The sequence below is a fragment of the Andrographis paniculata genome, unplaced genomic scaffold (genome assembly GCF_009805555.1).
Source record: "Andrographis paniculata isolate CXL003 unplaced genomic scaffold, ASM980555v1 Contig75END, whole genome shotgun sequence".
Lineage (NCBI taxonomy): Eukaryota > Viridiplantae > Streptophyta > Magnoliopsida > Lamiales > Acanthaceae > Andrographis > Andrographis paniculata.
In genome coordinates, this window is record NW_026137612.1 from 597012 (window position 1) to 741190 (window position 144179).

Genomic DNA, 144179 nt, shown 5'->3' on the forward strand with positions numbered 1-144179 from the left:
TCAATGCGGAAAGCGTCGCGGATAGCCTCGGCAGACGCACGGTGGCCGCCGCCGGTATCGCTCATCAATATCAAGACTGTCTTCGTCCTCTGTGCACCAATCTGCACCATCTCCATGTTCCCATCTTCTTCCTCATCTTCAATGGCGTATTTGCACCTCTTGTGGCTGCTCCCACCCCCGAATCCGTACGCCCCAACTTTCTCAATCACATTATTCAAAGAAGGCTTCGGAGACTCCACCTTCTTCGCCGTCTCCATCTCGACGAACCAACTCTGATCCCGCCCTGCTGCAACTGCGGAATTTCGTCGAACACTTAGAAGGCACAAAACATGTTCCCAAGTAAAAGCAACAACAGATAGATCCTTAAAGCTAAGATAAAACAGGAGACTTTTTCAACAGACAATTACAAATACAATCTCAATCAAGACAACACCAGAAATTAGGGATTCACAAATCTTCAAGAAATTAAACAATTGCCCCAAAAGATGAACGAAAACGTGAAGCGAACGATTGAAAATACATGAAGGAAGGCAATCAAATCCATAGATACGAAAAAAATAACAAACACATTATTGTTGCACGAACCTTATTGAAAGCGACGAACAAGAATCCTCTGGGAAAGGAAGTTTCCCAGGGGATTCGATCGCTCCGGCGGATGGATCCGATCCCGACGAGGAGGAAAAGCAATGCAAGTATGGGTGTAGCTGGCGAATCGGTCGTATTTATTTATTACCGTTGTTATAAAGGTGAGGATGCCAGTTGGGATTTGGGAATCCATTGGGAATATTTGGTTGGGGAAGACGGCGAGCCGTTGGATGGAATTTGGAGGTTGGACTAAAATGGGAGGGGTGGGGAAGGTGTCTGTATGCTATTACAACCGGCCATTGATTTGCGGCCAGGGCCCTATTGTCGGGATAGTTTTTTTTTTTTTTTTTTTTTTTTTTTTTTTGAGATAAAAAATAATTAATTAATTGTCATTTTCGTAAATGTTTGGATGGGGTGTTTGTTTAAGATATTGAATTTTGATTAAATATATTTAAATTTGAATAATTACTTTAAAAAATATGTCTCACATAATATAAGACAATATGTAATAATATTGAAAAATATAAAAACAACGTATAACTAAGAGTATATGTCATAATTTCAAATAGTGCATTCAAAAATTGATTTAACACAATTTAGAATACTGTGTATAATCTTTAATACAATTGCATTCAAAAATGAGGAAATAAAAAAACAAAGATCTTAAACATAAACATGGCTTGGTGAGGAAGCCAACGAAGAATACTTTTATAGGTGTGTTATAGTCACATTTTGATTTTTGGTTTTGGTTTTCAACAGTAAAATTTTGAATTAAAATAGTAATTTGATATGATATAAATATATATTGATGTGATGTTTTGAACCTAAAATTTAATTTTAGTGTACATAAAAATGAATGTTTGATTTGATATTTTTGAAAAAAAAAAATAAAATAAAACAGTAAAACAGAAAAACAAATCTGACAAATAAACACACTCACTCCTCTCTTTTACATTTTTTTTATATTTATTTTTGTTTTCTCTCTTCTTCTTCTCTTCTATATGTTCTCTTTCTTTTCTCTTTCTTATTTTATTTTTCTCTCTTTTTCTTTTTTTTTCTCTTTCATTTTCTCTCACATTTTGTTTTACTTTTTTATTTTTTTTATTTTTTATTTCCACAAAGCCATTGGATAGAAATTTATTATTTTAATGGATGTCAATTTTCAGCACTTTGACGCATCAAATTTAAAGAGGATTTAGAAGCTCTTTGAAGAGTAACAACTGTGATTGCTCTAATAATGCTTGGACAAGTTCCTATGCTATGTTTTTTTTTTTTCTTTTATAAGATTAAGGGTGTATTTGACAATTAGTTGATAGCTGTCAACTGTTAGTTGATTCGAGTTGTTTGTTAGCTGATTCAATTAGTGGATTTGACTTATTGATTCGATTAGCTGTTTTTATTAAAGTGTTTGGTAAAATAATGATTTGATATTAATTGTTTATACGTATAATGACAATTAAGGACATTTTATATTTTATTTTCAAAATATTTAGTTGAATTTTTTCAAACTAAGAATAAGAAAAATTAAAATGAAAAACTAATCTGAAAGGTTGGTATATAGAGTTTTTTCAAAATTAGCTTGTTGAACCCAATAAGCTAATTGAAAACGCTAATTTACCAAACACTCTCAAGCTGTTTACCAAACACCTCTAAGACTGTTTTTCTTGGTTGGAAAATCAGTTAATTATTTAATCAATAAATTTAAGTTTAAATTAAAATTATAATTTCGAAATAAATTATTCGGTAAGTTGAAATACAGTAGTTTACGCGTATTAATATTGATAAGCTAGAAGCGCGCTGCCATCTGTCGTGGACCAAATAATGACACAAATATACGAGCAATGAGTTTTGTCTCTGGTTCAAAGTTTTTGGTCGTGGTAATGGGTTTAGACTTGATTTTGGTGAATACTAGACTTGACGAAGTCTTTTATTCTCCGGAACCAAATGTAAACAACAAAATATTTTATTAAAATCCAAGAAAATATATTTTTGTATATAAAAAATATACCCCAAAAATTATAATTATATGCATATATAATAAACGATTACTTCAAATTTAAGATTTTAAATAAAATATTTATGATCGAAATTAAATTTTATGCTTATGGCCGGATGTTACTGGAATTTTATCATGTCGATTATGACTGTTTTAACTCTGAAATTTATTGTCAGGAGGTTTCTATTCGAAAAAATTTTACTCCCAAAGATGATGGAGGTGTCTGTAATGTCCTTTCCACCCCATTCTTTCAACACACCAAAACCAAGGAGAGTTCCCCTATTTTTTGTCTTCCTTTCCACCCTAGTGCTCCTGTCCATATAACCTAGTTTTTGATCTTCAATCTTTCTATGTTGGGTTTTCTTTTATAAAATTTTTTCCTTAGCAGGCTTGAGCTCCAGTTTGTAAACTGCATCACGGTTTAACTATTTAGTTGGCGGATCCGCTAGATTATTTTTTGACGCAACATGGTCTATCGTAATAACCTTAGTTGTGTTCAGTTATCTTATGGAATTGTATCGACGGCGAATGTGTCGACTCTTTCAATTGTATATTGTACTTTCTGCTCTGTTGGTAACAGATTTACTATCGTAATAAAGGGTAATGGCAGATACAAGTTTGTCTCATTCTCGAATGTACTCAAAAGAGTGACGAATTTATTTCGCCTCTTCTCCAACATCTCCCACAACTGCTTAGCCATTGATGCATACTGGCAGACACTGGTATAGGGAGTCGCTTAAGCCATTCAATATATAATTTTTTGCACATCAAATTTGAGTGTTTTATGACTTTCAGAATTTGTGTTTTGTTTTTTTTTTTGTTCTTCCGAGGTTGTTCCGGCACAACAGGTACAACCTCCATTAGCCAATATGTTAATTCAGCGTGGTTAGATAAAACAACATATTCCGCTGCCATATTTTAATATCCTGTCCATTGAATTTTTCTGGCTTTTCGGTTGCCGCAGCAACAGGTTGCTTGAAAGTTGCAGCGACAGACTGCGTTACATGATCCACAACAACAATTAATTGTATACCAAGTCATCTTGTTGTTGTCTGGCAGATACAACAAGATACTGCGCAGGTCTTGCAGCCATATGTTGCGGACGAAGCGGAACAACAATACGTTCTTTCACTGATATTAACAAGATCTTTTTTTTTTCTTTTTTTTTTTTTCAGCCAATAGGCTAGCTGGAGGAGGCAACAACAGGTTGCGCTCCCTCCATCGCGGCCTTGAAGACCTTGTTCATACGCTGTTGGCGCAGCTTTTTCGGCAGCAGCCCTCTAGGCTTTCTCATTGTTTGGACGGGTGGTTGAGGTCATGGAATATAGAGAACATGAGTGTGAAACGCTGAAGTTAACCTCTTTGTCCTCTTCCCCAACTGTGTCAATTTGAATATTATTTATTCAGGTTTATGTCGCTTCCACCACGACCGTCCGGATTTAGGGAATTTCGAGCCATCTCAGATTCTACTCGAATTCGCTTCAAGATTGTTGGAAAATATATTTGTTGAAATCTGAGATGCGACGAAATTCAAAAAAAAAGAAATCACATAAATACGAAATCAAATTCGAGTCTCGTGTAGCAAGCGATTTCCTTGATTATTTATTTATATTTACCAACAAATTGTTATATAAAAACTTAGTATAAAGAAAAAATATTTATATACTTTTCCGTAATTATAATATTATTACAATGATATTTCTATACAAAATAATAATTTTTTGTTTTTTTTTGATGATTTGATCGAAAGGCACGAGCATAGGTCATCGGCATCATCCATCCATCCATTCATCCTATCTATGGAAAATAAAAACTGTCCGATAATTAACTCACTCCTTCACTACTCTTCCTTCCATGGTTTAAAACCCGCTTTCAAATTCAAATCCGCCATAGATTTACCTTTCAATTGAATCCTCTCTTTCCATCACCGCTGCTTCCTTCTTGCTCTACTCTTCTGTTAATCTGCAAATCGCATATTCTTTCTCTCTCTTTGCTAGATTTTCTTGGTTGCAAAATCCCCCTCTCTTCTCGCCCGCTCTATCCTCATTCCTCGCTTCACCCTTCGTATCTCCTTAATTACCAATCGTCTTAAACCTCCTCAATTTCTTTGCGATTTCTCTAATCCACCAATACAATTATATATATACATATATTCTAAAATGGGGAAAAGAAAGAGAAGGGGAAATGGCAAGAGAGCACCCCCACCGCGTTCAGGTAATTCGTTTAATTTCGCTCACATTTCTACGAATTTGTAATTTATCTCCTTGTTGTTCGAATTCGGATGATCAATTTAGGTTTCGTTTTAGCTTTGTTTTGTTTGATTGGACGATCCTTCTTGATTTGGTTTCGAATTCTGCTCCATTCCCGCAATGTACAATCTGTATAATTTATAATGTTAGGTTTTGATGAATGCTATGGATGATGATCTTCTTTACAAGGTAAAGTATGTTTGAACTAACATTTTGCAGGTTTCGATCTTAATCTTTTTAAGAATAATGAAAAGTTCATAAAATATATAAGTATTTGATTTGATATAAATTAAAGTTAGAAAACTATTTTTCTAATTTAGTAGTATTTTTGATGTGTTTTTTTTTCCGAAAGATACTATTGATGAATAGTGTTCAAAATGATTTGAAAACATAAGCAAATAATGTTTGGGATGTTACGGTATTCAGATCGATGTTTCGAGTCACATTAGACCTTCTATCGACGACTTGTAATGTGTACAAATGGCGAGAGGAGTTATTTAGAACCTCCGATCGTTTGTTGATCGTTCAAGGTTTATCAATGAGCTTGTTTTTGAAGCAATTGCTAGTAGAGGAAGTCGATTGCGACAAGAAAGTCGAGTTCTTTGATCATTTTTATCTCCATATATATACATTTTGGATGCCGAAGGAGTTGTATCGAATATAATGTAGGATGAAGTGGTGATTTGATTAACTTTAGTTAAGGTTTCGTCGGTGGTTATTGTAAACGGGAGATTAAATCTTTATAATGATAATGTGCAAGCGATCGTTTAGCGAAGTTTCTTTAGAATTATGATCGATCTTTTATGCTTCCTAGCGAAATAAATGTATGTATATATACATATTTGAAGTTTTGCTTTTTTTTTCGAAATGTTCTTGTTGTTTGATTTCTTCGAATGTGCCTTTCTTGATGTTTTCGCATATATTATTCGATTGATTCATGGATTTTTATTTCATGATCCTTTCAGATTTCGTACCACAAGCTCCTCAGAAGGAACTGCACTCAGAACTGGTTCGTTATACATTTACGCGTGCGCGAATTTGATATCTTTCGATATATGTCTGTCTATGTTTCGATATTCATATTTACTGTCGATACATTATTCCGCAGAGGATTTCTGATCAAGCCGAAGGCAGCGCAGAACAGCCCCGGGCTGCGACTATGGATGTTTTAAGCACTTCTCATAAAAGACCATCTGGTCACCAGTCGCATCTAATTCAGAATCACGGCGCCAACAGCCGCGCGCCATTGTTGAAGCATTCGAAGCATCCCTTTGGCCACCATTACTCTAGACGTAACCATTTCGAAGCATCGCCGTCCCATTCGAAGAATTCGCCCATTTACGATCCTAACCTATCCTTCAAACTCACAACTAAAGACTTTTCGAACGTCCCCTATCATCATCGAGGTACCTACCGTTCTCCATTTTCCATTTTTATTCGTACAAACACGGTTGGATCTGCAAAGAAACACGTGTCGATTGCAGATAACCGAAGTCGCATATTCCAAAAACCCGAGAGAGTACGAGCTAGTCCGCTTGTAGATGATGCGTTATACGAAGAGGCGAGGAAGATGGAATGCTCGATATGTCAAAAGCGGTTGAGGAATACCCCCTGCGTCGTCGAGAACACCATTTCGTCGGCACAACTCTCGGTGGTCGCGGTTTTATTCTGTGGTCATATGTACCACGCGGACTGCCTGGAACAGAAAACGAAGCACGAAGATCAACAGGATCCGCCGTGTCCTTTGTGCGCGGCCTGTGAACCGTAAGTGAATTCCCATGTCGGGTCGAGGTTTTTTTTAGCTCCCGGCGTGAAATGTAGAAAGTAGCGTCTCTTTCAAACGAACTCTAAGAACGCGGAATGAATCGAAATCGAAATCGTAGCTTTCAGTTGTAATCTGAATTGTCGACGATCATCGCGTCGCATCACCGTATTTTCGGAATTACTTTCGCGCATCGACGGAGGATGTCAAATATAATTAATATTATTTTGAACGAGACTAAAAAACGATCCTCGAAAAACTTCAAAGTCCTAATAATTAACACGCTACGCTACGTTCCGAAGAATGAAAAAGAAAGATTCGGAGAAGTCGATGATCGTACCGAGGTTTAGAAAATCTTGAAGAGCAGCCCGCCATGGGTGGCGAAGAATGGCGCGAACACGAGCGACTCAACGGCCATTAGCTTGATGAGAATGTTCAATGATGGCCCCGACGTGTCCTTAAGGGGATCGCCAATCGTGTCCCCGATCACGGCAGCTTTGTGTGGGTCTGATCCTTTCGGGCCAAGACTTCGCGCATGGTCCGAAGCACCGGCCTGTAGAATCGAATCGTGAGTTTGTGGAAAGATCGAGGCGTCATTTATGCAATCTTCGTTAGAACGCTTACCTCAATGTATTTCTTGGCGTTGTCCCAAGCGCCGCCGGTGTTTGATGCAGATATTGCGATCTGTAGAAAGCGCGCGCTGTCATTGTTGTATACGACGATTAAAATTTTCGGAGGAATGGTGCGAGAAACGAGGGATACCTGAACGCCGGAGACGAGGGATCCAGCAAGAACGCCGGAGAGAGTTTCGACGCCGAAGAAAGTGCCGACGATGAGGGGAGTGAGCATGACGAGCGCGCCTGGAGGGATCATTTCCTTGATCGATGCATCCGTGGAGATCTTGACGCAGGTTGCATAGTCGGGCTTCACAGTGCCTTCCATGAGGCCGGGGATGGTGTTGAATTGTCGCCGCACTTCTTCGACCATCTTGAGAGCAGCGCTGCCAACGCTCTTCATCGTCATGGCCGAGAACCAGTAGGGAAGCATGGCGCCGACGATCAAACCGATGAAAACTTTTGGAGTGAGAACATCTACGGTTTGAATATCCGCGCGGCTCACAAATGCGCCGAACAGAGCGAGGGACACGAGTGCCGCAGAGCCTATTGCGAATCCCTGAAGTCGAAAGGAAGCAAAATGTTTTCGCTTAAAGAAAATTAGAGCTGTAAAACAATCGAACAGTTCGCGAGCTCGGCTCGTTTGAGCTCGCTAAGAGCTCGTTCATTAAGCTAAACGAGCCGAACACGAACATAAATTTTGACTCGTTATGTTCACGAACGAGTTCGAGTTTGTTCGCGAACGTTCGTAGTACTTATTAGAAAAATTAAATTAATAATTTTATATTTAATAATAAAATAAAATAAATAAAATAAAATTTCTCTTAACGAGCCAAGCCTAATACGAACAACAAATTGCTAAAGGAGCCGAGCTCAAACATAACAAGTTCGGCTCTGATCGGCTCGTTTATAGCTCTAGCGAAAATACAGAGCTAATTTTATGGCGAAAACAACGGTTACCTTTCCAATTGCTGCTGTAGTGTTCCCTGCGGCGTCGAGGGCATCAGTTCTCTCGCGGATGGTGTGGCTCATGCCGGCCATCTCGGCAATACCTCCAGCGTTGTCGCTGATGGGACCGTAGGCATCAATGGCCAATCCGGTTGCGATGGTACTAAGCATCCCGAGGGCAGCCACAGCAATCCCATACATCGCCGCGAAACTGAAGCTAACAAAAATGCTGATCGCTATGGCGAAAATTGGAATAATGACAGATTTATACCCCAAGGCGAGGCCGAAGATGACATTGGTGGCTGCACCGGTACGGCATGAATCAGCAACGTCTTGCACCGGGCTGAAAAACGAACAAGAACAGAATGTGAGGTAAAATAAAATCATTCGGATTCATCGATCGTTTTTATGCTGTAGATGGAAATGTACCTATAAGCATTGCTTGTGTAGTATTCGGTAACAAATCCGATCGCTAGGCCAGCCCACAAACCAACAGCTACGCATATAAAGAGTTGCCTGAGATCACCGAATCCGGAAAATTCATTACAGACGAAGAAATGAATGAAACGCTTCGAAGAGATCGTGAAAATGAAGAACTCACCAGTTCTTGGCTTCTTTCTGTTCTCCGAAGTTAAAGATTGTGAAGGAGGATGGAAGGGAGACGAAGCTAACAACAGCGATGCCGATAGTCATCAGAAATGTCGAGATTATGAGCTGCTTTTTCAGGGCTGGCTCGATTTCTTTCACATTCTTGACCTCAAAGAAGTCAGTTGCAAACAACGTCGTAAGCAAGCAAGCAAGAATTCCGACAGAGCTAACGAGAAGAGGAAACAGCATAGCAGTCAACTGATGGTTAACTCCGAAAGAAGAGATGGAAGCTACAACAAGGGCTGCACATGAAGATTCTGCGTATGAACCGAAAAGATCTGATCCCATACCAGCGATATCTCCGACATTGTCCCCAACGTTATCTGCAATGACCTGAGAGGATTTCGAAATAAAGAAGTTCATGTTAATGGAGTAAGTTACTTGGGATGGAAATTTTTGAGCTTTCAAAAGTAAACAGACAGACATACTGCAGGGTTCCGGGGATCATCCTCGGGGATGTTCCTTTCCACCTTGCCGACAAGATCAGCTCCTACATCAGCTGCTTTAGTGTAGATACCTCCACCAACTCGGCCAAAAAGTGCCATTGAAGATCCACCGAGGCCATAGCCAGTGATGGACTCGAATAGGCCTTCCCAATCTTCGCCATAATATAGCTTGAAGAGGTTTATGGCAATGTATAAAACCAGAAGACCGTTCGCTGCTAGGAGGAAACCCATAACTGCACCAGACCGAAATGCAACAATGAAAGCCTTCCCAACGCCTTTCCTAGCCTCTAAAGTAGTTCGGGCATTAGCATATGTCGCAATTTTCATTCCAAGAAAGCCAGAGATCACAGATGTGACAGCGCCGAGAAGGAAGGATATGGTGCTAAAAACAGCTGTGGCAAGAGCAGGCTTGCACAATCTACTCTTGTCGTACACACATGGTTGGCTCTTGGTGCTGAACCCCTCCACGGAGCCGAGGAAGAGGAAGATTAATATGGCAAAAGAAACCATGAACACACCAACATACTGGTACTCGGTATAAAGAAATGATGTTGCACCTGCAGCATCAGAAATAGCTTATTCGAAGGAACCTAAGAGCCATAGACAAGAATCTACAACACCAAACCATTGAAGGGAATACGATTTTCTATTTGCGCCGAATAAACTGATTATAGATGGCTTTCAAGTTATTAATTCCTCATTCAAGAACTGAATTGCAAAGAAATGAACAAACACAAGCTTTCGGCTCCTAATGCTAACAATCACTTCAAACAACTGAAGTCCCTTTTTAACTTCACTGAGCCACAAAATTAACATTGACCTAAAATTTTCAAGAACAATTCTATGCCTTGACAGGGTATATAAAGGAACAATTTTACTCAATCAATAAACACTAGGTTAGAAGTTATGGTCATTGTTTGCTCGGGATAATTAAACGTTTTTAGCTCTCAACTAAATTACATTACAGATACCTTTGAGCATCAGTTCTAGCAAGCTTCATTGTTTACACTCTGGTAAAATTTAATTCCAACATTTCTCATTCAATCTATACAATTAACAAACAAACTTGTGTTGTCATCAAACTGTAACTAAAAAGGAATAATGCAATAAGAACACCTAACTAATTACCATGGAGTGGATAAATTACCAAAGATTAATATTACATGAACAACACATGTCAACAAGAATTTGATACAGAAACGACAACAAACAGATAACAATAAATACAAGAAAGGTAGATAAAGCAATCAAACTTTCTCGAAGGAGAAGGTGATTTCTGTGTTGAATATTCCAGAACCTCTGAAAAGTAGTAAGAAATTATAATACAAAATCGAATCAATCATGACTGTCACTATTGGATTAATCAAACGCACGCGATGATTCGACATTCGTCTAAAGGAAAATCCCCAATTAATTCCTTTCCACATATCAAAACCTCCAGGATACATTGCCCGCTCTATTCTCCACACACATGCAAAGCATCACGCTCAAATTTTAAAACTAAAATAAATAAATAAAAACAGAAGATGAACAATCACCTTCAGAGATGGCGGATTGGATGTCGGCGCACTTGCCAACAACGGAATGATCGGCGAGGGCTTCCCCTTCCTCGATCAATGCTTCGGTGACTCCTACGCCTTTGGCGTCAGGCTGGTGCGCCGAAATCTTCACCTTGGATACGAGCAGCCACTGCACGAGCGCAAAAGCTATCCCGACAATGGCGCAGGCTGGGATGATAATCTGAGTGGCGAGATCCGGTAGCAGCGTCATCTCGGATCTTTGTGGAGGCGGCGATGAAGATGAAGATGAAGATGAAGCGAGTGTAGGAAGAGAGTGTGGTGTGCTACGTTTGGATTCGGGTATCGTATCGTATCGAATCGTGTATGGTGTGTGGTTACAATGCAGCAGCGGATGAGGCGTGGAGGCCTTAACTTAGGGCCGTGTTTGGATTCAATTTCGTTAATCATTACGAAATTAGGTTTTACCTGATTTTTCATTAATTGACTAATCAATTTTATTTTCTTTAATGTAATCATATTTGCGAGTGACTCAAATCATCGAGTGTGTGCTTAGACAAATTTTAGTTACTCCTCTCTCCCATAACTAGATATTCATTTATTTTTTACACGTAATTTTAGAAGTATTATTATATTATGATGTAATAAAAATAAAGTAGAAATAATTAAAATAACCTTATTAGTATGGTATGATATAAAAGTAATGATATTTGTGTAATATATTGTAAATTGTAACGATATTTTTAATGTTAGGTAGACAATACAGTTACTAAAAAAATAGATACTTATTCGGACTAAAATGAAAAAATAGATACTTATTCGGACTAAAATAAAAAAAATAGATATTTTATTATGAGATGGGGAAGTAAAAGTATTTTTTGTTTTTTATTTTAAATTAAAAAATTGGGCATACCGAAATGAAATATCTAGAATATTTTATACTCCATCTGGGACGTCTAATTATAACATTTCATTAAATATCTTATTTTTTTATATTTTTATTTTACATCACATCATTACTTTTACACAAAAAAAAGTAAAACAAAAATATCATTATACTATTTTTAACTATCCACTATAATTAAAATACTATTGTTTTTTAAAGATCGCACCAAAAGTAAATGTGTATATTGTAAGGGTGTGTTTGATTGGAGGATTGGATTTAAATTCAACTATTCATCCAATTTTTTTCCCCCAAAAATATAAAATCAAACACCTATTTTTCATTTTTTATATTATACTAAAAATCAATTTTACATTCAAAACATAACATCAACACCTATTTATATCACATTATACAACTATTCAAATTTAAAATTTTTACTATTCAAATCCTAACCCAAAATCCAAATCCCAAAACAAACACACCCTAAGATATCTTCAGTTTCTGTTTTATAATTTTCGTTTGTCTTACTTCTAAAATAATTATATACTAATACTAAAATATTTTTTAACTTTTACCTAAATTTAAAATATAAGATTACTTATACAAATATACAATTACTTTAGTCAAATAACAAAAAAACTCTTTCCACGATTGACTAATAAAATAATATTAATAAAAATGCATCTAATTTTAAAATGGAGAATGAATTTATTTAATTTGAAATTTTAATTTTTCTACTTTTGAAAAATTCTATACAATGTTAAAATATCAATTCTCGTATGTCAAATATATTAATTGATTATATAAACCATTCGTACGGCTAAATTCAAATAACTTTTATTAAATTGATATTTTTTTTGATTGACTACGTAAATATTCCCACCATCCAATTGAAATTGAACACTTTAATTAACAACATAGTATTTAAGGTGAAAATATTTAATTAGTGAATAATAATTAATTGTTATATTATTATATTATTTTTTGTATAATTAATAATATTTATAGTTTTAAAGTAAATTTAATATATATGATAAAAAAATAAAATATATGTTAAAATATTTAAAAATTATATAGCAATTAAAAAGATATATGCAATATCATTTTGTAGAGAATAAAATCTTTTACAATACAAGTAGATAAAAAAATATTTTTTTATTTATAATTAACATAAATCAATTTTATAAAAAAATGTGTACTTCTAAACATAAATAAAAAATATTTATTTATTTTTATGAGAGATGTAGAAATAGAGGGATTTTGTGTCGGTCCTATGTCATTTATGATGCTGTATGTTATGTAGTTAATTAAGTTGATTTATATTTGTTAAATATATTTTTGTTTAATAATTTTTCTAAAAATAAAAATGTGTCTATTATTACAGATAAAAATGAAAATAGTTTCAATTGTAATGGAACGGAGGGATTCCGTTAAAAATTATAAAAATATTTAATTTGATCCCTTCAGCTCCGCCACAAGAACTCTCAAAATGAAAATGTCATCAAGCGGTGACAGATCTCTCGCTTGAGGGTTGGGGTCCCAAGTTCGATCTTGGGTGAGTGCGTATGTGCATGTGTTTGGTGAAATTCCCGTTGGGAGTGTGTGTAAAAAAAAACTCTCAAAAATGAAGACAGGTTCACCGAAATAATAGTAAACCTTTTTCAAAGTCCACATAATTAGAAATGAAAACAAACGCGCGCACGTTCGATGCACCCGAGGCACACGTGTCGTTCAGAGGTCGGATCAGTTAGGCACGGTTCGATTCTAAAACTATTAATTATGAATTTGGGTCGGATCACAATTGGGCCCAAATTAATTTAGCCCGTTTGGACATATGGGCCAAGCTTAAGTTACCTGGGCTTTATGGGCCAACCCACATTGTATCATGAACATGGATCTACTTTATTATTATTATTATTATTTCAAATGTATCATTTATGGGTGTGTTTGTTTGGGGGATCGGCATTCATCTCATTTTTTCCCTTAAAAAACATCAAATCAAATATTTATTTTTTATTTTTTATATTATATTAAAAATCAATTTTATATTCAAAATATCACATCAACACCTATTTATATCACATCATACAACTATTCAAATTCAAAATTTTTACTATTCAAATCTCAACTTAAAATTCAAACCCCAAACAAATACGCCCTTAGTATTATTACTAAATAAGGTAAGATGTGATGGGACTGGAAATTGGAATATTGATGGGACTGGAATATTATTATAGGATAATATCTGGTATAACTTTTTAAATACTTTTGTATTATGGGAATGTGTTCTTAATCACACGTAACCTTAATTTTATTTTATACGAGTGTTTTACTTTATGTGTATTTATTTTGTATTTTGTATAAATATTTGGCAAAATAGCGTAAAATCTCTTATAATTTGCTGAACTTATTAAAAAATTTCACAGTTTTAAAATTTTAAAAAACTTATTTGTGATCGTAAAACGTTGCATAAAATCCCTCTCCGTTAAGAGAGTGTATGTGACGCGCCTTAAATGCGATTTTTTTGTCCAAAAATGATAAATATCTTTGGAAGTGACTAAAATGACCATATGAGCACTATTTTCTTCTTCCCCTTCTCTCTTCTCTCATTCCCTTCTTTTATTTGTCTATTCGAGCTCAGAAATGATAAATATCTTGTCGTTCTTGAATCTGGTGCGCCTGATGAAGATGAATTGGAGAAGAAAAAGGAAGAATATATTTTATTTTTTTTTTAAAATGTGGTGAGCTGAAGAAGAATTGGATAAGTACGTAAAGGAAAAAAAAACCTATGCGCAATTGGAGAAGAAGAAGAAAAAGAAAGAAAACATATTAAAAAAATAAGAAAAGAAAGAGCCTGAAGAAGAATTGAGCAAGAAGAAGAATGAAGAAAATTATTAGGGAAAAAAAGAAAAAATAGCGTGTTCGTCTAAAAAAGAATTGGGGACGAAGAAGGAAGAAAAAAATTGGAGAAAAAAAATAAAAATAACCTGTTTGCCTGAAGAATAATTAGAGAAGGAGAAGGAGGAAGAAAAAAATTGGGAAAAAAAAATAAAAAAAATAACCAGTTCACTTGAAAAAAGAAGAAAACAATTGGGAAAAAAAGAAGAAGAAAGAACTGTTCGTCTTGAAGAAAAAGTTTGAAAAATAATTGAAGTAAAACAGAACTGTTAGCCCCGAAGAAGAATTGAGGAAGAAAAAGTAAGAAAAAAGAATCTGAGAAAAACAGACATTCAAGGGCTCTTCCTCCGGCAGAGCGCGGCTTCGACTCCGAACAACAACGGTGTCTAGTACTACGATTTTTTCACCGAACTTCTGAAAGAAAATTGGAGAAAAAAAAAAACGAGAAATGAAGAAGAAGATGATGGGAGTGAATGCAGTAGAAGGAAGGATAAATAAGAGTGGATGTGTTGGAGAAGTGGGAATAAAAAACAAAAAAATATAAATAAAGGCATAACGGTCGAATATTTAACGATGTAGAGGGAAGGAGCGAGTGTGCAACATTTTGGAAACTACAAGTACGTTTTTTGGAATTTTAAAATCATGAAGGGTTTTCAGTGAATTCGGAAAACCACATGGGTTTTTTTTTTGCTATTTTGCCTAAATATTTTGTTATATTTTCTCCGTCATGCAAATGTGTGTTCATTTGACCGAACACAAATATTAATAAAAATGAGTAATAATTGTTACTTTTTTCTTTTATAGTAAAAAAAGTTCAAAAGTGTAATGATTTTTTATTTAAAAAAATGAAAATATTTTTTTATGGCAACCCAAAAAGAAAAGTAAGCATAGATTTGATTTAAATGACAGAGGGAGTATTAGGTATGAGAATTATATTGACAATATAAAAAATAATATTTTATATTGAAATATTAATTGTTTAGGTAAATAAAATATATATTATATATTGTTAAAAACTTATAGTATATTGTATTTTTTATAATATTTATGGAGAGTCGCCAACTAAAAATAGATTGAATAAACAAACTCTTTGGATGTGTTTAGATATGTGTTTTTTTTTTTTTTATATATTAAATACAAAAAAATCGTGTTTATTGTATAAAAAAAATTGTATTGAAATATCGATTTTTTGTGAATAGATGAAATATATACTCTCTCAGTCTCACTTCTCATGTCTATATTTTCATTTCTGTCAATCTCACTTATTTTGTCATTTTTTAAAAAAAAATTATGCATTTTAATCTTATTTTAAGAAATTTAATTTATAATTTTTTAAATTTTAATTATACTAATAAATTATATTTTAATCTTCATTTATAATTTTTTTATTATATTATAATTATTTTCACTAATACATTTTAATTATTTACTAATTATACATTTCCTAAATTCTCGTCTCTACATTAAAACGGACAAAATATCCAAAATGGATGAAGTATTATATTAAACAAACAAGCACAAACAATTTAATCTTTTTATATTGTCTAGATAAATATATTAAAAATATTATCACTCTTTCTTTCGACATTATTTTTCAATTGTGATTCTATTAATAAACAACAATTTTTTATTTTTTTACTAAAGTCAACAAGGCAAAATACTAGTTACAAAAAATAAAAAGTTAAATATTTAATTTAAAATAATATATTTTATACTTTTAATACTATCTCTGGTACCATATGTAAAAAATTAATTCGTTAAAATTTTTTATGATATATTTACTTCCGTCTAGTGTAATCATACCTATAATTTAAATTTTTTTATTATTTATAAAAACATGTTGAATATATATATTTATTAAAAATAGTTTTAAAATCTATTTAATACATATATATATTTATTTTAATTAAATATATATACTACTTCACATCTTTGTCAAAACTCCTTCTCATTTTAAAGTTTTTTCAATATAAAGATAATTTTCAAAACTTATTTAAGTGGTTAGTCAATTTTTTATACTAAGAAATAGTCAAATTTGGGTGCCTAAATTGGAAAAAGGTAAAAGCCCCATAAAGTGGCCAACAACCAACTTTGTTTTTATTAATATTAAACAAATTATAATTTTAATTGAAAATTAGTGGAAATTGTGATAGTGAATTTGGTGTGTTGGGTTTATATTTAAAATAAAAATTATTCCTATTCGGTTAGTTGAATTATCAATAATATATATATATATATAATAAAGTGAATTTTTCAATAGTGAATTCTATCCAATATTTTTTAAAGTTTAAAATTTATTATGTAATTTTAAAATAAAATGGAGATTTATACCGAATTTTGAAACTACAAAGTAATTTCATGTAATATTTTTTAAAGTACAACAAGACGTCATATCATTTTTAAAATAAAAAGAGATTTACGCTGAATTTCGTAACAATAAGGAAGTTATGAGCAATTTTGCAAAAGTTATATTCCCTCCGTCCCATTGAAAGATTGTCATTTTTCATTTTTGTCCGTCCCAAAACAAGGTTACTATTTCCCAATTTCGTAATTGTACTACCTACCTAACATAATAAATACCCTTTCAACTTACACTATATTACACAAATGCTATATTACACAGTAATAATAGGGATATTTTCGTCCTTTTCACTACAACTTATTATAATACTAATATTAACAAATCTACGTGCAAAAAGTAAACAGCAACCTTGCACCGGGACGGAGAGAGTATATAAAAACTAAAAATTTTGCTCTTCTTCCCACATAAAATATTCATATTTTTTATTTCGTTTTTTTTTAATTTTAAAAAATATAATTATACATTTTAATTATATTTTAAAATTTATAATTTCTAAATTTAAATAATTTATTAATTATTTATTTATAAATTTCTAAATTTATATATTTTATATTTTTTAATTATTTATTAAATATATTTTATTTAAATTCTAATATTTATCATGTGTACAATTTAGCATGAGGGAAAAGGTAGGAAGAAATGTGTATTAATTGTCATAAGATCTAACAAGGATATTTGTACACCCAATTTTTATAATATATATAGGTTAGGTGAAGCAATTAATTTGAATAAAATACAGATTCGTCAAGTTAGAAATTTCATCATTGTATCAAATATATAATACTACTATTAAATAATTAAATTGAATACTTGACATTATGTTTTAATGGGAGAACATAACTGTTTTATGGAGATATATTTTTTTTAAAGAATTATTCGATTTGTTTACTCAGTATTTTTTGGTGGCATAACTGTCCATAAATATTATAAGAAATATATTGTTAACACACTTATATAATACTTACTCCGTCCAATAAAAGACGTCTTGTGGAGAGTTGATACGAGAATTAAAGAATAATAGTATTTAATTGAGAGTAGATATAAAGTATAACGTAGACTGTGTTTCTTTAGGAGGGTTCAGGGAAATCTGGGTTTGAATTTAATTTTTATTTGAATTTTGAGGTGAGTTTGAATTTATGTATTTCTTTTGTGTTAAGTTTAGAGAGTTTTAATGTGTATTGATTTGATGATAGTGAATATAATAATATAAATGACATAACACTGTCAGGCGCTCTCCTCCCTAACCCAGCCAGTCCAATTTTGGGCCAGAGAAATACACCATAAATTACCCTTACTTTTTAAACCTTTACTTTTTGAAATTTTTTAAAAGTAGGTTAAAATAATAATTAGGGGTAGTTATAAAAAAATAGGAATAATATTGTTGTAAAGTGTTGACCACAGTTACTGACAACACGATTTTGGATATATATTCAAATACAGAGAATTTTAGTCGAAAATTTAGATGTAATGGATTATTGTGAGCAATCAGATATAGCAAAAGTTTGTGGTTGTAGACCCTAAATCGTTTATCATAATTATTTATACTCTTTAACTTGTGAGTTTCTAGGTCGAACACAGGGATTTTAAGTCGCGAAATCAAATCAAGTTTTAATCTAGTGAAAGCGGCGAAAAAGCAGTCAGAAGACCCGCTCGGAAGCGAGCCTGAATCTAAAACTACAGAAAACTAGAAAACTAAGGAAAACGGCAAAGGTGAACGATGGTGCACGGAGCGGTGGTGAGTAGGACTGGTGCCAGCGATGGGTGAGCGAGAGGAAGATGAGCGGATGGACTCAATATATTTATATAGATTGAGCGGTAGAGGGTGATGGAGAGATGTTGTGTCTGAACTGTGCGTTACTCAATGACTAGAATTTCCTGGATGAAATGAACGAGTGGTGTTGGTGTTTAATCGAAATATATATGTATAATACGAAGCGGTAAAAAGAGAGTAATGTAATTATATAAACCAAATTAAAAGGAACTTTGATCGCTGGTACTTGACCTTAAGGGAGTTACAACAAGACTTCAATGACGCCTAGAATCAGAATATTATAAGAAAGAAACCCTACTGTCACTAGGAATTTCTGTGACCCAATAGACCACCGCCTATGCCCCATTAATTATCTAAATTTTTGTCTCATTAGTGGCTTTACTCTTCTGTTACCTATTTTTAATCAAAATTGAATTTAGACCAGTAATTAAGGAGGTCGACAAGACTCCCACGTACTTAACTACCTCGAACTACCCTGAATTTGTTTGTGACAAAGAGACAAGACTTGGATAGTCAATTTTTCTGCGTTATTTCTCAGCAACTTAAAGTTCTTTTCAACCAAAGTTTATATAAATGCGAAAATATGAGAGATGTGATGACGAAGAATAGATGATATTTCATTACTTACTACCAAAACGTTCTTTCTCAGCGACTTAGAGTTCTTTACCACCAAAGTTTATATAAATGCAAAAATATGAGAGATGTGATGACGAAGAATAGATGATATTTCATTACTTACTACTGGTAAAGTGCTAATTCTACAAAAGTTGTAACTAAAGCGATAAACTAAAACTAAGTAAGTAGTAAAGTATGGCCAAGGGATAAGAGAGATCTCAACTTCCCTAGCAATTTCTGCTGAAAACTTCTTTACAGGGTTGGAGCTCTCTAGAGGAGGAAGACAACTAAGAATGCGTGTACAAAGAGTGCTTGTATACTCCTTTCGAAGTGTATTTAAAAATGGATATCTGGCCCTATTTATAAGTTAATGGGAGTAGCAGTTGCACGCAGTTAAGAAGTGGTTCCAACTGCTGGGCAGTTAGGTAGTTGGTGGCAGTTATACTGTTTGGGCAGTTGTTGGCCGTAACTCTCAGGGTGCTCGCTTCACTTGCTTCGACTCGTAAGGTCACAAATCTTCCTCGCTCACCCAAATGGTTGGAGGACATCAGTGCAGCTGAGCGGAGTCGTCAATGCTGGCTAGTAGTGGAATGACTGTACTGCTGCGGGTTGAACACTTAGGCGTTATTTGCAACCAGTTGTTGTCGCTTTGCTGCGGTGGGTGTCTGGATCGCTGACATGAGCGATGATGTCTTCGCTGGTGTAGCGGATGCGATTGTCGCTTGCTCTTTATGCCTTAGTTTTTCTGGACCCGAATCACCGCTTGAAAGGGCAAAAATTGTTAATAATCTCAACAAACCAATTTTGGATCATGCCAAGCGAGATAGATTAATAAAGTACGCCATAAATCATATATTGTCATAATTTTTATATAGAAATTCAAGTAATACACAATTTTGTTAAACGGAGAATATGCTCATATTTGCAGTTACCAAATAAGAAAATAAGACAATTGTTTTGAAACGATAAGAAATAAAAAAATAAAACAACTCTTTTGGGACGTAAAGAGTATATAATATATAAAGTATATATGTTATATTATTTCTTCCTTACCACTTAACATGTCCACATTTTATTTTCGTATTTCCCACTTATTTTGTCACATTCATTTTGCACAGCACATAGCTAGCTGGAAGTCAGAGGACCTATATTTTTAAAAGTATTATACAATTTAATCTTATTTTAATTTTTTAATTTATAATTTTAATTAAACTAAATAGTTATTTTAATTTTAATTTATAATTATTTTTATTATATAATAATTATTTTCACTAATACATTTAAAATTATTTACTAACTATATCCTTCTTAAATTATTGTGTCTACAACAAAGAGAACACCGTAACTAGGACCTAGGAGTATATATTATGTTAATATAAATCTATTATATACCGGTCACATTGTTGTTTGTGTTATCACATCTTTTATCATTTTTTTTTAAAAGAATTACACATCTTAATATCATTTAAATTTTTTAATTTAATTTTTTTAAATTTTAATTAAATACCTTAATTATAATTTATAATTTTTTTATTATATTATAATTATTTTTATTAATATATTATTTAATTATTTAAGAATGATAATTTTCTTATAATATCGGTAGTAAACAGAACCATTTAAGCGAGACGAAGTGAGTAATACTTCCTCCGTCTCTTTTTCTCATTTACTGTGTCTATTTTTTTATTTTGGTATATCCTACTTATTGTCATTTTTTTTTTATAAAAAAATATTATACATTTTAATCTTATTTTAAACTTTTTAGTTTATAATTTTTAAATTTTAATTATACTAATTAGTTATTTTAATATTAATAAATTTTTTTATTAAATATAATTATTTTTACTAATATATTTTTAATTATTTTTTAATTATACAATTTTTAAATTCTCGTATTAAATGTGTCGCCTTATTCCGAACGGAGTTTAAAACAAAAATCATACACCTAAAATTCAAGGTGTGGATGAATGATTTTAAATTTAACTTCTTAAAATTTAGAAAAGGAGACCATCTTGGAGGCTGAATTCTATTATGAACCAAACCTCCACACGTTCATCTACCCTCACACACACCCGCGCGGGTGTGTGCGTGTGCGTGTGCGTATGTATGTATATATGTAAATGAGAATTTTTGTTCCCAAATGATCTGTGTACTCTGTGACTTGGCATTAGCTGAAAATCAATGGCGGTGATCTCCTTAACATCCATTCAACCCGCCGCCGCGGCGCAGCCGCCGACTACTTCCGCCGCCGCCTCCCGCGGCTCGCTCCTACCCTTCTACAATTGCCGGAGGAACTTGTATTTCACTTTTTCCCCGCCGCACGACCGCCGCCATCGCCGCCGCCTCCGGATCCACGCAATCGACGCCGCGCAACCTTACGATTACGAGGCATTCCTCGTCAGCCGCTTCAATCAGTCGTCGAAGCTCAAAATCGCCATCGTCGGGTTCGGAAACTTCGGTCAGTTCCTGGCGAAGGCGTTCGTTCGGCAAGGACACACCGTCTACGCGCATTCGCGATCTAATTACGTCTCTATTGCGCAATCCATTGGCGTCGCGTTCTTCTCCGATCTCCACGACCTGTGCGAGCACCATCCCGATGTCATCGTCATGTGCACTTCCATCATTTCTACCGAATCCGTGCTCAGATCCTTGCCTCTCCAGCGCCTCAGGCGGAACACTCTGTTCGTCGATGTATTGTCGGTAAAGGAATTCCCCAAAAACATATTCCTCCAGAACCTTCCCAGCCATTTCGATATCCTCTGCACTCATCCAATGTTCGGTCCGGAGAGCGGTAAACACAGCTGGCAGAATTTGCCATTCGTGTTCGATAAAGTGCGAATTGGGAACGAGGAATCGAGGTTAGTTAGGGTTGACAATTTCCTCGATATTTTCAAAAAGGAAGGCTGCGAAATGGTGGAGATGACATGCGCAGAGCACGATAGGTACGCTGCAGGATCTCAATTCATAACGCACACCATGGGACGGATTCTGGAGAAATTGCAGCTGGAGAGCACTCCGATCAACACAAAGGGTTACGAAACTTTACTGAATTTGGTGGAGAACACAGGTAGTGATAGTTTTGATTTATACTATGGTCTGTTCATGTACAATGAGAACGCCATGGAAGAGCTGGAGAGGTTGGATTTAGCATTCGAGGCATTGAAGAAAGAGCTATTTGGACACTTACATGAGGTTTTGAGGAAGCAGTTGTTTGGAAAGGCAGAGGAAGGAGGTTTTCGAAGGCCGAAGCTGGCTAAGCTACCCAAGAACGGGACACCATTGTTGCCATCACAAGCTGAGGCTTACAACACCCAGAACAACAACTAGGATGGTTGGTTTCCATCGATTAGGTATGGCTGCCACGAATTATCCACTTGAGTGGATTAGATTCTTTTAGTGAAATTATCTGCTTGAGTTGGTGACATCGATATTGCTTGTATCTGTGTGGGATAACAAAGAATCTGTAGATTTATCAAAATCTCATTGCCTGCTGTCCATAGATCAAAATGGTTGGATTCATAGTATGTGGGGAAGAACTATATGTTATGCTCTTCTATGTTTACATCAATGAATATTAGTTTGATTCAGATGCATTAGATGGCACCTCCATTGATGCCAAATTTGTTCTTTTTGATGATGCTTTCAGTGGAGCAGTACTAATTTCATATGAGCCGTTAAAAGGGCATTCATGAGAAAATAGGAATCAGTATTGGTAATAAAATTTTGTTAGATTGCATTATGTTTAGCTGCTGGTGACCAAAATCGCATTTACAATCATCAGTTTCGAATACATGGCAAGAGAAAAAGGGCATTCATGAGAAAATCAGAATTAGTATTGCTGGGAAGTTTTTTATTTTTTTATTGCATTATGTTTAGGTGCCGGTGACCAAAATCAGCATTAAAATATTGATTTCGAATACATGACAAGAGAAAGAACATAATGCTTTATTAGCAATGATGCCTTTGTTTTTCTTTGATTCGTTATGCTTTTAGTCTAGAAGTATATGATCGATCATTACAATGCGTAGCCATGTTGTCGATCATTTGTGATGGATTACGAATCTTGTATTAATTGGTAGTTAGGCCTTGCGCTTAGAAGATCAATAGCTATGATGATCTATGCTTTTAGGACGGCGATATTGTGATGTGGGATCTTCATAGCATTTAGTGAATTACTTGCACTGGTCGAAACTATATCTTTGAGATTCTAAGTTGTAAGCTATAAGATTGAAGGTATTTAGTATTGGGGTCTGAAACTTCCTTATATTAAACGTTTCTTTTGATTTAGTTTGGTATTAAAATAATGTATAATGAGATGTTTTGTGAGATGAAAAAAATGTAATTTTCTTCGAAAAAACGCATAGTCCAAATAGTAAAAATTTAGGATTTGGTGGCTAAAGAAACATAGTTCGGCAACCTTTTTTGTGCCGTTGCTTTGTTCATTTACCCGACTTTTTACTTGTATCTTGTCAGGAAATTTCGGAAACTTTGTGTTTATGCTCAAATAGGAGTGGACATTCGAGATGTACAATTGGTAGGATGTGTTGTTTGGGGGGTTTGCATTATGGGATTTGAGATTTGAATCCTAAAAATTTTGAATTTAAATAAATGTATGATGTTTGATTTAATGTTTTTGGGAGCTAAATTTTGGTGAATTGTAAGAATTTGATAAAATCCTCCAATATTCCGCAGTCTGTCCATTTTGTATTTATCAGTTGTTTTCTTTACTCTAACTCATTTACTTTTTGCGTCATTGTACTTAACATTAAAAATATCTTTATATTTGTATAATATTTTGCCCAAATGTCATTATAATAGTATTATACCACACAAATATTAATATTTTTGTCATTTTTTCTTGATTTATCTTATATATTCGTATAATAATTAATATTCAAATATCAACACGCAAAAAGAAAACGAGACCTTAGAGCCGGATGGAGGTAGTATATTATATATTATATTTATTATGAAGAGTCCAAAGTGATAAAATAAATATATTAAGGGAAGAAAGGTAGTAGTATTTATATTCTTGGTTTCAGATTTCAATTTGTTAGTTTGATATTCTTGCATTCAGATTGTTCAGAAAGACTTTACCTAACGTATGGCCTAATAAATCAAAAAATAAAACTAGTTCGTCCATGTGTTAGGCCTTTATTTTATTTTAAGTCTATAAGTTTAGACTTTACTTTAACTAAAGGCTAACATGCTTTTTATTGTATATGTCCGCCCCCTATCCGGGGCGGTGTTCGCCGATAAAACCGGCTGTAAACGACACCCAAAATGACCTAAATCCTAAGCGCATCGATGGCCCTTTTCCCTTGCTGAAAGCTCGGGAAAAAAGTGGTCCCATAGTTCCTTACTTTCTTGAATAGCCGAGGTCGGGTGCTACTGACAAGTTTCTCCACAGGTTCGACATCATGATCGACATCCGGGCTGCAAAACATGGCCAATGTCATCCTCGGTTTCTCCGAGTTGGTAAGAACTCGGTGCATAGGGCTACAAAACACTCCATTGCTCAGGATCTGCATGACGCTCAAAACACTTAATTTGTTTTTTACCTTATACAAAAATCGACTATATATATTTATAAGCAAGCTTACCTCCATTTGATCGCCGAGGTTGACTAGAAATGCCCGAGGCAATGCGGGCACCGAGCGCCACTGACCATCTTTTAGAACTTGAAGGCCTTCCACGTCGTCGTCTTGAAGAAGAAAGGTTATTCCGGAGCCATCCGTATGTGGTTTGATCCCGAGAACTTGGTCTGGATGAGCGGACGGAGGATACAAACCGAGGCGCGCAAGCATGGTGGGACGGTTGCCGTATCCTTTGAGAAAGCAATCCTCCGGTAAGCTTATCGATCTTGCCATTGCTTTTAGAAGTTGTTCTTCGATCTTTTTCACTCCATCGGCATACTCCATCAATGTATCCCTACCAAAAGAATGGCCATTCTAAGGAAGTATTGTTATTTTGTATATATATATATATATATCTTTCTCATATATAATGTATATATATCACTTTGAGTGAGTGTGAAGACGAGAGAAGGTTGAATGAATGAAAATTCATGTCATATTTCTCTGTTTTAATAGTAATTTTGTTTTTGTTTTTGTTTTTTTATTATATAATCCTCACATTTCTTTAGAAGTATATTATTTTTGTTTTTAATAAAATATTTTCAAATTCTTCTTCTGACACAAAACCCAATTGCAAAAAATCAAACATACCTATAGTATTTCTCTACCTTTTCATTTTGAAATTTGTAAAGCTACAACAAATAAAGAGTTCGTTTGTATAGTGTTTTATTTTTAAGATTTTTTTTTTAAAATTTTTTATTATTATTTTTATGTGAAGTATATAAAATTTCGATAATATTAAAAATAATATTAAATAATATATATATATTTCTTGAATTTTTTTTTAGACAAACAACTCAAAGAAATAAAGAGTAAAAAAAATAAAATTATAGGATTATTACATATTTTTAGGATAATCAAAAGCCAAAAATGAAACCAACATGCTAGGGGAGGACAATGGATCGGGTTCAGCGAGATCCGACACGAATATTCTTTGTTGGACCCGATATTCGAATCAAATTTGATTATACCCGGACTTGATTTGAGCGATACCCGATGGATCCGACAAATTTGAAAGTTTTTTTATCCTACTTAAAATTTAATTCAAAATTGAACTCGAATCCGAACCTGATATATATTAAAATTTATGTATTTTATTCAAAAATATTATTAAAAAATAATAAAAAATGAAACTGAAAACATATTTTTAATATAATATACATAATTAATTTTTTTTTTATATATAATTGATATATTATTAATATATTAATCACGGTTCGGTTCCGGGTAAGGTCCACTTTTAGATCCGAAACCCGACCCGGACCTAATAAGGGTGCACTATATCAAAACCCAAACTTGATACTAATATAATTGAATTGATCCCAAATAAATGGGTCAAATCCAGGTCGGATCTCGGTAAAAGATTTACCAGAATGCATAGTAATCCTGGAACATGCCCTTACATGGTGGATTTTTTTTTGTTTTCATAATTCTTTCTTCCCATCAAAAAGTTATTTTCTTAAATAAAATATTATATATAATATTTAATTAAAATACACTTTTATATATATTTTTTGAAATATTATATTAAATTAATTTTCATTTCAAATATCATATTGATAACTATTTTTTATTTTAATAAAATACAATAATTTGGAAAATAGTAAACAATAGTGATAATCTAGGTTTTTGTCGGAGGATAGTAAATATGTAAAATGATTTTGATAAGTATAGGATTTTTATTTTTTTTTAAATGTTAAGGGTATTTTATAACACTTTTGACACAAACTGAAAAAATGATAAAAAATATATTGTACGGTCATCAAATTATTTATGACTATAAAAATAAATTACTTTTTTTCAAGTAATATGAAATTATTTTTTAAATAATAAAAAATATATATATACAAATACGTAAGATACATTTGGCCATTGGCGGTATGATACGAACCTGAAAGATTGGTGATATTGGGGCCAATATCGGAGGTTGTGATCCGATTTGGGGAGCGCTAAAATATACATCCTTTCGTTCCAGTCGTCGGATCGATTCTCCTCCGCCGGAGCTTTGCTGTAGCCTTCGAAATGATTTGCAGGTTGTGCGTATTTCTCCTTCTCCTCCATCCTCAGCGCGAAGAATTGCCTGCTAAGGTCGCGCAGCTTCTCCATCAACGAAGCTTCTACGCCATGGTTTACTAACTGCATCCGCACATCAACAGCAACAACTCCATCGATCCAATGATAGAAAGGTAATTTCATTTTTTTATACTAATTAATTAATTAATTAATTAGCAGTTCTGTTAATTCGTTCGATTTTTAATTAGGAAAATCAATTGAATTGGGGATCGGAGAAATTGAATTAATTAATTAAACCTGGAAGAATCCCCAGGCGGTGAGAGCGCGGCGGAGGTCCGCGAGTGCGGCGGCGTCGGTGGTGGAAACCAGGCGGGTGAAATCGAGGACGGGGGTGTCGTCTGAGAGAAGCTGATCCTGTGGATGTGCGGTGGACGACGCCATTGGAGACTCGAGCTTGAGCTTCACAGGGAACGTAAACTGTTCAGAGGGTAAGGGTTTTGTGAATATATATTACAGATTTAAAGTCTCCCTCTCTCAGAAATATTTATAATTTTTTTTAGATTATACTACAATTTTATCTAGTAGTATAAATTTAATATTTACATAATTTTATTTAGGCTATATATATTTTGATTACTGTGTTTGTGTGGCAGATTTGTAAAGATTTACACTATTTACTGATTTTTTTTTTTTTTTCAAAAACATCAAATTAAATACATATTTTTTTTTTATATATAGCACTAGGCACTTTAATTCATACACTCTCGTAATTTTAGAATTTTTTCTTTTATTTTTTAAATAATAAGTTTGGATAATTTGTTAGGATAATAACTAATTTAACAAAATTCAGATTTATCGAGGTTTTGTATATCTATATATAATTAAGCCAAAATCGCCATAACAAAAATTATTATGAAATTTTCGTCCAACGCTGCCCAGGTTCAGAAAAACGGCGATCCTGTCTCGTTGAAATGTTGGGATTATTGGTTGGATACATGTAGTTCAACCAGAATGAGAAACTTTTTAAGTTTGTTTTTTTATCTTTATTTTTCTTAAATATGTGGGTTTTTTTTGTTGATTTAACGATGATTGAACATGTTTATATGTATTATTAAAAACTCTTATATTTTATTTTATTATTGTGAATTTTTTATTTTTATTTGGACAACGTGATTTTTTATTTTATTATTATTTTTTATGATGAAAAAAAAAATCTCAAAAAAAAAGGAAAAAAAATAGAAGAGAAAGAAAGAAGTAGAAAGAGGGAAAAAAATCAGGTTTATTATTATTTTTTTATTTTTATTTAATTATTTTATTATGTATAATAATATTATTAAAGTAATTTTAATTTTCTACTAATAATTATTTCTATTCTTATTATATATTTATTTATTAATTTCTTTAATTTCAAATATAATGTTTTAATATTTCATTATATTATATATGTATTTTTTAAAATTATCTATTATGTTATTTTTATTTTCTATTAATAAAGTATTTTTCATTCTTATTATGTATGTATTTACTAATTTATTTAGTTTTGAGTATAATGTTCTAATATTCCATTATTATTGTATATGTATTTTTTAAAATATTTATTGTGTTATTCTTATTTTCTACTAATAAATATTTTTCATTCTTACTGAGTATTTGATTTTTCTAATTGATTTGATTTTGATTATTATATTATAGTATATTTTTCAATATTCCTTATTATCTATATATTCTTTTAATTATATATTGTCTTATTTTTATTTTCTACTAATATTTTTTATTCATTTTTATTTAATATGTATTTTTTTAATTGATTTGGTTTTGAATATTATATTAAAATATTTTTTTCCTAATTTTGTCGATATTATTTAAATTTGGAATATTTTATTTAAAAGAATATCAGAAAAATTCACACAGAAAATTAAGATAAATTTTAGTAATTTATAAAAATTATTATATTTTAATTTTCTATGTATTATTTTATTTGTTTATTTGTTATTTTTATTTTTACTAATTAATTATGATTTATTCTTATTATATATATATTTTCTAATTAATTTGGTTTAGAATTACTATTCTAAAACAATTTTTTTTTAAAAAAAATTGAAATCATATTCAAATTTTGAGTATTTTATTTTTATCTAATATGATTTTTTAATAAATATTTTAATCTAATTTATATTTGTTTTCACTTGAAATATAAATTTTATAATTTATAATTTTTATTACTTAATATTCTGCAATATTTGTTTTACTTTTGTTAGTGTATTTATTTAATTTTTTTGTTAATATATTGTTTAAAGTTTCTTTTCAAGCTGGCGATAAAAAAATCAAAGAGATTTTTTTTCTTATTCGATAGATATAAATTTATTTCAAAATTTATTATAATGTTTCATTTAATAAGATTGTAAATAAATATTTTAAATCTAACTTAGGTTTGAATTTAAAATGGTATATAAATTTTATTTAATTTATAATTTAGTTATTTAATATTGTTTGTTTATTTTTCTCTTTGTTATTATATATATTATTTAGTATGTTGTTTGAATAGCTTTCCCTGATATATATTTATGAAATTTGATTCGCTTACTTATTTAGTTACCGTATTTTTTTTATAGTTTATTTTTTATATAAATTAATTTTAGCTATCTTCATACAAAGTTTTATTATCAAAATAAAATTTATTATTTAAAATATAAAAATTAAATTAATATCACAATTTTTATAATTATCCGTGCATAGCACGGGTAATAGGCTAGTTTTTTTTATATTATATTAAAAATTACCAATTTATATCACATCATACCATGTTTCAATTCAAAATTTTTATTATTCAAATTCATTTAGGATGTGTTTGTTTGAAGGATTCCTAAATATTTCCACTATTTACTAATTTTTTTTCAAAAAAATATCAAATCAAACATTTATTTTTTTTTTATATTATACTAAAAATTTATTTTACATTCAAAATATGGACTAATTTATATCACATGATACAACTATTCACATTCAAAATTTTTTCTATTCAAATCTCGATCTAAAATGAAACCTCCAAACAAACACACTAATTACAAAATCAGTATTTTGTTTCCTTTTAATTATTATTATTATTATTTGATTTTTATTTTAGTTTTCAATAATAATTTGATTGTGATAATTCCTAAAAATATATATGGTTAGTTGAATAAAATTTTGTATTAATTAAAAGATATTTATGAATCGATCCTCACAAATCATTAGTATTCCTAAAATATATATATATTTATAATATATATTTTTTTAAATAATATGTATGGAAAATAGTATCATTGTATCACCCAAAAATATTTAGTGAATCAGAACAAATTTATTGCACTTTGTATTTTATTTAGGAGTATATGATGTTTTTAATATAATTTTTCTTAACTATTTATTATTTTATCTTTATATGATTTTTTTTTTTTTTTTTGTTTTAATGAATTGAATAAGAATAATAAAAAGTTTGAAATATGGTATAGATTTTCACGTCACTTGGTAATTATATATGATTTTTTTTTCATCAATTAATTTTCATAATTTTTATTTCTTTGAGTAAATGGTGTTAGTAAAAAATAAATTAAATAAAGTATTATTTAATATTAAAATATCTATGTATAGCATGTGTGATAAACTAGTAATACAATATATTACAATATTATATATCAGATTCTGAAAATAAAATACAAAAAAAAAAAAAAATAATTACGTGAAAACCCTTCCAAGGTAAAAAAAATAAAAAATCACGCTTCATAGAAAATTCACAATAATGAAATAAAATACTCCCTTCGTCCCGCAACAAGGGTCACATTTGTTTTTTGCACGTAGATTTTTGAATATTAGTATTATATTGGATTGTAGTAAAAAAAGACAAAAATACCCCTAGTAGTATGGTGTAATATAAAAATAATGACATTTGTATAATATATTATAAGTTGAAAGGGTATTTATTAAGTAAAATAGGTAGTACAATTTAGGAAATGGTAACCTTATTTTCGGACGGACGAAAATGAAAAATGGTAACCTTTCAATAGGACGGAGGAAGTATAAGAATTTTTAAGAATACATGTAAATATGCTCAATTATCATTAAATCAACCAACAAAAATTACATATTTAAGAAAATAAAGATAAAAAACAAACCTGAATGTATCCAACCAATAATCCCAATATTTGAAAAAACAACGAATTATGAACACTTCTTGAAAATTTCAGATTGATCCGACGGTCAATGAAGCGGGATCACCGTTTTTACTAACCTGCCGCAGTGTTAAATTAATTAATTAATTATTTTAATTTTAATATAAAATAATTTTTATTATACAATAATTATTTTTACTAGTATTTTATTAATTATTTACTAATTATATCACTTTTAAATTCTCACGTCAGTGTCTTGTTGGAAGGGCGGAAGTAGCAGGGAGATCCGAGGGGCCGAGGATTCCATGCCTACGTAATGGGTTTGTTCTGCTTGTGTTTTTGAATTATTGAATTTTTTATGTTAAGGATAAAGAGTTATAATAATAATAATAATAATAATAATAATAATAATAATAATAATAATATATATTATGGATAATATATTTTTTAAATAATATTTAAAAAATTGTGCCATCCGAAATTATTAAGTGAATCATAACAAACACATTGTACTTTTATTAACTATTATTATTATTATTATTATTATATGATTTTATTTTTGAATAAGAATAATAAAAAGTTGAAATATGGTATAGATCTTCATCTCACTTGGTAATTAATTATATATGATTTTTTCATCAATTAATTTTCATAAAATTTTTATGCGTAAATGATGTCAATAAAAATAAATTCAATAACATAATTTATAATATTGAAATACCGTGTATCTAGTGATGGACAAATAATAATACAATATATTATAATATTATATTTGAGATATTGAATTGATCCGAATTTTTAGTATATAGTTACAAAAATTTAAAATTTATAAAATCCTAACTAAATTTTAAATTTTGATTTAGTTTGGATAGATTTTTAAATTTCAAAAATTTTCTTTACCGTTAATACTTACCCTAATTTTCTCTATATATAGAGACAAGTAGGTTTTTAATAATCACTACTTTGATATTAATTTTGAAATTATTCTCAAACACATAAGGTTATTTAATGGCATCTTCTTTTTCAACTACCATGGACGAGGAAGAATGTAGAATTCTAAGAAGCTCTGACGGTAAAGAATTCAAGATCTCCAAATCTATTGCCTTGCAATCATCCATCATCGCAAATTTATTGGATTTGGAAGAAGAGGGAGATTTAATGGGAAAAGAGAGAAGAACGAATGTAATTCCACTCCCCGAAGTCGATGGAGTAACTCTCGAGAGGATAATTGGTTTCCTGAAGATATATACGGAAGAATCTTTTCAGCAATTCACTGTTCAAGAAAAGAAAAAACGTTGTGATGAGTTTTTCGCCAATTGTAAGTTCAATGATTTCCTCACCCTTGCTTCGGCCTCGAATTATATGGGAGCTCAGGTGGTTTTAGACGAAGCTTGTCAGAGGACAGCTGATATGATGAAAAATAAAAGTGTGGCGTGGGTGAGAAAAAATTTTGGAATTAAAAATAATTTTACGCCCGAAGAGGAAGAGGCGATGAGAGAGAAACATGAATGGGCTTACGAGGGAGTCGATCCTGATGATGATGAAGAAGATATCATTTGATTAATATGAAAAGAAATATCGCGTTTGTTAGAGGTTTTAGCTTGTTTGATTTTAATTGAGTTTTAAGTTTTTATTTTTGACACTTAGATCTAAAATTTTTTAATTGAAAAATAATTTATTGGCGTCAATGTAAATTGTCAAATTTTACTTTTCCATAATAATCACTACTCAAGGAAGGACTTACAAAGAAAGGCTATCAAGAACTCTCAAAGGCAAGGATCACAAAGACAACGCTAGTGCAGTAATATATATATATATATATATTTTTTTTTTTAAATATATAAACTTTAAATTGAAATAATTAAAATAAATAATAAAATTTAACGTTATACACTCTATACAATGTTTTTAATTTTTAAAATATATTACAATAATTAAAAATTTAAAAAATTAATTATATGAATTTAATTTTTTAATTTTAAAATAATAAAAGTTTTTGTTTTATGAAGTAAGTATTTTGAAAGGATTTTTTTTTTTTTATTTAGTATGTGAAGTATATTAAATTGTGTAGAGAATATAAAAATAATTCATGTGTGTTATATAAAAATAATGAGTGTGTATAGTATATTAATATTTTTAGAAAAATATGTAGAAATATTTTTACAAAAGAAACAAACCCGTATGTTTTTTTTAAAAAATAAATATATTATACATATTAATTATTTTTATATTAAGTACATAATTTTTTATACTTCATGTGAAAAGAAATTGTTCTTTTTTTTTTTCAAATATTATAGTTGCTCTAAAGAACAAACATATATATATGTATTTCATACTTTAATGTTAAATACATTTAAGAATTTAAACGATACATCAGATAAAACAAAAAAAAAAAATAAAATATTAACTATATAACAAAATAATAAAAGACCGTGATTAGGATGTTGATTACGTCAACACATCATCACTATATTATAAGAATTCTGTTTGATTATAATTGAAAATTAATTTGAAATTAAGTGTTTATTTGAATATTTGGTTAAATGATATTTTGATGTGACATTTTATAAGAAAAATAATATTCCTTATTTTTATTAAAAATTATACTTCCTTCGTTCCTTAAAAATCTATTCATTTTTCTATTTTGATCTGTCTCATAGAAAAAAAGTATCCATTTCCTTTTTAGTAATTGTACTGTCTACCTAACATTATAAATACTTTTCCAATTTACAATATATTACACAAATATCATTATCTTTATATATATATATCGTACAATACTAATAGAGATAATTTAGTTTTTTTCTATTTTATCTCAATATAATACTAATATTTTTAAAATTTTGTGCAAAAAGTAAATGAATATATAAATACGGGGCGGATGGACTATATGATAAATAAGGATGATTTAAGTTTAGAATAGTAAGAAAATAAACCCATTATATGGAAGCAACTATTTAAAATAAAGTAAATAAAAAAAACGTAATTTTATTTAGATTATATTTTGCTTTTTCTTTTTTGATTTGTTTTTACTAATCAAATTTCTAACTTTTCTTTAAAAAATTATACTTCATCCGTCCCATTGAAAGGTTACTATTTTTCATTTTCATTCGTCCCAAAACAAGGTTATCATTTCCTAATTTAGTAATTGTACTATCTACTTAACATAGTAAATACTCTTTCAAACTTACAAAATATTACACAAATGCAATTACTTTTATATTACACTATACAAATAGGGGTATTTTTGTTTTTTTTACTATAATCAAATATAATAATAATATTAAAAAATCTACGTACAAAAAGCAAACGCAATCCTCCCAACGGGACGGAGGATGTATATAATATTTAATATATATAAATATCATATTAAATTATTCTTACTTCTACAATATACTAGTATAAAATATAAAAAGCATGCTGAGATTTATTTTTAGAAGAAATTTGTTTGGTTGTGACTTAGACTTTTAAATCTTTCGCTATTTATTTCGCACATAAATATATATTATTTTTTAATAAAATATTACATCAAAATTTTATTTAAATAAAAATTTAAATAAATATTTTATTTTAAAGTATTTTAAAATTACGATCAATCAAACGTATACGAATACAAAAAATATATTTTCTCATAGTTGTGGCCTTGTGGGGGTTTGGGCAGATTTGTTCATGAAAGTTTTTTCGGATATTATCTCCGGGCGAAGGCTTTATGATTGTCGATGATAAAATTTAATTCTCATATAAAGCTGATTTTATTCTCTACGATTTAATTTTATTTTAAAAATTTTGTTTTCTTCTATGGAGGAGGGGCGGCTCCTCCGGGAAGAGGGGTTGGTGGAGAGCCACCGGCGGCAGCGGTGGTGAGGTGAGGAAGACAAATTAATTGTATATATATATGTTACGGTATGTATGTATGTTAGAGAATAAAAGTCGTAGTCTACAAAGCAAAAGGATCATGGCATAATGACCTACTTAAATAAAAATTTAATGCCATTAATTCAATTTTTTATTTTTGATGACGTGAGAATCCGCATACGCTATTTGAAAATAAGCACTGGGCCAATATTTTCAAAACCGCAAGTAGATCAATTGACATTTTAGGATCAGAATTAGTTTATAGCAGTTTTTGCTAATTACATAGAGATTTTTTTTTTCCTATTTTGCAAAAAATAAAAAAATAAAAAATATAGTTACAAAAAGATTGCTTGACAAGAGACTAAAAAAAATTCAAAAGAAAATCTATTTTGTATAGCAATTTACTCTTATTACTTACTATACATTAAAAAATATCTCTATTTTTGTTGGTAGGTAATAAATAAGAATGTCTATAAGAATGTATTGTCTAAAAGCCCTTGAAAAATTCAATAGAATGATCATAAATTAAGATATTGATATATTTATATTTTTAGCTGAAATATTGATAATTTATAACTTATTAAAAAATAATAATAATAAAAATAAAATAGATATATTAATTACGGAAAAAAATAAATTCTTATTATAGGTCAAAATTATATTCATTTAGTTTTTTAATTATTCGCTAAACTTATGTATAATTAAAATATATATTCCGATCAAATATATATATATCCATTTGTAAATTTATATCTTTACTTTAATAAATCATAAATAATTATATTTTTTTTTCCAATTTATCTCATTACCTTTTATCAATCATTTAATATATTTTCCATCATACTCTCACTTTACATATTATCTAACTCATTTTATAATATTAAAATATCATTAATTTTTTAATCTTCTTATCCAAACAAATTAAGATGTATAATTATCTTAGACTGACAGAGTATTATATATTTTCCTAAAATTTTTGTAACGATAAATTTACTTTACTGTGCAATCATACATGATATCCTTTATTTACAGCATCATTACATTATGTTCATTAAACATCGAAACTTTTACGCGCAATAATCCGAAAAAAAAAAAAAAAACTAAATCCTGACGGCATCGATGGCTCTTTTTCCTTGCTGATAGTAAGGGAAGAATGTCGGGTAGTAGTCCCTGATATTCTTGAATAACCTCGGCTGTTCGTCGCAGATAAGTTCCTCCGCCGGTTCAATCTCTTGTGCTGGATCCGGAATACAAAACATAACCAATGTTCTCCTCTCTTTATTTGTGTTTGTAACGACTTTATGCACGGGGCTCTTGAATACTTCGTTGCTCATTATCTTTACAAAATACGATATGTCATTCAGATAATATCACCATACATGTTCGAAAATACTATTCAAATTGATTTTGTACCGCTTCTTATATATATATATCGCGCCCATATAGATGTAATGTTTTCATTCAAAATATTATATCACATTATATATGAAAAAAATATTTTAAATTTAAATGACTAAATTATTTCACAAATACTAAACTCTGTTTTTTTTTTTTTTTTTTTTTTTGAGAATTTAATTTAATTTTAAGTTTCTTTTACTATGCAACAATTCTATTTAAAAATACATTATTGTCTTATTTAAAATATTACATCAAATTACTGTTATACACAAAACACAAATATAAAAAATTAAGGTCTTGAGGTCATGATAATTTGAAACCTTACTAGCTGAAAATTCCTAAATAAATATTTCAATATAATTAATTACTAAAATTTAAAATATAAAGATTAATTAACTTCATAAAATCAATTTTAAAAATAATATATATAGTAGTTTTTCAATATATCAGGGCCAATTTTTATTTTTTTTCAACATGTAAAACTACATTTTGCCTTAATTAAAAATTTTTTTTTGTCGAACCTAATTTGCAAGCTATTAGATTCGGCTGTAGTTATCCATAGCGCAGTGAAATAGTAACAGCGGCTAGTTCACATGTTATCAAAAAAGAAAAAAAGATTTTTCTTGATAAATTTTACGAACCTCGATTTGATCTCCAACATTAACTAGCAGTGCATGAGGCAAAGTAGGAACTTGGAACCATCGATTATCCTTGAACACTTGAAGTCCTTCTATATCATTGTCTTGAAGGAGAATGGTTAGCCCCGATGAATCCGAATGTGGCTTGAACCCAAGAACTTGCTCGGGCCAAGAACAAGGGCGATAAACATTGAGCCTCGCGTGCATTTCGGGGTGTTCACCAAATTGTTCAACAAAGCGATCTTCGTGTAAGCTCAAAGACCTCGCCATAGCTTTAAGAAGTTGTTCTTGGATTTGCCAAACTCGATCGCTATACTCACTCAATGCATCCCTAGCAAAAGGAATAATTTTGTTGTTGTTATAAACTACAAATTTGAATTTAAAAAATTAGGTTAAATAATAGTAAGATTCTTGCCTAAAAGATTTAGGGTTTATGGGCCAATATTCGAGCTTTCGTTGGTCTTTTGGAAGTACTATGAGATACAACCGATCATTCCAATCTAGGGTTTGGTTCTCAAAGAGAACATGGTCACTTCCATAGCCTTCGAAGCCTTCGGATGATATCGAATATTTTTGCTTCTCTTCCTTCGGTAGATCGAAAAATTCTTGGCTAAGATGGCGTAGCTTTTTGATCATGGAAACTTCAATGCCATGGTTTACTATCTGAATAATTGTAATATTTTGAATAAAAAAAATAAAGCTCTATTTACACACATTTTTAAGTATGTTAAAATACTATTCATCGAATTTCTTCTCTCTAAAAAGTTATTATATATAATACATATATATTTTTATATTTAAAATTATATAAAATTTAAAAACTATCATTCTCTCGTTTTTAGTTTGGATTATGTTTTGATTGTTTTTTTTTTTTTAAATATTTATCGGATCCACTTATAATCTTCTATTTAAACCTCCTCTTAATAAACAAATAAATTTATTACATTTAAAACTTTTTATTTTTTTATAAAATTAATTTATGTTATTATTTATTTATATTATATAAAATTTTATTCATGAGATCAATATTAAATATATTTTAGTGAGATATGAGTGTGTTTTCAGTTTGGATTGAGTAATTTGGGGGCTTAAGTTTTTGTTTTATATACATCTTCAATCTCCAAAATTTGTGTTCAAATTTCTTTTTTTGGTACTGGTTTTAATATGTGAAATTTTGATTGATATTTTTTTATTATTTTTTTAATAGTAAAAAGATATAAGAATAATATCGTTTTTAACTAAATAAATAAATCATGATGAATTCCATGCTGGCTGAATTAAATCAAAATCATTAATTTTAATCCCAAACTATAATTTTAAATTTTTTAATACAAGATGAATGATAAGATACAATTCAGCAAATAATGAACTCAATTGTGAGTCGGCACATGATCCGTTGACTAAGAAAATAAGAATATTTTGAAGAGAAAAAAGAAAAGAAAAGAAAAGTGAACATAATTTTAGAAGATGAAGGAAATAATATTTAATATAATATTTTATTGAAGAAAATTTATATTTTTCAGAGAACATAAAAATCAAATAGTAAAAACGACTGAAAATATATTAAAAGGAATTCTTTTTAAAAAACTTAAATACATTTTTTCATTTTATATATATATATATATCTATTATATGATAAATAAATATCACTCATTCAAATTTCCAATTACAAATCCAAAAGGAAACACACTATACATAAAATATTACATTGGACATATATTCATATTATATCAAACAATATATCTTTTTCAATCAATCGTTTGTACTAATTTTTCAATTATTTAAAAATTCAAAACACCTTCAAACACACCCTATAAAAGTTCTTGATGTTTTTAATAATTTGTTTATGTATTTATTTTGTAAAAGAGGTGATGTATGTTTCAGTTGCAGAGCAGCAATTTTTTTTTTTTTTTTTTTTTTTTGCGTGGCCGAATATACATTTATTTTTTTCCTTCGATCTCTTTAGATATGAAAAAAAAATAAAAATAAAAATTCATAAGCTTAAAGAAAAATGATATCTAGACAATAAAATTAAATATTTGTAATAATAATTTTATTTATCAAATTAATAAGAGTGGCGAATTATTTAAATTCTAAAATTATCCATATATATTACATAAAATTAAAAAAAAATTGGAATAACTAAGGGAACACCCATGGCCCCCCTTGGTTCCATCGTTTGTATTTTTTTATTTGAAAGGAAAAACAGAATAAATGACCTGAAAGTAACCCCATGAGGTGAGAGCTTCGCGAAGGCGGGCGAGATCTGCATCCTTTGCCGAAACTAATTGTGTGTAGTCAAAGACAGGAATATCCGAGGCCGAAGGAACATCGAGGTGTATAGGCCCATAGCCATAGCCGGTGTTATCTGACCATACATACCTCTCGGGAAGCCGAAGCTTATCTTCGTCTTCTTGTCGAGGATTAGTCATCAAGTTGGGTTTGGAGTTAAGAATAGTTTAACGTAATATGGAAAATAAATAAGTATAAATAAATAGCAACGACGGATGGATATATATATATATATTTATATATAGATGAGTCGATTCACATATTTTAAAATGATCGTCTAAAATATAAAAGGCCATATATAGTGTGCATATTTGGCTATATATTTACGTGTAGCTTTAATTTTATTTTTGTATTATTTTGTTTTTAAAATATTCTATTGAATATCTATAATTTTATTTGAATTATTATTGTATTGACTATTTTTTAAAAAATTTAAAATACTATTTATTTTTAGAAAAACATCGCGTCAAATCAAACTTTCAAAATTCCAAAAATTTCTATCTAAACTGAGCCATAATATTCAAAAATTATTTTGAAAATAGTAAAACTTTATGAAAAAAAGATTGAAGTAAAAAAAAAAATATGGTATATGGCATATAGTATTTTAAATATTAATAACTTAGAAAATAATAATATAATTATGTTGAATTATGTTGTAATTGAAAGATAAAATTTTATTACTTAATTTTTATACACTACAAAAACAATACTATATTTCTAACGGAATTTCGTCTCTAAAGTTCACGTATCTAATGTAATTTTATTATTAATTCGGTCTCTAATGTCATTAGTAACGAAAAACGTGAATTTAGGGACCAAAAAATTTCGTTGCAAAAATGATATTTCTTGTAGTGATATAAGTTTATCAAACATACCAGGTGATTATTGAATCATTACATGACAATACGCGATAATAGTTTATATAATATATATCACAATTGTTTTCATCACAATATGTATGGTAATACAATATACTTGCATAGCATGAAGTGAAAGCACGATGATATATCAATCAATACAATACATACTGATTTAATTCAAATTATACACTAAAAAATAGTTGTTCCTACGCTCGAATCACCGCTGTAACCGTCTCATAATTTTTCACAAATATTATAGAAAAATATATAATATATACATATTAACATAATATACATAACATATATACTCTATTCATTAACAAAAAGTTAATAAATCAATAAAAAAGTAATATTTTTATATTATCGATACAATTTTTTGTACCTAACATAAAAAAATATATTCATTCAAAAATACAAAATAAATACACAAAAAAAGATAAACATATCCAACAAGATTGATTTGAGCTTTAGCTTGTTTTAATGATACACGACATGAATATGTGCTTAAAATAGAACGTAATGTTGATAAGAATATTCCTCAACAAAGAAATGTAGAGATAATCATTAACACGAATATTTCTATATATGTAATGTCGGCTACATAAAATATTGCGTCTGATTCATTTCTTTAGATATGCTTTCAAAGTGTTTTGAGACTTTGAATTGATTGAAAATACTAAAACATTGAATATAAAAAAAAAATAAAAAATGTTTGATCAATATAATATAAGAGAAACTGTTTTTTTAGTCCTGTAACAGGATCCTCTTATCATTTTAGTCTTGTAAGTGGAGCATGTCGCAAACTAGTCTTATAAGTGAAAAAATTTCGTTGTTTTAGTCCTCGGGCGCCGGAGACGCCTGCGTGGCTCGCCGGAAGCCACGTGTCCGCCAGGTGTCCCGCGAGGTCAGCGACATCTGGCGGACACGTGGATTTTATTTTTTTAAGTTTTTTAATTTTTTTTAAAATTTTTTTAATTGGACTAAATAAAAAAATTAAAAAAAAGCAAATAAAATTAAAAATAATTTTTTTAAAAAAAAATAAAAAATAAAAGCCACGCGGGCGTCTCCGGCGCCAGAGGACTAAAATAATGAAAATTTTCACTTACGAGACTAGTATGCGACATGCTCCACTTACGGGACTAAAATGATAAGGAAGTCCACTTACGGGACTAAAAAAAACAATTTACCCTGTAATATAATATCTTTGAATATAAAATAAATTTCTTATTTAATATTATTAACGAAAGGTAAATTTTGAATATGATATTTTTAAGAGAAAAGTTTGTCCTCGATAAAGCAAAAAAGTTGGAAATAATTTTACATAGAACAAATCGACCTATTACGAGTCTATACATTTAATAAATTTTTATTAAAATCAAATTAGCATGATTTGGCATTGCGATAATTCTATGGACTTTGTTGTGGTTTTAGCGGGTAGTTTTTAATATTCAAAAATAATTTATTTTTAACGATAAGTCATTGCAGATTTCTTGGAGATCATCTTTCTCAAGACATTCTAATTAAGTTGTAGCATTGAATTCTTAAATTGATCTCAAAACTTCTCATTAGGCTATTCAATATTGAAATATCGGGAAAACGGTGTTTAGAGTGCCGATGAAATCAAATCAGTAACATGTTAATTTAAGACTAAGTTAGAAAATTTACATAAAACAATTAGTAATTTGTCGTAAAACAAATATAATAATAGATTCATTTAAAATAATTAATATTTCGTCACAAGAAATATAACATACGTTGTATTGTTATATATTATATTAATATTTATTACTTTTTTTTTTATTGAATATTATGCAAACTAAATAATAAATAGTATTTTCTTTGTCCCAAGGAATGACCTAATGTGTGAGGATAAATTCATGGGTTTAAATTCCGACGTCTTCAGATTTTGCCTAATTTGCAGGCTATACAAAACTTCTTATTTACTTTCACTAATCAATAAAATAATATTTAGAAATAATATTTGACAAATTATAGTATTATTATTGTATAGATTATTTTTAAAACTTAAAAATAAAAATAAAAAATCTTGTACTTCTATCTAATCCTCAAAAAAATATATATTAAAAAATATCGACTTTTTATGAATGAATATAAATATATATTATATATATTGTATTAATATATGTATATTACTTCATCATTTGCATTCAAATATATTCATTTTTTTTAATTATTTAAATTTATTTTCATTTTCTTAGTAAAAAATATCATCACTTTTTCAACTTATTCTTTACTTTAAAAAAGTAAAAGTTTCTCTTTTTATCTATTTTTTTAAAATTTTGTGTCTGATTAAATGAGCACATAATTGAATGACTAAAAAAGTATAATTTTTAAATAATATTTATGAAAAATTGTACCATTCAAAATACTAACTATGCTCAGAATTGTGAACCATTTTATGCAACAGTAAAATTCTTTCCAAAAAAAACAAAATTAAATTCTAACTGCGTCGAGGGGTCTTTTCCCTTGCTGATAGTGTTGGAAAAAAATTCGATCGTATCCTCGTACTTTCTTGAACAACCTCGGCTGCGACTCGCTGACAAGTTCCTCGACAGGTTCGATCTCTTGCGTCGGATCCGGACTACAAAACATAACCAACGTGTTCCTCTCCTTATCCGAGTTTGTAATAGCTCTATGCACCGGGCTCTTGAATATTCCGTTGCTCATTATCTGCAAAAAATCATGTAGATGAAACCATGAGCGCGACCATGTTCAGACTTGAAATTAAGTCGTCATATAAAACTATGTAAGTTTATTGTAAGAACTAAGGGGCGCGCTCCTTTCGTAACATGAGACTGAATAGAAAAAAGTCGAACACAAACATAAAAATATACCAAAAGAACAAGTTTGAGAAGTTTGTTCGATTGGAATTTGATTTCAATTTTTTGTTTTACTATATCATCATCGTCATTCCATATAAATATATTTTTTTCGTGTCCAAATTTATATTCATTTTCTTTTTAGAGATTGTTATAAAAAAAATTCCTGTTTATTTATCAATAATAGAGAATGTTATTTTCTCTAACAAAAATACTTCCTCTACCCTGGGTCAAGACACGGTATTTTAGTAGCATAAATTAGTAATTTATTAATAATAAGTTAAAATATTATTTATTACTATCCCGTTCAGCTCTAAGGTGTCATTCACTTTTTGCGTATTAATCTTTTAATATTAATTATTATATAAAAAACGTAGTACAAATTAAGAAAAAATTGCAAAAATAGTTCAAATTAAGAAAAAAAAAAAATACAAATATAAATATAAAGATATTTTTAACGTCAAATACAATGACGCAAAAGATCCTTAGAGAGGATGGAGGAAGTATTTTTTATACTAGTAGTGTTGTTGGTATTATATTTGAATCATTACTCAAAAAAAAAAAATTAAAAATTGTATCATCTGTAGCAGGACGAGAGAAGTACTATATTTGAAGAAATTCAAAATTAACTCTAAAAGAACAAAATTTTTGTATTAACATAAAATTTTCAAATTGTAAAAAACCCGTGGCGCAAAAACTAATACGGAAAACTGAGAGTTTTGTATGCGAGTATTTGGCAAAAGCAAGGACATATACGTACCTCGATCTGGTCTCCAACGTTAACTAGCAACGCGTGAGGCAATGTCTGAACTTGGAGCCATCGATCATCTTTCAAGACTTGAAGTCCTTCCAAATCCTCGTCTTGAAGAAGAACCGTTATCCCGGAACCATCCGCGTGTGGTTTCAACCCCAAAACTTTGTCCGGCCAAGCGCAAGGCCGGTAATAATTAAATCTCGCGTAAATTGTGGGGCGTTCGCCAAATTGTTTCACAAAACAATCGTCTTGTAACCCCAAAGACTTCGCCATTGCTTTAAGAAGCTCATCTTGGACCCGTCTAACTCGATTCGTATACTCAATCAATGTATCCCTACCAAAAATAAATAAATAAATTTGATTTTAGTAACAAAAATATAATATTAATTTTGACCGAAATAATTAACTAGGTCGAAATCCTTGTATTATTGCCTGAAAGATTTGGGATTTTCGGGCCAATATTTGAGCTTCCGGTCGTCTTGTGGGAGTACTAAGAGATAAAGCCTATTGTTCCAGTCGACGGATTGGTTCTCGAAGAGGACAGGATCGCTGCCGTAGCCTTCGTAGCCGTCGGATGATCTCGCGCATTTCTGCTTTTCGTTCGTCGGAAGATGGAAAAATTCTCGGCTAAGGTTGCGGAGTTTTTCGAGCAAAGAAACTTCAATTCCATGGTTTACTACCTGGATAATTTCCAATGATTCAGGGTTCGTCATTTTTCTTAAAAAAATATCACATTAAATATATACTCAGTCTCTTAACAATCTATTCATTTTTTCATTTTAATCCGTCTACCTAACATTACAAATATCATTTCAATTTACAATATATTACATAAATATCATTATCGTTGTATCATACAATACTAATAAAAGATAGTTTAGTCTTTTTACCTTTATTTCTATTACATTTCAATATAATACTAATATTTTTAAAATTTCGTGTAAAAAATAAATGAATAAATTGATATGGGACGGAGGAAGTATTTTTTTTCATAAAATATCAAATCAAGTATTAATTTTTACTTTTTATTTTTACAAACTTTCAAAACTCTGAAAATCTTTGAAAGATAGATACTGTCTTTAAAGGCTTTGTTTGTGTTTTCAATGATTTTTCTTTTTTTTTTTTTTTTTTTTTTTTTTTTTGTAATATTGCATTCAAGGATTATTTTTTCTTCCAAAAATTTCAAAATTCAAAATATCTTGCTTATAATTTGTCTGCATCTAGTCTCGCATTATTTGTAAATTTTTTATTTAATTTATTACAAAAAGAAAACTAAACAATATATACTTTTGAAATATTTGACAATATTTATTATTATTAAAGTTGCGTTCTTTTGTAAATTTTATTACATGTTTAATTTTTTTTTTTTAAAAAATATCATGAAACAATTACTTTTATTTTTTCTATTATGCTATAGTTTTATTTTATATTTAAAATATCACATCAAACGTCTATATATATTACATCAAATAATTATTTAAATTCAACATTTTATCATTAAAAAATTAAAACCCAAAAACTAAAACCCACGGCCAAACACACCCTAAAGCACCCACGACCAAACACACCCTAAAGCATTATGTCAAATGATCTTCTTCCTATAATTATCAAATAGGAGTGAGTTTCAAAACTTTAACCCGCAATATTTTACTATTTTAACTTTATTTTTTCTTCAAAAATATCGAATAAACATTTAATTTTTATTTATTTTATTGCTCAAATATCTCGTCAATACATATTTATATCATACCTCCGTTTCAAAATGTAACTGATCAAAATGAAAATCCAAAACAAGAAAAAAAAAACTCAAAAGTAAACACACAAACTTCTGTGTCTAACCCAAACTTCTATCTTCCGACACAATTGAGGTTCTAATCAAATCAGTCTTCAAAGTAGTTGTAAATAAAAAACACACAGAACAGAAGATGTTCAAATACTATATGCAGAATATGTTTAATTAATTGGTTAGGACAAGTGAAGTGAGAAATCGATTAATTAATTGATTAATTAATTAATACCTGAAAGCAGCCCCAGGAGGTTAGAGCTCGGCGGAGGGTGTGGAGGTTCTGATCGAATTGGAGTTGGGCGAAATCAAAGACAGGGATATCTGTAGCCGACGGAACTCCAGCGAGGTCCAGAGGGCCATAGCCGTAGCCGCCGGAGTCCGTCCAGACATACCTGCGGGGAGGAATTAGAGGATCCCCTTTGTCTTGTTGTTGAGGTTGTCCGGCGGAGAAGATCGGTGGGGAAGAGGGCGAGGGCGACTCAGCCATTTAGATCTAGAACAGTTCGATTGATTTGAGCTGAGTTTCTTTTCACACATTTTAAGAAGATCAACCTTGATATAAGCTTATCCGTTTCTTTAGTTCTGCGTCTCATCTCATTTTCTTTTTTCTTTTTTTTTTTTAAAAAATAATTATTCATTTTAATTTTATTTTAAATTTTTAAATTTTATTTTTTTAATTTTAATTAAATTAATTAATTATTTTAATTTTAATTCATAATAATTTATATTATAAATTAATTATTTTTATTAATATATTTTTAATTATATTTATCCTAAATCCTGTGTCTACAGTGATTAAACACCTGATGTGGGAATGAGGTAGTAATAATTAAATTAATACTATGATATATTATAGGGTTTGTTTGTTCACCGTTTTGATTTGAAATTTTTATTTTGATGTAAGATATAAGAAATTATATTGATAATATAAAAAATATTACATTCTTCTTGCTTTAAGAATTTTATTTACTGTATATTAGATCTTTGTTATTATATCAAAACGTAGTACAAATTAAAAAAAATTGCAAAAATACTAATAGAGAAACATTTGTAAAAAAAATTATACAAATATAAAAATATTTTTAATGTTAAATAATGTAGCCCATAGATGCGGACAAATAAAGTAATATTTTATGTTGAATATTGACTTTTGTGAGATAAAAAAATATATAATAGAAATCTCGTCGGAAAAAAAAAAAAGTGTGAACAAACTAATAATATTCCTAGATTTTTATTGATATAAACTATTACATAAATTGAAAATAGAAAATACAAATAAGAAAGAATACAGTCTCAAATAAATCTTTGGGAAAAATAAAAAATAATTCTATTGAGATAAATATATATATATATATATATATCAATTTTGGCATGTTTAAAAAAAAATTATTAATTTTAATTTCATTGTAAACAATTATTTTCCAAACGCTCGGAAAGGGCAGCACCGTCGAGACACTATGCGGGCAGGCCTTTTGGCGCCGGACAGCTAGCTGGACATGGTCGACGTGTATTTACAGTGATTGTGGATCATCCTTTTTGCAACAACCGTACTCTACGTCTTTCCGTGGCTATTCCTACTGCCTATTGGTCAGACTACAGCAATCTCACCGAGAAGTTCGCATTGTGGATGATCTTTTAGTTGTTTGCGTACGCTCAGAATTTTCTGACGGAGAGATACACAGTTCGTGTATTTTTGTTTTTATTTTTTTTTATGACGTGGGAATCCGCACTCGTTATCAGAAAATGCGTACTGGATAAACCTCCGGTCGAACCTAATACACTGCAAATTAAGCCCGACAGACAAGCCATACTAGACGAATATTGTGTTGGCCAGTTGTTGTTGACTACTCATATGCAGTCGTATTTTTCAAAGGGGTGGAAAAACTGGCAAAACAGGTGTCGAAGTTGGAGGAGAGACGTTAAAACGAAGGCTATTGTATGTGCTCTTAATGATTTGATTTGAATAATTTTTTTTTTATATAAAATATAAAAATAAATAATTTTTATAAGCTAATAAAATACATATATAAGAATCTAAAGAAATTTTTGGCAAACAAACTTATAATACTTTGCATGTGCTCTTAGTGATTTGATTTGAATAATTTCTTTTTATATAAAATATAAAAAATAAATAAATTTTATAAGAGAATAAAATACATATATAAGAATCTACAAAAATTCTTGGCAAACAAACTTATAGTACTACTATATTTTTAGGGTGTGTTCACTTTGCAGGATTAAAGTGGATAATATTATTTTATTCAACTTAATAATAAATTCAGATATAGTAATACTATAATAAAATATTATTAACCATTCTCTTACATGTTATATTAAATAATCATAAGATATAATTAATATAAAAAAATTATTTTATCAAAATTAATAATTGAATTGTAGATAAAATGTTGAATTTTATTATATGATTATATAATTAATTAAAATAATACATATATTATAATTTTATCCTATAAAGTAAAAATGTATTTTAAAACAAATTCTTTGTTTGAATTTTTATAATTTAAATTTTAAATTATTTCTTTTTTATAATAATATAAAAATATGTTTTATTAAATTAATAAAAATCATTAATTTAATATTAGTTCTTATATTATTAATACAATTTCCTCCGTAATTAACATAAAAATACATTTAAAAGAAGACAAAAAAAAAAAAACACGAGCAAACCCAAATTTTTTCAAAAGTATGAATAATAATAAATAAACAAAAATACATAAATGAGTAAGAAAACCCTTAAATTCGGTGTAGTCGTTGATGGAGATTCGACGGAAATAACGAAAGATTTAGATTTACCAATAGTCTGTTTGATTGCGAATTCAGCGAATCCGTCAGATTGACGCGGCCCATCATCCCTTTCTTCTAAAATGGCGTCGGAGATCGAGGTGGTGGAGGAGGAGGCCAGGAATCACGCCGGGGAGCCATCGGCGCAGGCCGTACTGGAAGAAGACGAAAGCTTGAAGAACGATGTGTACACGGCGGCCGCCTACGGGGACCTCAACAAGTTGCGCCGCCTGGTCGAGACCGACGGTTGCTCCGTTTCCGACCCCGACGCCCATGGCTACTACGCCCTCCAATGGGCAGCGCTCAATAACTGGCCGGCCGCCGCGCACTACATCATTCAGGTATTGCAAAATTGTTGTTGACTTGCTCCTCCTTTTCTAATCTGGCCAAAGCTTTTCTTGATGGAAAATTTAGAGGAAATGGACGATATAGAATTTGTTATGCTGTCAAAGAGAATGCTTTGTAAGAAAAGCACTGCTGAATTAGGGCTTGCAGATAATTCACAAGACTAATTTTATGGATTGTGATAAGTTACTGGTCAATTGAAACATTTTGAAGTAATTTTGTGAATCTATAATGTCGATGCTGCTAAGCCTTGAATTTCTGAAATAGTTGATTCTAATTGTGTCTAAAACCTGTTCTGATTATGCTGCGTTGGATTATTGACAGCATGGAGCTGATATTAATGCACAAGACCATCAAGGGCAAACTGCGCTGCACTGGAGTGCCGTGAGGGGCGGAATTCAGGTTGCTGAAGCTCTATTGCAGGAGGGTGCTCAGATCAGCATAGCTGATAATAATGGGTACCAGGTTTGTTTCTGTTGTTTTGATCTTTCAATAAAAGTGTATAGTACTAATAGAATGTTGTAGTTCAATAAAGTTCTAGAGTTATTTCTAGCATTTGGGATGCTGTTCTCGGAATGTTTGACTCCTCTATGTTATTGTGGCTTCTTATATTTTGAAACCTTTTTGTTTTATTGTTTCTGACCTATGTTATGTGGTAGAATTATTCTTACTTTTTGTGAAGGGGTTCTGCAGTGTAAATGAGAATAATATGAATATTGATCACTTTGTTGGATACATATGAAATGTAGCATAAATTGCTGATTTATTCCTTTCAGATATTTTTGCAACTCTATTTCTTCATAGCTCTCCTTTGTTAGTATATTACCTTTTAAATTGAGATTCAGATGTTTGATCTAGCATTCAATTAATGAATGATCTGTTTTTATCTGTAATTTGGGTATGAGAGTTACTAATAGAATGGAGTTTGTGTGAAAACATAATCTGCACATTTCTTGAGCATGAATTACTACAAAGATTAAACAACTGATAAGTGGTTGGGTACTTTGTATAGTGGAGTTTGTGTGAAACATACTTTGCACATTTCTTGAGCATGAATTGCTACAAAGATCAAACAACTGGTAAGTGGTTTAGATAATGGATTTTGTGCGAAAACATAATTCAGACATTTCTTGAGCATGAATTAATTCGTTATCCTATGATAACTCTGCCTTGTGTAATGTTTCATTGAGGTGATTTGTGTACCTAGTTGGCTGCATTCCTGGAAACGAATGGACATGAAATCTCTTGGTTGATGCGAAGATGAATTTGTTACCCTGTACTATTATAGATTTTTCTGACTTGTCTAGATGTTTAAATACTTGTTTGGGCATTGGGTACATGCGGGATAATAGAATGGTATTAAACACTTTATGCAAAGAACAAAATTACAATTTAAGATATTGTGTTGGTTTATCTTCTAGTTCATTGACGATTCCCATTCAAAATCCTTTTATTTTCATAATAAATGCATGACATGTCATTTCTTACTTTTTTATCTCATAACACAATGTTTTTGCCCTCTTATCAACGACACTTTGATGTTTTCATCTTTGTTCTTATTCTGGCAGACAACACATGTTGCTGCTCAATTTGGGCAGACAGCATTTCTTCATTACATTGTTGCAAAGTGGAATGCTGATCCTGATGTTTGTGATAATAACGGCAGAAGTCCTTTACACTGGTACTTGATAAATGTAATTGTTATTCTCTGTTTGTCTAGGGCATTTTTGTTTCTTTTTTTTTTTTTTTTTAAATTTACTATGGCTTTGTTTGGTTTGCCAGTGGATTATTTTGTTAGTGAAATGTATCACTCTTTTTAGATGAATGGTGATGACTGATTTTTTATCTCAATATATGTACGTTTATTGTATATTGAATATCAATAATGATTGCTATTATCCGATTATGTGTTATCATTTTAGGCTGTTGGGTGCATTGGTGTAGGTGAATGTGTTTTAATGAATTTGAAGTTGAGTTTGAACAAGGGAATCCTGATTGAATGATTATTGATCTTTATTTATTTGTTTTTGTACAAGAGGATTTTCTTGTGAGAACTTGTGCTTTTGGTAGTTAGGTATTTGTGTGTAAAATTGTGGTTTGTGGGTGGCAAACCAAATATAGCCTGTATATCTCAAGAGTTTCATCATTATTAAGTGAAATTGTTAATGATAAATCCCCGTGTGAACCCCAAATTTCTAAATCCTTCGTGATATCTTAAGGTTCAGCGTTGTATATTTTAACTTTTTTGGTTGAATAATTTGGTAGGTATATTGTTTAAATTAGGGTTCTAATGGCTATTTATATCAGAAAGTATGACTTATTAAATGGCTTTTATAAAACAACACATTGGTGAGGTATGCTTGCTACAAGATTAAATTTTTAGGATTACCATTTGACTATGTCATTTAATTAATCATTTTTGGTCCATGTTTAGAAGATTTAGCGAATTTATCATATCATATGTATTGAGTTAATTGGTATATCTGTTCCTTTTTGGTATATCTCTTTCCTTTCTTACAGCTAGAATTTTCTATAAGCAAACCTTGAATAAAATTCTGAGTTTCTGACTATTCAGTTGTTTCTATGCATGCCTGTGTTTTTTGGGCAATGCAGTTAGTTTCTTATTCAATGAAGATATAATGGTTTACTGATACATTTATTAGTTGCAGTTTTATCATGCGCTATTCATATGAGCTGTTCAGAAACTGAAATATTAGTCGAATTTTATAATTTTGATATGTTTTTTTTGGGATAATGATAGGGCTGCTTACAAGGGATTTGCTGACTGCATACGACTTTTGTTATACCTTGATACATACAGGGGGCGACGAGATAATGAAGGTCAATTTAAATGCTTAATTATTGTGCATTTTCAGTTTTTATATTTTCTATTGGATTTCAATGGAAAAAATCCATACATAGATGGGATACACTTCTCATGCTATATTCATTATATAGGTTGTACTCCTCTGCATTGGGCCGCCGTTAAAGGTAATTTAGAAGCTTGCACTGTTTTGGTGCAGGCTGGAAAAAAGGAAGATTTGATTCTAGCAGACAATACTGGTCTAACACCTGCACAGCTTGCTGCCGATAAAAATCACAGACAAGTTGCATTTTTCCTTGTAGGTATTCTGTACAGTAGAAACTTAAGTTCTGTGAAAATATTGTGTGTGCATTGGGTACATCCTAGCTAGAAAGTTGATCATTAACTAATGGCTTAAGTATAACAACATTATCACTTCAGTAATACAAGCAATATTCTATGTAGCACACATACAAGCAAAACATGTTTGGATACTTAAGCATATTGTGCTTGGGTAATTCCACTTAATTGTTTTTCCTATAATTTGTTAGTTTTTTGTAGCTCTAGTGACTGTTCTTTTCCTACCAGGAGGATTGTACAGGATAGCTGGGATATGATCTATGCATCAAGTATTCATGTTGTTGTTTAATCGCATTTCCTGATATTCTTTTTCTACATCTTATTTTGTGCATTTACTCATCACTGGTTTCAGATATGCATTATACACAGGTTGATTTTGGTAGCTTTTCTATCAATATATAGTAGTATATTTAGAATTCTTCACTGATCTTTGGTTTTTTAAGTGACTGTGGTGTGAATGCTATTTGCAGGGAAATGCTAGAAGGCTGTATGATAGGCAGTGGGATAACAAGAGCTTGATTGGCAAACTTTCGAAATTAGGATTTGCTCCGTTGCTCTTGGGTGTAATCTTACTCCTACTTGTGACATATATAAATTCTGTTATCACAGGTACTTCTGATATTTATTTTTGTCTTTGACTGTTTCTCTAGCTGAAACATAAAATGCTCACACAATTTAGTCTTTGATGCAGCTTCAAATTTGCCACGATTAACAGCCAGTTTTGGTCTTTTTGCGTGGTTGGGAGTATTTTTGGCATCAGGTGGACTAATTCTCTTTCATAGATGTAGCAGGTACCTCACACACACACACACACACACACACATATATATATATAGAGAGAGAGGGAGACATACTTTTTATTTTATATCTCTTTGGGTGAAGGGGGTTGTTTCTTGGCTGATAGATATTCTGTGCTGGATCAACCTGAAACGAGCAAAATAATTGCACAATGATTAAAAGTGTGAAATATGCAATAAAATTAATTCTCATTTGTTGCTTTCAGTTGCCTTATTCGTATCATCAAGTCAAACCATGTTAACTTAGACATTTTCTTGTTATCGGCAACACAATTATCCATGCCTTTATTATGCTTTGGCTTTGATAATGTTTGTAAATATTGTTGCTTTTATATAATCATGGAAGTAAAACTTGTTTGGACAATCCTTTTTCTTTCATGATAGTTTATTTACCCATGTTTGGTTCTCCCATGCTGACCACCAAGATTTGATTAATTTTGTGTGTACTTGGATTGGTCCTCAAGCTAATTACGTAGCAATTATTTTGTTACTTGTAGCAAGGATCCTGGATATATCATGAGAAACATACATGATTCAGACAACATGAAAGATCATGTAAGTTTGTACCTGTTATTGGTTAAATAGGTCAACGAGACCTTGTTGTTGCTTGTTCCTGCACACATGTTCATGTGCTTGTGCATTAATTAAGTTGTGCTTTCTGTGTAAATTCTTTCATGGGTATTGTCTAGGAACCATTGCTGAAGGCTGATATTAACCATCCAGCTTTGCTTTCCGGGAATTGGGCTCAGCTGTGCTCAACTTGCAAGGTACTATTACTATGCCTTATATCTTTGCTATGAGTATAAATTAAAGTTCCCTCTAGTATTTCTTTGTAAATAAGAAGTTTGCAATATCAGATTGTTCGGCCACTCCGTGCGAAGCACTGTTCCACCTGCGACCGTTGTGTTGAGCAATTTGATCATCATTGCCCATGGGTATCCAATTGCATTGGAAAGGTGCTTTTACACTATACATTTTTTTTTAGTGTACTTGTATGAACTATTCGTGCTTATAATTAACACAAATTTTCATAGTCATCTTTGCTTGCTGTCTTATATCTGTTGTGTTTTTAGATTCTTATATCTCATCATAAAATAAAAAATTAGACAAACCAAGTCTGTTCTACTTCACACAGAAACACTAACAAAGAATTACATATCAGTATGCCAGCTTGTCCAGTAAAATATTTATATGCCACGCATAGCCGTAACTACCAATTTGCCTAGTAATCAAAAGGATGACCATGTTATATAATCTGACTGCTTTTTGTTTTCTGGAGCAGAAAAACAAGTGGGACTTCTTCTTGTTTCTTGTCGTGGAAGTTATTGCAATGATTCTTACGGGAGTAGTGACTCTGAGAAGTGAGATTTGCTGTATATTTTCATATTTATCTTTGTTTTAAAAAATTGCGGGAAGATTGTTTACTTTGTTGTGTTATATTATGCAATTCTTATTGTCATTGTAGGACTGTTGACGGACCCTTTGGCTCCGTCTACCTTTGGTGCATGGTTGAGGCATGCCGGTAGCCAACATTTTGGCGCTTTATCATTTTTGATTGCTGACTTTGCTATTCTCTCAAGTGTTGCCACCTTGACCCATGTACAAGCCTCTCAGGTATACTTTCTGACTCTCCCGTTTTCTATTTGGGGTGTGTTTGCTTGAGGGATTTTGTGGGATTTCTACTATTCCCACAAAATTTTCCCTCAAAAAACATCCAATCAAATATTTATTTTTCATTTTTTATATTATACTAAAACTCAATTTTATATTCAAAACATCGCATCAATTCTTATTTATATCACATCATAAAACAATTCAAATTCAAACTTTTTACTATTCAAATCTCAACTCAAAATCCAAACCCTCAAACAAACACACCCTTGTGATATTTCATGTCTCTACTTTTCTAGAACACACACCATTGATTCTCTTTTAACACTAGATTATATTAGCTTTTCCACGATATATATGATGGGGTCATGCTGTATGAAGATAAATTAATTTGAGTTCTTTGTAACAACTTGAGTGGGTTTGGATTATTTTTGTTTGTTATAGTATATGCTGTGCCCATTACGAATACTGGAAGTCACTTATTATTAATTGGTGTATAATATACAGGCTTAAGGATTCTACTAATAATAAAAGAAAGAACTGACTTTTCAATTTCAATTATAGTCTACGAAGTTAGAATGTGTGTTTTAGTCATGCAATAAATCGATTCTAATACAGAAATTATGCATAAAATCTTTTAATTACATCAATGATTATATATATATATAGCCGCCAATTATCTATGACAGAACAGATATCCTTGTTTTGCTGAGCTGATATGCTGCATTTATGAAGGAATGAAGAAATTCCTTAAAATGCACATATGCACCATCAATATATGCTATTTGCAGTTTGCTTTTGAAACCTTGAGTTGCTCGACTCCCAGTTGCTTTTTAGCTGTGCTCTTTCCACTTTCCATTACTTGTAATGAAGTTTTGTTTGATAAAGATGTTTTAGTTCTTCATGATTATGTATCGTCGGTTTATGCATTTAGGGCAAATGCTTTCTTCAAATTCTATGTTGATCTGTTGGCATACCTTCTATTTTTATCGGCACTGTATCTGAGATCGGCTGAGGGTCCTTGTTTGGTAGTGCTTGTTAGGAATAAAGCATAGGATTGATACCGTGTACGGAAGGCACATAATATATCTAATGCTATAGAAACCTCAACTGATCTCAGAAATAGTCATGTAACATAATCCCCTCCAAACTGTCCCATTTGTCCCTCCTAAACTGTCCTATTTCTTTCTAATCAAATCTCACTGAGAAGATTCACTCAACAAACTTTTCATCTAATAGTTTTTACCTTTGTTTGTTGCAGATAGCTCGAAATATCACTACAAATGAAATGTTTAACAGAACCCGTTATTCTTACCTAAGAGGACCGGGTGGCCATTTCCGCAACCCCTATGATCATGGATGCAAGAAGAACTGCTCAGACTTCCTGATCAACGGTTATAATGAAGACATTGAATATAAAGAAGCTTCAAATGAGCCTGAAGGAACCGGTATGACGCCCATGGCTGGCCTACCCAATGGTAACAGCCATTCTCACCATTCCAGTAGCAATGGTCATGTGGTACTGGATGTGAATTCCGACACCACCACCCACGACAGGGATAGCCATTCTTCTTGCCATTGCCAGCACAGCAACGACAACAACAGCCGTAGGAAAACAGAGTCAGTGCCTTTAGGTTTGGGTATTGGTCTGGGCAGAAAGAAGTTTGGGAGTTAGCATATAATATGATATAATGGCTGTATTAATTAGTTAGTTCCCCAAAATTATATACATGGATAATCCTCTGATGTATCTCTACTGTAATATACCAGCAGCTGAGGCTGAGGCACGTCCAATCTTTGTATTGTAATCTTAATTCTTACTTTCTCAATTTTGCCCTGTTTTCTTGACTTTTTTATTTAGTTAGATTGTATAAAAACCTTTGAGTTCCATTTAGATAGAAATTTCCAGATATTCAGATTAGTCGAATACGATGCTTAGTTCTCAGGGGTGAACATTGGTCGGTTTAAATCGAAAAAAATTGAATTTTCTTTAGGTTTGGACAGATCGGTTTGACTTATTCGGTTAATTGGTTCGATTTAGTTTAAAATCAAATTTATAAATTTAAATGTTGATTTGTTATGGTTTTCAATTTTCAAACCGAAAAAATTAAATTTTAAATAAAATAAACTTTTTATATTTTATATATATTATAATGAGCTCGAGCATCACTATATGAGTTTCAAAAAAATTGGTTTGTTCAATTTCAAACCGAACCGAATTAATTTGGTTCGGTTTCGATTTTGATGTTTACAAACCAAAAACCGATCAAAATTCAAAGTTATCGAATGCTCATCCCTATTAGTTCTTGTATATTTTAGTATGTTTATTGCAATCGATCTTTGGAATTGTAATCAAAACATAATAAGTAAGAATGCGCCTCGTTAAGACCGTATTAGTGCAAGGAGTTGCATTGCAAAACTAATATTCGGAACAGAGTAACAAGTGAGTAATAAGTATCGGAGTCGACAAGGTTTTAACAGATGATTTTGTGCAGCTAAGCAGCTCTGCTGGTATTTGTCTCTTTACCATAATCAACGAGCTCGGTTCGAAAACAAAATTCAGAACACTTGGTTTCAATCCCCTCCGACTTGTCTTTTCCATGAGTCTTCAACAATCAGCTCGTTCACGCCCCAATCCTCATAGCTGCAAGCCACAGTGGCCATTATACCGGTCGCAATTATATATGGGCACAAGAAACGGTTAAGAATCATACCTTCCATCAGGGAGGTAGCGGCGGATGGTAAAAGGAATCTTTCGTTCGCGCAGCTCCTTCATTGCAATCTGAAAAAGAAAAAGAGTACATCAATCACATGTGTTAAATGAGCTTCAATTTGAAAGCATGATGCAGCATTTGGGGGCAACTTAAAAGAACTGCTTTCACTACCGTAATCTAACATCTGCACACCTACTAAATTATAAGCAAACTATAGATATTGAACATGTTCATTACACTGTCATAACTTGAACATGTTCATTTAATCCAATTTGATGTTCAAACAGAATGGCAGTCATAACTTGAATATCATGCACTTGTCAAATAGCTGGACACTTGGCTCCATGTTAAAACCCCAGGGCTTCAATTCAATTATAGATTAAAATTTTGGACACACAAAAGCCACAGGTTTGTTTCATAAATGGCCAATTCACATTCATCATAACATTTAAACTTCATATTCTCCACAACCCCACCTTAATATTTTCAAAATTATGAGTTAAGATGAAACAGCAATTTAGTGGATCACTAGGGCGACCTGGTTGATAAGTTCATCAGTTAAAAATTTGGTCGATTCCTAATAGTAACCAGAACTATAATATATTAAAAAATGGCCATATAAAATCTTCTTAAACAAAGTCCAGATGTACATTATGTTTGTCACAACAAAAATACATTCAAGAAAGAAAACATGATTTATCAGGCAAATTCATGTGCGGAAACAACAAACTTCCTGCACACAACCTTTTCAGAGAACCAACAACCCGGAACTTAAATAAGCCCAACCCCTTCTTGTTATCTGAATGATCTCACAATGACTATTTTCACAAATATTTTATCAATATACACTCAAGAACATTCAAATTACTCACAGATCGACTTGCATGTTTTCCATCTACCCTACACTTACAAATAGCATTTAACCCTAATACCAATGATTCTTCTACTTCTAACCACAAATACAAAAAACAAAAGTTCCGGCTATGAATGAATGAAAACTAAACCTAATTAGCAGGCTTCCGAAAACTGCACATTAGAGCCCAAAATTCTAACAAATCACTTTGGAAGTTTATAACAGTGAAAAATAAAACTATTATTCAAATCTGATGATGCTGCTTATTTAATTCGAAATTAATGTTACCTCCAAGGGATCAGTTTCACCTTCCAACTCCACCATCACCGGAGCATTCATGCTGCAAAACCACGCCATCAAAATTACTCAGATATCCCCAAAATACGGAGAAAAAATTACAAACCTAAACCTCAATTATAGTTAATCAAAAAAAAAAAAAAAAACCTAATCTGCAAAGCCCTCGTTCCCAAAATCCTCGCCCGCTCGTACTTGGTCATATATTTAGACGTCTTCCGAGGACGCTCCACCTGTTCCTGCTCCTGCTTCTCGTCGACATCGCCTTCGATTGGGTCCGGCGCCTCCTCATTGTTGGCATCTTCTTCCACCTCTGCTCCTTCCTGCAAATCAATTAAACTATATAACGACCAGCATAAGCATAACTATGAAGTTTCTTTAGAAGCAAAGATGGAGAATAACTCACGTCGGGCTCTGGCTCTATCGGCTCATCCTCATACCTACAAATTAAAACCTTTTCATTACTCAGATGATAAACCCAAAGTAAAACCCTAATTGCGGAACGATTGCAGTTGATTCCATTGTTCACTGCAAAAGGGACGGAACGAGCAAAAAAGGCAACCAAATTGAAGAATAATTATACGAACCCGCCGTCCATATCGTAGTCCTCGTCCGCCATTGTTCTCGCTGCTATGCGTAGAGCTCTTCCTCTTCTCTCTGTCGCCGCAAGCTTGTTTCTTTCAACGTCAAAGCTTTGAGGAAGATTACTTATAGGAAGAATGTAATATTGGGCTGGTCCGGGCCATGGCCCAATTAAACTAGGCCCACTATGGTTTATATATAATTCAAGGCCCATTGGAATCATGATGGCCCGTATGTTTGGTTATTGATTCAAATTTAAGTTAGAAGTCGATTGGAATGAATTTATTTAATTAATATTTAATTTATGAAGATAAAATTTTAGGTGATAGATATGATGTAATATTTAAAAAAAAATTGAATTATATTGTAAAGGTTTGTCTACTTTGCAGGAGAATAATATTATACTGTAAGGATTATTAATCATTTTTTTTATAGGTAATATTAAATAATACAAAGATATTATTAATGTTAAAGACTATTTTATTTATTTTTATTAATATTTAATTTACTATTAATTTTTATCATATGATTAAAAATATTTTAGACAAAATTAATAATTTTATACAATAATTAATTAAAGTAACCATTGAATTATACAATTTATTAAAATAATACATATATTGTAATCATATCGTACAAAGTAAATGCATCGTAAGGATATTAGACAATTTTGATTATTCGAGGTAAATATACATTTTATATCTTCATCAGAATAAAGTTTTAACAAATTTTTCCTTTTTCATATCAAAAGAACGACGAACTTTCTCATTTGCATCATCTTTCCGACGTAATCATCTGTTACAAAATACGTGAGAGGATGCATAGATAATATTGCAAACTTGAAAAAAAAAATTCAGCTATAATTATTTCAATTCTTCTTATAATCATATAAACAACAACACACAAGATAAAGGTAAACCGATTAATCAGATAGATATATGAGAACCATGCTGATTTGACTATAAATTATATTATAATTCAGATATCTTATAACACCAACATATGTTGTATTATATAAAACTTAATACTGTTTATCTTTATAATACATGCTAATTCCGTCGAATCACCGTACTGATTTGACCGCATCAGATCCACCCAATTGATATTATAGTAACATGAATTTTCATTTAATTAATTTAATCAAGATTGAAAAGAAAAAAAAAAAAAAAAAAAGAAAATCTTTACATTATTACTAAAAATATTAATACAGCAGTTTTATATTTCCTCCGTTACAGGAATAGATGATCCATATGATACACTTAATAAATTTTCAGAATGCAGCACACACAAAATTACATCATAGCGAGTATTTATAATAACTCAAATCAAACCCAATCGAGTGGACCTAAAAAATAGACCCAACAATCAAAATAGACTATGGAGTTGGCCTATACCGTTTGGAGTGACACTCCGTGTGACTCAGCGAAGTAAAAACAAACATAAAACTGAATTCAAGGCAACCCAACACACTTTTTTCGTCGATCAAATGATCATAATGCTCGTTTCATATTAGTATAAGTAATTCAAATTGTTATAACATCAAAAAAAAAAAAAAAAAAAACGCTAAATTAACATCAGCTAAAATCCGAGGGTTAGGATCATCAGCCTCCAATTCTTTCCGGCCTCAAACTATACATACAAAATATGTGTATCTATAATTATTGAATGTCCCTTCCCGAAAAGCCATAAAATAATAGATAAAATACCATCAATTCCTTCAAATTCATTAGAACATATACTCCAAAAAATGTGTGTGGCTACATCTCATTATTCATCCTCGAAATATCGTACTCAATGATAAGTAGATTGTGGCCCCAAAGATTGAGAATAAGCGAAAATAATATATGTTCTTTATACCTAATACGTATACGAGATAAATGTAATTATCGAACTAGACAATTTAAAGGACATCATGGTATGTTTTTTCGTTGTCCTTAAACTCGTATCAAGTGGTCATCGGATTGGCCTACACAATGCCATGATATTCAACATGGATTTAGACATGAGGATGTGATTCCCCATTGTACTATGTTGTGTAGTCATTTTTTATGAACAACTTATGCTATCGAAGTCTATACAAAATTATATTCATAAATAAAATAATTCTGTCATCGATAGATCTCGCAATCGACTTCAAACAAATGTGAATTGTTGGCAACAATAATGGTGTAAGAAAGTTGAGATGATTGCAACAACATTAATATTAAAAAGGTTTGGAATTCATCACAAGGGATCCAATAATCGGTGTATTGTCAAGGCCAATCTAGGCCATACATTATTTTATTTTATTTAATTCTTTGTTTACTTTGGATGTGTTTTTTTTTTTTTATATATATATATATATATTTCCAAAAGAATTATATTACATATATTCATTATTTTTATATTATTTACACAATTTTATATATCTCACATAAAAATTATATATATATCTTAAAATCATTTTACAAAATAAACACATCCTTTAATTTCAAATGATATAATCCATAATAATTTTGAATGTGCTGTTAGTATACCAAATTATGTGATCATTATATCTTATAAAAGATGCATGATAATAAATATTTTAAATTATAATAAGATTTTAATTTGTTTATTCGTATAATTCAATTTATTTTTTACAATTCTATTTATTAATTATTATATCAAAATATAGTACAAATTAAGAAAAAAATTGCAAAAATACTTATATCAGTGTCTTATAATACTAATAGAAGGACATTTGTACAAAATTTTATACAAATATAATGATATTTTTAATGTTACTTACAATAACGAAAAAAGTAAATGAGATCTTCAGAGTCGGACGGACGGAAAGAGTATTTATTATTTATGAAGTAACTATATAGTAACTTAAACATATTAGGGTTAAAATTATTCTCCTTCTGTCATGAACATAGTCAACGCTCCCGTTGGTGAACTATATAATTCTATTTCGTCACAATAATGTAAGAATAAGTCAAAAGATATTAGAACTTGTATTTTAAATGACATCCACTTCAAGAACCTTAGTAAAGAGTTAAAAGTAATATTTGGGCTCATGGATGTCTTTAAGTTAAAGGAGTTAAAAACAATATATATGTTGTCTATTTTTCCAAAAATTATATAAACCAAATTTATATTCATTTCTCCTTAATATATATATTTTTAAAAGAATTTTTTAAAGAATTGACTATTCTTCATCCTTTGTATTTAATTATTGTTGGGTTGGAGTAAACTCTTTTTTTAGTCCCGTAACTGCACTCAATTATCATTTTAGTCCCGTAAGTGGAGCATGTCGCAAACTAGTCCCATAAGTGAAAAATTTTCGCTGTTTTAGTCCTCCGGCGCTGGAGACGCCCGCGTGGCTTGCCGGAGGTGACGTGTCCGCCATGTGTCACTGACCTGGCGGACACGTGGATTTTTTATTTTTTATTTTATTTATAATTTTTTTTAATTTATTTTTAATTTTATTTGTATTTTTTTATTTGGTCCAATTAAAAAAAATAAAAAAATAAAAAATAAATAAATCCACGTGTTTGCCAGGTGTCGCTGACCTGGCGGGACACCTGGCGGACACGTCACCTCCAGTAAGCCACGCGGGCGTCTCCGGCGCCGGAGGACTAAAACAACAAAAATTTTTCACTTATGGGACTAGTTTACAATAGGCTTCACTTACGGGAGTAAAATGATAAGGGAGTCTAGTTACGTGACTTAAAAAAAAACAGTTTAGCCTTATTGTTGTCTAAAGTCCAAAATGCAAATGCATAACTAAATAAATTGAAAAGGTTAACATCTAGCCTATAGTCAAATGTTTATTGGAATTACAACAATTAATTGTACCTTATGCATCTTAGAAAATGCTTGCAAGAAGTCAAATTGTTCTTAGCATTTCTATGTATAAAATTAAGGATATAAGTGAGCATTAATACTCTATTATATTATAAGAATATTGAATGAAATATTTACTCACTATTAATCTTTAAGATATTTTATATGAATAAAAAGAAAATTTCTCATATACAAAAATTAATACTTCATGGAAAATATTTATATCAAAACAACTTATTGTGAGTAATATTTTTTGTTAGTTGACTATATGTAATAATTGATGATGGTATTACTTTAAATTTAAATTTGTAGGTAAAATAATTATTTTAATATAATACTTTATCCGTCCCACTTCAAAATACTTATTTTATTATTTTTTTTGGTCCCATTAAAAAATATCAATTTTTTATTAATAAAAGTAATCATTTAATAATACAAATATATCATTAATTTTTTACTTAAATTATAAAAATATATTACACATATAATTACTTTATACATAAAGCAAATAACAAAAATATCAAATCTTTTTACATTACTTGCATTAATTAATAAAATATTATTATTTTTTAATTTATTACCGGACTCTAATCGAATAATGAGACATAGAGGAGTACTAAATATGTATGTGAAGTAAATCCATAATTTATTTATTTATATACTATTATAGAGTCAACCAATCTATTTAAGTGGTTGTATAGTTACTTCATAAATAATATATTTCTTTGTTCGATTGATAATTACTCCCTCCGTCCCAAATACCATGTTCACATTGCCATTTTTCCGTCTCACATACCATGTCATTTTCTTTTTTTGGAAAATGATTACACACTTTAATCTCATTTAAATTTTTAAATTTTATTTTATTTTAAATTTTAATTAAACTAATTAGTTATCTTAATCTTAATTTATAATTATTTATATTATAGGATAATTATTTTCACTAATACATTCTTAATTATCTACTAATTACATCCCTCCTAAAATATCGTGTCTACAGTGTAGCAGATACGGTATCTGGGACGGAGGGAGTATATCCTTGAATAGAATAACTTTTTTATTATTATTATTTTTTCATATTAACCACGTCAAATATTGACAATCTTTTCCAAGACCCGTAATTTGTTTAGTTGTGTTGAATATGATGCATTCCAAATCGATTAATTAAAGTCGACTTATGTGTGATAAGCATTCGATCATTTTCTCACAAAAAATGAGGTTATCAAATGAAAACGATAAAAGTGAAACAATCAACAAATATTGCCATCCTACTTGAAATAAATTAAAACATTCATTTCAAGCACAAATTCATTACAACTTAATTTCACCCGAAAACAATACAATACAATCACATATTGCTCTCTGTTCTTGATCAAACCCCAATTATAACACAATATCGAAATTTGAAAAACTAATGTTTTGGTAACATAATCAACACACACAAGCTATACGCGCGCTCGAGTATATCTTCTGTTGGATTTAACCAATTCTTGTTGATACTGAAATTACAACACATGACTAAAGGAAAATATTATTACAATGTTCTCAACATACATTAAATATAAATTCCTTCATCCTACACGGAATCGATGTTGATGAAGACAAAGTTTCGCGGAAGCAAAGATTATGGTCCTTTCTTCAAAAAGGCAGTCCTTCTCATCGGGAATTTTTCCGAACCCTGACCTTGTAAAATATTGAACAAATTTTCAAGTCGGAAATAAAAACACACAACATGCAAATTTTTAAATACAAACTATATATTCATAAATACAATTCAATCATTATGACTGTTATTTTTAAAATTTTTATTTTAATTATGAATTTTATTTTATTTTTTCAATAAATAATGTTGGTAACTCTTGATATTATATATAAAAATATCTTTTAGCTTTAAATCAAATCTTTTAAAAATACTATTTAAACAAAATTCAAATTAACAATTCATTTCAAATTCAACCAAACCCCAAAATTGTGTAAAAAAAAACTGGTTCTTCATTTGTGTTTTAAGATATATTCTGTTACTATAAAATAATTTTTTTTCCCCCCAAAAATATCATAGTATAATACTTATTTTCTATACAAACCATCACAACAACCAATTATTTTTATCTGAAAATCATCAAAACACAAAACATATTAAACAAAATGCAAAAGACACTCTTCATTTCACTACTTCGTGATTGTTTTATTAATTTTACTATCCGACATTTAAGTAGCAGCGACGCTTAATTATTATGATTCATTAGACTAATTAATTATTTTAATTTTAATTTATAATTATATATATTATATTATATATAATTATTTTTACTAATATATATTTTTTAATTATGTTATTCCTAAAATCTTGTATCTATAGTGTACAAGACACCATATGTTGGACAGATGGAGTATTACAAAAGAGATGTTTGATTTTTTAGACGTTCGAATTTTCTAGCAAGAGTAACATGATCTAACTTCACAGGTTAATCCATCGATGTTTGATTTTTTAAGGCTCGATACTTTTGAATCCTCAAAAAACATATACAGAAGAAATAAAGACACAAAAAACTAAGGTAAAATTTAATCGAGAAGTTAGAATTTGCTTACATCATTGAGCTTAGCATGAGTATTGCTCTCCAACATAAGCCCAAAATGGATGTGAGGGAAGTGTGCCCACTGCACCAAATTTATTACAAACTCATTATGCGTATCTTCATATTTATTTTTGTTTTCCTTGTAATAAAATCAATCGTAACAATTTTCATATATATACACACACATATATATGTACGTACATTCTTAGCAGCTGTGCTGAAGGCTTCTCGGTGACTTATCTCCGGGTTGTTCGCCTTGATCCGTTGGATCTCCTCTCTATATGTAAATACACGAAATTCGATTAAATAGGGCAATAGAAAAATTAATCTCTTGTAAAACATGTAGCAAGAAAAATTAACATAATGATGGTATTTATTTGGTGAAATTGTAGAATTAATATACTTTATGAATTGGTTGTATGCTGATGGGACTCGTTGCCTCTTCTCCGGAGCTGCATATATAAACATTGAAAGAAATAAAAAATTGGTGCCGCGATTCAAGAAAATATAGTGTATACATAGAGAATTTTTAGCCGTGAAAATTATTATATTGGTGAAAGAAATTAAAATGCAAACGTCGATTCACGACTCTCTGGTCAGATTTTTTGGTGATGGAAGGTGGTATCATAGGCATCTTGTTGTTCCATTTTGAAGAAGAGCCAAAGTGATCAATTTTGTATTCAGATGAATTGTAGCCTGGAGCCTGAAAAAAAAAAAAAAATAAATAAATAAATATAGACAACAACACAACCAAAATAAAATAAAATACATCACTACAAAAAAAATATAATATATTTGTAACAAAATTTCGTCCTTAAGTTCACGTAGCTAACGTAATTTTATTCATAATTCCGTCTCTAATGTCATTAGTAACGGAAAAAATAGATTTAGAGACAAAAAAAAAAAGTTTTGTTACAAAAATAATTTTTTTTTGTAGTGATATTACGGGTGTATTTGTTTTATGTTTCGATTTAAATTATTTTTTTTTAATGCAAACTATAGAAAATTGTGTAGGTAATATAAAAGTAATTAATGTATAATATATTAAATTTTTGGGGAAATATATAGGTTTATTTTGAGTAAAAGAACACACCCAACAAAATTACCTGAGATTAAAGAGAATTCAAAGTGATGAAAATAGAAAGGACAAGAAATAAAATACATTTGAACTCAAAGAAACTCTATAATAAAATAAAATTGTGTACTATATATCTACAAGAAAATATCATTTTTGTAACAAAATTTTTTAATCTTTAAATTCATTGTTTTCGTTACTAATGATATTAGAGACATAATTAACAATGAAATTACGTTAGCTACGTAATTTTTACGGACGAAATTCCGTTACAAATGTATATTATATATATATATATATGATATGAAAGGATAAAAAAGGAAAATGGTCTAGTAAAAAGGTTGTATTGAAAAGATTGATGATGTTCATTCAAAAGGATGAAGGAATATTTTAATAAAATACCGACATCGAAGTGACTGAATCTGTTAGGAATGACAAAGAAAATGGCAGCTGGAATCGACACTTCTCTGAATTACTTAATTAATTAATTAAGAAATTAAATTATAGGAGATTGCAAAAACCCTACTCTGTATTATGTGTCTGTGTTCCTCTATACAATCAGACAAATCCTGATGTATCTAAAAGCCTTTCAAATGTTTTTCTTCTTCTTCTGCTTCCATTTATCATAATTAATCACATCAAGAAAAAAAAAAAAAAAAACCCTAATTTACCAAATGTGCTTTCATACCCCACTTAAATAAATAATAAAAAAAATCAAATCAGAACCCAACACATCAATCAAATCACCAGATCTAAAAACCCAAAACCCCAAATCTTGAAATTTAAAAGTAAAATATATAGATACACTTACATATATATATATATACATATAGATATAGATATAGATGCTATCTGTAGGTATTTATGCAGTGGCGGCTGTTAAGCATTTGCAGGTTAGGTTTTTGCAGATCTTGGGAAGAAAACAATTCAACTTTCCTGTATGACTTTGACAAATTAAAAACCCTCAAAATTGTATTCTTGTTTTTTTTTTTTTTTTTTTTTTTAATAAATTAAATTTTGAAAAAAGGGTATGGTTTGATTCCCTTGAAAGAAGCAAGATAGATCTGAATAGATAGATTCAAGATCGCCCATAAATTGGGCTGAAATGTTGGTTGAGAGAAAAACCTGCAAATCTTGCCAGGAGGGCTGCTGCTGCTGTTGCTGTTGTTGCAGACATTGGGATGCAGCTGCCATGTTTACTGTCCAGAGATTGGTACAGTGACCACATCGAACTGTCACAACATCGAACAAGTTGCTGCAAGGAACACTCACCTGCCAGACAAAATCAAATTTAATTTAACTCGAATTGAATTCATGTCCTAATTGAATTATTAATGATGGAATTGTAAGTGTCCAAGAAGAGCCCCTGAAAGGAAATGGAGAAAAGAAAAAATAGATTGTGTTGTTAAAAAGGAAACCCTAAATCAGTGACTTCTTCTGGTCCAATTTTTTTTTGTTTCAGACATTCAAAGCCCTATCGATTAATTTTGACAGTGATGAAATCTTTTCAGTGGTGAAAAAAGCTTTGGATGAAATCCACTGCTCCACGACTTGTCTTCATCATCAGCTTAAAATTAAATTAAATAATTTCAACACAGAATTATCAACAAATTTCTGGATCTCTCTCTCTCTCTTCTTTTTTTTTTTTTTTTTTTTTTTTTTTTTTTAATTAATTTGGAAGCTTTGACAGGAAAAGAGAAGTCCAGAGGATGGAGACTTGACTGTTTCTGAAAAAAATGAAAAACAATAAAGAGAGGAAAAATCTGCAGAGATGTATGAGAGTGGAATTAATGGTGCTTCACCACAAGAGCACCAAATGTTTTGTTTTTTTCAAAAAAAAAAAAAAAGAAAAAAATGATCTCTGATACGCACAGAGACAGCTTTAATCATCTCTGATAATTGTTCTTTCTCAAAAGTAGAACACGAGAAAGAAAGTGTGTGATCAGAAAACCCCAAATTTTCTCACACAACAATTGAATTGAAGTAACTATGAACAGAGCTAGAGAGAGAGAGAAAGAGAGAAAGAAGAACACCATGCACAATAATTTCAAGAAATTTGCATCTGTAATTTCACAGAAATTAACATAATCAAACTAAAATCAGATCCCAAATAAAATTTAGATCTCTTCCCCTTTTCTTATATATATATATATTGTTGGATCAGTTGTACCGCAAGAACAATACTGCAGAAGTTGCAAGGAATGTAACAAAGCTGCTCCGGTGTCATTTCCATTTTATTTTTTTTTCTGCAGAAGAAATTCGATCTGATGATAAGAAACCTGAAATATAATAATTTGGAGGAAGAAAGAAAATTAGGGCAACAAACCCAAGTTCAAGAAAAAAAAAAATTAAATTAAAGAAATGCTTATATATATATATATATATACCAACTCTCTCTCTACTCTCTCTCTCAAGATTGCTTTCAAACTGAGGTATGCATCAAAGCAGCACAACTTGTGGCTCTATATAAAGAATCCCAAGGTACAAAGCAAAATTAAAGATAAAATTGGCAAATTATTATTTTGGTGAAATGAAATGTTAATAGTAATAATTGAAATCGATTAAATTAAAAGTTAGGGTAGGGTAGTGTAGTGTAAAGGCGATGGGGGTGGGGGGGGGGGGGTGGGTTGGCTGGCTAGGGTTTGAATGAGATGAGATTTGGGATGAGAATTAGGGATTTTCCATTGAATTGAAGAAGCTATAGGCACTATCATAAACACTTGCATATGGATTTGAATTCACTTATTGTCTTCTCCAATTATTACTCACACACACAAATATGTATGTATATATATATATGTATGTATGTATATGTATGTATGTAATAAAAGTGTTGGCCACTCCCTTTCGCTATCCATCTCTGATGCACCATGACTTCTTCCTCTCAGTGTTTCCATCCTTGCAATTCACTGTCTATATATGTATGTATATGTATCTATACATATACTGATACACACTCACACCACATATTGAGGCTATTTGGTGACTCCAAAGATTTCCAATGTTCATCAAATTTTTTTCGTTCAAAAATTAAATCAAACACCTATTTTATATTTTTTATATTATACTTCCTCTATCTTGTAACAAAATATCCATTTTTCCATTTTAATCTGTCCCATAACAAAGTATCAATTTTCTGTCATTACCTTTATATCATAATTAAAATACTATAAAGATTATTTTAGTAATTTCTACTTTATTCCTATTAAATCTCAATATAATATTAATATTTCTAAAATTTCGTGCAAAAATCAAACGAATATCTAGTTATGGGACTGAAGGAGTACTAAAAATTAATTTTAAATTCAAAATATCACATCAACACATATTTATATCACATCATACAACTCAAAATCCAATTCTTCGAATTAACACACCCTTACTTACTGTAAAATTAAGGGTATTTGTTTTTGGTTTCAGGCTTTTTGTTTGGAATGTGTGGGATTTGATTTTTTTTAGTTGGAAATAAATGTTGTTTATGATTATTTAAATCAAAATTTGGAGTTCCAAATTAGTTTTACATTTTACGTTGCTCTTTTTTTTTTTCCCCCTCGTCCCTTTGTGGACGCTAAAATCAAATATTTAATTTTTTTTATGAATATTACTTCATTTGTTATCTAAAATTATATTTATATTTTTTATATTAAAAAATTATATTATTGTTTGTATTTTTTTTCACCGGAAAAAGTAGTAAAAAATACATCCCATATTAAATATTGTGGCAAAAAAAATTTGAGTACATTTTTAGGTGACAGAGATAGTATATAAAAGTTAATTATCAATTTCTTATTATATAATTTTTTTTTCAAAACTTGTTTTAATTTTTTTTTTCTCTCAAATATTATATTAAATTAATTATATACATAATATAAATCAAATATTTTTCAAACCAAACCCAAAATAACATACATGTGTTAAAATCTATTTTAGGTCATTTTCTTTTCAAGTTTTGGATGTAATGGTTATAATAGAAAATTGATTTTTGATGTAATATTATACTACTTTCATCCGACTTTAAGGGTCTCATTTATTTTTATATGTTGATATTTGAATATTAATTATTATATTAAAACAATAGTACAAATCATGGGAAAAATACAAAAATACTTTTATTAGTGTCTTATAATACTAATATAATCACATTTGTACAAAAAAAATAAATTATACAAATATAAAATTATTTTTAATATTAAGTACAATAACGCAAAAAATAAATATAATCCTTAAAGACGGACAGATGGACAGATGAAGTATTATATATATATGTAGAAGATTTCTTGGGGGTGTTTTTTGGTTGTTTAAAGGAGTTTGGGAACTTAGAAAACTTTTTAATTTAAAATGAATATATGATATGATGTTATATATATGTGTTTGATACAAAACTTAGCTTTATTTTATATAAATAAATATATACAATTTTTTTTTTTTAAAAAAAAACATCATTGCACAGTAAGCAAACAAGATCTAAATGCAAACAAACACGCCCAGTGTGTCTACCATTTTCTTGTATCTTGGAGTTAGATACTCTCTCTCTCTCTCTCTCTCTCTCTCTCTCTCTCTCTCTCTCTCTCTCTCTCTCTCTCTCTCTCTCTCTCTCTCTCTCTCTCTGTATATATATATGCAATTAGGGTTTACAGGCTAAGCATATATGTATTTTAATTTAAAATATTAAGTTTTAAAGAAGTTAATTTCAAATTAAATTATAAAAAAGATTTCCTAAGATCCGCAAATTTCACATTAATGGATAATATATAAATTATAAAGATTTAATTTAGCTTTATTCATTTTGTTTATTTGTTTTTTGTATATTGGAGATTTATGTTAATTACTCCGATCAACATATAAAAATACTATACATAATATAAAAAAAATATAACAAACAGTACATATCATATTTTATTTTATAGTACATATCGTATTTTATTTTATACGTATTATAGATTTATATTTATTATGTTGTCCGATACACATTACTGTGCTATCTGCAATGCTGTATTGATTATATTTATTCAGTACCGTAACTACTCTCCTAAGCGAGATTACAAACTAAGTATTTTTTATAATCCAATAAAAAAACACAACTTCATTAAAGATTCGACTAAATTTCCAAAAAACAACGAAAAATTAGTAGAACCCATAAAATCATGCGTCACACGTATCAATTATTATCCGCAAAATGATTGAAGAAAGTATATATATAATTCCATCCTTAGTTATACGTACGTGAGATCATCAATTTGTGCCCATTGTGTTACATGAGTAATATGTGTATTTATCTCTTATATATATATATATATAATTCCACCATTTATCAATATTTAGATTTTATTTTATTTGGGTTTTGCATTTTAGTTTAGAAAGTTAATTGAAAGTAATGTTCTGTAATATAAAATAATTAAAAAAGAGAGAAAATTCAAGTAAATAAAGGTGCATTGTATTAAAAATAAATAATGATAATAATAACACATTGTACATTTCAATTTTTTCACATCGAATGTATCATGATACAATATATTTTAATTAGTTGTTTTATTCTGATAAGAAATTAATATTATTATTTGTTATTTTTAATTGTATATTACATATAAAATCAAATTGCAAAATCTCACTATAAAATTCCTTCGTTGGAGTTCTTCATGAAATAAACAAATAAATGTCACAAAACTCTTCATAAAATACTGTCCATAGTTACTAAAAATAAATTATTTTATCCTACAAAATATTTTTTTTAGAAAAAAGACACAAATATTTTAATAATCCTTCTGCAGTTTTCAAAAACTAAGAAAAAAAAAAAAAATCTAAAAATTTCTGAACACTAAAAGAACACAATTGTGGCGACATCAGAGTCACTTTTATATATAAAATCTATACTTGATTCTCATTTAGGAATTCAAATTAAATTAATTTATAATTCATACTTGAACTTATATTTTCTTCATTTTTTTTTTTCAAAATTGTGTGGGTGAATAATATAAAAATATATGCTGAACCTTATATAAAATATAAGAAATCACAATAAAAATCACTACCATGTTGAATTGTTAAACAAAGTAGTTATATATATATATATATATATTTATTAATAATTGTATGAATATTTTAAATGTTTATACAATGAATGAAAAAAAAAAAAAAAACTATTAAAATGCGATGCAATACATTGAACATGTTATCAATACATTGGAAGTTCATACCACAAATAACAAAAAACTCTTGCGAAATACCATAAATAATATGTTGAACCATAATATTCAATAGCGCAAAATCCGGATCTAATGATCACTATACAAGTTCACTACATATAAAGAAAATTAAAGATGACGATGAATATCGATACAATAATAATTAATCGGTAAACTGTTTTTTTACTCCCGTAACTGACCCTTTATCATTTTAGTCCTGTAAGTGGAGCATGTCGCAAACTAGTCTCATAAGTGAAAAATTTTCGTTGTTTTAGTTCTCCGGCGCCGGAGACACTCGCATGGCTCGTCGGAGGTGACGTGTTGTCAGCGACACCTGGCGGACACGTGGATTTAAATTTTTTTTAATTGGACCAAATAAAAAAAATAAAAAAATACAAATAAAATTAAAAATAAATTAAAAATAAGTTTAAAAAAAAATTTAAAAAATAAAAATAAAATAAAACATCCACGTGTCCGCCAGGTCAGCGACACCTGGCGGACATGTCACATCCGGCGAGCCACGCGGGCATCTCCGGCGCCGGAGGACTCAAACAGCGAAAATTTTTCACTTATGGAACTAGTTTGCGACAAGCTACACTTACGAGACTAAAATGATAAGGGGGTCAGTTACGGGACAAAAAAACAGTTTACCATAATTAATACATAGATATATGTACGGTTACCCCCAAAATAATTGTGGAATTCGGATTTTATTTTGAATCAAAACAACTCCGAGCCATTTTGGATTTCTTGTTTATGCAGTAACTTCTTCTTCGCCCTTAGACTTTCTCTGCTAAACCGAAAATTTGGACTGGATACACCTACACGCACTTGGTTGTTTATTGTGGGAGTAAATTATATAAGACTCTCTTGTGTTTTAGTAAAAATATATAAAATACAGTATTTTATTTATTGCATGAAACTTTATTGTGCTAATTAAAGGTTGCACAAAATACTCTCTTGTCAAAAGCTGATGTTTGGTTCTAAATAAAGACATGAATTAAACAAGTTTTATACAAATAAAATAAAAGAAGTAAAATATTTTAAATAATTTTTTTGAATAAAATAAATAAATAAATAAATAATTGATTAATCTTTCAATTTATAGTTTTTTGGAAATACTCAAAATATTTATTTAAGATATTTTATCTTTTTTTATTTGTATATAAATTTGCATTAATGAGTTCATATTTACAATCAACTTTCAATTTTGGACGAAAAGAATATTTCGTGCAAATTTTACATTAACACAAGAGAATTTTACGCGGTAAATAAAACACGAAAATATTTTATACATTTTTACTAAAATACAAAAATATATTATATAATTTACCCTCGTATAGACTTGAACGTGTTGGACTAGATGGTCTCTTTGCTTCGGACAAACACACATATTGCTCGTTCGAATGAATGAACAAATTATTGAGCAATCCTCGTACAACTGAAGTCTTTATCCTTGTTTGTTCAAACATGAAGCTTGGTCCTCCATAGGGAGAACCCTTTTATATATCTATATTAAAGAGCAAAAATTTTATTCCTTTACTCTTCATTTGTTCATAGGAACAAGAACTTTATCATTCAATCATGATTCTCTCCCAATTCTAGCCTTCAATTCTTTTCCAAAATCAACATCAGATTTGTTTACTTTATATTTTTGTGTGGAAAGATTTCTCGTATATAATATAAAAAAAAGGTAAACTATTTTTTTAGTTCCGTAACTGGACCCTTTTATCATTTTAGTCCCGTAAATGGAGCCTGTCGCAAACTAGTCCCATAAGTGAAGAATTTTGCTGTTTTAGTCCTCCGGCGCCGGAGACGCCCGTGTGACTTGCCAAAGGTGACGTGTCTGCCAGGTGTCGCTGACTTGGCGGACATGTGGATTTTTTTTTATTTTTTTTTCATTTTTCTAATTTTTTTAAAACTTATTTTAAATTTATTTTTAATTTTATTTGTATTTTTTATTTTTTTATTTGGTCCAATTAAAAAAAATTTAAAAAAAAAAAGAAAAAAATAAATAAATCCAAATGTCCACCGGGTGTCCCGCCACCTGGCGGACACGTCACCTCCGGCGAGCCACGCGGGCGTCTCCGGCGTCGGAGGACTAAAACAGCAAAAATTTTTCACTTATGGGACTAGTTTGCGACAGGCTCCACTTACGGGACTAAAATGATAAGGGGGTCCAGTTACGGGATTAAAAAAATAGTTTACCCTAAAAAAATAATATCTAGATACATTAACACAATATATAATATATTATCTATTTACAAAAAATCAACAATGTAATACAAAATATTATTTTTTTATATTATCAACATAACCTTCTATATCTAACATAAAAAATACATTAATTTAAAAAGACAAAGTAAACACATCCAACATCGATCGAGGAATTGAACAAGCCCTTTGTTCTTTTACCCAAAATTGTCACATTTTTCTTAAAAAATTAATATAGCACACATACTTATTATTTTTATATTACCTACACAATTCTTTAAACTTTACATATAAAATTATTACTTCAAATCAAAATATAAAACAAACACATAATCTTTTCTGAGTGCAAAGTGATTCTCATCTTAGTAACAAAACATTAGGTCCATGCTTATTTTGAGATTTTCTTTTCAATTTTCTTATTATTTAATTATTACGATTTTAGATAACAAAATACTTTTTTCTTTTATAAAACATTATATCTAACCTATTATTCAAAAAATATCAAACTAAACTACAAAATCTCCAAATAAACACACCTTAAATTTCTATTTACCAGATATATATATTATCTCTCTTAAACCATTATATATATATATATATGTATATTTGCAAGGTATTATGTTTGACCGGGAGTTTACCCAGTACGCACTTTCGGGTAACGGCTGCGGGTTTCCACATCATCCAAAAAAAGAAAAATCTCCAAAGTTGTGTCAATTGTCTCTATAATTGGGAAAGAAACGGCGTGGTTGCAATTTTTATAGTTTTTCTTGTCTTTGTAACGACACTACAAAAATATAGTATATTTGTAACGGAATTATGTCGCTAAAATTCACGTAGCTAATGTAATTTCATCCTTAATTCCGTCTCTAATTTTATTAGTAACGGAAAAAGTGAATTTATGGAAAAAAAAACTTCGTTACAAAAATAATATTTTATTGTAGTGAACTAAGGGAGGGCATTTCAACAATTATTTTTATTTTCTACAAAATCTATTTCAATATTTCTTTAAAATTTTGAACCACATCAATCAGTATTCATTTAACCGATTGAAGTTAAAAATCGAGATTGTACGGAGAAGTTTAGAGCAAAAACAAAAAAAAAAAAACCCGGCTATGGTGTTTGTTTATGGGATTTTTGGCTGAGTTTTACTACTTAATTTTTTTCAATCCTTAAAAAAAATATAAAAAAAAATAATTATTTTTTAATTATTATATTAAATTAAATTTTAATTTTATATTCAAAATATCATATTTACATATATTTATATCACAATAAATAATTATTTCAAATTTAAAATTTACTATTCAAAACTCAAACCCAACGGACCAACACAAGTGAAATTTTCTTCATTTATATCATGTATGCAAACTTTGATTTTATATATTCCCTCCGCCCCATTGAAATATTACCATTTTTCATTTTCGTTGGTCTCAAAACAAGGTTACTATTTCTTAATTTAGTAATTGTACTATTTACTTAATATAATAAATACTCTTTCAATTTACAATATATTAAACTTACTTTTATATTACACCATACTAATAGGGGTATTTTTATCTTTTTTTACTTTAATCCAGTATAATATTAATATTTAAAAATCTACTTGCAAAAAACAAACGATCATCCTTCCAATTGGACGTAGGGAGTATAATAGTTTGAAATCATATTAAAAATTATATATATAACATGAAGCACATCTGCCAAAATATGCTTGATGACATTTGTATATACATACGAACTCTTACCGACAAGGATTTCGTCATAAAGACATACTCCCTTCGTCCCAAACACCCTGCAATATTTTTTTTGGTATGTCCCAAACACTTTGCAACATTTCCAAAATATAAAATAATTAATCATATTAATCACCACCCCACACTTTATCCCCTCACATCATCCAAATAAAAAAATAAAATATACATTTCTTTCTCCATCACATCACTTAATTTTTAAATTATCCTAGTTAATACTACCCACCTAAAAATCCGTGCCAAAAGTAAATGTTGCAACTTATTTGGGACGGAGGAGGGAGTACAAATGATGGACCAGTACTAGCTAGCTAATAATCCATGGCAGATCTTTCTGGTTAAATATATATATATATATATTTATATAAAGATAAATGGTAGAGTTTGTTGGTTGGGTATCTGAGGTCGTTTTCATGTCTGCTGCAATAAATTTCGTCCACTACACAGACATAACTCATGGACCTCCCCGATGTACGCGGGAAATTAAAACAATTTTATTTCTTTATCTGCAATTGAATGTAGTAATTGTGTTCTTTTCTGTTTTTGTTTTTGTCTTTATTTATAATCTTTTTTACTCTCTTCTCACCTAAATTGTTTCATTTTGCTTAGGTACGAAGTTTTTGGTATTGTATAATTAGTAAGTAATTAAAAAGTATATTAGTAAAATAATTATAATTTAATAAAAATAATTATAGTTTAAGATTAAGATGATTAAATAGTTTAATTAAAATAAAAAAAATTATAAATTATAAATTTTAAAATGTGATTAAAATGTATAATTGTATTTCTAAAAACGAAAAAGACAAATTATGTGGCATGCGAAAATATAAGGAGTTGACAAATTAAATGAGACGGATGGAGCAATATTGTTTGAAGTAAAAATAATTGTTGGATATACTGTTTTACGTGAAAAACAAGTATTGGATATAGCTTTTCTTTTCTTTTTTTTTTTTGAAAAATTAAAATATTGAACAGTAAAAATTTAACCATTTGTTTTTAATATATGACTATTATGTATCCTAGAATTATATATGACTATTTTTTTTCAAACAAACAGGATAATAAACACGACAAAGGTTAATTTAGGGCTTTTATACTTATCGTGCAAGTCGTTTCGGATTTTTTAGGATTCGAGCAAAAATCAAATCATAGGCTCTATAAACATTCGGTAAATATAGTTTCAAATAATATCACTGGAGATGGTGAGGACACCGGCGTTGGCTGAACAAAAGATTAAATGTGACGGTCCGACAATGTCAATTCGTGGAAAAAAATGGAAGGTAGAAACCGAAAGTGTCTCATGGTGGTGGCTAGAGGTTCGAAAAGCGAGAAAGACTAAGGAGAGAAAAAGAGAGAGAAGAGAGAAGGGGAGGAGAGTTTGGGATTGGTGGATAGGCCACGATTTGATTTTAAATTTGAGAAGATGAGTACGTATGGTTAGGAAGAAGAAATACGGCTACTGAAAACAATATATGATTAAATTTAAAATTTTAATTGAAAATTAAAATTGAATTGAATAATTATGAAATATATCTAATAATAGTATAAATTAAAATATTAAAATATAGCCCCCTCTTAAATCAGGGGTACTGAGCAGCTGTCCACTTTATTTTTACTAGACGCGTTTGTGAGTGAGATAAAAAGATTCTTAGATGGAATCTTTAAATATGTAAAAAAAAAATATATAGACAAAAAAATTGTGTTATATTTTCATAAATACAAAAATTGTACAAATTACATTTAATTTTAAATTTATGCGGGTCCTATTATCTATTTGGATCATTTGATTCTCTTTTCGGGTCTATTCTTTTTCTGACTTAGATTTGGATGGCTTCTTTAATCCGAAAGGATTTGGTATTTGATTTGGCTTTGCCGGCTTTGGAAGATTTTGGTCTCTGTGTAGGCGATTTTGATCGTCGCCTTTGGATTTGATGTCTTCATTGGACGATCTGAGACTTTGATCTTTGAGAAAGTGGATTTGGTACTTCATAACACTTTTGGCAACATGGTCCTTTGAATTTTGAATCAAAGAGGACCAAATTTGGTGTTTTTTTACGAATAACGCAATACACATCTTGAAACTTTGAGGGGAACTTAGGAGGTTTTCCCTTGGCTTTGACGAATTTCTTAACGGATTTGGGAGTTTTGATCTTTCCTTCAGTTTGGACATACGACGAAGAAAACGTCAACTTCAGCGATTCATCAACCAATATTGGATCATTTATCCAAATCAGCGACTTTTCAACGAAGAATGTTTCGAATGACATGATGAACAATGAAGAACATTGCAGAGAATCTAGAAAGACTTACCTTTGCGTGAGTCTTCAAATCAAGTTCGGTGTCATATGAATTATTCAAGACCCCTATTTTTAGGGGAGGGCTAGCCCCAACTTCCTTTTCTAATGGTTCCACATGGCGCATCTGATTGACTAACGGGAAAATTGTATAATCTTTCATTTTTCGTTAGATATTGTTTTTCACTTTTAAAAGATTTGATTGCGCTCCTTCCTATCTTGTCAAGATCATTATATCATTTTTTTTTTCGAAAGATATTAATTTATATATTTCATTTATTAATAAGATTAATTTATTTTGTTGTCAATTTTATTATGACTCTATTTATGCACGTAATATTTGTATGATATATTCTATTTTAAGCCGATTTTTGCATTAATGATTGATATTTATTGTACAAAAATTAACACATGTATATAATTAAATATCACATATTTATTATATCAGAATTTTATTCACTTCTAATATATATAATATTTATAATGTTATATATAATTAACATAAAAGTTTATAAAAACAGTACAATATTTTAAATGTATATTAACATATTTATTTATTTAAAAGATATAGAAATACGAAAAAAAAAAAGAAAGGAAAAAAAAGAAATATATATAAATGTCAATTTGTGTTGGGTTTGAGAAAAAATTTGATTTGAATTTGGTATTAAAATAGTGTATGATGAAATCTTTTGTGAAAAAAATATGTATATTTTTTTTAAAAAAATATAAAGTCCAAATAGTAAAAACTTGAAATTTAGAACAAAAAGAAACAAACCCTAAGTCATTCATTTTTCTACACTAAAATTAAGGGGTACTAACGATGAAATATAAAATACTTTAAGAAATGAATATTAAATAAGATAAGATACTTAGATTGACATAGGTGAAAAATTCAAAATGATTTTCCCTAAATCCGTAGGTTGCATGTATGTTATGATGTTTGAATATGATTTGTCATTTTTAGTTTTGATCTTTATGTTTGTCCATAATGATTTACTTAGTGAATCAAATTCATTGGATATATATTCTTTCGAAAGAATATTTGCTTTTAGAAGTGTGTAAGTTGGCAATAAGTGAGGGGAGAGATTGTTCTTGCAAATACGATGAAGATTTCTAAAGATTTTAATCGATAGAGATACAAGGAAAATTAGGTTTTTTTAAAAAATAAAATCACACCTTCTATTATTGCGTTTATAATTTCGTGTTTTACTATTGTCTTAGCCGCAAACGCGCATAAAGGATTTCAAAATCTCTCTCGCGCTCATGTAATTGTGTTTTATTCAAGGTGCTTTAATTTTGAGATATTTTTCTTAACGACATAAATTTTCGACAAACAATAAAAGAATATAATCGATATTAGATGAAGTGCCCTAAAGTGCACATTTAGTCCCGATTAGTCATTAGTCTTAGCTTCTTTCCTTGAGAATAAGGTAAAGTAGAAACTAATAAAACATTTTTTAGATATTAATTCAAACAAATAAAGTAATATCTTTCGATTCTTAGGGTTTGTTTACTTGAGGTTTATATATATATATACATAATAGTTATTGGATGTAATATAATACTATAGAAAATTATTATTATATATGATATCATTTTTTTAAAAAAAATTGAAATATTGAATGAAAATATTTTCTTTTAGAAAAATAAATTTCGAATTTCGAGAGAGTCAAATATACATAGAGAGATATATATATATATATTTTTTCCCAAATATGAGTATAAATTTAGTGATGCTCTATGCACTCCCTCAAAGATATATTCCAACTCCCATTATAGAAGATAAGCGAGGGTTTTCGATCTAAGAGTATATATGGATCCTTGAGATACTTACAAGTAAATACGCGCAAGAGAATTGGAATCATATATTATATTTTGCACATAATTGTGTAAAGCTTTTCTAGAGTGGTATTGCGTATTTAATACAATTTTGTAGACATGAAAACCTGTAGAATCTTTGATAAAGATAAAAACACGCACTTTTTTGTCATACCCTAATCTTGTCGGATTTGATCCGATTGTTGCTATTCTAATGGAATCATGATAGTTTGCATTGTTAGTAGTTTAGGGACTTAAATCATACCTAGAGAAAATTTGTGAAACTTATGTATTAAAATAATTGTCTATGTATTGATCCTATGTAAGAAGGATTTTCTTCTTATGAAATACTACAATGAAAGCTTTTCTATATTGGGGAATTTCTAAAGATTGGAAAATATTGTACAATTTGAAAAATAAAAAACGATCAAGAAAGTATACAAGAAAACAAAGATTGATTGATCGATCAGAATGATCTATGTCTAGTATTTTCAAATGTATATAGAGAAGTGTAGGTCAAAAATTTAGCACGCGGCTCAATAAATTATATCGAATTGTTTTGTTTCATTTTTTCTTGTTAGAATCCATTTGGTTCACAATAATTCGACCTGATCTTCGATGGATTGGATGTACAGTACATTCCAAAGTTCTAATTTAGGTTTCATAACACATCAGATTTGGTGTGGAATTGTTTTATTTTGCCTTGACGCTAATTATATAGGAATAACTTAATTTTTAAAATTATTATTTCATTCTTACATTCTTTAATAATATTTAAATTCAAAATTACATTAAAATTAGCATGGTTATAAGTTCAGGTAATCGTATACAAATTGATGATAAAAGTAATGTCTCTTCATTTTTCTTTTTTAAATTATTTTTTTCAAGGTCATATTAATTGATGAAGTATTTGATTAATCAAGTCAAAGATCAACATAATCCACAAGGGGAAATAAAACAAAAAAAAAAGGATATTTATCTTTTGATTAATAAAATGGGTTTGTTTGTTTGGGAATTTGGATTTTGAATTGGGATTTAAATAGTAAAAATTTTGAATTTCAATAGTTGTATGATATGATATAAATAGGTGTTGATGTGATGTTTTGAATGTAAAATTAATATTTAATATAATATAAAAAATAAAAAATATGTGTTTGATTTGATATTTTTTGGGGAAAAAATAGGATAAATAGTATATTTAAAATCCAATCCCCCCAGACAAACACTAGTGTCCTAGAAAAATAAAAATAAAAAACTATTTCTTCAATCACTCAACCGATACTATTTTCAATGAATATAATATTAATAAAAAATTCACTTAAAAAAATTAATAATTCAATATAAAATATTATTTTTAATATTGCTGATATAATTTTTCATATCAAACTTAAACACATACTCATCCAAAAACAAATACATAAAAAAAAAAAATTAAAATTAAAATTAAAATTAAAAAGCCTAGTGTTTACTTGTAAAATTATTATTTCTTTACCCAAAATTTTATAAATTTTATTATTTGAACTCTGCATTTTCCGAAAAAAATATACTTTTTTCTCTCACAAAATATCCCATCAAACATTATTTTAATACAAAACTCAAATCAAAATTTTACCAAACTTATCAAAAGAAACATATAATTTTTAGTTTTGGTTTTGAATAGTAAAATTTTGAATTGAAATAGTTGTTTGATGTGATATAAATATGCATTGATGTAATGTTTTTAATGTAAAATTAGATTTTAGTGTAATAAAATAAATAAAAAATAAATGTTTGATTTGATTTTTTTTAAAAAAAAAGAAAAAAATTGGAATAATAAAATCGGAGATAAAATCCCACAAGTAATAACTTGGATATTTTATTATATATACAGATTTTATTTAACGACAAATAATGTAATAATTAATTTTCATTAATATTGTCTGTGGTTCAAATAGACCAAGAAACTTGACATGTCAAATATTGCAAGTGAATGAAGTCGACAGTTTGCAAACTACGTAATAATATTCGAATGTTATCATGAAACAAATAATGAATAAATTATTATTATTATTATTATTATTATTATTATTATTATAATAGTAGTTGATTGAGATTGATATTTGGTGTGCACGAGTTGTAATCAAATTAAACTATATATAATTAATAAAAATCATAGATAAAAACCTCACAATATAATTTTTTTAGGTTTGATTTTATTTTATTTTTTTAAATAGCGGTTTGGACCTACTAATAATAATAATAATAACTTGTTTTTTCGAGCCTAGTTTGCAGGCTATTAAGATGTGATCCATATAAAATTTGAATAAATATTTGAAGACTTCATCTAAAAAATAATAGTAAATTTTAATATATAAATAATTTATAGTTATTTTAGTATTTCATTTTATTGTGTATGTGCTTTGTTTTAATTATCTATTGTGTTTTTCTTTCTAACTAATCATTTTTCCCATTCTGATTGTTTATGTATTCTTTTCTAATTAATTTGGTTTTTAGTATTATATTCTAGATTATGGTTTTTCCATTTTTAACTTTGTAGATTATATCCAAATTTTAAGTCTTTTGATTTGAATGAATAATTGAAAATTTCATACATAGAATTACGGTTAGTTTTAATATATATAAAAACTATTTATTATAGTATTTTATATATTTTTGGATGGGAGCCGAACCTAATACACTATAAATCAGACCCGGCAAACAAGTCACATTAGACAAATCATGTATGACAGGTGGACTCGGAGGCATCGGAGTTTGAATCTGTGACCTTACGCTCATTACCACACCTTATTGAATGTAGTTCTTTTTATTTTATATTAATCGAATCTTTTTATTATTATATATATTTTTTTGTAATTTATTTGGCTACGGATATTATATTCTAATATATATTAAAAAAAATGTAGATTATAAAATTATAATATAAAAACATAATTTTGCATAAATATAGGCTGTCTCCAGCTCCCAATTTTTTGTGTTTTTTTTTAGTATAAAAATAAAATTTCTTATCTAATTATATTAAATTGCTTTCAATTCTACATTTCTCTTATTTTATTTGTATTTTTTATGCTATTGTTTTTCAAGAAAAATCGAAGTATCTGGTGTGTCGGATAGGTAGAAATAAATCTGCGTTCAGCCATCCAAAATTTTGAAAATCTGATTCCGCCACTATATATATACAAAATTTTGAATCATGAAGTGCTTTTGGGAAACAAAAAGAATAATAAAATACCCGATTAATCAAAGTAAAAATGAAATAATGAAAGCAAAAGAGAAAAATAACATGCATTTCATATAAATATGTATATATATATATTATTCCTTAAAGAGATATATGAGATATATATGACACAAATAATGTTACAAATTCTGATGTCTATACTTATTCCTAGCTACCATGTGACTTCAATCCATACACTTATTCCATATATACATATAAATGCAGAATATATTTCAAAGTATGAAAGAATAGAATTTTATTTTGTCGTCAAACTAGCAAAACCTATGACAAAGAAGGATTTCCGTTTTAATAAATAAATAAATATATATATATATATAAAAGTATATATGTACAAACCAGCCACCAATTTATTTATTTTTAAATGTAAAAATTAAAACTTTTAGTATGTTTTATATAAAATTGTCCTCCACTGCTTACCAAAAGTTATTTTTTTATTTGCCCATTCGATTTTTTCCTTTTTTCTTTTTTTTCTTTTTTTTTTATTCACGCCGGCAGAAGTAAATCAACGTTATATCTTCTTTAAAGTTAGAAGTTGATTCCGTCACTGGATATGTATAATATGTTGTTGACCAATTGAATGTATGTGCATTTGCCCCCCTATAGTGTGTTAAATAGTGGTACCCAAAAATAGTCGCTATTTATTTTTATTTTTTTGTACTTATAAATTGAAAATTCGATGTATTGAATGCTTAATTTAACATATGGTGTTATAGATTAAAAAAAAAAAAAAAAAAGGTGTTATTTTTATAAATATAAAATTGGTACAAATTATATTTTATTTGAATTTAATGTGAGTTCTTTTTTCTAGACGAGATATTTAATTCTCTTTCCGGTTCGACTTTTCTTTCAATTTCGATTTGGATGACTTCTTCTAAGATTTTTTCAAAATTTGATCTTCAATCCGGCTTTTTTTATGAATTTAATTTTTGATTTGACTATTTCGGTCTCTGGAGGATTTTGATCTCCATGCAGGCGATTTTGATCATCGGCTTGGCTTTGAAAACTTATTTTGGTGGATTTGGGGCTTAGATCTTTAAGGAGGTCGATTTGGCACTCCATAATGCTTTTTGACCGCGTGTTCCTTTGGCTTTTGGATTGAAGAGGCCGACCTTGATGATATGACAATGAACGTGATGAACGTTTTGAAACTTTGGAATAAACTTTGGAGGCTTTTTCTTTGGTTTTGACGGATATTTCAACGAATTTTGGAGCTTTGATATTTCTTCCGACTTGGACAAACGACATAGAATGTTAACTTCATCAATTGGTCAATCAATATTGGATCATTTATCCAAAACAATGACTTTTCGACAAAGAACGCTTTGAAGGACACAAAGTCATTGCAATAAACATCTAGAGACTTATCCCTTCACTTGAATTTTCGATGTAACTTTTGTATTTTCAATAAATTATCCAAGACCCTTATTTATAGGAGAGGATAGTCTCAGCTTCCTTTCCGGATGATGCTACGTGGCGCATTCCGGTTGGCCAACAGGAAGATTTTGTAATCTTTCTTTTTTCATATGATGACATTTTTCATTCTTGAAAAATTTGATTGTGCTCCGTCCTTTCTCGTTAAAATTTTTATATCATTTTTTTTTCGGAAAATATTAATTTAAATATTTTCTTTATTGATTTGACAAATTTATTTTGTGGCCAAACACGTAATTTGTACGATATCTTCCATTTTGAGCAAAATTTTTACATTAATGATTGATATTTATTGTACAAAAGTTAGTATATGTGCCTAATTAAATATCACACATTTATTTTGTAGGAATTTTATTTTTTTCAATATATATGAAAATGATATTTAATTTAATTTAGACATTTAATTTTTTATATCTACATATATATTTTTTGTGAAAAAATTGCGCAGGTTTCTCCAAAAAAGAAATTGATATTTTGCGCACATATATTAGTTTTTATTACTTATACAAATCTCTATATCTCACCTAAAAAAAAATTCTTCAAACTATTTAAAAATCAAACACACCTCTATATCTCACCTAAAAAATATTCTTCAAACTATTTAAAAATCAAACACACCTTACATATATACATATTTGACATATTATATAATTACAGTTAGCATATGAATAAATTGATATTTTCAATGAAAAATTATTTATATAACCATATAATGATATTATAGAAGTAACATTTTATCCCTTTACAATTTTTTGAAAATAAATAATCTCTTAAAGAACAATTATTTAAATTAGTTGAACACTATTTGACAATGAAAATGCATTGTTAGAACATTGTTAGAGCATCTTTTTTATAGTCGGTGTCTATGCCAAATTATCTTTTTTATTTCTTTCATTTACATCATATTCATATAAAAATTCAAATTACTTCTTTGTAACATCCGTTATAGCATCACCATATTCATCTATCACCTTTATAATTTCATAAAATTCATAATAATTATTTATTTTTATATATTTTTATTATCTAATAATATATAAATAATAGTATTTATTATATAATACTATTTACATCCGGCTCTAAGGGTCACAATTATTGATTTCGGGTTGATCTTTAAATATTAATTATTTTATAAAACATAGTACAAATCAAAGAAAAAATGAAAAAATATTTTTATTAATATCTTATAATACTAATATAATGACATTTATATAAAAAATTATAAAAATATATAAGGATATTTTTAATGTTATGTATAATGACGCAAAAAGTAAATGTAATATTTTGAGGCAGGCAGAGGAAGTATTATATTTTAATTTAAAAACATTAATTTATATAAATTGTAAAAATATTATATAAATTTTTTATAATATGAAATATTAAAATTATTCGAATTTTTGTAATTAGTGGCATTTAAAAAATTGAATAACTAAAATAAATTCGGAATAATGCATTGCCCAAATATACTGAAATTGGATATATTAAAAATGATTTAAAAATATATAGGTGAGTCGTGATTTTTTGAAAATAAATTTGATTTGTATTTGTATAGATAATTAATTAACTACAAAAAAATATCTAATTAGCTACAATATTTTTAACTACAAAATAGTTTTGAAGTTAAAATGTATCATTTAGCAACAAAAAATAATTTTATCGCTAAAAATAAATTATGTACTACAAAATTAATTTCGTCGCTAAATTTTTTATGCTACAAACTTCTATCTTCGTAGCAAAAAGGTTTTAGCTACAAAATAACTAAAATCATTTGGCTAAAAAAATCATACATATTTTGTTGCTAAAACTCTTTTGTTATGAATTTTAATTTTATAGCAAAAAAATTTTTAACAACGAAATTATATTTTCGTAGTTATATCTCTTTTTTTAACTTTAATCGCTAAAAATTTATATTTTGTTACAAAAATCATATTTGCCGCCAAAGACCTTTACTAACGCGATATAGGCGACGAAATGAGTTTCATCGCAAAAATATTTTTACTATGAATTATTACATTTTGCTACAAAAAGTTTTTGTAAGTAAATTTCAACTTTTTTTAGTAATATTATTGATAAATTTCAAATTTTAGGTTATAATTAATTAAATAATTATTTGTTATTATTTTTTAAAGGTAATGAATTATTAATAAAGATAATATGCCGATGTTAATTGTATTTATTAATAGAGGTAAAAAATCTCATTATAATAAAAGTTGAGAAAATAATGAAAGAGATAATGAGAAAAATAATTGTAATATATACTCATAGTTATACATTTATAAATGATTTTAATATGATCTCAATCATAACATAAGATAATCGATTAAAGATATATTATACAAGATTAGCTTTATTTTTTCAATAATAATGTACCAAAATAATGAAATACATAGTTTTCCTTCAATAAAAAGGAAAAGGATTAAGTAATGTAGGGTATAGATATGCATGTTAATAATTGTGACTGTGACTAAGAAGATATGGGCATGGACACAACTCACTTCATCCTCTTCCACATGTTATATATCTGTTGTTTATTGTCCACTAAAATTTTCTTTCCTATAATTGTACATATTGTCTCACACATAAAGCAATTTTATTTGTTGGTTCTTTGTAGGCTACCATTACTTCATAAAGTAGGCCCATAATGCAATTCGTCATAAATGGTCCCATAATTTTATTTTTCGCTTCTATAATATTAAAATCTGCAACTGCTATTTTTCGAGTGTATGTAAAGCAAATTTTTGGCAAAATACAATATTCTACAAATTACGCTAACAAAGAAATTACATCTGACTAATCATGTGTGACAGGTAAAACTAAGAAGACGGCTACATATTTTTACTTTTATACTATTCAACATTCACTTTTGGAATTTTCAAATTATTCAATATATTCATCTTTTTCTTTAAAAAAATTTATGCTCGATTTGTTGGTGTGTGTGAAGGTGAAAAAGAAACAAGAAAAAAAATGTGAAGGGTTTTATCCCAACGGTGGAAAAGTAAAAAGATTTCACCCTCCTTAAATACAATGTGGTCCTATTTAGAATTAAAGAATTAATTGATCGGATTGGGTTTAATTGGAAATTGACCTAGTTTAGCATGAACAATTGAACTTTATATATATATTGGGCTTGTGGCTTGTGGACCAGGCTCAATTGTAATAAAATTCTATTAATTCAAATTTAATTGGATAAAGGTACAAAATTCTAAAAAAAAAAAAATTTGTTCTTCAATTTCTTTCGAAAAATTATCGGTGGCGGGTCAACTTTGTTTCAAAGAATTCGCATTTAAAGTGAGACTCGAATCATAATTTTGTTTCCGATTTCCATCTCGATTTTCAATATATTATACATACTAACACAATTTAGAATATAAGAGTATCATTTACAATTTAGAATATAAGAGCATCATTGATAATTATCTTCCTCATCACCTTAACTATTACATTCTCAATTCTTTCTGTAACAGCGCTCATTACATCTATTCGAAATATGTTAGTCCCACATATATATTATCATTTCAAAGAAATCGTTACCTTGTCCCGTAAGGGATGACCTACTAGTGTAGAGTAGATTCGCAACGCCTCTGGGTCTCACCAATCTCACTTGTTTTGGTCTACTCCAATGTCTTCTATAATAATGAATATACATATATATGATAATGAATTTTAAATATTTTTATATATTTTTAAAAATTATATGATAATTTAATTTAATTTTATGATACTAAATTTAGAAAATTTAATATTAATTAAAATATATAAAACAAAAAAATATATATTTATGAGAATTAATAATAAAAAGATTTCAAAAAGTAACATTAATATTTATATTTATATTTTTCATATTCCAAACATGTGTGATAATTGTCATTTTCATACTTTTATGTTCACTTCAGTATTGTCCTAATTTTCTTATAATTTCTTAAAATAAATATAATAAAAATATTACATAATTTATACAATTATTACTAACTTTTAATATAATTTAAATTTTTAAATATTAAAAAGTTACTTAAAATTTTTAAAAAGAGCAAAATGAGCAATTGTTCATGACCTCTATTTTAAGAGAATTTATATTTTTTTTAATTTTAGTCTATTATTATTATTAGATATATTTAAATTTACTCCTATATTTTTCTATACAATTACTCAATCTTATTATAATTCTAAAAATTAAACTCTAACATAATATTGTTTATTTTAGACTGATGATACACTTTCTATATATATTTCATTTATTGGATATATAATTAATATAATTTTTACTTTTTTATGGGGTTTATTATTATAGTATTTGTTATTGATAGTATTTAAAAATAATAATCATTTATTCATTGGCTTACAATTTATTTTTTGCTCAGGATTCTGACAAAATTCGAGGTCTGAATATTACCAACAACATTTACTATATATATTTTAATTAATATCCTTAAACAAAATCTCATCCAAAAATTGAATTTATACTTTCCAATTGATATGATAATATCCACTTTGAATCGACCATATAGCAAACTGTTGGCGCCAAAAAAACTTGACCTTTCCCACAGAAGATTTAGTTACACCTCAAAAAAAAACTACACAGATTCTCCACGCCAAAGAATCCTTTCGGTTAATTTTGATCGCGCCGCAAAAGAATCACATATAACAACATTGCGAGTAAAACAATCACTGTAATCTCACACACAAGAATTTTTTTTCCGACTCTCAGAGGCCTTTGAGCTGGTCGGCAAGTCCAGAAAGAGCAGTCCACCTCTCGAAAGAAGAGGCCGAGAGCACAAAGGCTACCTTTGAGGCTTCAATGTCATTCTTGGACACTGCAAAAATGCCGCGACCAATCAATAATTGTCTGCATCAATATATGCGACCAATCGCGTTAACTATTGTAAGAAACTCTCACCTGATGATATTAAGGATTCCAGCGAGGAACTGAATGCGTCGACCTCTGCCTTCTCATCCTTGCTATAACTCAGCTATCAAAGGAAGAAAATAAGTCTTCGACAAGAAAATTATATATATATTATACTTCCTCCCTTCATTCAATTTTGTGCTCAAATATATAGACACACATTTTAACGAGAGTCGGTAATAATGGCTACTTTTAGCATTTTATAATAAAAGCATGTGTGCTAAAAGATAGCACACAATGTTACTACAGAAAATATACTCCCTCCATTTCACATACCGTGTTCATATTATTGTTTTTGTCTGTTACACGTCTCATGTCACATTTATTTCTTGAAAATATTACATACTTTAATCTCATTTTAAATTTTTTAATTTTAATTAGACTAATTAGTTATTTTAATCTTAATTTATAATTATTTATACTATATAATAATTATTTTCACGGATACATTCTTAACTATTTACTAATTATGCTTATCTAAAATTCTCGTGTCTACAATAACTCGGACATGCTAGGTGGAATATAAAGAGTAATATTTATATTAATATAATACAATAGCATGCGACGTATTCATATATAATACATAACATATTTCTATAGAACATATATTTTAAATATGAACATATAGTACATGCTCTTATTTCATTTTGCATGTACTATCTGCACTTTTTAATTAGCACGAACCAGATTGATAAAAAGAATTTGATTTTTTACTATATTTTTTTATGAAAATCTAAATAAAATATGACGATCTCAATGAAAAAAAAATAAAAACAAAAGTAAGAGATACATGCAAATGCTCGTCACATAATGTGAGCCCATCATCGACGACAATGGCAATCCTAAGGCTCACATTACAAATGAGAATATATAGAATTTTTCAGATCAGCTATCAAGAGTTCACACCTTGTTCATTGCAGCATTCACTTTCTTGACCCATTCGGCGTCACTGCTGGAGCCGAGAACAGAACTCGCCGTAGATAGGTCATTCTTCTCAATCGCTTGCCCGATTTTGCTAAGCTTGTAGACAAGATCTTGTAGATTGGCTGCCATGTTCCGGAAACACATTCAAATTATTACCCGCGACAAACCTTGAAACTATTTAGGTTTTAACTTAACGTCATGTTCTTTCAACATTATTTTTTAATTACGATTCCCCAAAAATAATAATAAAAAATATAAATATTTTATACAAAAGTTAAAAAAAGTCAAAACACTCGTAATAAAAAGTCAAAAGTCAAACATTCACTTAAAGTAATATGTTTTATATTTTTTACACAATTTTTCGTACCAAATAAAAAAAATATCATTTCATCCAAAAGTGATGCGTGAACAAAGCCTAAGTTTTCACTGTATCCATAAAAAATTTCTTCTAAATATACATATAAAATTCTAGGCATATTTTCATTTTCAATTTCAATTTCAATTTGAATTTATATTATTTTTATCAATTTTTTCCATAACAAACTATATATAATCAAATATTTATTTTTTATATAACGTAGGTATAAAAATATCAACTTTTCATTTAAGGTTTTACATCACATTTGTTTATATTTCATCAAATACCGAATCAATTCAAAGTTATATATATATATTATTTTATTATTCAAATTTTACATTTTTCCATTATTTAAATAAAAAACTCAAAACATCACTTGAAAAAATACGAACTCTTCTCCATTGCAGCACTATATGGCTACAGCCTACACGACTGCAATATACATATAATTTTCTGTAATTGAAATTTGGAAATAGATAGTTTAGAGGAACTCGAATTAGAACAGACACAAATCAATAGTTGAATCAAATGATTTTCCAGAAAATTTGCCAAACACTCCCAAGAAAAATCGTGCAATGTTGGAATCTTCCAAGTAAAATTAGGGCAAAATTATTTCACTGCGAAAGGAATCTATCTAAGAATGGAATCGAGGAGGGAATTGAGAAATGGAAACCTTTTTCTACGGCGGAGGAGCTGATGACGCCCTGCCTTTCAATCCTCTTCTTCCTGTCCTCCTTAACCTTCTCGAGCAGCTCTTGATCGTCGTCGGCCTCGAGAATGGCGGCATTGGCGGAGCCGTTGTTATTGAGACCGGTGAAAATGAGTGTGGACGCGGCGGCGATTGTGAGGGACACTGAAATTGTGCGGCGGTCGAAGAGAATGCCCTCGCTTGCGGCGGCGGCGGATCGGCAGAGAATCATCTGTCTGTGGGGTGGGGAGATTGAGGGGGCGAAGAGCTTTGCGTTTGAGAAGAAAACTGTGGCCATGGCTGCGATTTTGATTTTGTTTGGATGTTTTTGTTAGCGTTGTTGCAGCAGGAGCAGAAGATAAGATTGCGAGATTTTTGTATGGTGTTTTTAGAGATGGAGGGTATTCTTGTCATTTCATTTGTGTAGTGTTGTGTGTGATGGATTTTTTTATTGTTATTTTAAAATGGCTGCGATTTTGATTTTTTTTTTTTTTTTTTAAATGATCTGAAAATTCGTAATTGCTACCCGAAAGTGCGAATTCGATAAATTTTGATTTAATTTAATACCTTTTAAATTAAGTTCGACAGACAAATCACAACTAGTCGAATCATGGTAAATAAAAATCGATACATAGAAATCATTTTTGCGTTTTAGAATATTTTTAAGTGGGTTTGTTTTGTATTAAAAATCAAAACTATTATTATTTAATATATACAACTAAAAATTTACTATTTATTTTTATACTAAAATACTTTTTAAATTTAAAAAAAAAATCAAATCAATGATAAAAATAAAATAAAAAATTATATATATAATATGTTAATTCACAACTGATCATGCATCCATGTCAACACACTTGATCACCGTGAAAAAAAAATTTTAGTGTAAAAATTTACGGTTCTATCCGAAAGTACGCCTGATAAATTTCTAGTCAAATTTAATACCGTGTTTAAGTTATTTTGTTTGTATATATATTAGTATATATACAAATATAAAATATTTTATATATTTAGAATTATTTTTATTTGGGCCATTGTCAAGCCCAATAAAATAAACGCAAGTTAGACTATTATCCATATACAATACTCCCTCAGTCTGGGTAATATATGACTATTACTGTAGATAAGATAATTTCGATAGTAAAAATAATTATAAATTTAAATTAAGATAATTAAAAATATTTAATTAAGATTATAAAATTATAAAATTTAAAAATCATATTTTCGAAAAAAAAAATGACAAACTATGTGGGACGGAAGAAAATAGAATACATAGATAAATTATACGGGACGGGTGGAATATATATTACACCTTAATGCATATAGGTATGTTTCTTTAGTCGAGTTTCCCCAAATTTTACTATTTGGACTCTGCGTTTCCCAAAAAAATCATTTTTCAAAATTTTTTATTTGGATTTAATTTTAGAATTATAATATAATTGGATAATTATAGAGAAAAATATAAAATAAAATTAAAATTAAAATCTAATATATCTAATAATAATAATAAGTTAAAATTTAAAAGAAAAATATATAAGTTTTTGAACTTAAGGCGCTAAGGAATTGTTCATGTTTACTATTACTATGTTGAATAAGGAATTATCATAGCATTTTTAAGTAGTGCGGTTCCTTACAAATATTACTTCATCTGTTCACCTCAAATGGTCGTATTTATCTTTTGTGTCATTGTACTTAATATTAAAAATATTTTTATATTTATATAATTTTTTTTACAAATATTCTTCTATTAATATTATAAGACACTAATGGAAGTATTTTTGCAATTTTTTCTTAATTTGCACTACATTTTGATATAATAATTAATATTTAAATATCAATACGCAAAAATTAAATGAAACTGTAATAATCGGACGGAGATAGCATTAAAAAATACTATAATATACACATATTAACATGATATCTATATTATATACTTTATTTACTCATAAAAAGTTAATAATTCAATATAAACATATAAACACATTTATTCAAAAATAGGAAGGGAACAAATCTTGTATATTTTTAATCATACATGGTATGGTATGTAAAAATTAAAATATTATTTTAATAAATTTATATATAAATATAATATAATAAAATAAATACTTTCATTCATATATAGAATATATTTTATGATGAGTGAGTTACATTACTGATTTGGAAAATCAACACTCCAGTACACATAAAATTTAAAAAAGTTACATTATTGATTTGGAAAATCAACACTCCAGTACGCGTTAAAATCTAAAAATAACATATGTCTCTATTATATATGTGTTTTTTAAAATAAAAGTACGTGCTCTTTGTAATAAAAGTATATATTGTGTAAGAATATATTATGTGCTAAAATCAAATATTGTATGTATTGTTAGTTTATGTGTTTATATTTATCATATTAATATAAATAATATGCTACCAATAATAATACCGTGTATTAATTATTAGCATACCGCGTGTTGTTTAACATAATACTGAATTTTAAATTCAACACTATATCTATCGTTATTTTATCATTTTCATTCGTTAAAACATAAAATATACAATTTTCTTTTTAATAAGTTAGAAATTATAAATATTCTAAAATTTATATTTATTTACATTAATACTATTACATCAAATTAAAACTAAAAGACGAAAAGACTTACTCTTTCCGTCCGGCTTTACATATCTCATTTATCTTTTGTATCATTGTACTAAACATTAAAAATATTTTTATATTTGTATAAATTTTTGCACAAACGTCATTGTAATAGTATTATAAGACACTAATATAATATTTTTATTATTTTTTCTTAATTTGTATTATGATTTCATATAATAATTAATAGTTAAATATCAATACATAAAAACTAAACAAGACCCTTAGAGCCACACGGAAATAATATATATTTAAAGTATCAAAATCTATTTTAAATATTTTTTTCTTAATTTTTAAAATACTACTGTATTTCTATTAAATGCACGAGAAAGTATTAAAAGAATATTTTATTAATATTACATAGGGTGTGTTTGTTTTATTTGAAATAAAGAGACAGTAGTATTTAATCTGCACCGTTTTAAAAATATATATATAATATTTTATTTTAAATATTATTTAAATAAAATTTTAAATCAACATCCAATTTCAAATCACAAACATACAAACTCATAATTTATAATTGAAAATTAATAAAACTTTTAAAATTTGATAAAAAAAATTATCTATAACAAATACTCCCTTCCTCCACAAAAAAATATACAGTTACTTTTGGCGCGGTGTTTAAGAAATAATAGTATTTTAATTATAGTGGACAATTAAAAGTAGTGTAATAATATTTTTGCCCTTATTTTTTTGTATAAAAGTAATGAAGTGATGTAAAATAGGGATATTTATAAAAAAAAGTAAGATATGTAATAAAATATTTACTTTATAATTGGACGTACCAAAATAAAAACACGTGTACTCTAACTTAGACGGTGGGAATACAAAACATAACATAATGAATTTTCAACATCATAAATAAAAAGTATACACTACATATAGCAAGTAGCAACACGTGGCATTAGATGCATCTTTTAGTCTGTTGAACACTTTTTAAAAAGAAAAGTAAAAAAGAGAAGTAATAATAATAATAATAATAATAATAATCTCTCCGTGTAGAAATAAAATAAAAATTACTAAAATAATCTTATTAGTATATGTGATATAAATGTAATGATATTTATATAATATATTATAAATTGTAAAAGTATTTGTAATATTAGATAAATAGTACAGTTACTAAAAAGTTGATATTTTATTATGGGACGAACTAAAATTAAAAAATAAATACTTTGTTATAGTTGGAAGGAAAGTAATAATAATATTTAAAATAAGAAGCATAAGTATTTTTTTTAATTATAACTGCAAAAGTCATTTATTTGAATCCCATCAATTTTATTTATTTATTTTTTTTTATTGACCTTTTTCCCAAATGTTGCCTAGAATGACTTGGATGACTAAGATAAACACATCAAGAGTAGTTGTTTTAATTTTTTCTTATTATTATTATTATTAAATTGGTCCCAAAAGCTAAAGATGCCGTAGTGCCTCGTCTCGCGACACGAGTGATAGCCTCTTTCTTTTTATGCTAATAATAATAACAATAATAATAATATATATATATATATAATAAAAATAAAGAACTTAAGATTAGTAATTTATTTAATGCCCTAATGAAAACAACATTTTCTTTGAGCCGAAGTTACAAACACTGACTTTATAACCCACGCATCGATGCATAAATATATTAAATATACCGCATGAATTTCATTATATAACTTGTTTTCGGCTCATGGAGAGTTATGTCATTTTCGACTCCGGTGGAAAGTCATATCATTCTTGACTTCGGTGGAGAGTCAATTGTTAATTATTATTTGTATCTTTTTATGTCTATATTCAACTTTCTTATCAAATTCAAATTGATTTCTATTATATCACTTGAATTTGAGTGAGAATATTGAGATATTTTAGATATTCAGTTTTAGATTTAGTAGATTTATATTTAGATTTGGTCTTATACATAGATTAAATTATTTAGATTTGGGTCTACTGAGTCCGTTTTGTATTGTCTATATATAGGTCTCTCTTATTATGACGATCAATAACACAATTTCAGTATTTATTCCCAAAATTTCTAACATGGTATCAAAGCCTATTTTTCTTATGCCGTAAATATAACCTACCAATCCTTGTTTTTCCGGGTACATTCAACTTGAATTGTATCCGAAGGTCTTATAATTTTAATATCATGCTATATGTCATATGTTTGTTGTGTGCGTGCGATCTGAAATCTATCTTTTATTTGTAATATGTCTGTTGTCTGCATGCGATCTGAAGTCTGTCTACTATCTGTCATATGTCTGTTGCTTGCGTACAATCTGAAATCTATCTGTGAAGAGTCATGTCGTTTTCGATTACGGTGGAGAGTCATGTGTGATTGTGGAGTGAGGTGAGTGTCAATAAAGAGGCCAAGCCTGCGCCAATATGGATGGATGAATCTTCCTTCATATGACAATTGTAAAGTGGCATGGTCATCCTTCTCTTTTCTGTGGGGCCGGTGGCAGCCTCATCCTCTCAACCATCTGTTGCGGTATGATAAGTTGTCTCGCAGGGAGGCGTCATGTAATACCCCGGAGTTGAATAGTAATATGAGTCGGGGAGGATAAAATACTCTCAAGGTTGAATAAGAGGTTAAATAGATTGAATAGACTACTCATGTCAATAATGTGCACATTTTCTTTTGGAGCCTTACTAAAAGAACTCTAGAGTTAAGCATGTTTGTCTTAGAATAATTTGATAACGGGTGATCTCTTGGAAGTTTCTCAGGGTGCGCGTGAGTAAGGACAAAAGCGCGATAAAAGGACTCGTGTTGACCACTTGACCTGTAGGACCAGTTTACGATTCCAACATGTTTGGCTTCGCGTGGCTTGCGGACCGGAGTGTCACACGTCATGGGGCTTGTACTCCGTCACGTAGCTGTGGGGAAGCTTTAAATGTCTTTTGATGGTATCTTTTATAGCCATCACCGCCTGATGGTCAGATGCATTGCAGTTCCACGGAATCACTATGTCCTCGTTAAAATAAATACTCAATATTGCTCCACAAATATTATCATCATAATCAAGCTGGTCTTCTATTAATGCCATAATCAGGTCCTCCCAGAATCGGCCTGATACAATCTTTTTAAACCTAATAATTCATTTCCCACCATTACAGTTAGCAAAATCCTCCCACAGTGGACGGATACGAGCCTTTAATAAATGCAAATCAGTTAGGCTTGGCAATGTGGATGGTCGAGCTAAATGGAAATAGCAGACCTAGAAGGCTTCAACCGTATTGAATTCCACAATCTTCTTAACATTATCCTCATACAATGTTTGAGTTTGAACTCCAGGCGTTCGGCGAGTACACTAGAATACAAATTTGTGCTTGAGAGAGTGGAGACCAGCCTTGAGATCGAGGGTGATCCGGTCTTTATCTTCATCTACAACCGGAGGAGGTAGATTGGTTGCAGTGGCGGTCGTTCCCTTTCTCTCTGCTGCCAATTCCATGGTAAGCTGTGAGCCCTACCTTCGATCTCAAGGCTGATCTCCACCTTCTTAAGCCCCACAGTGCACTCGCCGAATGCCTGGAGTTCGAACTCAAACATCATATGAGGATAATGTTAAGAAGATTGTGGAATTCAGTACAATTGAAACCTTCTAGGTCTGCTATTGCTATTTAGCTCGACCATCCATATTGTCAAGCCCAATTTATTTGCATTTATTCAAGGTTAGTGTTCGTCCACTGTGGGAGGATTCTCCTAACTGCAATGGTGGGAAATATGGATGGCAATGGGTCCGGGTAGACCCGAGACCTGACCCGGACCCGACCCATTTATTTGGAATTGAGTCTAATTATACGGGCATCGGGACTGGGTCCGAGTCGGGTCTCAGGTCCAATGGTGGACCCTACCCGGACCCGGACCCGATTAATATATTACTAATATATTAATTATATATATAATTAATTTTTAATAATATAAATTATATTAAAAAATATGTTTTTAGTTTTATTTATTTTTTTTATTATTTTATTATAATATTTTTGAATAAAATATATAAATTTTAATATATGTCGGGTCTGAGTCCGGGTTCGGGTCCAATTTTAAGTTAAATTTTAAAAATTAAAGAAACAATTTCGGGTCTGTCGGGTCCATCGGGTCTTGTCGGGTATTATTCGGGTCGAATACGGGTATAATCGGGTCCAGTTCGGGTCTCGGGTCCAGTTCGGGTCTCGGGTCCAACCATGTATATTCAGGTCGGGTCTCGGGTCCAGTTGGACCCGACCCATACCCGATCCATTGCCATCCCTAGTGGGAAATGGATTATTATGTTTAAAAAGATTGTACCAAGCCGGTTCTGGGATGACCTGATTCTGACATTAATAGGAGACCAACTTGATTATGGGGATAATATTTGTGGAGCAGTATTGAGTATCCGTGTTAACGAGGACATAGTGAGTGTGTGGAACCGCAATGCGTTTGAAATTTGTCTGTGATCAACAATATGTCTGTTGTTTGTTTGTTGCCTGAAATCTGTCTGCGAAATGTCATATGTCCACTGTTTTTTTTTTGCCTGCGTGCAATTTGATTTGTCTGATGTCTGCGATTTGTTCGGCGATCTGTCCGATGTTTGCAATCTGTTCTATGATCTGTCCGGTGTCTGCAATTTGTTCTGTGATCTTTCCGATTTTTGCAATGTGATATGTCTGTTGTCTGCGATTTGTTCTGTGATCTGTCCGATGTTTGCTATCTGTTTTGTGTACTATATGTCTACGTTTGACTATTATTCCATTCAGAGTCCTGTCGTTTTTTGTTCCGGTGGAGAGTCATGTCGTTTTAGGCTCTGATGGAGAGTCAACTGTTTTCAGCTCCGGTGGAGAGTCATGTTGTTTTTTGTTCTGGTAGAAAGTCATGTCGTTTTCGACTCCGGTGGAGAGTCATGTCATTTTCGGCTCCGGCGAAGAGTCATGTTGTTTTCAACTCCGGTGGAGAGTCAATTGTTATTTGTATTTGTATTTTTTGTGTCTGTACTCAATTTTCTCATCAAACTCAAGTTGATTTATGTTATACCACTTGAGTTTGAGTGTAATGTAAGATATTTTAGATATTTAGTTTTAGATTGAATAAATTATATTTAGATTTGGTCTTATCCATATATTAGATTACTTAGATTTGAGTCTATCGAGTCTATTTTGTATTGTCTATGTATATAGGTCCCTCTTATTTTGCTAATCAATAATACAATTTTATTATTTTCTCTTAAAATTTCTTAACAGTCTCTGTATAAAATTATCTACAAAGGGTCAATATATTTTCTTTTTTTTTTTCTAAGCAAAACAATTAATCACACGAATGATTTATAGAATAATAAAACTTTTAAAACAAATATTACTTAACATTAATTAATGTCACCCGTCTAGCTAGGCTTTGTTATTATACTACACCCTCATCCCTATCAATTATTTTTAATTAGTGTTTTGTTATATCGAACTTGTGGTCTCAACGCCTTCAGGTCATCTGCTACACATGGTTTGCCTAATATGATTTGCCTTGCCGAGTTAATATCATTTTTTTCGACACGATTCCCAGTATATATAATATATCGTTGTTTTACAAAAAATCAACATTCACGCTATACATCAATTTTTCTTATTTGTTTGAATAAAAAAAAATCAAATTTAAATAATATATTATGTATCTTTATCTAATTTTATTTTTCTTATATATAGAAAGAAAAAAAAAAATCACAAGTTAACGCGTCTAAACTCCAACTTAGTATAGAATTGAAGTTGGTTTGTTTCTTCGATTATTGTAATTAAGTTTTACTAAAGAAATGAATTTATTTAAATATGAATAAGAGTTAAAATTTTACATACTATACTATTTTTTTTTGTTTTGGTTTGAAATTGAAAATAAAATTGTGATTTAAATATTATTTTGCTATAATATTTTGTGAAAATATATATATATATATGTTTTTTATTATAAATTATACAAATTAATAATATTCAACTTTCCTAATGTATAATAATTTTTATATATAAATATATAATTGATTTTTATATATGTCCTATCTAATCATTATTTAAATAAATAAATTACAATTTTCCGGACAAAAGAATGCCATCAAGTATAGTGGATACGTCAGCCATATTAAATTATTGAATGTATTGACGTAAGCAAGACAAGAAAATTAATGAAAATGGTAAGTTGGCAAAGAGTTGGTGTATGAATTGTTTTTGTTTGGATGAAAATTTATACTTAGGGTATGTTTCTTTCGGGCAAATTTGGGTTTCGATTTAGTTTTTACTCCCTCCTACCCACATAATTTGTCCATATTTTCTATTTTTGTCCGTCTCACATAACTTGTCTTTTTTATTTTTGGAAATATAATTATGCCTGTTTGGTTCATGAACTTTTTTTTGTGGGATTGGGATTTCACATGAGGATTTATATGTGATGAAATTTATTATATTTAGGATTTGGAATCCTATCATATGTTTGGTTGGTAAAATTATGCGGGATTTATATTTCTCAAGTCTTGTTTGTTTTTTATATGAGTGGAAGGATTTTGATTTTTTATATTCTAAATGACATAATTGTCCCACTATAAATTTTATTTATTTTGATAAATTAAACATCTAATTTATAATATATATGAATTGAAAATGTATTAATAATTTTATAAGGATTACAATAGGTTATCGTAAACTCGAAACCCGACTCGAACCCGACCTATTTATTTGAAGTTGAGTCCAATTATTTGAGTATTAGATCTTGATCCGAGTCATATTATGGGTATTATAATCGGGTCCGAATCGGATCTAGGGTCTAAGCGGACCATACCCGCACCTAGACTCGATTTATAATATTAATAATATATCGACTATACATATGAAAAAATAATTTCTAACAATATAATTATATTAAAAATATTTTTTTAAGTTTAATTTATTTATTATTTTATTATAATATTTTTTTTCATAAAATACATATATAATATATATCGGATCGGTACATGTGTAATTTTAAATTAAAATTTAAGAATCGTAAAAAGAATTGGATTTATTAGATCTATCGGGTTTTACCGGGTATAGTTTCGGCCTGGTATAATCAGATCAAATTTGGATCTAAAGTTTAACAATATATATATTTGGGACGGATTTCAGTTCCGGCTGAATCCAACTTATTGTCATCCTGGTAATTTTATAATTTAAATAAAATTTATAATAAATAACAATTTAAAACAATGGATTTATTAATTTATTTAAAAAATATTGTACCATAAAAAATAATATTAATTTAATTTAATATATAATTTAAATAAAAATTAATTTTAAAATTATTTAATTTAATTTTATATAAATATATTTATAATATATAATATATTTTTTTTATATAAGAATATAAAAGTAAAATTTAAGATCCGAATGAGATTTAAAAGTAACAGGGGTACCCAATTACTAATAAATTCCTCATTTGTAGGATTTTGGACCATGTTTTTAAATCTCAATATTTTAAATTCCATTATTTTTTTTTACCCAAACATGGATTTCATGGGATTTTAAAATCCAAATCCCATGAAATCCTACCAAATACTTGAAACAAACAGTCCCTTAGGGTGTGTTTGTTTGGGGGTTTAGATTTTGAGTTGGGATTTGAATAGTAAAAATTTTGAATTTGAATAGTTGTATGATGTAATATAAGTATTTGATTTGATATTTTTGAAAAAAGAAAATTGGATAAATAGTGAAAATCTAATCCACTTCCCCAGTCATGCGCAACCTTAAAATATGACACAAAAAAAATAATGACTCATTTTCTTATGGACCCACTTATATTGACATCAAAATTGCGGGTGTATTTGGTCGCCAATCTTAAGTTAAGTAGGTACAATGCTCTATTTTATTTTATTTTAAGTATTTTTAATATATTTATATTTTTATTATTTAATTATGAAATAATTATTTTATTTATTTTTTATTAATTATAGACTATTATTTTAAATAAATATATCCACTTTAGCATTATATCATTATTTGTATAAAAAAAGAAATTATCTTTACAATACTATTAACAATCACTATAATTAAAATGTGATTATGTATTAAAGTTTGTGAAAATTAAATATATACATTTTCATATGAGATTAATTTAAAATATTATATTTATATTTTTTAACTATATATATATTCAAAATTTTATTTTTTATAAAATTAATTTTATACTACTTTTGACTTAATGTTAAAAATATCTTATATTTGTATAATTTATTTTACAAATTTACTTATATTTGTATTATAAAAAAACTATTCTTACACGTAAAAAAAATATATGATACTCTTTTTATGAGAAGAGCGAAGTATTAGTTATAAGTAAATAAATTTATTTATTTTATATAAATCTTATTTTATAGGAAATAATATTCATAGTAAATATGTATTTTTATTGTATAATCTTTAAAATATTTAAATACTACTTTCGTCCCATAATAGAGCACTATTTATTTTTTTGCAAGTAAATTTTTTTAATATAAGTATTATATTAGTTTATATTGAAAAAAATAAAAATACCTTTATTATATTGTGTGATATAAAAATAATAGTATTTGTGCAATATATTGAAAATTGTAAAAATGTTAATTATGTTAGATATATAGTAAAATTATTCAATCAGGAATAATATCATTGTCTTGAGACAGATAAAAATAAAAAAAATTGTATCGTTTTTGTCGGACAAAGAGACTATATATATATATATATATTATTTTTGTTAATTTAAAATTTATTTTATTACAGATCAAATAAATTCAATTTAAAAATTTCAAACATTAATAATAATAAAACAAAATATCATACTAAATTAAAAAATGATATCCTTATTTGATTTGAGACAGACAAAAATAAAAAATTGTATCTTCTTTACCAAGGAACAGACAAAAATGAAAAATTGTATCTTCTTTACTAAGGAACGATATATACTCCCTCCGTCTCGGTGTAACGTTGCCGTTTATTTTTGTACGTAGATTTTTTAATATTAATATTATAATGAGTTGTAGTGATAAGACGAAAATATCCCTATTAATAATGACATTTGTATAATATAGTGTAACTTAAAAAAATATTTATTATGTTAAGTAGCTAATACAATTATTTAAATTATAAATTATCCTAAATTTCAAATAGTAATAAAAAAAAAAAAAAAAAACCCTTAATTTTCCGTACTACCGTATTAATTAGTAGTGTGTAGAGGTTTTATCACATATATCATCCGGTTGATTATTGAGAAAAGCAAATTAGAAATTAGCAAAGCAAGAGGAAGGAGCGAAGCAGCAGCAGCAAGGCGGAAGGAGACGAGTCAGTCCCCAAATCCAATCACCTCCCGACACACTACTTTCCCTTTACCAATTTCTCCTTCCTTCCTTCGATCAATCGATCGATCGCCATCGCAATCGCAGTTTCCATTATTACCAGCCCCGCTCAACCCAACTTAAGCTTCAAGTTTCCTGCCTTTATTCGCTGCTCCTTCGAAGTCCAAAAAGATCGATCCACATAAAGCACCCACTCCCCACGAACTCCGCTCCTCCGCCGCCGCTTTCACTGCCGGAAAGTTTTCAGGGGAAGAATTTCCGAGAGGATTATCGAAAGTTTCAAGAATTTTCAGTTTATGATAATTTTTTGTTTTTAGGTTTTCCAAGGAAATTTCAAAAATCGATGAGGGCTTTTCGGTTTTTGCTCTTGGTTTTCCTTTCCGGACTTCACGGTAACGCTTTCTTTCTTGATTATGTGTTTATTTATTTATATAATATGGAATGAATATTTGTTCATGGCCGAGATTCAAATTCTATCTTGATTCAGTTTGTGCTGAGATAATCCTCTGGTTTTCGATCGTTTGTTCAGATCATCAATTTCTCTTCCTATTTCGTGTATCTGTAGAAATTAGGTTTGGAGTTCTGGTATAGAGATTTTAATTTGGATATGGTAAGAACTTGACAGTTGATAAATGGAGATAGACAAAGTGATTGTAGTTTAAATCAATTTCTAGTGTTTCTGAGGAAATTAAATCTTGGATAGTTCGATCAAGCTTAACTGTTGTTTTCAATGGAGTTTTACGGGCAGTGTCAAGCGATTCTAGTTTAAAGTAATTCGATAGTTTGATCAAGCTTAGCTGATTTTATCAGTGGAGTGAATTGAATCTTGCTTTTATTGGCTTGAAAAGATTTCAAATATGGAATGTTGTAATAGGTTTTTGAGTCGAATTCGATGTCTTCTTTATCAAACTGCAAGTTTAAAGATTTAAATTTGATATCTTTAGAATCGAATCGATTTGATTGAGTCGTCTGCAATGCAAGAATGTCAATCTTATCAATTGTAGCTATAGATCTTGTTGATTGAATCAATTTTCTTCGATTTGTTTATTTTGCGAAACCTTGAGGCTATGGTTACTTACAATCTTCGGTAACTTTCTCAGCATCCGTGGCTGTTGCATTCACCGGAACATACGGAATCAATTATGGTAGAATCGCAAACAACATCCCTGCACCCGACAAAGTCGTTACGCTACTTAAGCAGGCGAAAATAAAAAATGTCAGGATCTACGACGCGGACCACAGTGTTCTAAACGCTTTTAAAGGGACTGGGCTCGAGCTGGTCGTCGGGCTGCCCAACGGAAATGTGAAAGACGTAAGTGCTAGCGCCGATCATGCCATGACTTGGGTCAAGGATAACGTGAAAGCGTTTCTTCCAGACACGCAGATCGTCGGCATTGCAGTGGGTAACGAAGTTCTAGCCGGGAGCGACTACGAACTTTCGACAGCTTTATTGGGCGCCGTCAAGAACATACACAACGCAACAAAGTCGCTCGGGATCGACAAAGTAATTCAGATCACCACCTCTCATTCGCAGGCGGTTTTCGCGAATTCGTTCCCTCCCTCGTCGTGTATTTTCAAAGAAGGCGTCGCTCAGCTGATGAAGCCTCTTTTAGAGACGTTTGCGGAAATGGGGTCGCCGTTTTGTTTAAACGCCTACCCGTTCTTGGCGTATACGTACGATCCGGTGACGATTGATATCAACTATGCTCTTTTTCAGCCGAATTCGGGGGTGTACGATCAGAAAACTGATTTGCACTACGATAACATGCTTGATGCTCAGATCGACGCGGCTTACGCTGCCTTGGAGAATGCCGGGTTCAAAAAAATGGAAGTTATAATTACGGAGACGGGTTGGGCCTCTCATGGCGACCAAGGCGAACCGGCTGCGACTCCCGGCAACGCCAAGACGTACCACCATAACTTGCGGAAAAGGCTGGCGCTGAAAAAAGGGACTCCTTTTAGGCCAAAACATGTCCTCAAAGCGTACATATTCGCGTTATTTAATGAAAATTCGAAACCGGGAGCAGGTTCGGAGAAGTACTATGGATTGTTTAATGCCGATGGGACTATCTCGTATGATATTGGGTTTTCGGGACTTAAATCTTCCTCTGCTAGCGCTTCGCGTATCTCCTTCACGGTAATTTAATTCTTTTGCGAGTATTGTTTTCGATATTTTGATTAAATTTTGGCGTTGTTTGTTCGATATTGTTAGGGTGTGTTTCATTTGATTTGTTTGGAAAAAAGTTTGAAATGAGTTTGGTGTTAAAATAACGCTTGATGGGATGTTTTGTAAAAAAAAATATATATATATTTTTTTGGAAACACAAAATTCAAATAGTAAAAAATCGGATGTTTGGCTCAAAAGAAACAGACCCTTAGTTTTTTAGCTTATTATTTCGACGATTAAATTGCTCTAACCTCATTTTTGCTATACCTATTTGTCATTTCAGTTACTTGCCTCGCAACTTTCCGGAACTTTTGTGCTTTCGCATTGCAAATTGTGCTATTTTTAATTTGGTCTTTGAAGGTTATCGTTGTAAGAGAAAAAATGTATTTGGTGTGATATTTTTTTTGAGAAAATTATTGTTGATAAATAGAGTAAAAATTCGAAAATATCTATGCAAATAGACTTTTAGTTGATGGATGTTTAATTTTCACGCCTAAACTCACTAACTGATTCTGATGACTCGACGAATGATCTATGCTTTCTCTATTGCTGGTTTCTACTAAACAATGACTTGATGTCGATATTTTTTCGGCTCTATTTGCTGTAATATCTTACTCTACCATGTTTTGGCATTTCAGAACCTTCGAGGCAGAGGCTGGTGCGCGGCCAGCGGCTCTTTGATATCGACGGCTTTAGCCCCTCTATTGTTTTTGCTTTTGATCAGATAATGAGTAGCAGCATCAAGTGTTACTGCTATTACACTAGTGCAAAAAAAAGAACTTAAGACAAAAAAAGGAAGAATTGAAATGATTATATAGTGCATTTCGAAGAAGTTATGATGTATTAACTGAAAGGAGAAGAACAGACAGCATCGGCTGCCGATCATTTTATTTATCAAATTTTGATGATAAATAAAATTTTTGTTGGGGCTATTGTACACATGTTTTGCATTTTACACTCTATTTTGTTGTTCCCTTTGTCTTTTAGAATTTGGATTCATTCATTCCTAAATATCTTTTTCTTTTTTTTTTTTTTTTTTTTTGGGTTTTTTGTTCTTTCGGGTTTGCGATATGAGATTCTTGTAGGCTACTTCTTCTAGTCGTCGTCTTCGCGATTTCTGGAGTCCGAGTAGTTATGATGGGATTGTGTTACGAGCATTTTGATTATGTTTTTCCGGTTGAACTGATTATGTTTTTTCGGTTGAACTATGATTAAACAACGGGTTTTGAATTATCTGAATAATATTTAATATGATATTTTAGGGCAAAGTTCACTCTACAAATATGCTCGGTTGTCAATAGTTTTTTTTTTTTTTTTTTTTTTTTTTATATATGATATTTTTTTATTATAGTATTTTTTTTATTTTTTATTTTTTCATATTAGTATGTCCAATAGGAATTGAACTTCAAGAAAGTGATAGCTCAATTATTTGAGCTATAATCCCTTCAAGACTATAAATTTTTATTGATGATTGGTTTGCATCCTATCATTGAGATTACTTAAAAAAGGTTCAACATTTGGGAGCTTATTAATACCATAGAATTGTTAGAAATTTTGGGGAAAAATAATGAGATTGTCTTATTGATCATAAAAAATAAGGAGCTTATATAATACAAAACAGACTCCATATATCGACTCAAATCTAAATAATATAATCTATGAATAAGATCAAATCTAATTATAAATCTACTAAATCTAAAATCGAATATCTAAAATATTTCAGCATTCCTTTAAAGTCAAGTGGTATAACAGAAACCAACTTGAATTTGATAAAAAATTTGAATATAAACGCTTAGCAGTTGACTCTCTACTCACAAACGATATGACTTTCCACCGGAGTCGAAACAACATGACTCCACCGGAGTTGAAAATGAGATGACTTCACCGGAGTCGAAAACTACATGACTCCACCGGAGCTGAAAATGAGATAACTTCACTGGAGTCGAAAACGACATGACTCCACCGAAGCCGAAAACAAGATGACTCCATTAGAGCCGAAAACTATATGACTTCACCGGAGTCGAAAACGACATGACTCCACCGAAGCCGAAAACAAGATGACTCCATTAAAGCCGAAAACTATATGACATCACCGGAGCTAAAACGGCATTAATTGATTAAGGGCGTGTTTGGCAATTAGCTGATAGCTGTTAGCTGATTCAATTAGCTGGTTTGACTAGCTGATTCGATTAGCTGTTTGTATTAAAATGTTTGGTAAAACAACTGTTTGATATTAGCTGTTTATACGTAAAATGACAATTGACGACATTTCTATTTTATTCTTGTTTCTAATATATTCAATTATGTTTTTTTGAGTTTAGAATGTTTAAAATTTTTTGTTATTAGTTATTGAAAATTGTAAAAGTGTTATAAAAATATTTATTTTTATTACAGTTAGATTTAAAAAATAATATATTTTTATTAAAATATATAAATAGTTTTTTTTATTGAAAATGATGTAAAATATAAAATAATAATTTTTTTGTATATATTTATTATGTTAGTTATCGATTAGTTCATTATATTTATAATTTTTAATAAATTTAATTTATTTTTAGTATAAAATATATATAATGTAATTTTAATAAAAAAATTAATTATTCATATTTATATTTTTTATTTTATGTTGATTTTAATAAATTTATATATTTTACAATTAAAATAATTTTTATATAAAAATTGATTATTTTAAATTTATAAAAGTAAAATTATAATATAATAAAATATTTTTCAATATAATTAATAAATAATCAAAATATATTTATTTGTGTAAAATGTATAATAAATTTTTAAGGGCATATAAGGAATAAAAAAAATTTATTTCAAAACGCTAGCTAAGTTAGCTTTTCAGAAATTAGCTTTTTGGATCCAAAAAGCTAATTTACCAAACACCTAAATTAATTTTTTGAATGATCAAACAACTAAAATTATTCAATAAATTAAAAGCTCTTAAAAACGCTGTTCGTCAAACATCCCCTAAATAAATTTTGTTTGGATTGGATGGAACGAAATCCACATGCGTTTAGTTTAATATATGTATCATTCAAATTGTAATACTCAATAATGAAGTGACACGTGGGGATTCACATTGACCAATGTGTCCAAGACTTTGGAATTGTTCAATTCAATTCTTACTCGTCACTTCATTTGCTTCTCACATTATCATATATATTTTTAATAGTCAAAATTTCGAATAAAAAAAATAACTTAATATTATTTAATAAAAATAAATATTTAACATAATATATATTTTTTAAAAAAATTAATGTAATTTGCATATTAATCAATTATTTAATATAACAATAATTGTTAGATGCAAACTCAACTCTTTACAAAATTGAAAGAAAAATCTACTTCTTATAAGTTCCATAGCAACTCCATTGTGAGATTTTTTAGAGAATATTTAAAAATAAATTTATTCATGTGGATCCAATCCAAAGCATACAATATCAGCGTTGAGTTAGCCAATAATAATAATAATAATAATAATAATAATAATAGCAATTCATCTAAAGAGGTCTAGTTGGTGTTTTTGTTTTAATAGTAATTTAGACAAAAATAATAATTTATTTTATAGAAAAATCATGAAAATTGAAAGAAAAAATAAAAAAAATTGTTAAATAAACACAATATGGTTCTATTTTGTTTGTTAATTTCTCTGCTTTTTTAATAAATTAATTTCATACTCCTCAATCAATATATATATTCATTTATTTTAATATAAAATATCATATTCAAATAATTAAAATCTATAAATAAATAAATATATATATAATTAAACACACATAATCCTAGAATTTCCACAAAATCTTCATAAAATTTTCTTGCTTCAATATATATAGGGGCAATTATGTGCCACGCTAATATATAAAATATAAATTGACAATATATAATTTAAGTGTAAACAAATAGTACACTGTATAGATTAATTTGTTTTTTAGTTTTGTAATTGATCTCTTTATCATTTTAGTCGGTAATTAGAGTTGTTGCAAATTAATTCTGTAAATGAATAATTTTCCCAGTTTTAGTTCTCCTGCGCCGGATATGTCTACATGGAACACGTGTGGCTCGCCGAATGACATGTATTCGCCAGATCAGTGATACATGACGGACACGTGGATTTATTTAATTTTTTTTTAAAAAATTTATATATTTTGTATTTGGTCCAATTAAAAATAAGACAAAATATATAAAATTTTTTTAAAAAAAAAGACCCACGTGTCGACATGTGGCTTCCGGCAAATCATGTGGATGCCATGCAGGCATCTTCGATGCTGATAGAGTAAAAATGCAAAATTTTTTTATTTACGAGACTAGTTTGCGGCTGACTTCAATTATAGAATTAAAATATTAAATTTGTTTAGATACGAGAAAAAAAAAAAAAAAAAACAATTTCCCGCATATATATATTAAAAATATAATATAAATACAATGCAAAATGTATTATCAATAATTAGTAGGACACATACTACGATTAATCTTATCATACAAGATATGTTAATTTAACCGACAGTTCGTTGTAACAATCTATTCTATACTATTAATTCAAGTTATGTACTAACACATTATACTAGTTGGAGCTGAATCTTTCAACTAATTTTCAAGAACATTCGATTGAATAGGAACCTTTGGATGATAATTTAATTTAATTTAATTTAATTTGTAGAATATGTCAAACAAGTGACATAGGAATAAAATTGACTCCACAATCCAATTAATTAATTTTTCACATATTTACATTTACATATGTTCGACACTTAATTTTAAGTTATTACAAATATTGTCTAAAAACATTTCAAATTAAATGGCACTCTCAACCTTAGCTACTCTGGCGGCGGCGGTGGTGGTCGTGGCGGCAGAACTGGTGGGCGACACAAAAGCCACCACCTATGTCGTCGGAGACACCTTTGGCGGCCATTGGAAGGTCCCTTCCGGCAGCGCCGAGAACTATACCAGTTGGGCTTCCGAACATGGTTTTCAAGTTGGTGATGTTTTAGGTAACTTTAATTTTTTTTTTTTCAAAAAAAATAATAATAAATATTTTTTACGATGTAGTTTTATTTTTTATGAAAACAATATTATTTTTTCTAATAAAATATCACAATAAACTATTGTTTAAATATAAAAAAATACGAAAGACACCCTCGCTTTTTGTATTTTTGTTGTTTTATGTACTTACTAATTCGTCATGACTATTGATTTTTTGAGATTTTAGTTTTAATATTAATTTGAATATGATTTTGGGAAAATAAAATTGTATTATTACAAAAATCATAAAATTTGAATACTAAAAATTTTGAAAGAAAAGAAAAAATAAATAATGATCAAAAGAACAAAACCGTTGATGAAGAATTTAGTGGATTTTGAGGTATTTATTATGCAAAATTTTTAATATAACTTTGGTTAATAAAAGGAAATAAAAATAAATACTTTTATTGCAAAAATTATCGGAACTGTTGCTATTGCATAATATATAATAGCAGGATCACATATGAATTTAGAAAATTTTGGAGAATATATATAAATAATTTTTAAAAATAATATTTTAACATTAAAAGATAGCTACAAAATTTGGCTTGTTGTTCCCTATAATACATTTTAAAGAGAACTAAATATTATGATATGTATCTGTTTTTTTGTTTTTTTTAAACATAAATTTTGAAATATTATTATCACGTACTTATGTAGTTTAAATAGAAGTATGAAAAATAATTTACCACTGGAAAAAGATAATTTAGTTAAATAATAGATGATATTTTTATAATAGTACATAAATTGTAAAAGTTATATATATATATATATAAATACAATTATGTGGGAAGTAATTAGAACCGTTAAAATGGATTGAGTCTGTGGGTTGGCTCGCCCCGCTTTACTTTTAAGGAGGGTTGGATTGTGATTTTTTAAACCCGTTAAAATGCGGGTCTAAATAGGCCAACTCGCATGGGCCGCGGTTAGCCACGAGTCAAGTAAATATAATAATTAGTACTCACTCGTTTAACTAAATGTATTTTTTACCAGTTTTTACTGTTATATAAAAAATTATAATAAAACTAATCAAATATTAATACAATAATATATTTTAATATTTTATATAAATTACAAACATACCATTATAAATAAGTTAATACGAATAAAATAAAATTTATATTATCATTAGCTTAAATAAATTATCAATATTGTCTACACGTTGTTTTTCTTCTTTAACTATGTTATTCATGATATTGTTATTTGTTTTGATTTTTCATCATTTGTTTTGTTCGTCTTCCATTTTATTATTTTATAATTTTATAAATTCATAAAATTAATTATGATTTATTTTTAAAATGAAGTATTTCTTATTATTAACTTTTCTAAATACACCATTAATAATATTTAGAATTGAGAATTTTTATATTTGTTTTTTATTTTAAAATATTTATTATTTAAATTATACAATAAAACTATTTTTAGCTATTTTAAATATTAATTACGAAAATATTTATAATATTAATATTCTTTTAATATTTTAAAAAAGTCCGTTGGCTAGCCCGCTTAGCTCGCCACCCGCCGGTGGTTTGGGTTGGGTTGGGTTGATGAAATTTTGATCCGTCCCGCCGCAGATTGGCCCGCAAACAACTCGCTTATTTGCGGGTTATGGTAGATTGTGGGCCAATTCGCTCCACTAACCTATTTTGACAGGTTTAGAAATGATATTACTAAAAAAAAATTGGATACATTGGTTTCGAATCAATCAAAATAAAATATTGATACATTGATTATGGATGAAAAAAATATTTTATACTCCCTCCGTCCTATGTAATATGGGTGTATTACTGTAGACATGGGAATTTAGGTAAAGTATAATTATTAAGTAATTAAGAAGTGTATTAGTAAAAAATAATTATTATTTAGTAAAAATAATTATAGATTAAGATTAAGATAAGTAAATAGTTTAATTAAAATTAAGAAATTTTAAAATTTAAAATGCGATTAAAGTGCATAATTATATTTCCAAAAATAGAAATGACAAGTTACGTGAGACGGACAAAAATATAAAATAGGGACAAATTATATGGGACAAAGGAAGTATTAAAAATAAAATATAACATTTGATTACTTGTTTGTAGTGTTTAATTTCTCGACAGGCAATCACACTGTAGCCCATGTAACAAAAGCGTCGTATGATACGTGCAATATCACGAATCCAATAGAATTGATCACCGAAGGCCCGGCCAATGTGACCCTCGACTCTATCGGTGAGAATCACTACATTTGCACGAGGGGCCGACATTGTTCTTTCGGACAAAAAATTTCTATCAATATCACAACTTCCTTATCCACTCCAACTCCAACTTCAACGCCATCTCCAAGCTCGACCGGAACAATCAACAAAATTCGGTTTGTCATGTTAATTATTTCCTGTGTTTTGTATGACATTATGATCGTCTAAACTTATTTTGTGGAATTTACTTATGACGAATTAATGTTGAAAGGAATAAAATTATTACGTTTTCGACTATGTAATATAATTTTGTTTAATACTAAGAATGAACAAAGTTGTTACTTTTTCGATTTTTGTAATGTAATCTTTATTTTGAAAATGGTTGCCATTAAGGTGCCCTATTGATTTAATACAATATATCCCATCTATCATAGGATGAATTTAATAGTTTACATTTTTCAAAAGTGTGCTGAATGGTTATAAATAGAAACGGGTTAGTGGGGCGGATTAACTTATAATCTACCTTAATTCGCAAATAAGCGGGTTGTTCGTAGGCCAACCCGCGGCGGGACGGATCAAAATTTCATCATTTCAATCCAGCCCACTGGCGGATGGCGAACTAAGCGGGCTAGCCTACGAGCTTTTAAAAAATATTAAAAGAATATTAATATTATAAATATTTTCGTAATTAATATTTAAAAATAGCTAAAAATAATCTTATTGTAAAATTTAAATAATAAATATTTTAAAATAAATAACAAATTTAAAAATTCTCAATTCTAAATATTATTAATTGGTGTATTTAAAAAAATTAATAATAATAAATACTTCATTTTAAAAATAAATCATAATTAATTTTATGAACGTGTAAAATTATAAAATAATAAAATGGAAGATGAACAAAACAAACGATGAAAAATTGAAACAAATAACAATGTCATGAATAACATAGTTAGAGAAGAAAAACAACGTGTAGACAATATTGATAATTTATTTAAACTAGTGATAATATAAATTTTATTTATTCGTCTTAACTTATTTATAATGGTATGTTTGTAATTTATAAAAAATTAAAATATATTCTTATATTAATATTTGATTAGTTTTATTATAATTTTTTAATACGACAGTAAAAAATGGTAAAAAAATACATTTAGTTAGACGAGTGAGTACTAATTATTATATTTATTTGACCCGCGGGTTAACCCGCCCACTGCGGGCTAACCCACCCTCAACCTGCGACCATGCGGGTTGGCCCATTTAGGCCCATATTTTAACGAGTTTAAAAAATCACAACTCAACCCTTCTTAAAAATAAAGTGGAGCGGGCCAACCCGACAGGCTCAATTCATTTTGACGGCTCTAGTTATAAATTATGTGTTATTAGCATTTATAAATATTCTTGAGTAAATATCAATGTGTTAAACGTCGTGTTAAATAAAAAGATATAGTTGTATTCTATGGATACACTTTAACTATTGAAATCAATTGTAAATTGTGTTGTACATACTATATCATATGTTGTTTTGATAGTAAATTAATTTAATAAAAAAATTATTTAATGGATCAAGTGAGAATCATACTCACAGTCAACAATAAGATAAAAGCTTGCCATCAAACTACATTTTAATTTGACACCATTTCATTACTTAATATATATATATAAATAAATAAATTTTTAAATAATAATTTATTAAATCGGGCCGGCCAGACACAGCACAACCTGGATTGTGCCGGGTCAGGCACAATCCAAAAAATTTTGGAATTATTTTTGTAAGCCCAAATATAATTTTTTCATTTCAAGTTGGAATCGAATTTTTGAATCATACTTATTTTTTTCAGCTCTAACCATAATATTATAATGAATAAAATAACTTAATAATTTCGTAAAAATGTATCATATGCTTTTTTTTTTTTGTTTTCTTGATTAATTGTGACGAACAAAAACCTTAACGGTCGATAACATATATATTACACAATCTATATTGAATAAATTCATAATCTAAATTAAAAATTTCTCATTATAATCGTATCAAATGTTACAAACCTATACACGGTCATTCTAACAGTATCACTCGTAACACGTTATAAAAAATAAATACGAAAATGTTCGAATTAACCACCGAGACCCCCAAAAACTAAGGCTCCCTACCCTAGGAAAGGATCCTCAGACTAAAACCAAATAAATTTATAACATTGGAATCCACAGCCGCTACTCATCCCGACGTCAGAAATTTGAACTCATAACCTTACGGTCACGAGTTCATCCCTACACCACTAAGCCATCCATTTCGGGACTGTATAGATACATTTCTTATGTGTATAAATAAACCGGATAAAGTTTTAGACCAAGGATCCCATCCCGTATCCCTCCAAATAGCTGAAAGCTACGCACAAAATCATCCGGCGCGACGCATACAACCGCCGGGTAGTAGAAACCTGAATTTTTCGGCATTCTTGATCAAGTAAGCCGGAAGATGAACGGCGGAAGTCGACCGGGGAATCGGCCCCATCTTCTTGATCAAATCCTTGAAAGTGTACTCTTCCGGAAGCATGTCGAACAGATCATCGCCCCGACAGATTATTTTCTGAATCCTCGAATACCTCAAGAACTCCTTATACTTCACCCTATCGGCGTGGCTGTACGCCGTCATTTTGAAGATGAAATCGCTCAGATACCGGAAGCAAAAGCTGCAATGCCAACCCGCATCGGAGAGAATAACGTCGGTCTGGCGCGAATGTCGGTACAACGTCCGCGGATTGTAGATATGCGCAGAGGCGCGCCAGCTGCTGTAGTCGACGGGGAACTCGAACGAGTAGAGGTAATGCTTCAGCTCGAGATGAAGAACCGGCGGCACGCCATCGCACCACTGCAGAAGTTTAATGGTGTGAGGGCTCGGGATTTCATCCGTATCGGAGGCGATAAGGATATCGCCGGAGGATATTCCGGCGTCGTGAAGTAGCCAGTTCATAGCTATACGATGATCGGCTTCGAACGTAAACGGGTCGTGCTTCGACCCGTACGGAGCGACGCGTCCGGGTAATACGCTGTGAACAATCTTATCCTCGGCGAAAGCGAATCTGTCGCGGTTTTGCGCAAAGTGCAGAGGCTTTTTCATACCAGTGAACGTCGTGTTCGATTCCAAGATTACGAATTTCGCGACATAAGGGTAGAGTTCCTTCCACCGGATCTCGAGCAAGTCCAATTCATTGCTGAATATAATTCCATCAAAGACGCGCCGAGGTTCGGATCGCAATGACCAGCCGTGGAGACTGCAAAGATAGTCCATCGAGACATTCTCGGCGTAATAATGCGGTATACGCTCGAATGGTGGTGGAGGTTTGTCCCAAAGCGGCCGGAAAAAGTAGGAGAGCTTTCGACCGTAACTGAATATCACGGTGACAGTAAGCGGCACGAGTATTAACAATGTAATGAAGAGGAATTTCCGATTCTTGCGCTTAGAGGCATGCCGAGCAGATCTCAAAGCCATTCTATGAAGGCATTGGATTGAGATGCATTATTTATAAATAATCAAGTTTCAATCGCTCATCATCTGCAAGAATAAAGAGATACATTAAGCTAGGAAATCGACAAATATATACGACATATCTTCTGTTAGACTAAAGCATAAAAACTAAGAAATTTTACAATTCTAGAAGTATGAAAATTACAACAGATGAGACTTAGTTCGACATCAAGTGTGAAAATAAAGAAGTAAGATTTCTGGCTTTTTACGCGCGAAAATAATTCAGTTCTGTGTTTGTATCTTGCTTGTATATAGTGAATCATTAAAAGTGATGGTCTCGGACTAATCTATATTATTTGAAATTCCGTGATTTGCAAAAAAGAACCTTTTCGGACAACTATGGATAGTTTATTTTTTGTAGAGTTCCTAATTTTACACCAGAAACGTGAAACTCAAGCTAACCAAAGAACTGATACATTTTATTTAATACGTCAATGGGTGAAAAAGTCGTATGCATTTCAAACAGAATGATATTGCAAAACAGAAGATGCACAGAGGTATGCAGAATCACTCAGCCATTAATGTTTTACGCTGATGATCACATTAGATCCCTCGATAAAAAAATATATTCGATTTCCAACATTTGTAGCAGCAATTACTCGAAATTCAATTCAAAGTAACACACAAACTATGAATAAAAACAATCCGCAGATCAAATTATTGTGTAAACATATTTGATTACTTAATTCAGTTCTTCAACACAAACATTCAATCATACTAAAGATACCTAACATCATAGCACAGACAGAACTTCACAGTCCTGTTTCTCATCATTGTATGCTTTAATCCCATTAAACGACATTCTGTTTTTAATTACTCGATGAATTGATATTCCTCATTATCTTAGTAGCAGCACATAAATATAAAGAGCAAAGCAATCATCTTCCCCTTCCACCTTTAGGGCAACTAAACTCGAAACACAAATTCAACAAACGACGCTACGATTGTTCTTTTCTTACAAAATGCCACAATATCTTCAATATACATGCACAACACCAACTTTTCCCCCCTACTCTGGATGAACCCTAAATTTTATTCTAAGATATAAAAACCTAAAGTAACCATTTAATACCTGAAATTTTTTTTTCCTCTCTAGAACTACTGTCATATAAATCATACCCAAATAATTCAATCAACAACACCTTATTGATACAGAAATAAATACATAATGATCTGAATTCAATGTTCTTCCCATTAAGAAGATTAGAGCATGCTACAATTATGAAATTTAACTACTTCATGCCACTCTTCAATTCAAATTTCAATACCTTTGAACTTAATTTCATTAACTATAACTGAAGCACCAAATTATCAGACAGAATTAAGGCCAGCAACATCTAGTTGAGGAAATAAACTAATTTTAAAGACGAAAACACATTATTCCACAGATCCAGTTAAAATCTCCGCCAACAATTCAATGATTTAGGCACTCTCATCTAAAATCGCAACATCAACAAACGCAGTATCGAATAATCAGCTGCAGCAAACAGTCAATTAAGGCAAAGAGATTTGGATAGTCGTTAATACAAATCGTGGGGAATTAGGGAAGTCAACGGCTAACCTAAATTCAGGTTTTGAAGGAAATAATCAAATCTTTTGCAAAATAGATGAGTAAATTGGACGAAATCTTCGACATACCTTTGCATTGCGGCTCCAGATTCGCATTGAAACGCGCTGTATGCTTGCAATTGGAGCGAGAGAGGAGGGAGGGAGAAAGGAAAGCAGGTGGACCGCGAAGAAAGGAAGGTTCTTGAATAAAAGTAATTCATGTAGGCTTTTTTCTTGTGTTTGGGAGACCAATTACAGAATAAAAAGATTTCTTACAACCGAGTTTAGTAAAAATCTAAATTAGTACTCCTTTCATTAGCAATTATTATTATTTATTTTATTTTATTTTATTTTATTTTACACGCCCATTAATGTAAATTAGTATTTTAAAATTTAATTAAAAATTAAAAATAGAAATTTTTATTTGAATATACTAAAATGATAAAATAAAAAATTTACTAATGAACAAAGAGAATATATAGTATTTTATTTTTATATTAAAAATAATATTATTTTTTAATGAGATATTTAAACAAAGTACTTTTGATCTCATTTAATTTCTCCGCTCTTTCTATTTTATCTGTTTTATATAATTTTTTTTAACATTTTAATCACATTTTTAAAATTTATAATTTATATATTTTTATTTTAATTAAACTATTTTGGCTAAATTGCACAAAACTGATTTCATGAACTCCTTCGTTGTTTCATAAACTATGCGTCTAACCTCTCGGCGGTCCTTATTTAATGATATTTGACCTAAATGCGCCAAACTGCCAGTAAATTTTAGAATATTAATTTATAAACTTCTAAAATTACAAATATATATATATTTATATTTAATTTGAAAAAATAGTAATTATACTAAAAAATAGTTATCACATTTTAAGATTTTACTTTTACTGTTTTTTTTAGGCTAAATATAAGAAAAATAAATATACTTTTAATTTTAGGGATTTAAAAATTGAGATTCTAAATTTTATTCGCAGTTTGGACGCATTTAGGTCAAATACCATTAAATAAGGATTGACAAGGGGGTTAGATGCAGAGTTTATGAAACCACGAGGAGTTGTACGCAGTTTTAAAGTATGAAGGATTTGATGCAATTTCGTGAAACCACAGGTGAATTTTGTGCAATTTAGTCCTATTTTGTTATCTTAATTTTAATATATAATTATTTTTATTAAATTATAATTATTATTACCAATACATTTTTTAATTACTTACTAATTACACCGTACTTAAAACTCTGAATCTAAACTAAAATAAACAAATTAAGTGAGACTGAGGAGTAGTATAATAAACCTGGACGAAATGAGTTTTTAGTTTATTCAGTCCAATAATTCGATATAATATTAATCTTCAATAATTCAATCATATTATTATTTAAAATTATTTCAATAATTTAATTTAAAAATATATATATATACATATATATAATTCACTATTTTTATAGACATACGTAAAATAATTTGATATATAATTCACTATTTGTATAGGCATACTTGACAAGGCGTGGAAAATAATGAATTTTTTTATTGTGTATTTATTTATTTTATTTTATTTTTTACCTATTAAATATACTTATCACGTCTTATATAATTTTTTTATATTTTTTATTTTCCGTCACACATAATTTATTTATTTTATTTTTTAAAAAATAATTAAACATTTTAATTGTATTTTAAATTTTATAATTTTTTACAATAATTAAATTAATTAATTATTTTAAATTTAGTCTTAATTTATAATTATTTGTATTATTTAATAATTATTTTTATTAATATATATTTTTTAATTACTTACTAATTATACTCTTATTTTAATTATCGTATCTACATTAAAAAAACAACTAAAATGAGAGGGAGAGAGCAATATTTTTTCAAATATATATTGTATATAATGTAGTTCATTACTCGACAACCGCATACACCAAGGGTATGTTTGTTTGTGGGTTTGGATTTTGAGTTGAGATTTGAATAATAAAATTTTTGAATTTGAATAATTGTATGAGGTATATAAATAGGTGTTGATGTGATGTTTTGAATGTAAAATTAATTTTTTAGTATAATATAAAAAGAAAAAATAGACGTTTGATTTGATATTTTTTTGAGAAAAAAATGAGATGAATAGTGTATTTGAGGTAGAAATGACAACAAATAATGCAGTCTCCAATATAATTTTTTTAGGTTCATCTTGTAGTAAAACTTTCTATTGTTGTACCAGTTCCACCGATGACATTCATCCTAGACCGAACCATCCTAATCAAGCTTGCAACGGTATTTCATATCTCAGTCAAATAACTCTATAAGATACGTCTATGCAAACAGTGCAATTGTTCAAACATTCAAAAAACTCATTTCATATCGCAATTTCTCAATCAAATAAATTTCTACTGAGTTGGACCTTTCATACTCATAAATTCCCCTCCCCCAAATGATTTAACATAACAAATTTATTGCTCGAGAGTGCATACACTTGCATAAATACGGTCTTCAAGATTGGATCCAACTCAATAGTGTTCGAGACATCAAAAGGTATAAGAAATATTGATAGAAAATATGCTAGTATTGTTTGATAAACAATCCAAATCAAACATGCCCGTCATTCTTGAGATAACGTTTTCTTTTCTTTTTTTTTTTTTTTTTTCAGTGACTAAAGAATCTATGCATCTTATCTATTACCGACTTTTAAATCTCTCTGTTTTTATATTTCTTCTATCGGAATGCCAAGATATTTACAGGGTCAAGGATTGTCTTGACAACCAAGAATTTCAATGGCTTTCGTCATTGTTTGATCGTTGACGTTTATACAATAAATATTATTTTATTGTAAATAATGTTTAACTCTGCAAATACCGAAGATCCTAAGAATCATCTTTGGAACTTGCAAATTCTCCTCACTTCCTCGACAAAGAAGATCGTGTCATCTGCATATTGGATATGACTAACTATGGTTTCCTTAAATCCCACTTTAAATCCTTTGATGGATAGAAAAGAAAATCAAAGAAAACTAATTTAATTTAATTTAATTTTTATTATGCAATAGTAACTCTCTATAGAAATAATTTATCTAAGTATTTATTTTACAATAGATTCAAATCACTATTAAAACAAAAATAAAAATCAAATTTCATAGTAACACATCCTTTGATATATTATATACAGTATGTTTTTATAAATAATTATGAATTGAACTTCAAGAACCCTTAAAAAAGGAAAATTCTCAAAAGATTTAAAAATAGAATCCAACAATGTCCCATGATGTTCTAACAAAATTGGCCAAACCCTCCAAGGGAAATCTCGATGACAGAATCCTTGTAGATTAAGCAAATTTATCACTTAGGGATTTATACACAAGCTTAATTAGAACATCGACTATATATATATATATATATATGTAATATGCAATTGTGCATTGTCCAGAATCAGTCTCTAATCCTTTGCAGCTTCATCTTCTGCACCGAACCGACGAAATTCCTGCCAGAATTAATTCAATGTGATGTTCTTGCCATCGAATTAATTATTTAAATTATTAAAATTGAAGGTTTTATTACATACTCCCATGGAAGATCTCCGGCGAGAAGACAATCGCCGTTCTTGTCTTCATACATTATCTGGTACTTGTCTCCGTCGTCTTCCCCAACTGCGAAATTGAATTGAATTGATGATTGAATCTTAATCATGGCAGATAATTTGATCGAAGATTTTATATATACATTACATTCTCCGAACAAGGCGACGAGGTGCGCCGTCAGGGACCGGTAAGAATTGTGGATGCTCAAATTGACTTTCCGGCCGATTCCGACGCCCTCCATTTTCACTTTCACGTAAGTCGAATTGTTGTTCTCCGGCCGTCTCGCGGCGCCGCCGTTCTCGACGTTGACGTAGTTGACGACGACGGCGGAGTTGTCCCGCCGGAGATTGGATTTTTTCTTCCAGGACTTCACCGGCGGCCATCCCACCGCCATTGCTCCGCCGTCCCTGCTCGTCGGAAAATTTTGTCATATTTCGATACCCTAAATTAATAATAATAAATTATATATACAGACCTATTGGGAAGGGCCAATTTCTTGCGATGAGCATTGCCGGAATTGATTTCAAGACTCTGGTCGAGGTTTAAAAACGCGTTTTCAAAAGAGCGCTTTTGGGTATTTTCTTCTTCTTCTTCGTTTGAAAGTGCGACTTTTGGTCCGACCTCCATATCTGCGGTTTTGATGGTGCCTGCAAGATTGAGAGGGTGTGTGTATATATATATATAGAGAGATATGTGTGTGTATATATATATATAGAGAGAGAGAGAGAGAGAGAAACGGGGGGTTGTGTATGTCGCTATCATTGCCAGGATTTCAGCCGACCCGAGAGAAAGAAAGTGTTGTGCTGTTCCCAAATGCTGAGCCTTTTTGGGACCCGACAGCTCTGCTTTAACCTTTTCTTTATTACATGAACACACACACACACACACACTTTACGTGCGTGTCTCTCACGCGCCATATCTCACTCTATGAAATATGAATTGTTTGTTTGATTTGTAGTAATTTGAAATTGGATATTAATTTCTGTTTTTATTGAAATAATTTTTTATTTTTATTTTTTTTGTAATAATAATAATTGATATATTTTATTAATTTGTGTTTTTATTGAAATAATTTTTTTTTAAATTTTTTGGTAATACTAATAATTGATATATTTTTATTTTAGTAAAATTTATTACATTAAAATATGCATAAAATATGATTTGATACATCATGTAGGACTTGCCTTGTTCTTTCAACCAAATTTTATTAACATTTTTTTAAAAAAATTAATATTTTATTCACTTCAAAATAATAAAAATATTTGGAATTGATACGAAAATAAAAAAATAATAGTATTATATTAGTAGTTGATGTAAAAATATTTTTAAAAGACCAAAATTTTTATATTTTATGTAATTATTGTGAAAAAAGTGGAGATAGTTTTGTAAAATATGGGAAAGTAATTACAAAAATGAAAATGAGACTATTGTTTTGAAGACGAAAATGGCAAAATGAGACTATTGATTTGAAACCGACGAAAATGGCAAAATGAGACTATTGATTTGAAACGGACGAAAATGATAAAATGAGATTATTGTTTTGAAACGGACGAAAATGACAAAATGAGACTATTATTTTGGGACGCACATTCATTATTTTTATATTACTTACATAATTCCCTATACCTCACGTTAAAAAAAAAAAAAAAACTAAAATACAAAACAAACAAATTCTCTTAAAAAATAAATATTTGTACCAATATTTAAAACTCGCGTTTGTTTCGTGAAATAGTTGGAATTTTTCTTTTTATACGAGGTATAGAAAAATATATAGAGAATACAAAAATAATAAATATATATAAAGTGTATTAATATTTTTTGAAAAATTGTCAGTAAAAAGATAGAAAAAACAAACTCACACTTCTTTTATAATTTTAATTTATGTTAATTATAAATAAATAAAAGTATTTTTTTATTTATTTATATTATAGTATGAAAGTTTATTCTCTATAAAATGAAATCTATATTGCATATATATATTTTTATTATAATATATAATTTTTAAAATATTTAAATACATAATAAAAAAAAAGTATTTCGATAAATAGTACATTAGTTATCTAACTCATGAAGTATACAATTTTTTTTATTTTAGATTGTTAACTATTTGTTTTAGTAATTATAGATTCTATAAATGGACGGAAGAAATATTTAATTAAAAACTAATCTTTAAATACAAACCAAATAAAACTATAAATCTTTTATTTTCTTTATAAATAGGAGTTATAAATTTTTGAATTGAAATAATTAATTCATCTATTAAATATATGTTAATATAATATTTTAAATATAAAATTTAATTTTTGTATAATAAAATAAATAATAAATAAATATTTAATTTAATATTTAAAAAAAAAATCAATTTAAAAAGTAAAATAGTACTAAAACACAAAACTCACAAACAAACATACCCATCACCGTGTTTAAATAAAATAAAAGCTTTTACGTAGGGTGTGTTTTGTTTGCTTAAAATTGATACAAACACACACGTTTGCTTGTTGCGTTATCTAATTTTCTATTAATATAACATAATTATTATTAAAATAAATTTCTCTATTAAATAAATATTAGGAGAAATATATTATTATGATAACAACCACTACTACTATTATTTTTATTAGTAACAAAATAATAATGTAAAATTGCACGTGTGGGATGGTGAATGGTTGACAAGTAGGACGTTAATATAAGATGTACATGAAGCTAATAATAATAATAATAATAATAATAATAATAATAATAATTGTTATATATTAAAATATTTTAGGGTTTTTATTGAGCCTAAAACTGGGTTTTAACGTTTGAACTCATGGATAAACCCAAAAAAAGTAGGTCTTCAAACACCCATTGAAGGAAAAGGTAAGTCAGTCGGTAGTTTGGTTAGTCGATTGGTCAGTCGCTTGGTTGGTCGGTTGGTCGGTCGGTAGTCTGTCTGGTCAATTGACCAGTCGGTAATCTGTCCAGTCAGTTGGCCAGTCAGTAACTCGTCTAGCCGACTAAGTTTGTCCGTAGCTTGTCTGGTCTGCTGGTCTGTCCACAGTTTGTCTGGTCGGCTGGTCGGTTGGTAACATGGAATGCGACCAAAGAGTGGTTCTTCAAGCGATTGCAATCGCGAGGGGGGTTTTCGTCAGTTACAACCGACTGCGCACACGATCCGATAACTGATTTGGAGGACATATAACAAGCAATTCGCGTCCGACAAAAGACATCTTCAATCAACATCAATTTTAGTGAAATTCGCTTTGGTGATCATCTTTTATTTTTCAGTATCTTCTGCTCTTGTTTTGCAGTTTGTACGGTATTTAGGGATCTTCAATTCCAGATATTACTGTAGTCAAATTCAAATTTATTTCGGATTTTAGTTTTTATTGATGGTTGAAAATGGTATCTAACAATAATAGTAATATAAACTAATTTTTTATTTGTGATTTATTCATGTATATGTATATTATTTCAAAATTACTTCAAAATAATTATGGCTAACTCAGAAATTCCTACAAATAAACTTATATACATTTAAAAATTAGTAAAAAACAAGTTGAACTGTGTGTGTGTGTTTAAATGTGGTCTCATCACTTTATCTCATTATTTGTTATATACATTATCAAGAACATTATATTATTTGTTTTATTTTAAAATTTATAAGATTTTTTAAAATAATAATTGGAAATTAAATAAATAATTTCCCCAATCACCAAATTTATGTTTATACTCTAAATAACAATTATTTTTCTACCAATTTGAATATTATCCACTATTAAATCATATGTGAATGCATTTTAAATGTACAATCACAATTTTGTCACTATCATTACATCACAATTTGAATTGTTTACATGGTTTGGACTCCAGTACAAAAAATACATTGAAAATATATGCAGATAGAGTTTTGTGTGTTTTAATTTGAACTCTCAAGTGTTCTTTATTTTTTATTATTATATTAGGTACAATATATGTGTCGGTATTATAAAAAATACGATCTTCGTCCAATTTAAAAGTAAATATTTATTTTGGTAGATAATATAAGAAATAATAATATTTTAATTATAGTGAATATATAGTTAATATTACTATAAAGACAATTTTGCCTTTATTTTTCAGTGCAAATATACCGACAAAGTAATACTCCCTCCGTCCAATATATCGTGTCTGCTACACTATAGACACGATATTTTAGGAGGAATGTGATTAGTAGATAATTAATAATGTATTTGTGAAAATAATTATCTTATAATATAAATAATTATAAATTAAGATTAAGATAACTAATTAGTTTAATTAAAATAAAAAAAATTAAAAAGTTTACAATGAGATTAAAGTGTGTAATCATTTTCCAAAAAAAGAAAATGACATGGAATGTGGGACGGACAGAAACGACAACGTAGACATGGTATGTGGGACGGATGGAGTAATATTTATTGGAAAGAGTCAGATGTTTTTGAAATAATTAAATACTCCCTACGTTCGTCTCTAAAGGTTACATTTACCTTATGAATCATTGTATTTAATATTAAAAATATCTTTATATTTGTATAATTTTTTATACCAATGTCTTTCTTGTATAATTTTTTTTTGTACCCAATCGAATGCAACACTTATATGGACATAGATATATGATGGTTTCACGATCTTTTGTTTTTGATTTATCAATAAATTAAATTAATTTAAAATTAAAAAAAGCCTTGTTTAAGTAAATATATATATATTTTTTATTATTTTTAAAAGCTTTCAAAACTTTAAGATTTAGGCCATGTTTAGATAGATAGGACTTTTAAAAAAGCTAAAAAATTTTGTAAATAATAATAAGTCTTCTCAATTCAAAAGTATCTATTTTTTGTTATACTAAAAATAAATATATTAATATCAAAAATATTCTTTTAACTTTTTTATAAATTACAAACATATTATTATATATATATATATATTATACATGATTAATTTATAAAAAAAATAAAAAAAGTAAAACTATAAAAATTATCTTAAACACTTTTATTAATTAATAAAATATTTTTATTTCTTAATATATTACTACAAAATAAAAAAAGTAAAACTATAAAAATTATCTTAAACACTTTTATTAATTAATAAAATATTTTTATTTCTTAATATATTACTACAAAACTTCAAATGGCAAATTTGGATTGAGAGTTAAATAATTTTATGGGACAGACTCTAGTCTAAGTAATAGTGCTAGAAAAGAAGAATAAATAGGTACTGATGTTATCTTTGGGGTGTGTTTGTTTGAGGGATTGGATTTTTCTTTTACTATTCATCCAATTTTTTTTTCCCCAAAAACATCAAATCAAACACCTATTTTTTATTTTTTATATTATACTAAAAATCAATTTTACATTCAAAACATCACATCAACACCTATTTATATCATATCATACAACTATTCAAATTCAAAATTTTTACTATTCAAATTCCAACTCAAAATCCAAACCTCCAAACAAACACACTTATGTAAAATTAATTTTTAAGATAATATTGAAAATAAAATATAAATGTTTAATTTTATATTTTCAGGAAATTTTTTTTACTCTTTTTATTTCACATAATTTGTCAATTCTTTCTATTTCAGTCGTTAGACATAATTTGTTATTTATTTTTATTTTTTGAAAATATAATTATACATTTTAATTATATTTTAAAATTGATAGTCATAAAGAGAAAAATAATAAAATAGATAGAATTAGTGCAATATAAATGAAAGAAACAAGGTAACTTTACTTGTGGAGGAGAACATCACGCAGAACAGTCTTAGGAAGAAGCCGTGCAAGGACAAGAAAAGAGAAATATTCTTTTAAGAAGATTTCGAGTTTTACACATATCAACATCATTCTTAGACGATATTTATCTTTACTTTCTTTGTTATTTCTCCTATGATCAGTGAGTAATTTACTTTTCGAATTTAGAAGTAAAAAACAACTTGGTATGGATTTGAGTTATTAGAATTGTTTTGATTTATGATATTTCTTTAGTTCCTAAGTATTTATATCATTTCTGATTTTTTTAGTTATAATATTTTATTTGGTTGAGTATTGTGACAAGGTATTTCAATTAGATTTAGGATTAATTGCTAAACTAAATTAGATATTCTTAATTGCATTTTAATTTGGTTCAAGTAGCAACTAGTGGCGGACACCATTAAAAAATTACGGAATCAATTTTAAACAATTTCGTATAGGTAATTGTTAAATTGAATTAAGCTCTTCTAATTCGCGAGACGGTTAGACTAATAAATTATTTGTGGCGTCACTAAGGTTCTAGTCTAACTAGGGAAGCAGTTTACGGGTGTACCTAGACTGTCGAAAAATTAAAGGAGATTTGGTTATTAGGCGCGTGTCGGTAGCTATAACTAATTTATTTAGAAACCAATAAAATTAAATATTTATCGATGATCAAATCTATTACCCAAGTTGTCAATTTCATTCATAGACAGAAAATTTATTTTTATTGAATTTATCTTTTACTCGTAGAGTTTTTAATTTGTTATTTTATTTTTATTTCTTACTTAAAAAAATCCCCATTTTATTATATTTATAAATTAAACAATCGAAAACATAACCTTTTTAATTCCATGTGGAGATGACCTTACTTCATTTATATTACGTTATTTTTATTGCAGAAGTAAATTGATTCTATTTAAATTTTGCAACGTGTGACGAACGTCTGTAAAAAATTTAAAATTTATTATTTTAATTAAATTATTTAGTTATTTTAATCTTAATTTATAATTATTTTTATTAATATATTTATTAATTATTTAATAATTATACAATACTTAAAATTCCTTACATGGATAAATTAACTTGGAAGGAAAGAAAAGAATAATAAAAAGTAGAAATCTGCATAAATTTGATAAATGAACTCACTAAAAATGAGAAAAAGAATATATGGGGTTTGTTCAGATCTAGGGGGTATCACATGCAAGGCACGTGACGACTGTCCCCTCACAGTCTGGCTCTGATGTGAACTGCTGATGCTCCATTCTTGTCTGAAGCTGACAACCTTTGTCAACTTCTAATAGATAATGGCACACCACACACAACACAAGACATACATCCATGCACATATATTATTACTATTATTTTAATTTTTAATAGTATTATATAAATATATTTAGATTAATATATTTATGGGCTTGTGTTGATACTTTAGTTCTACCATTGTATTGGGACAATGATGCATTTTTGTTGGAATTAAATTAATAAACAAAGAGGGAACATACAATATACATGTTTCTTGATTTGTTATTTTCTTTCCTTCCATTTGTATGGTGGTTTTAATAAAATAAGACTTGTCATGGAAGTGCACACCACATAATGGTAGACATACATTGAGTTTGTTTTATGGAATTGGGAAACATATGTTCCCTTCGTCTCTTCTTTCTTTGGAAATGGTTAGGGTATTTATTAATAAATAATACTACTTCCGTACGGCTCTAAAGGTTTAATTTACTTTTTGTATGTTGAAATTTAAATATTAATAATTATATTAAAATGTAGTATAAATTAAGAAAAAATTACATAAATAATTCAATTAGTGTCTTATAATGCTAATAGAAGGATATTTGTACAAAAAATTATACAAATATAATGATATTTTTAATGTTAAGTACAATGACACAGAAGGTAAATGTGACCCTTAGAGTCGGACGAATGAAATACTATACTGACAACACGTTAAATATAGATTATTAATACTTCCTTCGTCCCATATCTATTTATTGGTTTATTTTTTGCAAAGAGTTTTAGAAATATTAGTATTATATTGAGATGCAGTAGAAATAAAAGTAAAAAGACTAAACTAATGTATATTGTACATTGAAAGAATATTTTAATGTTAGGTAGATAGTACACTTACTTAAAAAAATGAAATAGATTGTTATGAGACAGACAAAAATGAAAAAATGGATAAATTGTTAAATAACGGAAAAAATATATATTTTTATAGCAGGATATATATTTTTTAAATTAATACAATATGTATCGTAGTTACATATTATATACTCCCTTCGTTCTAAATCAAAAGAGTCATTTAGGGTTTTGTAATAAATTAAAAAAAAAATATTATTTTATTAGTTAGTGAAAATATGTAAGAGTTTTAGATATTTTTGTTCTTTAACTTTATGTATAAAATAGTTATATGTGTAATGATATATTTGTAATTTAAGTAAAAGTTAAATATATTTTGACATTAGTTTATGATTATTATTTTTTTTAAAATAAAAAAAAATACTTTGAACCGAGACAAAGACACAGATTTTATGAAAGATATTTTTAATCTTTATACATTTAAATTTTTTCTATCAAACATAAAAATGCTATATATTGAATTTTATGAATTTAAGTTATTATTAGGCCATCTCCAACCCTTCACTCCATTTTTGCAGTTGCTACAATAATGGAGTTGATTCACAGTAATTTTATCTCAACCATAAACTTCAATTTTTACTCTAAAAAGTATATTCCTTATATATTCCCCTTTTATATTATTTTATATAACTTTTCATATTTATAAATTACACCCCAACTTTAATTTATTTTTACATTAGATCCATACACATATAATATATAAATTATTTAAAAATTATATATATAAAAATTAATATTTATAATTAATAACTATTACAAATAAAAATTAAACATAACTTTTTACAAAGTAAAATTACACATTTGAGGTTTTGTAGTGTAAGATAGTTTTGATATTTTTCTTGTATTATATGTATAAATTAATTGTATAGTTAATGATACATTTAAATTAATTAATGAGTATTTTAATATTAATACGTGAAGAATTTAACAATTATAAAAAATTGATGCTTTTGGGTATGATGACAAAATAATAAAATTCTATTAGAAAAAATTTTGAGAATATGATCTTCGTCAAATGTCGCCAGAAGATCAATCATGAGCGAGTATGGCAGCCCACAATATACACAACATGATATTTAATTTGTTCGACCCAAAAATCTTTACAATACACATTCAAAGAGTAATGTTTCCATTTGGACAGATAATTTTGAAATTTGAAAAATTTTTAAAAAATAGTAAAAAATTATCACTTGATAGTATGATGTTTTGTTGTGTGAGAAATTAGATATTTAATTAGAGATGTTGGTGAAAAAAAAAAATATTGGTTATGAATTGTGCAAAAAATTTTAAAAATGTTTAACAGAATCAAACCCCCTAACATCTCAGGTTATCTGCTACACATGATTCGCTTAGTCTGACTTCCCGATGGATCTGATTTGAAGGGTATGAAGTGAGAGTTTACTCAAACTACACTTGAAATTAAAGATTGAACAAAATTAGGGATTTCAGCTGATTTTAGTTCTTCCAAATCACTTCAACCAGCACATAGGTACAGTACATAGACATACATAAATGAATGTATCTATATTAGCTACAATGAAAATTGATTCGATCAGTTTGAATTAAATTTGAATTTTAAGATAAGTTTAAAATTTTGTGTTCCCTTATGGTAGGAGGAAAAATGAGGATAAGAGGGGAAGAAAAAAACGAAAAGAATGAAGAAATTGAGAGAACAAACCTCCTCGACTTCGCCTCACCTGCACCAGGTGGCCACGATTCCTTCTCGATATTTTAACTTCGAAAATACAATCGTTGAAAATTAATTTTTTCGGACTTCCGACACCCTGCTCTCGAAATGCCCAATGAGGCTTCTGACAATTTCATCAGATCAAACAAGATAGGGAATCACCATACACAACATCAAATTAAAAATGGTGATGAGTGCAGTTTAACTTTTTTTGATTGATTGTGGGAATCTGCATCCGCTATCCGAAAGTGCACGGTGGTAAATCCTCCGACCAAACTTAATACCCTGCAAACTAAGCTCGACAGACAAATCACATTAGAGGAATCATGTATGACAGGTGACTGACGCGTCGGATAATTTAATTTGATCAATTTCATGAGGGGTTTTACAAAGGCTAACCAACAGAGCTCTGTTGGCAGTATGCCCACCTCCACACCATATATTATACCTACAGAGATTCATATATTTTAATTTATTGTCGTTACAGACTACAAATTATATTAAACTAATAATTAATTCCATTACAGCTAGCTGGAAAAAACACATAAAAGAGATCGAATTATATATATATATAGAGGGAGGTGGACAGAATGCCAATAAACTCAATGTAAGAAAGCCTTTGACAAAGCAGCCATGAATGAATTGAATCCAATAAGTTAGAGTATCGGTTATTCCCAACGACACCCTTCTATTACATAATTCGATCTTTTTTGTCCTTGTCGACACTCAAAAGATATGTGTGTCCTTACGAAGAAGTAGCCCACATCCAAAAAAGTACAAATGATGATGGAGAGGTAGAAAATTTGAGGGGTAGTTAGGATGGGGAAGACTTTATTTTTTTTGGAATAATGTAAAAATTTATTTAATTAATTTTTTTTAAAAAAATATCAAATAAAATATATATATATTTTTATATTATATTATAAATTTATTTTACATTCAAAATATCATATCAATATCTATTTATATGACGTCAAATAATTATTCAAATTCAATTTTTTTACTATTTATAAATCCAAATCTAAAATCCCAGACCCACAAACATACACACTCTTACAATCTATACGGTATTTGTTCCGTCTCTACAATATATTCTATTTTGGTTTTTTATTTATAAAATAAGAAATAATTAATGCATTTTATTCTATCACACAATTCAAAAAAAAAAAAATTTTTTTTTTCTCTTATTATTTTATACTACCCCTTCCCGATTCTAAATGTCTCATTTATTTTTTGCATATTGATATTTGAATATTAATTATTATATTAAAGCGTAGTACAAATTAAGAAAATATTGAAAAAATACTTTCATCAGTGTCTTATAATACTAATAGAGAGACATTTGTAAAAAAATTATACAAATATAAAAATATTTTTAATCTTAAGTACAACGACGCAAAAGATAAATATGATCCGCAGATGGAGGGAGTATAATTTTCATTTTATTCTATCTATCTAAATTTTTGTGGGCTGAAATCCAAACGTTACTTCTCATATTGGACGGGAGTACTTTTATAGAGTTCACTGAAAAAACTCTTGAACAGAGTATGGACTTCAAACTATGTGAATTAATATTGGGCTAAGGCACATTGAAAACGCTATCGACGAAGAAGATGTTGGTAGAGTTTGAATTATAATTATTTTATGTTCATAAGCACTTAGGATGTGAACAATATATATACTCCCTCCGTCTCAAAGTAAATATCTTTTTGCTTTTTGCACGTAGTTTTAGTAGGAATAAAGTAGAAATGACTAAAATAACCTTATTAGTATGTGTGATATAAAGGTAATGACATTTGTGTAATATATTGTAAATTGTAAGGGTATTTATAATGTTAGGTAGATACTACAATTACTAAAAAAGAAAATAGATATTTTGTTATGAGACGGACTAAAATGAAAAAATAGATACTTTGTTAGGGGACAGAGGGAGTATATTTTAATCCGAATGGGAACAATATATATTCCCTTAGTTTTAATACAATAGTCTTATTTACTATTTTTGTCCGTTTCAATACAATAGTCTTGTTTACCATTTTTGTCCGTTATAAAACAATAGTCTTATTTTCATAAATAATCATATTACCATAAAACTACCCTTACTTTTTCATTTTTATTACATAATTGCCACTACTTTTTACACAAATCACTCACAAGGGCAAAAAAGTCTTTTATCTATACTTTTTACCAACTAGTTATATAATATCAATATTTCTTAAATCTCGTACCCAACCCAATTAAGAGTATAGTTCTGGAATAGATGGAGTATTTTTTTTTTATGATGTGGGCAGCCGCTACCCGAAGTGCGCACTGCGTAAACCCCCGGCCAAACCTAATATCTTGCAAACTAGGTCCGACAGGGGAATGAGAACAATATTTTAAGATGAGTTTTTGCCGATCATTAAAAATGACATTTTTGAAATTTTTATTATAAAGTTTGGAAAAATATATATATAATTATAATTACTAAAAGTATATAATAATATATTATTATTTTTATATTTTTTTGCAATTATTTTTAAACCATTAAAAATTGATTATTTTTTTTATATTATAAAATAATTGTAAAAGTTATTTTTGTTAAATTATAAATATATATCAAATAATTTTAACATATAAATGAAAATAATAATAAATATGACCTATATATATGACTATATTGAAAATAAGGTCGTGAACATGACGTAAAATATGGTTGTGTTGATAATATAGTCGTGAACATAACTTAGAACATCACTGTATTGAGAATAGGGTCATGAATAAGGACAAAAACATAACTGTCATCAACATATGCAGGAACACCGTATTCAGAACATAGCCGTGAATAGGACATAAAGATGGTCATGTTCAGTGCAAGGTAATCAACATGGCCATATTGAGCCCAATATGGCCGTGTTGGCTGTCTGAGACGCTCGATCACCCTTTTGAGTTATCCAAAACGGCCGTGTTAGTTTCAATCAATCATCACAAAATTAAAATTGATAAATTTTTATTTGAGTGAGACAAAAATTAATAAAAAAATTTCAATGAAACCAAAATAATTTTGACTATATTTAGTTATGTAATATTTGCTATTTAAAATAATACTATATTATTAATTTAATTTGTTTATCTTTTAAAATTTTATGCTTTTATTTATTTGTACTTTTTATTTTTCTAAATTTTACTATTTTTACTTCTAACAAAGAAACTTATAATTATATTTTTATTTTAAGTATATTAATTATTATATTTAGAGCATATCTTCGCAAAATGAATTTTAGCTATCTTTATATATATTATTTCCATATATATATATATACATATATACAAAGTACATTATTGTTAAAAAGATTAGTACTCCCTCCCGTCCCAAACAAGGTGAAACATTTACTTTTGGCACGAGTTTTTAGGTGGATAGTATTAATTAAGATAATTTAGAAATCAGGTGATGTGATGGATGTGATGGAGAGAGAAATATATATATTTTTTATTTGGATTATGTAAGTGGATAAAGTGTGGGATAAAGATTAAGTATAATTAATTATTTCCTATTTTAAAAATATTGCAGAGTGTTTGAGACATACAAAAAGCAAAATGTTACAAAGTGTTTGGGACGGATGGAGTATTTCTTATTTCTAATTTAGATAAGTTCATATCTAAATGCTGGATTTAATACTCCCTCTGTTCCAAACAATGTGCAACATTTGCTTTTGGCACGAGTTTTTAAGTGGGTAGTATTAAGTATCATAATTTAGAAATTAGCTGATGCGATGGAAAGAGAAATATATATATTATTTTTTATTTGAACGATGTGAGATAATAAAATATAGGGTAAAAATTAAGTATAATTAATTATTTTCTATTTTAAAAATTTTGCAGAATATTTGAGATATAGCAAAAAAGAAAAATATTGCAGAGTATTTGGGTGGGAGGGAGTACTATTATAGTAATTTTCCAAAGGAGAGTGGCGATCCGAAGGACTTCACTGACTCAGAGTCCCAAATAGTTTTGTGTTTCTATCTATATTTTTTTGACATTAATTCCACTAAAATAATCTGAAATTTTGTTAAATTTTTTTTTTTAAAGTTGTGATTGACTTAGTTACAAAATATGATCACAATTTAAAAAAATATGGCGATGGAATTTTTGTGATAGAAGAGATTAATGGCCCCAAACAATTCCATCACAAATTCCCATGGAATTTCACTTCGATGCTAACGGATGGATCCTGTATAAAGAAAATGCCAGCATGGGAATTTCTTGCATTTTCCGGCGACATGCCGATTCTACGGTGGAGTATCACTCCGATCCCATGATTCATCTTGAAGTTTACGTGAATGAATCTCCGAGTAATTTTATGTTGATTTGTGAAAATTATTTACACGGGTGTTGATTTGTGCTATTCATTGATATATCTTCCTCTGAATATGAATGAATTTTCACAATCACATTTTTTTTACAAAATTCGGTCACACGATATCTCAAAGGTTACCGAACTAGAGGTTTCCTGCATTTCCCCGCAATCCTCGGTAAGTCCATAAGTATAATGGATCCGGCTTCCATATACTTTCTGTTTGTTCTAAATGGTTTATTGATCTCCCAATACAACCGTACATGCAAATAATTTTATTCTCGATTAATGAAGCCATTAATTGAACAATATCACTACAAGAAAATATCATTTTTGTAATGAAATTTTTTCGTCTTTAAATTCATTTTTTTCCGTTACTAATGATATTAGAGACGGAATTAATGATGGAATTACGTTAGCTACGTGATCTTTAGGGACGCAATTCCGTTACAAATATACTATTTTTTTGTAGTGAATGTGTTTAATTATCTGATGCCGTATCCATATGCAATTGCTCGATACACTCGATTCGAAAGCCAAAAAGAGCATTGATATCTACAGCTTCATGATTACCAATCAAAAAACTGGCTCCGGACTCCGGAGGTTTCAGGAGATGAGCAATAACAAACCTTCTTAGGTAGGCTAGCCGTTGATTAGTTGACATTTGTCGATCTAAAAGTTTCCTAGCAGCAGTTGCAATTACACTGACCCGCGCGCCTGCCTTCATCTTCAAACTGATCGATCAATCGAAAGCTGCCTGCAGACCAGACCACCTAGCTCACCACTAGTCTCAGCAGAGCTGAAGCAGTAATGCAGTATTATTTGATTCGGAAGAATCAGGTTTGATCAAAGTAGTAGAGTTTTTACGTGGTTTAATTCTTTCGACTAAGGTATGGTTAATTGGTGATACCATTGCAACCGACACAACTGGGGAAAAATGTATACTATTGTATCGAATGCATATAACTAATTTATAAATTGATTTACATTATTTAATTCAATTTTTTCATTCGATCCTTAGACTAGACTAGAGATTTTTAATTCTTGCTTGGTTCATTTGAATTTGCTTAAGATAGCACTATTCTAGTTTACTGATCTTGCTTGCAAACACACTTTATAATTAAATAATAAACTAAAGAAACACAATCGCAATCTCTGTGGAAAACAAGTTTCTACTAGTTTGATCAAACCTGATTCTTCCGGACCAAATAATACTGCATCACTGCATTACTGCTTTCAATTGATCGATAAGTAGAGTGAAAATGAAGGCAGGCGCACGGGTCAGTTATGGAACTCCTGAAAGTGCAACCGCAACTACTGCTAGGAAACTTTTAGATCGACAAATGTCAATTAATCGACAGCTAGCCTATCGTTACTCTCACGATGAGATGAAATATGAAAAGTAATGGTTAATTGCCTCTAGACCTGAGATTACAATCCTATTTATATCCCTTACTATTATTAATTGACTTCATCGTCCAATTAATAAGTTACCGAGTTTCTGCATATTAAAGACCCGCATTTACTAAATACATATTAATTTGCTAGATATTAAGATATTTGGTGATGGATCTCCGCGGGCAATTTGACGATATTATGAGAGAGACTCTAACTCTCTTTGGTAAGTTTGGTTAAAAGCAGCTTCCGCAGCAGGGGATACATTGATTATCTATTCATTCTTGGGAGATTATGTCGATGGAGGCCATGAAAAACCATTACTTTACTCATCTGTTTGCGTTGAAGGTTGAGCATCCTCATCCTCATCAAGTGCATTAATTTGATCCTTGGTGATCATGAAGTTGTAGATAGGGCATCCCATAAGCAGATTGTTCAATTAATGGCTGCATTAATCGAGAATAAAATTATTTGCATGCATCATGCATGGTGGTATTGGGAGATCAATAAACCATTTAGAACAAGCAGAAAGTATATGGAAGCTGGATCGATTATATATTTGGAATGACTGTTATCCATGTCGTGAAGAAGCAAAACTAAAAAAAAAAAATAGCCTTAGATATCTGGGATATGCGGTTTTCAATTTTTGTTGATAACTTTTAATTATGTTCTTCCTCCCAAAGCCTTTCATGATTCACTGGCTAACCAATTGGAGAAACATCTGACATGTCATACTCAGGCGGAGAATAGACGGAGCTGCCGCCGACGTCATGGTTGTGGCTAATTGACGTTCCAGATATTTATGATCATGCTTATCATCCTCAAATTAAATGTATATTTATTGTTTAAGATTAGTAATGCATAAAAAAATCAGAGTGGCGCAGCGGAAGCGTGGTGGGCCCATAACCCACAGGTCCCAGGATCAAAACTTGGCTCAATAAAAATTGAAAACCATAATTTTGAAAAAATTAAAAATTATAGTTAAAAATGTGATCATTTAATAGTATGATGTTTTGTTGTGTGAGAAATAAGATATTTAATTAGATATGTTGGTAAAAAAAATATTATTGGTGATGAATTGTGCAAAAAATGTAAAAAATATCTATATAAACAGAATCTAACAATTACAAATTTGGGTAATAAAAAAAAAGAAAATGCATATACAAAATGAGGATCCCTTTTGTTATTAATACCTTTCTTTACATAACGTATATACATATAAAAGCACAAAAAAGAAATCACAAATCAAACAAAATCAAAAGTTTCACTCATGTCAAAACAAGAATTGTATCCAAGTAAAAAAATTAACAACTTGAGTTGGTGTGGTATCTTTCCTTGGTGAAGTCATTGATTTGAATTTTACCGATATCTTTTTGATTAAATATGTTACTTTTTGTCTCGGTAAAGTAGAGTTTACTCAAACCACACTTGAAATTAAAGAGTGAACAAAACTAGGGTTTTAAGCAAGTTTTAGTTCTTCCAAATCACTTCAACCAGCCCATAGATATAGATACATAGACATACATAAATGTACGTATCTATATTATCTAATAATTTATTTTGGTTGCTCTTTCTTTCTAACCACGTCTCATCCTATATTTCTAAATTTAATCGTTGTCTACATTTCTTTACTTCATACTCTGCGCACTGTGTCTATCAACTTAGACCAAACTCGCTTCACCTAATTGACATTGTCCAGATCGTAATGTTCAATCTCTTGTCCATTAGATGCTAATCAGTGATATTATTTTGAAAATATATTTTAATCATGAGTTTATAAGATCTATAATTTATTTAGCCTTCTGGGATATGCAGTTTCCAATTTTTGTAGATAACTTTTAATTATTTTCTTCCTCCCAAAGCCTTTTATGATTTCGTGGCTAACCAATTGGAGAAACATCGGAGATGACATACTCAGGCGGAGAATAGACGGAGCTGCCGACGCCATCGTTGTGGCTAATTGACCGATGAAGGAATGGATAGTTTCAAATATTTATGATTATGCTCGTCATCCTCAAATTAAATGTATATTTATTGTTTAAGATTGATAATGTATAAAAAATCAGAATGGCGTAGCAGAAGGGCGGTGGGTTATGGGCTCATAACCCACTGGTCCTAGGCTCGAATTATCTTCACAAATCAAAATGAAAGATTCATTTACTCCACCATAAATTCAGCTGTTGCGGGAAACTGAGAGAGATTCCCCATGCTTTTTCGTATGTTTACATTTTCTTTATAAAAATTCATCAGTAAATCTAACCCCAAAAATCCTAATATGTGTGCTAATAAAATATTAATTGAAGTATTTTATTACAAAAGTTGTGACTACCTTAAATTCTATTGCTAATCCAGTCACATAATTTGTGATGAAATTTTGTGGGGTTATATAATTTTTTCTATCACATAAATTCCGTCGCCATATTTTAAAATTTGTGATTATATTCTAGTTTGTAGCTAATTCAATCATAAGTTTGCAAAAAATTTATTACAAAAGTTTAGATTTTTTAGTGAAATTAATGTAAAAATATCGATAAAAAAACAAAAATATATATATTTTAATTATTTTAAGTCAAAAAAATTGACACATAAAATAAAAAAATAGAAATAAAATAGTATAAATAATTTATTATTTTAATTTTATATGTTTATTATTTTTTTATTTATAATTTTTTTTCATTGGTTACTTTAAATTTTTTTTTTTTGGTTATAAATATCTTATAATTAATCATATCAATCCATTCCTATGTATTATAATGAAAAAGTTTATATTGCAATTTTTTTTATTTAATATTTGCTTGTATGTATTAAATAATTTTATATTTTCTTTTACTTTTTTTTATATTTTGGATATTATTTATTTATTGATAAATTATTTAATTTTTAAAAAATAATAATTACAAATTTGATTTTTCTTGTTTGATATTTTTATTTTTTTTTATTCAAAATTTTAGAATTCGAATTTTGGATTTTGAATTCAAACCATAAATTGAATGCCTCCAATAAATATAGACAGTTACTAAATTACTTAATTAGTCGATCATAGTTCAAACTTAAAAAAAGAGAACCTTTTATATACAAGTTTAATTTAACTAATGGTCAATATCAAATCAAGTTGATGGTCAAGATCAAAGATTTAGAGTAATATAAGTTTCTATAATATTCAATAAAATTTTAATATTTACAAGAAAAATAAATAATAATGTGTAGAATAAGTTTCACTTCCTTGCACAATATTTCAAATAATTGTTTTAACTTTCTCCCTAGCCTTCTTTCTCTTCATGTCTTTGTCCAGGATAATTCCTATTTTAGCCTTTATACATTTATATATTATCTATCAAATAATTATTATTTTTTTTAATCAACAAACAAACATCACACAATTGTATCAATTGAAAGAGTATATTATTTAGATTATATAATTATCAATTAACTAATTATATTACTTTTGTACAAATAGACTTACAAGTTTATTATTATTAATAATATAAAATAAAAAATTTATCTAATATGAGTAAAAGAGAATGTGATATCCCTGCTAAATAGAAGTTAAATAAATTGAATAAATTACTAATATCAAAATGTGCACAATTTAGGTTGACCTACGAGGTCAGTCTAATTTCAATACGTCTGACCAGCGTGGCTTGTAGGTCGGATCGACCCAACAGATATGAATAAGGGATGTTAAAATTATAAATTTGGATAGAGAAAATTTAGAAAAATTTTAATTTTAATATATAATTGAAGTTAGTCCAAAATTAACATCACATTAATTAGAAACGTTACTATAATTAAAAAATAACATTTATTATGGTTTCATATGTTATCCAAATCTTCACCATATTATATTGTGCTATTAGCCGCATATACATGTATCATCAGTAATTTCATTATATGATTTTATGCTATACCATGTTTATTGTATATGTTATTTGTATAATTAAATTTTATATCTATTATCTATAATATTTCTTCGGTCATGCAAATGTGTGCTCATTTGACTGAGTACGAGTTTTAATAAAAGTGAGTAGTAATTGTTAATTTTTTCTTTTATAGTAAAAAATAGTACAAAAATGAAATGATTTTTTACTTTAAAAAAATGTGAATATTTTCCGATGACAACCTAAAAAGAAAAGTTGACATAGATTTGAACGACGGAGGGAGTATATTTTTATAAACTTAAAATATTTTTGTAATAATTTTAACTTTAGTAATTAGTTTAATTCAAGTAAGAAATTGATATAATATTAATTACAAATGTTACCATAATTAGTAAAAAATCACATTAATTATAGTTTCAAATCTTATCCAAAATTTAATCATATTACATTGTGTTATCGGTAATATATATATGATATCCATAATTTTATGATATATTTTCATGTTATATATAGTTTCAAATCTTATCTAAATCTTAATCATTTTATATTGTACTATAGAAAGTATATATATATGCTAATTAGCACGACAAATCATTACCGACCAAATCAGCAAACTAACCTGAATTAATTAGTATATCATCGCACAACAGATATCACATTACTAAGTTAGTACATTACCCTGAAATAATTAGCAAATCGTCACAAAACATATATCATACGCTGTATTATATAATGTGTTATATATTATATTAATATTTGATGCTTTCTTTATAGACATTTGCTGATTAGAATCAAATTATTATTATTGGGTTGAATGATAATTTTGTTATATGTAATTATATAATATGTTATTCAAAATATGTGTTGCACATTAATTATATCATTACTTGTTATTTTCTTTACAGAGATTAGCTAATTGAGTCAAATCAGCACTGTACTGATTTAACCCAATCAGCACCGTAATTGAAGCGTGTTTATACTATTAAATTTTATAAAAATTATTTATGGTATTTTTTCATAAAATTGAAATATTTTTGGTAATAATATCATATTATTTTAAACACTCCAGTATTTGTTGTACATGTTATTTAAATAAGTAATTGAAATTAGTAAAAAAATTAACATGGCATTAATTAGAAACTTTATTATAACTAACCAATCTCATTTATCATGGTTTCAAATTTTATCCAAATTTTCACGGTATTACATTGTGCTATTGGTAGCATATTATCGAAATATTTTCTTAAACTACTAAGGTTAGTTTTTTCATGAAAGTATTAATTGTATATAATATTTTCAGGTTAGTTCTTTTGTGATTTCCTTTTGAATTTTGAATTATTAATCTTTAATTTTTTCTTAATAAAGAAATCATCTCATATATTCATTTCTCATTTTCACTTCAAACACTTTAATAATAAAAATACAATACAAAATAAACACAAGAACACAAAAAATTACCAAAAAAGAAGTTATAGCCAAAAGAATCCTTGTTAAAATTCCTTGATGATTGTTTGGCTTTTTTGATATTTTTTGCAAAATTCCTAACAAAAACTTTGGGCAAATTCTTAGCCTCCCAAATTGAAAGAAGAAAAAGGAACAAAAAGTGTTCGAAAGCAGGATTATATACATTATATATATGTATGTTGAAACAGCTGTAGTTTCTGCCACTCCAAAAACATTTGCCTACAGAAAAGAGACACTCACTCACTCACTCGTGCATGTCATCTTTAATTTATGAACATCTATTCATCATCATGTGGGTTTTTGGTAAAAGGGAAAACTTGTTAGTGGAATGGAATTGCAGCAAGTAATCATGAGTTCAAAATGGTCTATTTTTAAGATTTAACTATCACATTGATCGAAGAGATTAATTATTGTCAAACATTTATTACTTTGGTCGATTTTTTACTTCATTTTTTTGAAATTAGATGAAATTCACACGGTTATTGTTTTGCGATGAAACATTTATTAATGTTTCTTGAACATCAGAGTTTAGTACTTAAAATCAGCATTTTACTACTTTCCTATCTTTTTTATCTTCATTTTCTCAAATATTATTATTATTCTGGGCATTAGTGAAACCAACTCTATATGTAACCAATTTTTTCATCAGTGAAACCAACTCTATATGAAACCAACTCCGGCGGCTGTTCCGGCGGTGACTTCGGAAGGGATTGACATTCTTGCAAAGTAGTATCTAATTTTCGATTGTTGGAATATATGAGTATTGTGAGAATAATCGTGAAACTGAGTCGAAGATGGATCATCTTTCTGAAAATTAGATATGCCCCGGTAATACCTCTGGTGGCTGACGTTCTAACCCAAAGATAAAACGGTTTCCGTCTCCAATGAGAGTGGCACCTCTAATCGTTGAAGCTCCGACGAACAAAAACGAGAGAAGTGAAGAGGTTGCCGGAAAGCTGAAAGAGATGAGAGAATGAGGAGAGAGTTGTTGGCGTTGGTATTTAGAATGAAGGGGAGGCCCTTTATACAGGCGTCTCCACTCGGCCAAAATAGCAGGAGATCAATTACGATCATAATTACGACCTTAATTATCGATGTAATTTATTCTAAGTTCAAACCTTCCGTTTGAAACAGTCGTAATTAATTCTAATTATAAATTTTTCGTTTGTAACGATCTAATTTCAAACATTTTGTTTGATATTATAATAAATCTATCAACGGATAATATTTTATCCAAATAATAATGCGACTTAGGTCATATACCCGGGTTTAATTTGGGGTTGCAAAATTTGATTTGTCTCGAAACAGACAAAATAGTCAAAATAAATTAATATAATTAATTTGGTATACCGATCCATCACATTTTCACTCACAAAATAATCGATTACAAAATAATCTAAAATATGTATATATCTGAAATCCCAACAGAAAGAAAAAGGCCAGCTTAAAAGATCACTATTCTTATGAAATGCGTACTTTCATAGTACAATTATTTATCATCACCTATCTTGCTTGTAGTGGTTTCACTTCAACCTCTACTCACTTAATTTAATTTTTTATTTTGTTTACCCTAAATATTGTGGGGGAGATTGAATTCAATTTTCAGTTTGCAGATCTGATTAATTTATATATGGATGGTTAATTAACCTT

The 144179-nt window shown here is 29.1% G+C and overlaps 16 protein-coding genes and 1 pseudogene across 19 annotated transcripts in view; 6 read left to right on the plus strand and 11 right to left on the minus strand.

Moving 5' to 3' along the window:
• Positions 1-829, minus strand: part of LOC127266408 (monogalactosyldiacylglycerol synthase 2, chloroplastic-like) — a 4386-nt gene extending 3557 nt beyond the window's left edge. The window contains exons 1-2 of the mRNA XM_051296652.1: positions 586-829; positions 1-292 (exon numbers count right to left, since the gene is read on the minus strand). The exon at positions 1-292 is cut by the window's left edge and continues 19 nt beyond it. Of these exons, the coding sequence (XP_051152609.1) occupies positions 1-257 (257 nt within the window). The 5' untranslated portion in view covers positions 258-292; positions 586-829. The remainder of the gene's footprint in view (positions 293-585) is intronic.
• A 3579-nt stretch (positions 830-4408) lies between these two features.
• Positions 4409-6768, plus strand: LOC127266344 (uncharacterized). Its single transcript, XM_051296558.1, has 4 exons — positions 4409-4795; positions 5796-5839; positions 5939-6236; positions 6315-6768. Exons 1-4 carry the CDS (start codon positions 4741-4743, stop codon positions 6596-6598), a joined length of 681 nt encoding a protein of 226 aa, XP_051152515.1. The 5' UTR covers positions 4409-4740; the 3' UTR covers positions 6599-6768.
• A 4-nt stretch (positions 6769-6772) lies between these two features.
• LOC127266343 (pyrophosphate-energized vacuolar membrane proton pump-like) lies at positions 6773-11133 on the minus strand. Its single transcript, XM_051296557.1, has 8 exons — positions 10787-11133; positions 9231-9805; positions 8756-9135; positions 8584-8670; positions 8167-8497; positions 7355-7765; positions 7217-7276; positions 6773-7145 (listed from the first exon to the last, which is right to left on the minus strand). The coding sequence occupies exons 1-8, from the start codon at positions 11016-11018 to the stop codon at positions 6939-6941; spliced, it is 2283 nt and encodes a 760-aa protein (XP_051152514.1). The 5' UTR covers positions 11019-11133; the 3' UTR covers positions 6773-6938.
• A 10290-nt stretch (positions 11134-21423) lies between these two features.
• On the plus strand, positions 21424-22884 carry LOC127266368 (arogenate dehydrogenase 2, chloroplastic-like). The gene has a single exon (XM_051296588.1). It carries the CDS (start codon positions 21479-21481, stop codon positions 22622-22624), a length of 1146 nt encoding a protein of 381 aa, XP_051152545.1. The 5' UTR covers positions 21424-21478; the 3' UTR covers positions 22625-22884.
• A 1554-nt stretch (positions 22885-24438) lies between these two features.
• Positions 24439-27609, minus strand: LOC127266369 (protein SRG1-like). The gene is made up of 4 exons (XM_051296589.1): positions 27244-27609; positions 26825-27069; positions 24901-25228; positions 24439-24822 (listed from the first exon to the last, which is right to left on the minus strand). Exons 1-4 carry the CDS (start codon positions 27385-27387, stop codon positions 24586-24588), a joined length of 954 nt encoding a protein of 317 aa, XP_051152546.1. The 5' UTR covers positions 27388-27609; the 3' UTR covers positions 24439-24585.
• LOC127266370 (SKP1-like protein 10) lies at positions 27377-32729 on the plus strand. Its single transcript, XM_051296590.1, has 2 exons — positions 27377-27434; positions 32140-32729. Exon 2 carries the CDS (start codon positions 32253-32255, stop codon positions 32652-32654), a length of 402 nt encoding a protein of 133 aa, XP_051152547.1. The 5' UTR covers positions 27377-27434; positions 32140-32252; the 3' UTR covers positions 32655-32729.
• A 3181-nt stretch (positions 32730-35910) lies between these two features.
• Positions 35911-39548, minus strand: LOC127266402 (protein SRG1-like). Its single transcript, XM_051296638.1, has 4 exons — positions 39205-39548; positions 37401-37648; positions 36989-37316; positions 35911-36286 (listed from the first exon to the last, which is right to left on the minus strand). Exons 1-4 carry the CDS (start codon positions 39415-39417, stop codon positions 36050-36052), a joined length of 1026 nt encoding a protein of 341 aa, XP_051152595.1. The 5' UTR covers positions 39418-39548; the 3' UTR covers positions 35911-36049.
• A 2928-nt stretch (positions 39549-42476) lies between these two features.
• LOC127266367 (jasmonate-induced oxygenase 4-like) lies at positions 42477-46051 on the minus strand. Its single transcript, XM_051296587.1, has 4 exons — positions 45750-46051; positions 44164-44411; positions 43738-44065; positions 42477-42828 (listed from the first exon to the last, which is right to left on the minus strand). The coding sequence occupies exons 1-4, from the start codon at positions 46002-46004 to the stop codon at positions 42592-42594; spliced, it is 1068 nt and encodes a 355-aa protein (XP_051152544.1). The 5' UTR covers positions 46005-46051; the 3' UTR covers positions 42477-42591.
• Positions 46052-48250: 2199 nt separating this feature from the next.
• On the plus strand, positions 48251-56064 carry LOC127266325 (protein S-acyltransferase 24-like). Its single transcript, XM_051296537.1, has 13 exons — positions 48251-48660; positions 48989-49129; positions 50233-50345; positions 51426-51505; positions 51623-51786; positions 52298-52436; positions 52519-52618; positions 53122-53179; positions 53314-53391; positions 53482-53580; positions 53907-53985; positions 54090-54238; positions 55497-56064. Exons 1-13 carry the CDS (start codon positions 48403-48405, stop codon positions 55908-55910), a joined length of 1872 nt encoding a protein of 623 aa, XP_051152494.1. The 5' UTR covers positions 48251-48402; the 3' UTR covers positions 55911-56064.
• A 564-nt stretch (positions 56065-56628) lies between these two features.
• Positions 56629-58786, minus strand: LOC127266315 (DNA-directed RNA polymerases II, IV and V subunit 6A-like). Its single transcript, XM_051296526.1, has 6 exons — positions 58684-58786; positions 58503-58536; positions 58247-58419; positions 58091-58142; positions 56950-57017; positions 56629-56879 (listed from the first exon to the last, which is right to left on the minus strand). Exons 1-6 carry the CDS (start codon positions 58713-58715, stop codon positions 56810-56812), a joined length of 429 nt encoding a protein of 142 aa, XP_051152483.1. The 5' UTR covers positions 58716-58786; the 3' UTR covers positions 56629-56809.
• A 4974-nt stretch (positions 58787-63760) lies between these two features.
• LOC127266314 (axial regulator YABBY 5-like) lies at positions 63761-68699 on the minus strand. 3 transcript variants are annotated; one of them, XM_051296524.1, is made up of 8 exons: positions 68527-68699; positions 68310-68385; positions 67265-67411; positions 65641-65767; positions 65468-65516; positions 65266-65341; positions 65078-65146; positions 63761-64166 (listed from the first exon to the last, which is right to left on the minus strand). In XM_051296524.1, the coding sequence occupies exons 2-8, from the start codon at positions 68370-68372 to the stop codon at positions 64113-64115; spliced, it is 585 nt and encodes a 194-aa protein (XP_051152481.1). In that variant the 5' UTR covers positions 68373-68385; positions 68527-68699; the 3' UTR covers positions 63761-64112. The 3 variants fall into 3 exon arrangements, with proteins under 3 accessions (XP_051152481.1, XP_051152482.1, XP_051152480.1); XM_051296525.1 differs by having other exon boundaries at positions 63761-64171; positions 68310-68418; XM_051296523.1 differs by having other exon boundaries at positions 68310-68418; positions 68527-68697.
• A 20806-nt stretch (positions 68700-89505) lies between these two features.
• On the minus strand, positions 89506-92298 carry LOC127266215 (thylakoid lumenal 16.5 kDa protein, chloroplastic). Its single transcript, XM_051296373.1, has 4 exons — positions 91923-92298; positions 90874-91013; positions 89959-90031; positions 89506-89875 (listed from the first exon to the last, which is right to left on the minus strand). The coding sequence occupies exons 1-4, from the start codon at positions 92233-92235 to the stop codon at positions 89766-89768; spliced, it is 636 nt and encodes a 211-aa protein (XP_051152330.1). The 5' UTR covers positions 92236-92298; the 3' UTR covers positions 89506-89765.
• A 4726-nt stretch (positions 92299-97024) lies between these two features.
• Positions 97025-98009, minus strand: LOC127266258 (eukaryotic translation initiation factor NCBP-like; annotated as a pseudogene).
• A 5774-nt stretch (positions 98010-103783) lies between these two features.
• Positions 103784-107064, plus strand: LOC127266366 (glucan endo-1,3-beta-glucosidase 11-like). The gene is made up of 3 exons (XM_051296586.1): positions 103784-104263; positions 104972-106008; positions 106677-107064. Exons 1-3 carry the CDS (start codon positions 104215-104217, stop codon positions 106764-106766), a joined length of 1176 nt encoding a protein of 391 aa, XP_051152543.1. The 5' UTR covers positions 103784-104214; the 3' UTR covers positions 106767-107064.
• Positions 107065-110818: 3754 nt separating this feature from the next.
• LOC127266372 (stellacyanin-like) lies at positions 110819-113535 on the plus strand. Of its 2 annotated transcripts, none has more exons than XM_051296593.1 (2): positions 110819-111035; positions 113148-113535. In XM_051296593.1, the coding sequence occupies exons 1-2, from the start codon at positions 110843-110845 to the stop codon at positions 113468-113470; spliced, it is 516 nt and encodes a 171-aa protein (XP_051152550.1). In that variant the 5' UTR covers positions 110819-110842; the 3' UTR covers positions 113471-113535. The 2 variants fall into 2 exon arrangements, with proteins under 2 accessions (XP_051152550.1, XP_051152551.1); XM_051296594.1 differs by having other exon boundaries at positions 113166-113535.
• A 1715-nt stretch (positions 113536-115250) lies between these two features.
• Positions 115251-118543, minus strand: LOC127266394 (uncharacterized). Its single transcript, XM_051296628.1, has 2 exons — positions 118407-118543; positions 115251-116795 (listed from the first exon to the last, which is right to left on the minus strand). Exon 2 carries the CDS (start codon positions 116730-116732, stop codon positions 115641-115643), a length of 1092 nt encoding a protein of 363 aa, XP_051152585.1. The 5' UTR covers positions 116733-116795; positions 118407-118543; the 3' UTR covers positions 115251-115640.
• A 3014-nt stretch (positions 118544-121557) lies between these two features.
• LOC127266395 (auxin-responsive protein IAA28-like) lies at positions 121558-122549 on the minus strand. Its single transcript, XM_051296629.1, has 4 exons — positions 122368-122549; positions 122040-122299; positions 121877-121961; positions 121558-121795 (listed from the first exon to the last, which is right to left on the minus strand). The coding sequence occupies exons 1-4, from the start codon at positions 122517-122519 to the stop codon at positions 121744-121746; spliced, it is 549 nt and encodes a 182-aa protein (XP_051152586.1). The 5' UTR covers positions 122520-122549; the 3' UTR covers positions 121558-121743.
• Positions 122550-144179: the final 21630 nt, after the last annotated feature.

What these genes read in the sequence shown, in the direction of transcription:
- LOC127266368 (XM_051296588.1), top strand. Translation starts at nt 21,479, where the DNA reads ATGGCGGTGATCTCCTTAACATCCATTCAACCCGCCGCCGCGGCGCAG.
- LOC127266315 (XM_051296526.1), bottom strand. Translation starts at nt 58,715, where the DNA reads ATGGCGGACGAGGACTACGATATGGACGGCGG. An exon ending in GTGAAACTGATCCCTTGGAG is followed by an intron (nt 57,018 to 58,090) that starts GTAACATTAATT and finishes TTTCTTTTTCAG; the next exon opens with ATTGCAATGAAGGAGCTGCG. An exon ending in CGCTACCTCCCTGATGGAAG is followed by an intron (nt 56,880 to 56,949) that starts GTATGATTCTTA and finishes TGTGGCTTGCAG; the next exon opens with CTATGAGGATTGGGGCGTGA.
- LOC127266402 (XM_051296638.1), bottom strand. Translation starts at nt 39,417, where the DNA reads ATGACTAATCCTCGACAAGAAGACGAAGATAAGCTTCGGCTTCCCGAG. An exon ending in CCTCATGGGGTTACTTTCAG is followed by an intron (nt 37,649 to 39,204) that starts GTCATTTATTCT and finishes ACAATTATTCAG; the next exon opens with ATAGTAAACCATGGCATTGA. An exon ending in ATAAACCCTAAATCTTTTAG is followed by an intron (nt 37,317 to 37,400) that starts GCAAGAATCTTA and finishes TCCTTTTGCTAG; the next exon opens with GGATGCATTGAGTGAGTATA.
- LOC127266367 (XM_051296587.1), bottom strand. Translation starts at nt 46,004, where the DNA reads ATGGCTGAGTCGCCCTCGCCCTCTTCCCCACCGATCTTCTCCGCCGGA. An exon ending in GAAAATCCCAAATCTTTCAG is followed by an intron (nt 44,066 to 44,163) that starts GCAATAATACAA and finishes TATTTTTGGTAG; the next exon opens with GGATACATTGATTGAGTATA. An exon ending in ACGTTGGAGACCAGATCGAG is followed by an intron (nt 42,829 to 43,737) that starts GTACGTATATGT and finishes GATTTTTTGCAG; the next exon opens with ATAATGAGCAACGGAATATT.
- LOC127266369 (XM_051296589.1), bottom strand. Translation starts at nt 27,387, where the DNA reads ATGGCGTCGTCCACCGCACATCCACAGGATCAGCTTCTCTCAGACGAC. An exon ending in CAATATCACCAATCTTTCAG is followed by an intron (nt 25,229 to 26,824) that starts GTTCGTATCATA and finishes TTCTTTTGGTAG; the next exon opens with GGATACATTGATGGAGTATG. An exon ending in ACCTCGGCGATCAAATGGAG is followed by an intron (nt 24,823 to 24,900) that starts GTAAGCTTGCTT and finishes AGCGTCATGCAG; the next exon opens with ATCCTGAGCAATGGAGTGTT.
- LOC127266215 (XM_051296373.1), bottom strand. Translation starts at nt 92,235, where the DNA reads ATGGCCACAGTTTTCTTCTCAAACGCAAAGCTCTTCGCCCCCTCAATC. An exon ending in CTCCTCCGCCGTAGAAAAAG is followed by an intron (nt 91,014 to 91,922) that starts GTTTCCATTTCT and finishes GGAACATGGCAG; the next exon opens with CCAATCTACAAGATCTTGTC. An exon ending in TGAATGCTGCAATGAACAAG is followed by an intron (nt 90,032 to 90,873) that starts GTGTGAACTCTT and finishes TTCCTTTGATAG; the next exon opens with CTGAGTTATAGCAAGGATGA.
- LOC127266372 (XM_051296593.1), top strand. Translation starts at nt 110,843, where the DNA reads ATGGCACTCTCAACCTTAGCTACTCTGGCGGCGGCGGTGGTGGTCGTG. An exon ending in TCAAGTTGGTGATGTTTTAG is followed by an intron (nt 111,036 to 113,147) that starts GTAACTTTAATT and finishes ACTTGTTTGTAG; the next exon opens with TGTTTAATTTCTCGACAGGC.
- LOC127266394 (XM_051296628.1), bottom strand. Translation starts at nt 116,732, where the DNA reads ATGGCTTTGAGATCTGCTCGGCATGCCTCTAAGCGCAAGAATCGGAAA.
- LOC127266344 (XM_051296558.1), top strand. Translation starts at nt 4,741, where the DNA reads ATGGGGAAAAGAAAGAGAAGGGGAAATGGCAAGAGAGCACCCCCACCG. An exon ending in AGGAACTGCACTCAGAACTG is followed by an intron (nt 5,840 to 5,938) that starts GTTCGTTATACA and finishes ATTATTCCGCAG; the next exon opens with AGGATTTCTGATCAAGCCGA. An exon ending in CGTCCCCTATCATCATCGAG is followed by an intron (nt 6,237 to 6,314) that starts GTACCTACCGTT and finishes TGTCGATTGCAG; the next exon opens with ATAACCGAAGTCGCATATTC.
- LOC127266395 (XM_051296629.1), bottom strand. Translation starts at nt 122,519, where the DNA reads ATGGAGGTCGGACCAAAAGTCGCACTTTCAAACGAAGAAGAAGAAGAA. An exon ending in AAATTGGCCCTTCCCAATAG is followed by an intron (nt 122,300 to 122,367) that starts GTCTGTATATAT and finishes TCCGACGAGCAG; the next exon opens with GGACGGCGGAGCAATGGCGG. An exon ending in CGTCGCCTTGTTCGGAGAAT is followed by an intron (nt 121,962 to 122,039) that starts GTAATGTATATA and finishes TCAATTTCGCAG; the next exon opens with TTGGGGAAGACGACGGAGAC.
- LOC127266366 (XM_051296586.1), top strand. Translation starts at nt 104,215, where the DNA reads ATGAGGGCTTTTCGGTTTTTGCTCTTGGTTTTCCTTTCCGGACTTCAC. An exon ending in TTTCCTTTCCGGACTTCACG is followed by an intron (nt 104,264 to 104,971) that starts GTAACGCTTTCT and finishes TAACTTTCTCAG; the next exon opens with CATCCGTGGCTGTTGCATTC. An exon ending in CTTCGCGTATCTCCTTCACG is followed by an intron (nt 106,009 to 106,676) that starts GTAATTTAATTC and finishes TTGGCATTTCAG; the next exon opens with AACCTTCGAGGCAGAGGCTG.
- LOC127266343 (XM_051296557.1), bottom strand. Translation starts at nt 11,018, where the DNA reads ATGACGCTGCTACCGGATCTCGCCACTCAGATTATCATCCCAGCCTGC. An exon ending in CCAATCCGCCATCTCTGAAG is followed by an intron (nt 9,806 to 10,786) that starts GTGATTGTTCAT and finishes CTGATGCTGCAG; the next exon opens with GTGCAACATCATTTCTTTAT. An exon ending in CTACAGCAGCAATTGGAAAG is followed by an intron (nt 7,766 to 8,166) that starts GTAACCGTTGTT and finishes TTTCGACTTCAG; the next exon opens with GGATTCGCAATAGGCTCTGC.
- LOC127266325 (XM_051296537.1), top strand. Translation starts at nt 48,403, where the DNA reads ATGGCGTCGGAGATCGAGGTGGTGGAGGAGGAGGCCAGGAATCACGCC. An exon ending in GGGGCGACGAGATAATGAAG is followed by an intron (nt 51,506 to 51,622) that starts GTCAATTTAAAT and finishes TTCATTATATAG; the next exon opens with GTTGTACTCCTCTGCATTGG. An exon ending in GGGAGTAGTGACTCTGAGAA is followed by an intron (nt 53,986 to 54,089) that starts GTGAGATTTGCT and finishes TTGTCATTGTAG; the next exon opens with GACTGTTGACGGACCCTTTG.
- LOC127266314 (XM_051296524.1), bottom strand. Translation starts at nt 68,372, where the DNA reads ATGGAAATGACACCGGAGCAGCTTTGTTACATTCCTTGCAACTTCTGC. An exon ending in TCTGCAGTATTGTTCTTGCG is followed by an intron (nt 67,412 to 68,309) that starts GTACAACTGATC and finishes TTTGTCTGGCAG; the next exon opens with GTGAGTGTTCCTTGCAGCAA. An exon ending in TCAGCACAGCTGCTAAGAAT is followed by an intron (nt 65,147 to 65,265) that starts GTACGTACATAT and finishes AATTTGGTGCAG; the next exon opens with TGGGCACACTTCCCTCACAT.
- LOC127266370 (XM_051296590.1), top strand. Translation starts at nt 32,253, where the DNA reads ATGGGAAAAGAGAGAAGAACGAATGTAATTCCACTCCCCGAAGTCGAT.